The sequence below is a fragment of the Somniosus microcephalus genome, chromosome 2 (assembly GCF_052327205.1).
Source record: "Somniosus microcephalus isolate GS21.2 chromosome 2, FLI_Smic_1.0, whole genome shotgun sequence".
NCBI lineage: Eukaryota > Metazoa > Chordata > Chondrichthyes > Squaliformes > Somniosidae > Somniosus > Somniosus microcephalus.
In genome coordinates this window covers 359,000,857-359,145,035 of record NC_140988.1, presented here as the reverse complement: position 1 = coordinate 359,145,035, position 144,179 = coordinate 359,000,857, and positions in this window count along the sequence as shown.

The window sequence follows — 144,179 nt, the reverse complement described above, 5'->3', positions numbered from 1 at the left end:
GGAAGTGTTGCAGGGGAGGGCAGTTGCTGGGCCCAGTGGCGTCCAGGCACGCGGGAAGGGTCGGGCAGCACGGCTGCCTTCTCCCCAGAGGGGGGAAGTGTTGCAGGGGAGGGCAGTTGCTGGGCCCAGTGGCGTCCAGGCACGCGGGAAGGGTCGGGCAGCTCGGCGGCCTTCTCCCCAGAGGGAGAGTCCGCCCTCCAGTCCGGAGACAGTCCTCGCCCAGGAGGTGCGCCTCCTTGATGAAATGTCCGCAGCCTCGGAGCGGCGCCACAACGAGTTCATGGGGGTTGTGGGACAGTTGCCTCCGGCCATTGAGTCCCTGGCTCATAGTGTGGCCAATTTCGGGGATTCACAGGCCAGGGGTGTCGAGCAACTCGCGGCAGCACAGGCCAGGGGTGTCGAGCAACTCGCGGCAGCACAGGCCAGGGGGGTGTCGAGCAACTCGCGGCAGCACAGGACGCGAGTCGCGAGTTCATGAGTGGTGCCGTCCAGACAGTGGCTGATCTGATGCGGGCACAGACCAGGGCAGTTCGCGCACTCACTTCTGCCACACTCGCTGTGTCACGGAAGCATCGCCAGGGCACCCGCCGCCCTGCTGCAGCACAGCGGTCTGGCCTTCACCAGATTGCTGCGCTTGCTGCAGTGCCAGGCCGGCCGAGTGCCAGTGTCTCTGGCGACCAGCGAGTGCCTGGCATCAGCCAGCTTGCCCCCATTGCTGCAGCTGCCACTGCCACTCCCCCAGCCAAGGTGCGACGAGCTGCTGGAGAGACTGATGTTGGCCAGCCACAGCTGCAGCAGTCAGCAGCCGGCCCCTCCAGGGCCGGACCTCGTCTAGGCCGACCCCCAAGGGCATCTGCCGTCATGCATTGTGCCCCTCAGGAGCCTTCCCCCAGCCTTGCAACACCCACAGGGCCCAGGTTGAGGCGGAGCAACAGGTCGGGCAGGGGCCGGAGAAGCCTGCACAAGGACTCGCCCTCTCGGCACACCAAGTAGAGTGTGTTGCCAACTGTTTTTTTTATATGAGGGTGTTTGTGTTCTGGAGGGGGGGGGCTTATTTTGGTAAGGCCGAAGATGAAGGCAAATGTTTTTTTACATGGGGGTGTTTGTGTTCTGGAGGGGGGGGCTTATTTTGGTAAGGCCGAGGATGAAGGCCAATTGGAAGGACAATTTTTGTTATTCCTCCCCAGGTTGTGGGAGTGAGATATGTTTTTGACTGTTTTTTGGGGGTCTTGTCTGTTTTTCTGTTTCATGTGGGAAGGGCCCTGAGTTTGTTAAATAAAGCTTTTTATTTATTCAGCTTGTCCAGGTGTCATGTTTCAAGTGGTTGTTGCGTTAACCGGCTGAGGGCTTGCGGAGCGGCTGCATTCAGGTGCGTTCATTGCCACAAGCCATTCCCTGACAGGGGGTCTAGAAGTGTCGTTCAATAAGCTGCCGGCGGACGGCCCTTGGGCCTTGTGGCTCCCTCCTGGGCTGGTACTCCTCCTCCTCCTCCTCCTCATGGTCCTCCTGCTCGTCCTCCTGAGGTGGTGGTCCAACGCGAGGTGGCAGTGCCTGAGTCCTGCGGATAGCCAGGTTGTGCAGCATGCAGCAAACGACGACGAACTGGGAGACTCTATCCGGCGAATACTGTAGAGATCCGCCGGAACGATCCAGGCAGCGGAACCGTTGCTTGAGGACGCCAATCGATTGCTCTATGATGTTCCTTGTGGCTTGATGGCTTTCGTTGTATGCCTCCTCCGCAGGGGTCCTGGGCGCGCGGAGCGGGGTCATGAGCCATGTACACAAAGGGTAGCCCTTGTCCCCAATAAGCCATCCCCTTGGTGGAGGCTGTGCCTCGAACATGTCAGCCACAGTAGTCTGGCGCAGGATAAATGCATCGTGGCTGCTTCCTGGAAAGCGGGCATTGACAGCTAGGATGCGCTGCCTGTGGTCACACACCAGCTGTACATTGAGGGAATGGTAGCCCTTCCGGTTGCGGTAATCCTCGGCATTGTCGATAGGTGCCCGCATAGCCACATGCGTGCAGTCAATGGCGCCCTGCACCATGGGGAAGTCGGCGATCCTCGCAAATCCGACTGCACACTGCTCCTGCCTCTCTAGGGTCATGGGGAAGGAGATGAATTGGTGTCTCCTTGCGAAAAGGGCATCGGTGACCTGCCGGATGCAGCGATGCACGGCGAACTGGGAAATGTTCGCTATGTCCCCAGCAGTGGCTTGGAAGGAGCCGCTTGCATGAAAGTTCAGAGCCACCGTGACCTTCACTTCCACCGACAGAGACGTCCTGCACATCAGCTGTGGACGCAGATCTCTGTGAAGCAGCTGGCAGATCTCTGCAACCACCTCCCTTCTGAAGCGCAGCCTCTTAACACAATGCGCGGCAGTCATGGTGAGATAGGACACCTGCTGCCGGTATTCCCTGAGTGGGTAAGGCCTACGTTGCCGACGCCTGATGGCCCCTCTGCGTCTAGGCATGGCTGGCCCTCTCACACAGCGTCTGCGAGCCCTTCGCACATAATGCTGGAACTGAGGGTTGGAACCCCATGCAGACCCCATAATAAACTTGCAAACAGTGAAATCACAAGAGTCTAATTTCCAAGCTCTGGCCAGAAGCCAAAAATACCTCTCCTTTGTTGTCCCAAATCAGTAAGGTCTGTTCCTTGGTCTCTGTCCAGAAATCCAAAGCACTAAAGTCATTGCAGCAAAATGGCTGGCCTTTATAGTTCAGTCTAAGTGCCCTTTAATTAGTGCTCCCCGAGGCCCGCAGGGCCTCTGCTGCGTTCCACTTCACAGTTCTTAACAGCGCCACGCCCACATTGGGCGGGCGCCACTGAATTTCCGGTTTGGGGCGCACAAACAGCGTTGCACGACGAAATGACGTCATAAGCTGCGCGCGCAGCTGAGCGGGCGCAAACACTTTGCGCCGGCGCTAAATGTCAACTGAAGTTGGGCGTAGGCGCAGATCGGACTGCGCCCGGGCGCTAAGTGCCTAGCGCTGGAAATCTACCCCTCTTAAGGCGTTAACGGCTGGCGAACGTTACTGAATTTCTAGGCCTGTAGGTCCCGCATTGGACTCATCAGTCACCTGAGAACTCATTTTAATGTGGAAGCAAGTCATCCTCGGTTCCGAGGGACTGCCTAAGAAGAAGATAAATGCAAGAGTTCCAGTGTAATACTGTCCATGGTAAACTTGACTGAATCTAAAAGTGACCAAATGTACCGACAAGCTTTGAGGGCAGGAGGCTGCTTGGCTAAAACATTTGTAAAATGTGCTGTTTTTTTCCTCCAAAAGATAAGATCTTGAAAATTCTGTGAGAACCAGGAGTCAACAACCTTCAGATGTGAAAACAGCGACTCTCGCCAACCCTTGAATGTCTGGCCTTAGGTTAACTAAGCGTCAAAACAGATAGAAAGAGAGAGAGAAAGCAAAATGATGTTACTCACACAGTTTGGGACTCGAATGCTGTGGGTATAAGGGATGTTGTGGACTGACACTCGTAGCTTCAGTCGTGGGAAGACCGGTCAGTTGCCAGTTAAAGTCATACGTCTCGTCATCGCTGAATTGACCTCTCACTGGTGTTAGTACATATGTGGTTTTTGCTTATGATCACCTGAGCTTAAAGTAAATAATTTTAGATTCGTGCCTGCTTGCTTGTAATAAGTAAATGAATTGAGTACGGTTTATATTTGATATTTGTAACCTGTTGCTGATTTTAAGTAAAGAATAGTTTACCCTGAAATCTTTGCCTCGAGTTGTCTGTTCCACGGGTCTGAACTCTATAAACTGTCAGACAATCAGAACGTCTTACACTAGCCAAAGACAGTCTCACCACATGCCCAGCTGAAGACATGCCCTCCTTCATCGATTACCTGATGTCTTCTCCATCTGAAGAACCAAACATGATGCTTCGCAGTTCCTAAAATTGGAATTACTCATCTCAGTTAACAGATATTATGAAAGCATTCTTCTTCACAGTGTATGGGGGAATAATTTACATTGCAAACCAATCCCTTTTGGAGAATTTTGTTGTTTAACAGGTTTTTTTTACTGATCCGAGCATTTCTGAATATAACCGCAAAAATATGCTTAGGATGCAAAGTTCTTCTGTGCAGAACGTGCTTTCCACAGAAAATGTATCTTGTCTCTTTGAGTTGATTTCAATACAATATCAGCAAAAAAAACTGCAGAAGTTAACACAAAGTCCTACGTAGAATTTACATACCAGTGACTAAGAAAAGGAAAAATGTGATAAACAGGAAAAAAAATTAAGATGCACAAAAGTACCAAACAAAATCATAAACACTCTTCCAACCAATTCTGCATCTATCCCTACCCAAACAGCCATTTTCCTGCCTCTCTCCATACCCACCCAGTGGGTAGCACTCTCGCCTCTGAGTCAAAAGTTTGTGGGTTCAAGTCCCACTCCAGGGACTTCAGCACAAAAATCAAGGCTGACCCTCCAGTGCAGTGCTGAGGGAGTGCTGCACTGTCAGAGGTGCCGTCTTTTGGATGAGACATTAAACCGAGGCCCCGTCTGCTCTCTCAGGTGGACGTAAAAGATCCCATGACACTATTTCGAAGAAGAGCAGGGGAGTTAACCCCAGTGTCCCGGCCAATATTTATCCCTCAATCAACATAACAAAAACAGATTACCTGCTCATTATCACATTACTGTTTGTGGGAGCTTGCTGTGCGTAAATTGGCTGCCGCGTTTCCTACATTACAACAGTGACGACACTCCAAAAAAGCACTTCATTGACTGTAAAGCGCTTTAGGACGTCCTGAGGTTGTGAAAGGCACAATCTAAATGGGGGTCTTTCTGTCTTTTCGTTCATAGGGCGGTGAGCAGCTGGAAATGGTTGAGGTCAGGACGCTGCACTCATTTAAGAACTAGCAAGATACTGTAAAGTGGAGTTTGAGCACTCGTGCACGTACATGGAACGGCAGTGCTAATGAGCATGTGCAGAGGCGGTAAATTTGAGCACGTGTGTGGTGATTGTACGCGTACGCCTTCCACAAATTTGACCAGTTTGCACTGCGTTCCTGAATTGAAATGATTGCTGTGCGGAGAAACAGTAGAGGCTCCAGCCCCGATCCCTGGGGTCATTGATTCAGTACATACCCCCTCTCCCAGCCCTTTGCCAAACAAATTCCCACTTTCTTTCCTGCAACCAATTCCTATACATGTCCAGGTTTTAACTCTAATTCAGTTTCTGCATCAGCCCTTTGTGAAGATTTCAATGGTATATCGATCTGGAAAGGATTGATTAGCTTTAAATGTTTTCGGCCAAACGCAAGTGATGTTTGAATAGCTAAAGAGTTCATTTAGATTCTTCTTTCTCAATTGTATCTTCTGAAAGCTTTTAGGGTTGATTTGAGTTGAACTAATATTAATTGTAACTGGAGCCTGAGCAGTCATTACTCATTATACTCCCAAAGTTCACTGGTCAAGTCTGGTGGGTTTGAATCCTTGGGATGATGATTAATGATGCATCATACACTTACATTAGCAATGCAATTTAAAAGTTTGAAGCCAGTAGACAATGAAATATATTATTTAATATCTTTATTACATGGATCACAAGTTTTCTAATAATTTTTGAATCTCTTAAGTCAGGCAGTCCATTTGCATAGTTATAGCCCAGTAACCCTTTCTGGCATATTAGAGCTTCTGCAAACAAGCTGGCTACTGGATTAATTGGTCTACTTTCCTGGCCATTCATCTGCTTCTAGACTCAGAGGCCTAGAAATTCAGTATAGCCACTTTTGGGGCGGTAAAGTCGGGCGGCCGCTAAAGTTTGCGCCCGGCGCAAAGTCGAGCCCCCTTCGCCGATATTCAGCCGCATCGCCCTAAGAGATTGCTGCTGCGCTAAAACAGGCGATGCACGACTATCATTAGGCGCTAAGCCGGTGGCCCGGGGCGCTAACACCGGAAGTTGGGCGCAGGGCAGGTGCGGCGAGCTGCTGATTGACAGCAGACACTCTGGCTGGTGAGCTCTTAAAGGGGGAGGGAGGGTGGTTTTTTGAAAGGCCGCTGTATTTGTGTTTTTTGGGGAGGGCTTCTCTCCATCAGTCGTCCTCCTCCTCCTCCTCCTCCTCCTCCTCCTCCTCCTCTGTTGAGCCAAACCAGACGATCCGTCTCTCACAAAATGGAGTGTTGCAACACGGCTGCCGTTTCTAGTGCAGGGGAAGTGCCCTTTAATTTGCGCTCCCCGTGGCCCGCATCGGCTGAACAACGTTCCACTCAACAGTCGTTAGGGCCACCCGGCGCACAATGGGGCGGCGCGAGTGAAGTTCCGGCTCCGGGCGCACAAAGGGCGTTGCACGACGAAATGACGTCATGATCTGCGCGCGCAGCTGAGCGCGCGCAAAGACTTTGCGCCGGCGCTAAATGTCTACTGAAGTTGGGGCGAGGCGCAGATCGCGCTGCGCCCGGGCGCTAAGCGCCTAGCGCTCGAGATCTACTCCTCCTAAGGCGCTAACGGCTGGCGCAGCCAACTGAATTTCTAGGCCAGAGATTCCACTTTAACTTGACAAGTACGTTAAAAATCGTTCATTGATATCTGCATCTAATTATTTTGCCTTCACGACTTTGCTCAGAAAACCTTTTTACGCAGCGAGTGGTTAGGATCTGGAATGTACTGCCCGAAAGGGTGGTGGAGGCAGACTCAATGGTGGCTTTCAAAAGGGAGTTGGATAAGTACCTGAAGGAAAAAATTTGCAGGGCTACGGGGAAAGGGCGGTGGAGTGGGACTAGCTGAAGTGCTCTGGCAGAGAGCCGGTGTGAGCTCGTCGGGCCGAATGGCCTCCTTCTGCGCTGTAACCATTCTATGATTCTCTATGATAAGTATATTCCGTGTGTTGATCAGTAGTGCATGAACACATCCTGAAGTTACCTTTTAACTAGTTTGAACCTGTGTCCCTTTGTTCTACTCCCACTTTTTAATTAAAGTAGAATTCCTGAGTAATATTTTTCCATACCATTTGCTATCTGATGTACCTCTACAAAATCACTGAAGAGCCCATGTTTCTCCAGTCCTTTCTCATAGCTTAGATGCTGAGACTAAGGGCTGGATTTTCCGAGTGGAGGCGGGTTGGCGGTGGGACTGTGAGTCGGTGGGTTCCGGTCCCGCCCCCCGGCTCTAGCCGGTCTGCTGACACAATTTTCTGTTGATTGGGCTCGTTAAGCCCGCCGTGCACGTTACCCGGCCTGATACGGGTCTGCTGAACTCCTCTGATGATGAGTTTGCAGCCGGTGTATTTAAGAGGGCTGTGTCGCCATTGGCTCTCACTTCATTATTGATGCTCCTGATTGCTGGTACTTTCAGCGATGTCTGCAGAGAGACCAAAGGCTGCTCCCTCCATGTTCTTGTGGAGGGAGTCAGAGGACGCAGGGAGGCACTATTCCCAGGTGGTGGAAGGAGGAAACCTCCTCAGCAAACAAAGGCAGCCTGGCTGCAAATAGCTGAGGAGGTAAGTGCAAGGTGTGTGTTCAGTCGCACCTGGGTCCAATGCAGGAAGAGGTTCAATGATCACCTGCGTTCTGGAAACGTGAGTATAAAAGCAAACTTACCTTCGTTCTGCTGTGCCTGTCATCACATCCCCATCACTCTGCATTGCCAGCCCAACTCCTACACATCCTTACTCACCCCAACATCCCTTGCACCATCACCCATCCCTCTCTCCCTATGTACAGAATTACATCCCATCTTACTATGCACCCCTCACACTCACCCTCAATGTTATGTAATGACAACAACTCAAAAGGAGGAAATTTGGTAATGGGAACCCACTCCATCATAGTCTCCCTCTAAACATCTATCCTATCCATTCTTTACGCTCATTCCATCACTCTCACTCAAACTCTACCCCTTTCCCTCATTGCAGGAAAAAAGAGCCCACAATACGAGGGAGAGAGAGAGAACAGGAGAAGGACCACCATCGCTCTCACAGCTCACCCACGCTGAGGAGGCCACTCTCGACATTGCGGGGACTTCCAAAAGGCATTTGACAAGGTGCCACACAGAAGATTATTGCTTAAGATAAAAAATCACGGGATTGGGGGTAATATTCTGGCATGGATAGAGGATTGGCTATCTAACAGAAGGCAGAGAGTTGGGATAAATGGTTCATTCTCAGACTGGCAATCAGTAACTAGTGGTGTTCTGCAGGGGTCAGTGCTGGGTCCCCAACTCTTTACAATCTATATTAACGATTTGGAGGAGGGGACCGAGTGTAACATATCAAAGTTTGCAGATGATACTAAGATGGGAGGGAAAGTAGTGAGTGAGGAGGACATAAAAAACCTGCAAGGGGACATAGACAGGCTAAGTAAGTGGGCAGAGATTTGGCAGATGGAATACAATACTGGAAAGTGTGAGGTTATGCACTTTGGCAAGAAAAATCGTAGAGCAAGTTATTATCTTAATGGCAAGAAACTGGAAAGTACTGAAGTACAAAGGGATCTGGGGGTCCTGGTGCACAAAACTCAAAAGGTTAGTATGCAGGTGCAGCAAGTGATTAAGAAGGCCAATGGAATGTTGGCTTTCATTGCTAGGGGGATAGAATATAAAAATAGGGAGGTATTGCTTCAGTTGTACAAGGTATTGGTGAGACCGCACCTGGAATACTGCGTACAGTTTTGGTGTCCATACTTAAGAAAGGACATACTTACTCTCGAGTCAGTACAAAGAAGGTTCACTCGGTTAATCCCGGGGATGAGGGGATGGGCATATGAGGAGAGGTTGAGTAGATTGGGACTCTACTCATTGGAGTTCAGAAGAATGAGAGGCGATCTTATTGAAACATATAAGATTGTGAAGGGGTTGGATCGGGTGGATGCGGGGAGGATGTTCCCGATGATGGGTGAAACTAGAACTAGGGGGCATAGTCTTAGAATAAGGGGCTACTCTTTCAAAACTGAGATGAGGAGGAACTACTTCACTCAGAGGGTGGTAGGTCCATGGAATATGCTGCCCCAAAAAGCAGTAGAAGCTACATCATTACATAAATTTAAAACAGCAATAGACAGTTTCCTAGAAGTAAAGGGAATTAGGGGTTACGGGGAGCGGGCAGGAATTTGGACATGAGTCTAGGTTCGGATCGGTCATGGCCCTGTGGGTAGCGGAGCGGGCCCAGGGGCCGCGTAGCCTGATCCTGCTCCTAATTCGTGTGTCTAATTCTGTTAGATTCAGGAGATGGTTCTGTGATAGTGGATTGGCGGTTAGGATCAGATCAGCCATGATCTTATTGAATGGCGGAGCAGGCTCGAGGGGCCGATTGGCCTACTCCTGCTCCTATTTCGTATGTTCTTATGTTCTAACTGTTGAAGAGCCTGAAGTGGGGGACGGAGAGAGGGGCTCAGTAGAACAACCTGGTGACAGAATAATTCTCCATCCATCTTATTTGATATTCATGAGTGACTCATATGGGATCTGATGTCAATGGAAATTGAATGCTCATCCCGTGCATAATGGGATGTGTCTGCAATCTACATATCACATGTCTAACTCATGTCTTTACTTTCCCACAGGACCATCAAAAGCCCCCCCTCCCTACTGTCCAGGAGGAAGAGCAGGAGGACTCCTCAGAGAAACCTGCAGCCTCTGAGGGAGCAGCGTCAGCAGAAATGATCACACCCTGCACCAGCGCAGAGACGCACACCTCGGTGGGTCCAATGCGAGATAGAGCAGTGTTGTCAACTGGTGTCTCGCAACTCACAAGTGAGCATCAGCAGATGATGGAGACAGGGACACCAGTGGAGAATCCTCATTGGAGGCCGCAGGACTCTCCTAGCTTTGCTGAGCTGCATGTAGATGCTGAGCCTCGGGGGCCATCCAGAAAGAGAGCGGTGCTGGAGCTTCAGGAACAAGTGCAGGAGGCTCCGACTGGGTTAGCAACCATGGTGACTGCGAGTATGCAGAGAATGGAGGAGTCCATCTCAAATATGAGCAACGCCATGGTGCACGCACTGGCAAATGTAGCTCCCGCCATGGAAAGGATGGCAACCTCCATGGAGGACACAAGTCGCCAGACTCAGAACAACATGGTAACACTTCTAAATATGTGGTCAGCTATGGAGGACAGATGGGCATCTATCAAGGAGAGGAACCAGAGGTTCATGGACGTCCTCATTATGAGGAATGTCAGTACAGACATGGGTCCTCGTGGTCCCACTGATGTGCAGCAAGGTGGATCCCTTCAGTATGCACCAGCAAGGGTCTCGAGAATTGTCATTGTCTGCTGCGCCCTGCAGCTACTTGCTAGCAGAGAAGTGCGGGTGGCCCATGAGAGGGATGATGGTGGGAGGGGACATGCAAGTGGGGGCTCCTCTCCAAGCGCTCAAACTGACATCCCCTTGCCAACCCCTCGGTCAGAGCCCCAGATGCCTCCATGAACAGTGATGGCCAAGTCTGCCCCTGTGCAGCCGCAGGGGCAGCAGACTTTAGCGGGGCCCTCACAGGCTCCAAAACCCAGAGGACGACCGCCAAAGATGTCTAAACAGGCGCAGCAGGGAAGTGAGCAGGCTGCCTCTCTATCTGCTGAAGCCACAGGGGTAGCACCACGTAGAAGCACGCATAAGAGAAAGCTGCCACATAAATAGTCACAAGGGTAATCACTTGGGTGTTCTGCTAGAAATCAATGTTAAGTTTATGTTCTTTTATTTTGTTGTGATAAATTAATATTACGTGAATGTTTGAATTCATTGCCATATGTGTGGCCACAATTTGAGGTGGTACAGTGAAGGGTGCAGGCGCCGTTTATGTCCAACAGTGGTGGTGACAGTGCAAGCAATGCACAGATCATTGTAGAGATGCTCTATGGTGTTGAAGTGTAGTCATATCAACCTTCACGTGCATGTGACAGCCACATGTCTGTGCTGCATAAATGTAGGTGAATCTGGCATTGATCAGGCCATCCATGGCATCACAGGCAGCAATGTGCTCGTGTTCTGGTCGCAATGGGTCAGCCGCCTCCTCCAGGTATTCCTCATCTGGGACCTCATTCTGCTCCTCCTCCTCTGAACAGGCTGTGCGCTCTGCGCCTTGTTCCTCATGCAGTGCTAATCCTCGCTGCTGTGCTATGTTGTGCAGGGCGCAGCAGACAACGACGATTCTCGAGACCCTGGCTGGTGTACACTGAAGGGCCCCATTAGATCTGTCCAGGCATCTAATGTGCATTTTGAGCAGCCCTATTGTTTGCTCTTTGACACTTTTGGTGGAAATGTGTCTTTGATTGTAACGCTCCTCAAACTTGTTTGATGGCCTCCTAAATGGTGTCATTAGGCACATCTTCAGGGGATAGCCCTTGTCTCCAAGGAGCCGGCCAGAAAGTTTGTTTGGTGCAGCGAAGAGCTGATGGACAGTGGATTGGCGTAGGATGTAAGAGTCATGGCAGCTGCCAGGGAGCTTGGCACACACATGCATGATGCTCTTCCTATGGTTGCACACCAGCTGCACGTTAAGGGAGTGGAAGCCCTTGTGGTTCACAAATACAGCTGGATTGTGATGGGGTGCCCTGACGGCCACATGTGTGCAGTCGATGATGCCCTGCACCCGTGGGAAGCCAGCCAGATTGACAAAGCCAACCGCACGCGCGTTAACACTGGCCTCTTCAGTGGAAAAGTGGATGTAATTGGCGGACTTGGCAAAGAGGGCAGTGCTACCCCACGTGATACATATGTGGGCAGCCGAGTGCGAGATGCCGCTAATGTCTGCTGCTAATCGCTGGAAGGACCCTGACCCAAAGAAGCTGAGGGCGGTGTTGACTTTCACAGCCACTGGTAAAGGGTGTCCACCTGTTCCTCTGGGCTGCAGGTCTTAATCTAGCATTGCGCAAATGTCTGCGACTACCTGTCGCAATAGTCTCAGCCTCCTTTGACACTGCTGCTCAGTCATGTTGAGGAAGCTCATCCTCTGCCTGTAAACCCTGCATTGGGGGTATCTCCTGCAGCGAGGCGCAGCCCTGCACTGACGGCCTCTGCCCTGTGCAGCAACAGGTGGTTGAGGAGAAGGTTGGCGCTTTTGCTGTTGGTGCTGCTGGTGTGCCTGGTTCTGCTGGTGCTGTGGCTGAATCTCTTCATATTTTGAGGACCAGGATGAGAGAGTATAAAGCGTTCCCATTCTGCTGTTACATATGGCAGTTGAGGCTGAGATGTTATAAGCATTCAGTCAATGGGGAGAGAGGTGATTCCAAGGAGGTATCAGTGCATATAGAGTTAACACCACACACTTACAGCCACAAGACAGATCAAATGTGTCTTCCCAATCCTGAAATCAGCAACCACTGACATTTGAAAGTGAACAGATGTGAGAGTTCAGCTTTTAGACTGCAGTTGCATCTGTGAACTACTCAGCTCGTTGGTACTCCCGACATACTCACCTGACCTGATCTCTGAACGTCGTGAAACCCATTGAAAATGTGGGAAAATAGGAAAAGGCTTTCAAAATAGCAGTTAACAAACACTTAACAAGGAGTTAAGGCCTAGAAATTGGGTTGGGGCGCCAAAGTGGCGCAAAAGTCGGCTGAGCGCAGGATTTAGCGCAGCAATCAGTGTGATACCGATCGCCAGAAATTCAGTTTCAGTGCCCCTCGAGGGAGACGGGGCGAGGCTCGAGGCGCTCCGCGTCCCTCTTAGGGCGCTGAAACTGATTATCGCAGCGCAATGTGCCGCAGCGCCACACGCTGCAGCACGGCACGCTGCGGTACTGCAGGCCTTCCTCCCACTGTTAAGGGGGAGGTGCCTGCAACAGCGCGATCCCCGATCGCGAGTGCCGGCAAATGAGCCCGGCACCAAGGAGAAGTGCCGGGCTCTCGGGAAACAGCCGGCAATGCTGGGGGCGGGGGGGTTAGGAGGCCGGGGACGGAGGTGCTGGCAGGCGGCCGCCGAAAAAGCGGTCGCCCCGCACCTCCACCTTAACTTGCGCCGCTGCCAGCACAGTAAGGCCCCGTGAACCGGGCGTGGGTAGCGAGCGGTGCAACTGCGGCGTTCGCTACCAAATATCGCGAACGGGGCACGAATGGGGCGCTGCGCACACCGATGACGTCATCGGTGGTGGCGCAGCGCAAATGCCTAACGCCACCATTAGCGCCCCTACTGAATATCGCCGGAGACGCAGCCAGTGGCGCTACAGCCACTGACTGCCTCTTTAGGCGCTAACAGGTGGCGCTACTCACCCAATTTCTCCCCCTAAGTGTCTTAAATCCCTCACCTGCCACTTGGTGTTGGGTCTGTTCTGAAATCGCAGACCTGACACTTTGGAATCCCACATGGAGGCGGGATCGCAACGGGTTCTCAACCCACCGTCAATCAATTCGAATTTAACAGATGACCCGCCTCCAAACCCACCCTCTGAGCGCCAGCAAAATCACGCCCATGGATCAGCCTCATGGCTTTTCTCTGCAACATCCCACTCGCTTCTCGTTGACTGGAACTGGACACAGTACTCAAGCTGCATTCTGGTCAGAGCACAACCTCATCTGACTTGCATGACCTCAAGATGTTCCAAAGCGCTTTACAGCCAATGAAGTACTTTTGAAGTGTAGTCATTGTTGTAATGTTATAATGTATTCCGTTGTTCTAGCTCTGCATCCTACTGGCCTTGCACTGACTGGACATATTGGGGGTGAAATTCGACTACTGTGGCAGCGCAAAATGAGCAATGGCGAATCGGCAGCACATTTTACGCCCCGCCTAATTTTTTTCCCCCCTCAAAACAGGCTGCCAATTCGCTATCGCACGTTTTGTACTACTGTCAGTCGAATTTCACCCCCCACTGAGCCTTGTGTTTACTAAAGCATCTAGGTCTCTTTCAACTTCACCCTTAACTACTAAACCCCAGGTTTTCTGATCAGTCTTATTCCATTTATTTTAAAGTAGCATTAAAATACTACTGATCAGAAACTCCAGATCTAAGTAACTGGAACAAGGAGATGCTTGGACTGTTTTAAAGCAAAAGATGAAATTTGGGAGAGCTTTGTGCACCTCAGCTAAATTGAACCCCTTTAAAGTGCCAAGTCTTTGCTTCCAAAGAGTATTTCATAAAAATTAGGTGTGAATTTCCATAAGGTCTCTGCTTTCTGAGTAATGGGTTGGTTGAAGTACGGTATCAATAGCCCCGATGTGCACGTCGCCCCCATTCAGACCATCAGATTCTCCAATTCCTTTCAATGGCGATTGGCCGCCATCTAGTGCAGGGCAGTAAGAGATGAGACCTTCTCCTTCATTCTCCCTGAATTTGAAATCAATGAATTACTTTTCTAGCGCAACTAATTAGCCAGCTTAGTGGTTAGCTGATCTTGAACTTGTGCAGTTGACTAGGTGCTCAGTTGGAAAAAGAACACTTCAACTTTAATTATTACAATGCGAAGCGTGATGTTAGATTTCAGTGTTAGCCCAGAAGGAGATACACGTCCGTGACACAAATTTATATTACCGACAGACAAAAAGATCAATTACATTGTTAATCAACGACACTGCCTCAAGGCCTAACCAGCATGGACAGACGTCACTTTTGGCTGGTATTGCTCTTTAGCTTTATGTTTATTCATGAAAGAAGAAATGGAACTTGCCTGTATTTTTCTATGTGGCACTCATTTCCAAATGTGTTGGTAAAATATTGTTATGTGCATATTCCATTATTCATGCCACTGACACAATAATGCACAAAATGGAACATGAGTGAAATGCAAGTGGGGTGGCAGTGGGATAACGTCAACAGTCAAACACACAAATAGAAAACACGAGCCACATGTCACTGAAAGCAGCGGATGCAGCGTTTCAAGGCACATGTGTCTGATGGGATCTTGTTTGTCTGGAGAAAATATTAATAGTTGCTCTATTTAAATTTGCTCTTTTGGGCATATTTCTCTCCTTTTGGAAAAGGGTTGACAACACCCACTCCTCCCGTCTTGGTGTGTAAATGCTAAAGATTCCCCAAACTACATAGTGGCTAACAAATTGAGAAAATCGGATTTGTCCACGAGGCCCTGCATGTTGTAAGAATTCCAGTAGAATGAGAAAAGAGATGAAAACTGAACTCAGACTTTTTCCTTTTAAACTGAATTTAAGATACTCAAATGACCATGGTGGGATTTGAGATCACGGTCCACTGGGTTATAAAGTCGGAGGTTACTTACAGAAACATAGAAAAATAGGAGCAGGAGTAGGCCATTCGGCCCTTTGAGCCTGCTCCGCCATGCAATATGATCATGGCTGATCCTCTATCTCAATACCATATTCCCGCTCTCTCCCCAAACCCCTTGATGCCCCTTGTGTCTAGAAACCTATCTATCTCCTTCTTAAATATATTCAGTGACTTGGCCTCCACAGCCTTCTGTGGTAGAGAATTCCACAGGGTCACCACCCTCTGAGTGAAGAAATTTATCCTCATCTCAATCCCAAATGTCCTGCCCCGTATCCTGAGGCTGTGACCCCTCGTTCTAGACCCCCCCGCCAGCCAGGGGAAACACCCTCCCTGCATCCAGCCTGTCTAGCCCTGTCAGAATTTTATACGTTTCAATGAGATCCCCTCTCATTCTTCTAAATCAGGAACATAACCACTACCCTACTTTACCCGCCTAGGCAGAATCCTTCCCTTCTGAATCCAGAATGCTGTTTACCACATTATTATTGTGCAGATAATACTTGGGAGCACGTGAGTATTTGCAAAGTGCCCCTGGGGAATGTCTAAATATTTCCAGGAATTCCCCAGGAGTGTATCAATATTTGCAGCAGGTCCCTCGCATTGCGTTTATATTTGTTAGGGGTTTCTAGCAGCGTGTTAATATTTGTAGGGGGTCCATAGCAGTGTGTCAGTATTTACAGTGTGTCCCTGGCAGTGTGTCAATATTTGCAGGAAGTCGCTGGGAGTGTGCCAATATTTACAGCGTGTTCCTGGCATTCTGTCAGTACTTGCAGTGGGTCCCTGGGAGTGTGCTAATATTTTTAAGGGGTTGCCCAAAGTAAAAAAGCTTGAAAACTATTGCTCTATTACAGTGCACAACATTACAATGATGAGACTCCCTCGATAAATCAATTCAACGCAAAGCGTTTTCCGAATAGCCTGATGTTTAGGAAAATGGAAATCAAGTTTTTGCAACAAAAACACAATTAATAATTGTGTAATATTTATGATATCTATTGAGCATCCTCCAGCGCTACAACCCTGCGAGAACTCTGTGTTACTCCAACTCTGGTCTCTTGTGCAGCCCCCACTTCCTTTGCCCCATCATTGACGGCCGTGCCTTCAGACGTCGAGGCCCTAAGCTCTGGAGTTCCCTCCCTAAAACTTTCCGCCTCTCCACCTCTCTCTCCTGCTGCAAGATGCTCCTTTGACCAAGCTTTTGGTCATTTGTCCCAGTGTCTCTTCCCTTGGCTCGGTGTCAATTTCTTTCTGATCCTGTGAAGGGCCCTGGGACGTTTTACTACGTTAGAAGTGCTACATAAATGGAAGTTGTTGTGTACACACTTTCAACGCATGATTTCCCTTTCCCGCAATGGAGTTTTTCTTCTCCTGCAGCCTGTTTGACTAACCTCAGACTGACACCGTGAGTATCTGCATATTTAAAGCAATTAATGTTGCGTACGCTTTAAGGAAAAATATTTGGCAAATCATTTCCTTTTGTTCGGAGAGGGAGAACAGCCACTTACGTCACAATGATATCAAGCGCAAGTGCTGTGGAGATGCATCTAGCTGTGATTTCTATTGCTGCATGAAGATCAACAAAGATTCTTTATACAGAGCCCCAATGTGTGGTGTGCGTTTCACTCGCTCACCTGTGACTGAATATTCTTCTCAGAATTTGTCAATAACTTTATTATAATCAGATTTAATAATAACTTTCAGAAGGGAATAGGATAAATACTTAAAGGGGGAAAATTTGCAGGGCTATAGGGAAAGGGCAAGGGGAGTGGGAGCTGAATGGCCTTCTTCTGTGCTGTACCATTCTATGATGCTATAAAACAATTGGTTCATCCTTGAGTAGCAGTGACCTGAAAGAAGATGAAAAGAAAATGAATCATAGGATCATAGAATCATAGAAAGTTACAGCGCGGAAGGAGGCCATTTCGGCCCATCATGTCCGCGCCAACCAACAAAGAGCTATCCAGCCTAATCCCACTTCCCAGCTCTTGGTCCATAGCCCTGCAGGTTACAGCATCCCAAGTGCACATCCAAGTACTTTTTAAATGTTGTTAGGGTCCCTGCCTCTACCACCCTTTCAGGCAGTGAGTTCCAGACCCCCACAACCCTCTGGGTGAAGCAATTTCCCCTCAAATCCCCTCTAATCCTTCCCCTAATTACTTTAAATCTGTGCCCCCTGGTTTTTGACCCCTCTGCTAAGGGAAATAGATCCTTTCTATCCACTTTATCTAGGCCCCTCATCATTTTATACACCTCAATAAGGTCTCCCCTCAGCCTCCTCTGTTCCAAGGAAAACAAACCCAGCCTATCCAGTTTTTCCTCATAGCTAAGATTCTCTACTCCCAGCAACATCCTTGTAATTCTCCTCTGTACCCTCTCTAGTGCAATCACATCTTTCCTGTAATGTGGTGACCAGAACTGTACGCAGTACTCTAGCTGAGGCCTAACTAGTGTTTTATGCAGTTGAAGCATAACCCCCCTGCTCTTGCATTCTATGCTATGGCTAATAAAGGCAAGCATTCCATATGCCTTCTTAACCACCTTATCTACTTGGCCTGCTACCTTCAGGGATCTGTGGACATGCACTCCAAGGTCCCTTTGTTCCTCTACACTAATCAGTGTCCTACCATTCAATGTGCATTCCCTTTCCTTGTTAGCCCTCCCCAAATGCATTACCTCACACTTCTCTGGATTGAATTCCATTTGCCACTGTTCTGCCCACCTGACCAGTCCATTGATATCTTCCTGCAGTCTACAGCTTCCTTCTTCAGTATCAACCACACAGCCAATTTTAGTATCATCTGTAAACTTCTTAATCATACCCCCTATATTCAAGTCAAGATCATTGATATGTACCACAAAAAGCAAGGGACCTAGTACTGAGCCCTGCGGAACCCCACTAGAAACAGCCTTCCAGTCACAAAAACACCCATCAACCATTACCCTCTGCTTCCTGTCTCCGAGCCAGTTTTGAATCCAACTTGACACTTTGCCCTGGATCCCATGGGCGTTTAACTTCGTGACCAGTCTGCCATGTGGAATCTTATCAAAAGCCTTGCTAAAGTCCATATACACTACATCAGATGCACTACCCTCATCTACCCTCCTTGTTACCTCCTCAAAATATTCAATCAAGTTTGTCAGACACGACCTTCCCTTAACAAATCCGTGCTGACTATCCTTGATTAATCGGTGTCTTTCTAAATGAAGATTTACCCTGTCCTTCAGAATTCTTTCCATGGATAGTCATCTGTCCATCTAAGTGAAAGAGATCTTTGGAGAATGTCGCTGAACTCCTTGCTGGCCTCAAGTGTAAGAACGTGCGCTGCATTTAATTGTATTGGAGGCGATATTTCCACAATGATTAGTAAAATAGGTCACAGCTGTATTTATTGTAAGTGTGGTATGAAGCACCTATATGCTTTATTAGGGCGAAATGATTCAGATTTTAATATCTCTTATGCCTTAATGAACATTTAAACAAGGGCACTTTCACCTTCTTTCATTTAATTTTATTTTGCACTTCTGCTTCACTTTATTAGAGACTTCAATTTTTGCACTTAAAGAAATTCACTTTGCTTAATAATTCCAATTTATATCCCTGCTATCTGACTGCCTTTCCTGGGAGAAGTACTTTAAAACCAGGTGATGCCTGGGTTGCTGGAGAAAGTCATTAGCTGGTGACAGCAGCGTCCTCCCATCGAATTGATGGATGAGTCTCAATTGTTGCAGGTGAGCTGATGGGAAAAGAGCTCGATATTGAGTGCACATATACGGCCGCACACATCGCACTAAAAGCCGGATGAAGCGGGCAGGTGGGTCACCTTGTGTGCCAGGCACTTGGCAGCCAGATCTGGCAACCGTGCTGTAAAGACGCACTGCAGGCGTCTTTTTTTGAAAGCTTGCAACATTGACCCTGACATCTGCCCTTCTCGGCAGTGGAGGTCATAGAAACATGGAAGCATAGAAGATAGGAGCAGGAGTAGGCCATTCGGCCCCTCGAGCCTGCTCCGCCATTCAATGAGATCATGGCTGATCATCCAAACTCAGTACCCTGTCCCTGCCTTCTCCCCATATCCCTTGATCCCTTTAGCCTTAAGGAATATATCTAACTCCTCCTTGACTATATTTAATGAATTGGCCTCAACTGCCTTCTGTTGTAGAGAATTCCACAGGTTCACCACTCTCTGGGTGAAGAAATTCCTCCTCATCTCTGTCCTAAATGGCTTACCCCTTATCTTTAGACTGTGACCTCTGGTTCTGGACTCCCCCGCCATCAGGAACATCCTTCCTGCATCTAGTCTGTCTAGTCCTGTTAGAATTTTATAAGTTTCAATGAGATCCCCTCTCATTCTTCTAAACTCCAGCGAGTATAAGCCCAATCGACCCAATCTCTCCTCATACGTCATTCCTGCCATCCCAGGTATCAGTTTGGTGAATCTTCGCTCCACTCCCTCCATGGCAAGAACATCCTTCCTCAGATAAGGGGACCAAAACTGCACGCAATACTCAAGGTGTGGTCTCACCAAGGCCCTGTACAACTGCAGCAAGACATCCTTGCTCCTATACTCGAATCCTCTCGCTATGAAGGCCAACATACCATTTGCCTTCTTAACCGCCTGTTGCACCTGCATGCTTACCTTCAGCGACTGGTGCACAAGGACACCCAGGTCTCATTGCAGTTCCCCTTCTCCCAATCTATTGCCATTCAGATAATAATCTGCCTTCCTGTTTTTGCCACCGAAGTGGATAACCTCGCATTTATCCACATTGGCCATGCATCTGCCCAATCACCCAACCTGTCCAAATCATACTGGAGTTTCTCGGCATCCTCTTCACAGCACACACACCCACCCAGCTTTGTGTCATCTGCAAACTTGGAGATATTACATCTAGTTCTCTCGTCTAGATCATTAATATATATTGTGAATAGCTGGGGTTCTAGGACCGATCCCTGCGGTACCTCACTAGTCACTGCCTGCCACTCGAAAAAGACCCGTTTATTCCAACTCTTTGCTTCCTGTCTGCCAACCAGTTCTCTATCCAAGTCGGTACCTTACCCCCAATCCCATGTGCCTTAACTTTACACGCTAATCTCTTATGTGGGACCTTATCGAAAGCCTTCTGAAAGTCCAAATACACCACATCCACTGGTTCTCCCTTATCTATTCTACCAGTTACATCCTCAAAAAAAAAAGGTTGCGGGTTTGCGAGGTGCGGCCAATGAAGCCTTGGTGAGTGACAGTGCATCTTCGGGAGGGTGCTTTCCCCCCTCCATGTGTGCGACTGTAGGCTCCGGGGCATCAGAAGAATCGAGAAATAGGGCAGAGGAACAAGGGTAGGCAGTAGATTATGAGAAGCAGTACAATGCAGCCCTAGGGTGCTATGGTGTACGTGTGTCTGTGTATGAGTGTTTGAGGTACAGAGCTAAGTGAGAAGAGTAAGGCTAGGTGAAATGCCAGTTACAGTACTGAGTTCTATTGGTCCATGTGGGGTGTGATTGTCACACATACGTGCTACCACACTGTTCCTCCTCTAGACTACATGAAGTCCCAATTCTCAGTCCACAAAGGTCAAAAGAAAGCCAGAGTGTACAGGGTCTTATGTCATCAGGATGTCCTAAAGTGCTTTATAACCATTGGATTACTTTTCACAGTCACCGTAGGCAAACACCGGAATTAGCACAGAAACAGCAAATGAATGATTGACCAAATAAGATTTTTGGTGGTATTAATTAAGGGACTTTTAAATTGTAGTCATTGCATCTCATTACCTACTTTCCTCTCCTAAAGCCTCCAAAATTTAACGTGCCAAGCTCATATATTACTTTTTTCTGTAAGGTTCTAGGGTGCAGTTCTTTAGGCACTGACAGCCCTCCAGCCTCTTAGTTAAGTAGCCCTTGTTCAGGTGTGAGTGAGTATCAGCAGCCATTCATGACTGGGGGATTTATCAGCCAAGTCCAATTCTGCCCTAGATTTCTGTCCCCTGGTGAAAGGGCCACTGAATAGAAATCAGGACCAGGAACTCTATCTACGTCTGTTTTCCTTCGCAGCCCAGGGATGCTGAAGGCAATTTTTTTCCTCCTTGCTCCCGCCCCAGCCGAAATCAGGTAACTCAGCACTGACCAGTGATAAAACCGGCAAAACCTGTGGTCTGGGGAGCCCACCTTCCCAATGAAACACGGGTAGAGCTACCATCTATACCTGCCTACAGAGGCAACGACTTCCTTTACGGACGTACAAAGTGACGGGCAGGGAAAGCCCAGCTGGTCCATCAAGCTTGCATAGAAACATAGAAGATAGGAGCAGGAGTAGGCCATTTGGCCCCTCGAGCCTGTTCCGCCATTTAACGAGATCATGACTGATCATCCAAATTCAGTACCCTGTCCCTGCTTTCTCCCCATATCCCTTGATTCCTTTAGCCTTAAGAAATATATCTAGCTCTTTCTTGAATATATTTAATGAATTGGCCTCAACTGCCTTCTGTGGTAGAGAATTCCACAGGTTCACCACTCTCTGGGTGAAGAAATTCCTCCTCATTTCTGTCCTAAATGGCTTACCCCTTATCCTTTGACTGTGACCCCTGGTTCTGGACTCCCCGCCATCGGGAACATCCTTCCTGCATCTAGTCTGTCCAGTCCTGTTAGAATTATATACGTTTCAATGAGCCACACTCATGATGGCCAGAGCATCACGACTAGACACTTCCTCCGTAGCCATGTCATCTCCTGGGAGAGGTGGAAAAAAAGAAAGAAACCCGAAGCCAATAAGGAAAAAATATACTCTTGGACTATTTCTCTCCGACCCCATCAGGCGATCGAAAGCGGTCTCGGAGGTCACATGGACCATGTGTTATCTTTACCTTAATATTTGATGGAAAAGTTATTTGAATGTCTAAATATATAAAACGACTTCTTGATTGCAAGTGCTCAGCTTCACTCAGTTCAACTCTGCTGTCTCAGAATCAGGCACCAGTTGAGTTTGCACAGTAACAGAGAGTGAGTGATTATTTGACCAACGCTAACAGTGCTGATAGCCTTTCACCGGTGTAGTTAATGTAGACGCAAACTACTTATTAAGGAAGCAATAGTTAATCCGAGTACCTCATGTGGATGCAGCCTCGTGAAGTATTCATGAGTGCAATCATTTTCTGCTTGGGTCCCTGCTGGTTAAAGCTGCACTTAATTTAATTAGAAAACCCTGCAACACACTGAGGCACTGAAGCTCGCATCTCAGTGACATTGCTGATGAAAACCACTGATAATCTCGGATTCTTCTTTTCCTCCATAAAGGGGAACAATCGCGCAGCCTGCCTGAGGCTGGGGCTGTCTGCACTGGAACCATGCAGCAGGCCGCAGGCACCATTGCAAGGAGGCGACAGAAGCCTGGGACCACCTGCCTGGCGAGATGCAGCCTCCTCCTTGCATTGCTCCTCAGAGAGGTCCAAGGTGGCTCTGGACCTGTCGACCCCATCTGCTAGGTATGGCCTCCTGTGTGCACCCCGCCCAACCCCTAGGGTAGCCCACGCTCCAGGATTGAAGACTAATATCCAGGACGCTGCTGCGAGCAACCCCGCAGAAAATCACAGGGGGGCATTAAAAAAAAGATTGTGCTTCGTTTAATTTTCTTTGAACACATCTGTTTATCAGTTCTAAAAAATATTGGAGATGGGCGAAAAAGGTGCCGCTCGTCCAATCGGATAATGAAAAGCCTGTCCGCTTTCCAATTGGCCTGGGATGGCGGTGCGCCACGAGGACGGACGCATTGGGCGACCAATGGCGGGATGTGGGGACTGGTCATGTGATAAAATCTCCAGGAATCCATTCAGCCAAAGTTGGCAACTCCACCCACCCCCACCTCAGCTGTTGTCTACCGAGAGGCCCAGGTACCGGTGATGGCCATTCTGAGGCTGCCGCTGCTGCTTCTCCTCCAACTTAGAAACATAGAAACATAGAAGATAGGAGCAGGAGTAGGCCATTCGGCCCCTCGAGCCTGCTCCGCCATTCAATGAGATCATGGCTGATCATCCAAACTCAGTACCCTGTCCCTGCTTTCTCCCCATACCCCTTGATCCCTTTAGCCTTAAGAAATATATCCAACTCCTTCTTGAATATATTTAATGAATTGGCCTCCACTGCCTTCTGTGGTAGAGAATTCCACAGGTTCACCACACTCTGGGTGAAGAAATTCCTCCTCATCTCTGTCCTAAATGGCTTACTCCTTATCTTTAGACTGTGACCCCTGGTTCTGGACTCCCCCACCATCGGGAACATCCTTCCTGCATCTAGTAACCACCTCCAAGTCTTTCTCCAGATCAAAGGAGCAAATATGTATTCCATTGTAAGTCGAGAAACTTGCATTTATATAGAGCATTTATCGTACTAAGAATGACCCAGGGCGTTTCGCAGGAGTGTTGTCAGACAAAATTTGACACCGAGCCACACAAGGAGACATTAGGACAGATGACCAAAAGCTTGGTCAAAGAGGTTCGTTTTAAGGAGCGACGTAAAGGAAGAGAGAGAGTTGAAGAGGCGGAGAGATTTAGGGAGGGAATTCCAGAGCTTAGAGCCCAGGCAGCTGAAGGCACGGCCGCCGTTGGTGGGGCGTAGGAAGTCGGGGACGCGCAAGAGGCCAGAATTGGAGCAGCGCAGAGATCTCTGGGGTTTGTAGGGCTGGAGGAGATTACAGAGAGAGGGAAAGGGGAGAGGCCAGAGAGGGATTTGAACTCAAGGATGATCATTTTAAAATCGAGGCATTGCAGGGCAACAGAAGTGTAGAAGTAACGATCTGGAAGCTAGAAACTCGTCTCGTAAACCAGACTGCAAAAGATGCAGTGAGCTGGAGGTGAGAGCCCCATTTTATACTGCTTCAGGAGGTCTCAGACAAGAATCCCACTAGGTGGGTCAGAGACTTGGGTGGGGGGGGGGGGGGGCGGTTGGCAAGAATCAGCGATTTAAAGTTAAAATCCTGCGAGCGTGGGAATGACATCATTGGAGGGCAACTTTGACCTTTTAATTAGGACCCTGTGTGCCTGAGACCGACACCTGACACACAGCCAGAAACTGGTGAGTTAAAATGGTAGAGAGAGCGAGAACAGTGCAGGACGGGTGCATGGAGCCCCCAGACACGATTTTAACCCGCCACCCCGCCCATCCTCCCCACACCACCGGCCCTGCTCCCTCCGTGCATGCTGGGTTAAAATCGGTCCTTATGAGTCTATGGCACAGGACATGCATCTCAGCTAGAGTCTGTGGCCTCAGGAAGGGAGGGGAACAGAGAAGGATGAGGCCTAGTGTTGAACTGATGATAAAGCTGCCTCATGGCAATTTGAAAGCTGTAATGTTGTTGCAGCGCAGGGGGAGATGTTACCAGTGCCCACCGGTTTGATGAGGTGTTCTTCGGTTTAACATTTTTTACGAGCTTAAAACAAACATTTTGTGAATTGTTATGTGACAAAACACGGCTTTGTTAGTATGCTCCCCTTGTGAACAGATTGCGATTACAATTATTTTCCACTTCATTGTGTACTGCATCATTTTTTTTGCTTGTGTAATGCCTCATCATTACGTTAATAATGGCAGATCTATGACCAGAGGTGTTGCATACCAAATGATTGGGAATGAGGGAAACAAAATTACACGATTTCTCGGGTAAATTTATCTTCAGCTTCCCTGTCAGAGAACATCTGCAATCACACCGAAGACATTAGAAGCACAGTCATAATGATGAATGCATTATGAATCCTTGCTCCAGTGCATACCCACTGAACCACTAAGGGTATAATTATACTGCCACTTTTCCATCGCTGTGAAGCGAGAAATCACTTCACAGTAATGGAAAAGTGACAATATAACTCGGGGATTCGGTGGGGGGGGGATGGGGGCAGGGTGGGGGGTGGTAGGGGGTGGTCAGGTTCTAGCCTGACTACAGAGGGAGCAGTGAGTGACCTCCTGTAGGTGATCGAGTATGAGCATTTGTAGATGGTCCTTTACTTCAATAGGTGTCAATGCCTCGTATGAGTATGTGATTTGGAGACGTTCCCTTAGAAATTTGTATCTGATAATCAATCTATTAGTCTACTGACTCCAGGCAGACGGTTCCAGTCAGAGTGGCGTTGTGTTAGCAATGGCTGAGCTGTTGTTTTTAATGTTATTTTTAAAGCTATTCATTCAATCTCATTACAAAGAGTACCCAAACAACTTCAAAATAAATTTTGCAAATAAAACAAATACATTCAAAATAAATCAATTAGGGAATTCAGAAGAAACTTCTTTACCCAGAGAGTGGTGAGAATGTGGAACTCGCTACCACAGGGAGTGGTTGAAGTGAATAGTACAGATACATTTAAGGGGAGGCTAGACAAGCATATGAGGAAAAAGGGAGTAGAGGGTTACGCTGATAGAGTTAGATGAGGAAAGACGGGAGGAGGCTCGAGTGGAGGATAAACGGCATGGACTTGTTGGGCCGAATGGCCTGTTTCTGTGCTGCATATTCTATGTAATCCTGTGTGTTGTGTCCGTCAGTAGTAAGACACAGACTGCAGGAGAACGGTACAACAGGTGTTTACTCAACGTGGCTCACTCTGGAACTGACTGTACAGATTACTACTCAGTGCTATATACAGGTGTGGTCACTGCCGGTACTACAGTATACATGAGCTGTAAAAAGTAGTTCCCCCCCTTAAAGTTATATACATTACAATTCCTCCCCTTTTAGATTAACAGTACCATAACACTCATTTAACAATTAAACATCAAACTAATTACAATTAACACTTTTAACATACAACGTTAGCTGAAAATAGTCCATTTATATATTCAGTCTTTGGGGAGGCTTCCTGATCCTTTCTGGATAGCGCCTTTCCCGAGTGTCTCGCTCTTGGTGCGGAGGCGATTCTGGCCCCCTGTCATCGGTTGGTTCATCGGCTTCCGATGCTACTGTTTCTGAGGTAGATGCGACCTGTACGTCGGGTTCCTCACCAGGTACGTATGGGCGAGGCATGGGGTTGACTTGTTCCTGTGACTCTAGGGTCTGGTCAGCATGGCGTCTCACGATGTTCTCCCCAACGTCCACTGTGTACATTAGTGGGCCCTGCCGTGTGCATATTGTTCCTGGCTGCCATTTTACTGTTCAGTAGTCGCGGGCCAAGATTGGTTGCCCTACATTGAAGCTCCTTGTTGGCTTCTCATGGATGTGCTGGAATTGCTTACTCTCAACATCTCTTCGTACGTTTGGTCTGAGCAAATCCAGGCGAGATCTTAACCTTCGGTTAAAGAACATCATGGCTGGGGCCTGGTTGGTGACTGCATGTGTCGCATTCCGTAGGCGAACAGGAAATTGTCCACCTTATGCTGCAGCGGAATGTTGTCATTGTACATAGCCTTTATTGCCTTCTTAAAGGTTTGTACGAACCTCTCAGCCAATCCATTTGTGGCTGGATGATACGGGGCGGATGTGTAATGCCTTACCCCATTCTTCTGCATAAACCTCCGGAACTCTTCGGACACAAACTGTAGTCCGTTATCGGAGCAAATCTGTTCTGGCAAGCCGTTTCTGGCAAAAATGGTCCATAGGACTGCAATAGTTTTCTCCGTGGTGGTGGAGGACATTTTGATGACCTCAGGCAATTTCGAGTGCGCATTCACGGCTATTAAAAACATTGAGTCCATGAATGGACCAGCAAAATCAATATGCACCCGTTGCCATGGAGATGAGGGCCACTCCCATGGGTGTAGAGGGGCATGTGGTGATGCATTTTGGATTTTCTGGCATCCTGAGCAGTTCTTGGTCAGGTCCTCGATTTGTTTATCGATTCCCGTCCACCACACATAAGCCCTGGCAAGGCTTTTCATTTTTACCCCTCCCAGATGACCCTCATGAAGCACATTGAGCACTCTATCCCTTAACTTGGGTGGAATTACCACTCGGGATCCACACATTAAGGTCCCCCGGCACACTGACAGCTGTTCTCTTCTTGTCGAGAATGCTGGCAACAGTGAGTTGCCATGTGCTGGCCATCCCTTCACCGTCAAATCATATACCCGAGACAGTGTCGGGTCATTTCGGGTCTCCTTTTCTATACGAGCGTTAGTTACCGGTAGGTATTCAACTATAGTCGAATTAAATATTTCGACAGGATCCACTGCTGGTGCTTCCTCCGCAGTAGGCACTGGCAGGCGTGATAGCCCATCAGCATTTCCATGCTGTTTCGTGCCCTTATATTCAATCTCATAGTGGTGCGCCCCTAGAAAGAGTGACCATCTTTGTAGTCGTTGCGCAGTCATCACCGGAACGCCCTTCTTCGGATTAAAAATGGAGACAGGAGGCTGGTGGTCAGTCAGCAAGGTGAATTTCTGCCCGTGCAGATAGTGATTGAACTTTTTCACTCCCCACACTAGGCTGAGGGCCTCCCTGTCAATCTGGGCGTAGTTACGCTCGGCTGAGGTTTGTGATTGTGACGCAAAGGCTATTGGCCTCTCTGAGCCGTCCGAGAATTTGTGCGACAGCACCGCTCCAATGCCATAGGGTGACGCATCACACACCAACCGAATTGGTAGTGCTGGGTTGAAATGGGCCAATACCTCTTTCGATGTGATTAGTGCTTTGCTCTTCTGGAAAGCTCGTTTACATTTGTCACTCCACTTCCATTGCACTCCAGTTTGCAGTAGGGTGTTCAGTGGGTGTAGTATTGTAGACAAATTTGGCAAGAACTTATGGTAGTAGTTTACCAGCCCGAGGAACGACCTCAGTTGTGACACGTTTTCCGGTGCTGGAGCCTTGACTACTGCCTCAATCTTTTCTGGGGACTTATGTAACCCCTCTTTATCGATAACGTGGCCACAATACGAGATCTGTTTTTTTAAAAACTCGCATTTGGGGCGGTTAGCTCGGAGCCCATATTCCTTCAATCTAGTGAGCACCTGCTCCAGGTTGGCGAGGTGATCACTGTCATTTTCGCCCGTGACCAGGATGTCGTCCAAATAACACTGGGTCCCTGGGATCCCTTGCAGGACTTGTTCCATTGCCCTTTGCGAAATAGCCGGAGCGGATGCTATCCCGAATACCAGTATTGGTAGAGACCTTTATGGGTGTTGATTGTGAGGTATTTTTTTGATGCTTCTTCTACCTCCATTTGCAGATACGCCTGGGCCAGCTCAATCTTAGTGAAGCATTTCCCTCTAGATAGCGAGGCGAAAATATCTTCAATCCGCGGAAGTGGATATTGCACGGTGTGAAGGACTGGGTTCACTGTTACCTTAAAGTCCCCACAGATGCGAACCTTCCTTGGTTCCCCAGGCGTGCTGCTCAACGACTTTTTCATCACAGGGACGATGGGTGTAGCCCACTCGCTCCAGTCTACCTTGGACAGTACTCCTGAACGTTCCAAACTCTCCAGCTCTGCTTCGACGGCTGGGCGGATCGCATAAGGTACCGGTCTGGCCTTAAAAAATTTTGGGCTTGCGTTTTCTTCGATTTTAATTGTTGCTGTCATGCCTTTTAGTGTTCCGAGTCCTTGCTGGAACACTTCTTGCGCATCGGTTAGGATCTTTGACAGTTGCCCAGGTGTGACGTCGTCATCCTTTTTGGCAGCCACAGTCAGTGCTTGTATGGAATGCCAATCCAGCTGTATTTTCTGGATCCATTCATGTCCCAGTAATGGTGGTCCTCCATCTTGCAATACATACAGGTCTAGTTTTGGTGTTTCCTTACTGTTATATATAACGGTCACCCTTATTTTTCCTTTGGGGTAGACTTTTTGCCCGTGTCCATCTTCAAAATAATTTTTGTGTCTCTCAAGGGTATGTGTGAGAATAGCCGCTCGTAGTCCCATCGGTTTATGACTGTTAGGGCTGATACTGCGTCCAATTCCATTTTTACCTGGACTCCTGCCATCTTGAGAGTGACCCAAATGGTTCGGTGATCCTCCGTTTTGATCACATTATGTAGTTTCAGACAACTCAGCTCCCTGTTTTCGGAGTCGGTATCACTCTTTTGTTTGTCTGAGCTATTCTCCGTCACCTTATGTACCTTCTTGTACTTTTCTTTTGGAGATTTCTTATTGCTGGTTTTCTTTCCCGACCTGCAGACTCGTGCTATGTGTCCTACTTTTCCACACTGTCTGCACACTTTGTCTTTGAACCAGCAATCATTGTGGTCATGTGTTGTTCTGCCGCAGCAATAGCACTTCTCTGTTCTGTATGACATTTAGTTTGTGCCATATTCTTGCGGTCTCTGTTGTATCTCTGCAGCGCCCCGTGCTGCTGCTTCATATGATACCGCAATGCTGAAAGCCTTGTCCAGCGTAAGGTCCTTTTCAGATAAAAGCCGTTTCTGGGTTCCTTCACTTTGAAGCCCATACACAAACTTGTCCCTTAATGTATCTGCCAGTCCTGTTCCAAACTGGCAGTGTTTCGATAGTTTGCGCAGTTCTGTTAAATATTCAGCATTGCTTTCATCCTTATGCTGGTTCCGTTTGTGAAACTTGAATCTTTCTGCTATCAGCAGCGGTGTGGGGTTTAAATGTTCCTGTAGTATCGTCACTGTGTCTCCAAAACTCTTTTCCACTGGCTTTGCTGGGGTTACTAGATTTCGTAATAAGCCACACGTCTTTGCACCCATTAAATTTAACAATACCGGTGCTTTCTTGTCATCTGACACCTCATTTGCCTTGCAGTACACCTCTATTCGTTCGACATATGTAGTCCAATCTTCGACTTCATTGTCAAATGCGGTGATACTGCCACTCTTCGGCATTTTGGGTGTGGTTTAAAATGGCTTAAAATGGTGTCGCCCACGCTTTCCTTCCTCCCCCGTTGCTGCCAACACCGCTCTCGGCGGTCCTCGTGGCAATGGTGGCGCCCTGTAGGTTTTGCGCGCTTCTCCTGCGCTGCTGCCAACGCCGCTCTCGGCGGTCCTTGTGGCAATGGCGGCGCCTCGCGGGTTTCTGTGTGTCTCTCTCCCTCTCCTCGACGCTGCTTGGCCCCTGAACACCGGCTGCACCCTGTGCGCTCTGCCCTCTCTCTCTCTCTCCCGTCGACGCTGCTCGGCCCTTTGCTGTGCCGCTCAGTCGGGCTCTAGCCCGCCGCTGTCTGGGAAGGGTCTGTGCACTACCTGTTGCCAGCCCGTTTCGCTGGACCACTGCGACTGGAAAGCCAAGCCTGGCTCTCAACAGCCTCCCCCGCAATTCTCGAGTCTCTGCTGGATGACTGGGCGGTTGCCCGTGGTCGACGCCCGTGTCTCTGGCCTTGACCTCCAATCTACTGGTCTCCAGGAACGAATCCCTGGGAGGTGATGCAGAGTTGCAGGTAGGATCGAATTTGCCTCATCGCCAATATTGTGTCCGTCAGTAGTAAGACACAGACTGCAGGAGAACGGTACAACAGGTGTTTACTCAACGTGGCTCACTCTGGAACTGACTATACAGATTACTACTCAGTGCTATATACAGGTGTGGTCACTGCCGGTACTACAGTATACATGAGCTGTAAAAAGTAGTTCCCCCCTTAAAGGTATATACATTACACTGTGTAAAATGAAATTTACTCACACCGGGGTAGAACTTAGAATGCCCGTTTTACATCTCTCTCCATTTTTATTTCCATTGAGGTCAAAGGGAGGGATGTAAACCAGGCTGCCGACTCGCTAGCACCCATTTTACACTATCGCACAAAGTCTAGATCTACCTCACTGTTTGCATTTGATGCTGGGTAAGCTTTAACTCATAGCGCCCATCAGGTCTGTTATAGCTCCTAGACAGTTCATCATTTTGAAAACTTGGCTTGGATTGGTTTAGGTCCCAGATTGTTGTTGATTGATTGGGTTGATTTGGAAGCAAGCAATTAGGAAGGCAAATGGGATGTTAGCCTCTCTTGCAAGGGAGTTGGATTATATGAGTAAGGAAGTCTTGCTGCAATTATGTGGGCTTTGGTGAGACCACACCTGGAGTACTGTGTACAGTTTTGGTCTTGCCTAAGGATGGATATACTTGCCTTAGAGGGGGTGCAACAAAGTTTCACTAGACTGATTCCTGGGATGAGAGGGTTGTATTTTGAGGAGAGGTTGAGTAGAATGGGCCTCTACTCTCTGGAGTTTAGAAGAATGAGAGGTGATCTTATTGAAACATATATAATTCTTACAGGGCTTGACAGGTTAGATGCTGAGTGGCTGTTTCCCCTGGCTGGAGAGTCTTGAACTAGTAGTCATAGTCTCAGGATAAGGTTCGGCCATTTAAGACTGCGATGAGAATAAATTTCTTCATTCAGAGACTTGTGAATCTTTGGAATTCTCTACCCCAGAGGGCTGTGGATCAGTCGTTGAGTATTGTCAGTCATTGAGTTGAGATCGATAGATTTTTGGACACTAAGGGAATCGGGGACAGGGCGAGAAAATGGAGTTGAGGTAGAAGATCAGCCATGATCTTATTGAATGGTGGAGCAGGCTCGAGGGGCTATATGGCCTACTCCTGCTCCTATTTCTTATGTTCTTATACAATGCCCTTTTTACCTCCAGACACGACTATTCTAATGCTCTCCTGACCGGCCTCTCAGCTTCCACCCTCCGTAAATATGAGCTCATCCAAAACTTTGCTGCCTGTAACCTAACTCGCACTAAGTCCCATTCATCCATCACTCCTGTGCTCACTTACCTACATTGGCTCCTGGTGGCCACTCCTCGATTTTAAAATTCTCATCCTTGTGTTCTAATCCCTCCATCGCCCCTCCCTATCTCTGTAACCTCCCCCAGCCCTACAACCCTCTGAGATCTCTGCGCTCCTCCAATTCTGGCCTCTTGCGCATACCCGATTTTAATCGCTCCACCATTGGCAGCCATGCCTTCAGCTGCCTAGGCCCTAAGCTCTGGAATTCCCTCCCTAAACCTCTCCGCCTCTCTTCCTCTCTTTCCTCCTTTGAGACGCTCCTTAAAACCTGCCCCTTTGACCAAGCTTTTGGTCGCCTGTCCTAATATCTCTTTATGCGGCTCGGTGTCACATTTTGTCTGATAACGCTCCCGTGAAGCGCCTTGGGATGTTTTTGCTTATGTCAAAGGTGCTAGATGAATGCAAGTTGTTGTTGTTGCCCGTAATGGTCAATTGTATCTGCAGATGTTGGACTTCAAGATGGCGCCTTGCCAAATTTGACCAGAATCCTTGGCTTACTCAGTACTCTGTTGTAGTTGGGTTAGTTTTCCATACTGCTTGCAATTAAAAGCAAAACACAAGCCAACTGGGCAGCGCACAATGTTAGAATACCAACCAAAGAGAGGTCAGACATATGCTCCTGGCTGCTGTTCCTCAAGCAATGAGTTATTGATCGCAGCTGTCCTGTGGTGGGCCAGTATTGAGGAGAAGCCTGCACATGCTCTTGGCTACAGATGCTGCAAGTTAGGATGAGACAAACAAAAGGGGAGGGGGAGAAGACAAAAGAACACATAACAAAGAACAAGAAATCTGCCGCATCTCTCCACCATTTTCTGTTTCTGTTAAATAGATTAATTTGGAAGTCTTATAATTAATTATGTCTTTCAGTAAGGATATAGTTACTTTTCAATCCTTTTTACTATATAGCCATCTGGCAGCAGTTCATGAAAAATCCAGCCCTGCTTGTTTTTTCTAAACCCAGTAAAAACATTTTGCTCGAAGTTGCCATGGCAATGGAAATGATACCAGAACTGTGGAGGCAAAATGGAGCCCACATCTACGAAAACGTCCAGCAATGAAGTGATCCCCCTAACTCAGGTCACAGGATCACAAGCTACACTTAGGGGAGGAGGACCCTTCAGCCCATTTCTATCTCTTCATTCTAGAATACTAGCCCTAACAGTAGCCTGGCTGCTGTCAAGTAGCCTCTATGTAAATAAATTTTTCTAAGTGTTCATCCTCACCTTGCCTGCTCCCTCTTGGCTGCCGCGTTTCCCACATTACAACAGTGACTCCACTTCAAATGTTCTTCATTGGCTGTAAAGCGCTCTGAGACGTCTGGTGGTCATGAAAGGCGCTATATAAATGCAAGTCTTTCTTTCTTTGCTGTCCTGCTGTCCTGGCATTTCTGAAAATGCTATTTGGTGTTTATTTTCTCTAACCAATTCAATATCTTACATACACTACAAGGTGCCTTTTGACAGATCTCTTTTCAAGACTAGCTGATCAAGTTGTTCTTGAAAGCCGTTCTCTCTGGCACTGAGGATCAATCTTATCTTCCTCTGCACCACCTTAAGGCCTGGTTGACCCCTCTTATGTCACAGGACTGAACACACGACTCCAGCTGTAATAACAACAGAAAATGCTGGAAAAACTCAGCAGGCCAGGCAACATCCGTGGAGGGAGAAATAGAGTCAACGTTTCAGGTCGAAACCCTTCGTCAGGACTGAAAAAGCACAGGAAATGAAACAGATTAAAAGGCCAGTTTGGGGGCTGGGAAATGGGGATGAGAGAACAAAAGAGAAGTGAAGAGACATTAAGAGGTATTCAAAATGAGACAAGATGGTGATAGGACTAGTGGAGACAAAAGACGGCTCTAGATTAGGTGTGAAATGCGCTGGCAGAATGGGAGACAGCTGCCATGTGGGAGAGAGAAAAAAAGGGGGGAAGGGCCAAAACAAAGGTGTGGATAAAAAATATATGTAAAAATGTAATAGGGGCCGAGGTTATGACCTGAAATTTTTGAACTCGATATTGAGTCCGGAAGGCTGTAAAGTGCCTAATCGGAAGACTCCAGCTCCAGCTGTAATGACTAGGGGCACGAGACAGCTTCATCATGAATTCTGGGGATTGAAACTCCACTGATCTAACAGTGTAATCCAATATCCTATTCCTTTAATTCATTGTCACCTCATACTGTGATCAATGGTGCGCAATGACTCATCTGATATCCTTAGGTCTTTTGTCAATGTCACCCGTGGCAAACTCTATCCCACCCACGGAGCACACATACTGCTATTTTTACTAACAATCAATGGCCCGTGATTTCTGATAGGCGGCTTCCTGCGTGCGGATGCCTCCTAGCGGGAAAAAATCTACGCCCTTACCTGAGGTCTCCCGAGGTCCGGACTCTTCCGCTCCTGGGGCTCTCCTGCCCAGGTATCCCAGGGGTGCAGGCAGTTCGCAAGTATCCCTGGGATCACGTGGGCCAGGCGAGCCAATGGGAGAAGGGAATCCCCCTTCATACTTTTGACAGGCGGACCCGTCAAAAGTATGAATTGGGATCACTGAAAAAAGACACTTAAAGCATTAAATAAAAAATTTTTAAATCACGTTTTTAAAATGAGTTAAAATTACATTAAATTAAATATTTTAAACAAAAATTTAATTTTTGAAAAAAATAAACGTTTTTTACAGGGCTAAAAATAAACTTAGATTTTTTAAAAGTATTTTTACATTATAAATGAGTGAAAAAAAATTATTCTTTTACTTTTTTAAACTTTTATGCTAATAAAAGCAGGCCTTACACCTGCTTTTACCAGGCGTAAGATTTCTAAGGGATTTCTGCGGGCGGACGTTCTGCAGAAAGCGGAACTCTCCGCCCGCAGAGGCACTGCTCCAGGGCAGGCGGAGGATCTGTCAAGAGCTTTCTTGACCGATCGGAAATGTCAGTTTTCAGCAAATGCGCTTGGCATGCCTGACACCGGCACTTGTGAGGTCCCCACGGTGCGCGTACACACCCGTAGGCATCGGAAATTACAGGCCAATGTTCCCTCTAAGCTGTGCTCATGCGCAGTAATCTGCAGGGTACTGCGCAGGCTGCTCGCAAGCTTTCGCATTTGAAAAACCGCGCAAGCGCAGAGAGTTAAAGGCACCGCGCATTGAAATAAACAACAAAGACAATTTAGAGGGAACATTGCCAGCAATATGCCATATCTTCAGCTTCTTGTAATACCACAGGGAGCGGTTGAGGCGAATAGTATCGATGCATTTAAGGGGAAGCTAGATAAACACATGAGGGAGAAGGGAATAGAGGGTTATACTGATAGAGTTAGATGAGGAAGGGTGGGACTAGACTCATGTTGAGTATAAACGCTGGTATGGACTGGTTGGGCCGAATGGCCTGCTTCTGTATAATTCTATGTAATTCTATGTATTTCAGTATTGCCAGTGACTTGCTTTCTATGTTTCTATGGGGTATGGGGAGAGAGCAGGAATATGGTATTGAGATAGAGGATCAGCCATGATCATATTGAATGGCGGAGCAGGCTCGAACGGCCGACTCCTGCTCCTATTTTTCTATGTTCTATGTTTGCCCAGGCCCAAACCCTATTGAGCTTCCTTTGTAAGTCACCTCTTACTGTATGTCCACAGTCTCCCCTAGTTTGGTGCCATCTGGAAAGTGGTTAGAGGGCCCTGAATTTCCACCGGTCTCCCACTGTAACATCCCAGAGAGATGATGGGGCAAATGGCCATTTTGTTGAGGATTCATGTCAGCCTTGCACTGAGGTTACGGGAGACCAGTGGTAGGCCCGCAGATACTCAGTGCCTTGATTTTTATTAAGCTATAACTTCCCTAAGAAGCAGCGAGAAGAACTCAGTGACCCCCAACTGCAAACCAGAAGAGAAGTTTGACTTGAGTTGAACTTGCTTGAATTATCAATAGTCAATGAATCCACTGGGAGCTCGATGATAGCAAGACATCGTATTGAAGAGCGGAGCATAGGATCAGGAGTAGGCCGTTCAGCCCCTCAAACCTGTTCAATTAGATTATGGCTCATCTGTATCTCAACTCCATTTACCCGTCCTGGTTCCTTATCCCTCAATACAGAAAACTGCCAGCACCTGCTCATAGAAACATAGAAACACAGAAGATAGGAGCAGGAGTAGGCCATTCGGCCCCTCGAGCCTGCTCCGCCATTCAATGAGATCATGGCTGATCATGCAAATTCAGTACACTGTCCCTGCCTTCTCCCCATATCCCTTGATCCCTGTAGCCTCAAGAAATATATCCAACTCTTTCTTGAATATATTTAATGAACTGGCCTCCACTGCCCTCTGTGGCAGAGAATTCCACAGGTTCACCACTCTCTGGGTGAAGAAATTCCTCCTCATTTCAGTCCTAAATGGCTTACCCCTTATCCTTAGACTATGACCCCTGGTTCTGGACTCCCCAGCCATCAGAAACATCCTTTCTGCATCTAGTCTGTCCAGACCTGACAGAATTTTATAGGTTTCGAAGAGATCCCCTCTCAATCTTCTAAACTCCAGTGAGTATAAGCCCAATCGACACAATCTCTCCTCGTATGTCATTCCTGCCATCCCAGGTATCAGCCTGGTGAATCTTCGCTGCACTCCCTCCATGGCAAGAACGTCCTTCCTCAGGTAAGGTGACCAAAACTGCACACAATACTCAAGGTGCGGTCTCACCAAGGCCATGTACAACTGCAGCAAGACATCCTTGTTCTTGTACTTGAACCCTCTTGCTACGAAAGCCAACATACCATTTGCCTTCTTAACCGCCTGCTGCACCTGCATGCTTACCTTCAGCGACTGGTGCACAACAACACCCAGGTCTCGTTGCACTTTCCTTCTCCCAATCCATTGCCATTCAAATAATAATCTGCCTTCCTGTTCTTGCCACCAAAGTGGATAACCTCACATTTATCCACATTATAGTGCATTTGCCATGTTACTGCCCAATCACCCAACTTGTCCAAATCGTACTGGAGTTTCACAACATCCTCCTCACAGCTTACCCTCCCACCCAGCTTTGTGTCGTCTGCAAATTTGGAGATATTACATCCAATTCCCTCGTCCAGATCATTAATATATATTGTGAACAGCTGGGGTCCTAGGACCGATCCTTGCGGTGCCCCACTAGTCACTGCCTGCCACTCGGAAAACGACCCGTTTATTCCAACTCTTTGCTTTCTGTCCGCCAACCAGTTCTCTATCCAAGTCAATACCTTGCCCCCAATCCGATGTGCCTTAATTTTGCACGCTAATCTCTTATGTGGGACCTTATCGAAAGCCTTCTGAAAGTCCAAATACACCACATCCACTGGTTCTCCCTTATCTATTTTACCAGTTACATCCTCAAAAAATTCCATTCGATTAGTCAAGCATGATTTACCTTTTGTAAATCCATGTTGACTTTGTCCGATCCTGTCACTGCTTTCCAAGTGCTCTGCTATTACATCTTTTATAATAGACTCCAGCATTTTCCCCACTACCGATGTCAGGCTTACCGGTCTATAATTCCCTGCTTTTTCTCTACCACCTTTTTTGAATAGTGGGGTAACATTAGCTCCCCTCTAATCCATGGGTACTTTTCCAGAGTCTATCGAGTTCTGGAAGATCACCAGCAATGCATCTACTATCTCTAGGGCCACTTCCTTAAGTACCCTGGGATGTAGACCATCAGGTCCTGGGGATTTATCGGCCTTCAGTCCCATCAATTTTCCTAACACCATTTCCCTACAAATACTGATTTCTTTCAGTTCCTCCCTCTCATTATGTTCTATGGCATCTCTGGGAGGTTATTTGTGTCCTCCTTTGTGAAGACAGAACCAAAGTATGTATTTAGTTGGTCTGCCATTTCCTTGTTTCCCATTATAAATTCACCTGATTCTGACTGTAAGGGACCTACGCTTGACTTCACCAATCTTTTTCTCTTCACATATCTATAAAAGCTTTAACAGTCAGTTTTTATGTTCCCTACTAGCTTACTCTCATATTCTATTTTCCCTTTCTTAATTAATCCCTTTGTCCTCCTTTGTTGAATCCTAAACTGCTCCCAATCCTCAGGATTATTGCTTTTTCTAGCCAATTTATATGTTGGCTCCTTGGATCTTATGCTATCCCTAATTTCCCTTGTTAGCCACGGTTGAGTCACCTTTTTTGTTTTATTTTTATGCCAAACTGGGATGAACAAATTCTGTAGCTCATCCATTCGGTCTTTGAATGTTTGCCATTGCCTATCCACCGTCAACCCTTTGAGTGCCATTCCCCAATCAATTCTACCCAACTCGCTCCTCAGACCATTGTAGTTTCCTTTATTTAAATTGAGGACCCTTGTCTCTGAGTCAACTACTTCATTCTCCACCTTAATGAAGATTTCGATCATATTATGATCACTCCGACCCAAGGGGCCTCGTACAACAAGATTGCTAAGTAATCCATTCTCGTTACATAATACCCAGTCTAAGATGGCCTGATCTCTGGTTGGTTCCTCGACATATTGGTCCAGGAAACCATCCCGTAAACACTCCAGGAATTCCTCCTCCACAGTATTGTTACTAATTTGGTTGGCCCAATCTATATGTAGATTAAAGTCACCCATGATGACTGCTGTGCCCTTATTGCACGCTTCTTTAATTTCCCTTTTAATGCCATCCCCAACCTCCGTATTACTCTTTGGAGGTCTATATACCACTCCCACGAATGTTTTTTTCCCCTTAGTATTTCTCAGCTCTACACATACAGATTCCACATCATCAGAGCTAATATCCTTCATTACAATTGTATTAATCCCTTCTTTAACCAGTAATGCTACCCCACCTCCCTTTCCTTTTTGCCTATCTTTCCTGAATATCGAATACCCCTGGATGTTGAGTTCCCAGTCTTGGCCATCCTTGAGCCATGTTTCCGTAATCCCAACCAAATCATATTCGTTTACCTCTATTTGCGCAGCCAATTCATCCACCTTATTACAAATGCTCCTCGCATTAAGACACAAAGCCTTCAGGCTTGGTTTTTTAATGCTCTTAGACCTATTAGAATTATTATTTACTGTGGCCACGTTTGATTGAAACCGTTGATTTCTCTGACTGCCACTTTTGTTTTTCTCCTTCCTATCTTTTGATTTTATCCCTGTTTTCCTTTCCTCTGTCTCCCTGCTCAGGTTCCCAAACCCCTGCCATTTTAGTTTAAACCCCCCCGAACAGTGCTAGCAAACCTCCCCGCAAGGATATTTGTCCCGCTCTGGTTCAGGTGCAACCCGTCCGACTTGTACAAGTCCCACCTTCCCCAGAAGCAGGCCCAGTGATCCAGGAAACTAAAGCCCTCCCTCCTGCACCAACTGATTAGCCATGCATTCATCTGCTCTATCCTCCTATTCCTATACTCACTAGCATGTGGCACCGGGAGTAATCCAGAGATTACAACCTTTGAGGTCCTACTCTTTAATCTGCGACCTAGCTCCCTAAATTCTTGCTGCAGGACCTCATCCCTCTTCCTACCTATGTCGTTGGTCCCAATGTGAACCACGATCTCTGCCTGTTCACCCTCCCCTTTCAGGATGCCCTGCAGCTGTTCAGTGACATCCTTGACCCTGGCACCAGGGAGGCAACAAACCATCCTGGAGTCACGTCTACAGCCACAGAAACGCCTATCTGTTCCCCTTACGATAGAATCCCCTACCACTATTGCTCTCCCACTCTTTTTCCTCCCTTCCTGAGCAGCAGAAGCAACCCCGGTGCCAGGAAGTTGGCTGCTGCTGCCTTCCCCTGGTGAGTCATCCCCCTCAACAGTATCCAAACTGGTATACCTGTTTGAAAGGGGGATGGCCACAGGGGTCCCCTGCACTACCTGCCTGCTTCTATTGCTCCGCCTGGTGGTCACCCATTTCCCTTCTGCCTGTGCAGCCCTACCCTGCAGCATGACCAACTCATCAAACGTGTAATCCACGACCCTCTCAGCATCGTGAATGCTCCACAACCCATCCATCCGCAGCTCCAGCGCCTCCATACGGCCAGTTAGTAGCTGCAGCTGGATGCATTTCTGGCACACGTGGTCGTCAGGGACACTGGCAGCATCCCTGAATTCCCACATAGAGCAAGAGGAGCATAACACGGGGCTGGGCTCTCCTGGCATGACTTACCCCTTTAATTAATTTAAATTAATTCAATACCACCAGTTAAAGATATACTCTAGGGCGTTTATTTACCAACTGTCCCCACCACACCACAGACACCTAAAGACATGAAAGATACAAGAGGGGTCAAATTGGGCTTTGGCAGTAGCACAAATCAGGCTCACAGCTGACTGCAATGGAAAAGGAAAATTGGAAGTAGTGTAAAATGGCTGCCGATTCACTACGAGCCCGTTTCACACCACTGACAAACACCAATTTCACCCTCAATGCCTCTTAAAGCAGCACAAATGATAGATATGAGGACTCTGGGCCCACTGTGCTCTCAGTTGCAAAAAAAGAGTAAGCGATTTGCACAGGAATACAAGCAGAGAAAATGGCCCCGTTAAAAAGGGAGGGGTGTTAGTAGTCAACCTCCTTCCTTCTAGGGTTCACAACAACATGTTTCGAGTAAGCATGAGACAATTGATAGTGTAGTATACATAACAGACTTTATTGATACCTAGGATGAGGGATCAATGCAACCCGGATCAGAGATCGGCTTTCGGCTTCAAGTTCGATCTTTCTAGCCCTCCGAAGAAGTGTTGAAAACCATGCTCCTTTATACACCATATATATTTTGCCTATATCAAAGGTACACGTCATAGATAAGACTGCACGACATATCTATTCCCAAATCTTTTGACAACAGAATATTCATGTAAACATTTGTAGTGGTTTACTCCTAAGCTTCTTCCCCTAAACAAGACTTCTTGACCTAACTGTCCTAACCTCTTTAAAGAACAGGCTTTATTAATTGTTATCCTTCTTTAGCCAATGAATACCTCTACCTATGTTTATTAACCTAGCCCCTAAAGTTACACTTTAATCACTCATTACTGTCTCTTATTTCCTTACGCAAGCACTTTTGTATCAGAAGACAAGCTAAGCATTCCTCTCATGACACTTCAAAGCCATCTTGTTTATATTGGAAATCCTGTTGCTGCAAGATACAAAGAAGTTTGACTATTAACCCTTAACTCCCCAAGATGTCCAATATATCTCTCTCCAGGATGTCCAAGGGGCAGGCACGGTGCCTGGGAGACCCGAAGCGGAGGGCCATACCCGGCAGTTCTGAAGGAAATGAAGTCCTGTCTGATTTTAACATAAGGGCCACATTTGAATAATTGAGATCGTCCGCTCAAAGCTGGCGGGAATGCTGTCAAGGCCAAAGGGAGGTGGGAATTGAGACTGGAGTCAGCCACTGCCGAGGATCTAAGAGAACGGACCCCGGCGAAAGGTAAGTGGTGGGGGGCGGTGGGGAATGGGGCCACAATCTGATGCTGATGTAGGGAGGGAGAGGGTGGGCCAGGGCAAGGGAGGCCTGAGGACTTATTCCTGCTACTGCAAAGGATAAAAGATCCTACTTATCCTTGGCTTCATCTGGACACTCAAGTTTCTCTGGCGGGAATGACACCGGGCGGGCCTCCCGTACTTGAGCCGTCCTGAAAATCACGTCACGGAACTGATGATGTCATTGGGCTGCACCTTTTAATATTTAAATGAGGCCCGCGCTTGCCTGCAGCGGGAGATTCGTCCGACTTCAAACTCGGCGAAGGTAAGATGGCACCGGGGGTGGGAACGGAGCGACCTCAGGCCGGTAAGTGGACTCGGCCTGATCTTAGCCCTTCCCATGAGCCATTCTCACTGGGTGAAGGGAGTTAATAAGCCTAAACACTGCCACAAGAAGAAAAATAATATTTTGTTGAAACGTTGCTCGTTTCTGGAAATAAAACAAAATATCCATGGCTGGTTAGTGAAATCTAGACTTCTATTCCGCTTATAGGAAAGAGCTGAATAACTCACTTGCACCATCTATCAACCAGTGCAGTTGGTAGCAGAGTGGTTATGTTACTGGTCCTTATAAACACGTGTAGGCCTGGGCTAATAATTCACAGACATGAGTTCAAATCCCACCACGGCAGCTGTGGGATTAAATTTAGTTAATAATAAATCTGGAATAAAAAGCTAGTATCAGTAATGGTGACCATGAAACTATCGGATTGTCGTAATAACCCATCTGGTTCACTAATGTCCTTTAGGGAAGGAAATTTGCCGTCCTTACCTGGTCTGGCCTATATGTGATGCCAGACCTACAGCAATGTGGTTGACTCTTAACTGCCCTCGGAAATGGTGGCTCACCACCACCTTCTCAAGGGCAATTAGGGATGGGCAATAAATGCTGGCCTTGCCAGTGGTACCCACATAAGAAAGACTTGCATTTATATAGTACCTTTCATGACCACCGAACGTCTCAAAGTGCTTTACAGTCAATAAAGTACTTTTGAAGTGGAGTCACTGTTATAAGATTAGGATCACAGGCTACACACATAATACCCAAAGGGTCTTAGGAGTTGTAAGGCTTTTTATTAAAGAGCTACAGTTTTAAAGTATAATCAGATATTACATGTGGTTTAAGCTAAGTATAATAGACACAACCCGTGACAGTAGAGAGCGATCTACGACTCCCAAAGCGGAATGCCACGACCGGATGGACAGGGAGGCAGTACGGTGGTCTTGGATTGGGTGGATTCCTGCAGTCTGCTGCAGCGGTCACTTCCATTGGGTCATCCCTCAAGCTGTTGGAGGTGTTAGGCTGTCAGCCACCTCAGAGGCTAAACTTGACCAAGGTGTTAGGCCATAGCCACCTTGGGGAAGCCTTCGCCCCTAACTGCCTGATTTCCTCTCTCGGTGGTCTATATTTAGGGAGAGTTGGGTGAGTCAGGGAGTCTTAACTGGTTGCTGAAATCAAACTTTTGTTTGTTCCACATTTACTGTGTACTGTTTACTGTTTAAAATCTAAATTCCCAGCTTTAAGCAGGGTTAAAAAGGGATAAACAAGTCCTGCAACTCAGAGCAGCTGAAGGCAGTTAACAAGGGAAACTGGAGTAATCTGGTTAACCTGGTTCTCCTGTAGCTGGGCTCAGCTCAGCAAGTCTTTGTTTCAGGGCCTATAAAAACAGGCTTTGAAGTGCGATTTTGCACTGAGTGCGGTTTTCAACAGAGTGCTGAGAGTTGGGTGAGTCAGGGAGTCAGGTGAGGCAAGGCCTCAGAGCTTCGGCGGGTGCTTCAGCGGTAGAGCGGGCCTACAAAGGGCTCCAGAGACCAGGTAAGGCTTACTTTGCTGGTGGTATTGAACTAAGTTAATTTAAATTGATTAAAGGGGTAGGTCATGCCAGGAGAGCCCAGCCCCGTGATGTGCTCCTCTTGCTTTATGTGGGAATTCAGGGACGCTGCCAGTGTCCCTGACCAACACGTGTGCCAGAAATGCATCCAGCTGCAGCTACTAACGGGCCGTCTTGCGGCGCTGGAGCTGCGGGTGGATGGGTTGTGGAGCATTCACGATGCTGAGAGGGTCGCGAATTACTCGTACAGTGAGTTGGTCACACCGCAGGGTAGGGCTGCACAGGCAGAAGGGAAATGGGTGACCACCAGGCGGAACAATAGAAGCAGGCAGGTAGTGCAGGAGACCCCTGTGGCCATCCCCCTTTCAACCAGGTATACCGCTTTGGATACTGTTGAGGGGGATGACTTACCAGAGGAAGGCAGCAGCAGCCAACTTCCTGGCACTGGGGGTGCTCCTGCTGCCCAGGAAGGGAGGAAAAAGAGTGGGAGAGCAATAGTGGTAGGGGATTCTATAGTAAGGGGAACAGATAGGCGTTTCTGTGGCCATAGACGTGAATCCAGGATGGTTTGTTGCCTCCCTGGTGCCAGGGTCAAGGATGTCACTGAGCGGCTGCAGGGCATTCTGGAGGGGGAGGGCGAACAGCCAGAGGTCGTGGTCCACATTGGTACCAACGACATAGGTAAAAAGAGGGATGAGGTCCTGCAGCAAGAATTTAGGGAGCTAGGTAGAAGATTAAAGAGCAGGACCTCAAAGGTTGTAATCTCTGGATTACTCCCGGTGCCACGTGCCAGTGAGTATAGGAATAGTAAGATAGAACAGATGAATGCGTGGCTAAAGAGTTGGTGCAGGAGGGAGGGCTTTAGTTTCCTGGATCACTGGGTCTGCTTCTGGGAAAGGTGGGACTTGTACAAGTCGGACGGTTTACACCTGAACCAGAGGGGGACCAATATCCTTGCGGGGAGGTTTGCTAGCACTGTTGGGGGGGGGTTTAAACTAACTTGGCAGGGGGATGGGATACAGAGTGGAGCTATGGTAGGGGGTGAATTACAGCCAAATACGGAGGAGAAAACAAGTCAGCTGGGAAGGCAGAGCAAATATGTGAAGGCAAAAGGGAATATGGCAAGGCTGGAAGGCATTTATTTTAATGCAAGGAGTCTTGCAAATAAGGTGGATGAAAAGTTGTTGTTGAACACGTGGGAGTACGATATTGTTGCTATCACGGAGACATGGTTGAGGGAGGGTCAGGACTGGCAGCTCAATATTCCGGGGTATAGAATCTTCAGGCGAGACAGAGGAGGGTGTAAAAGGGGAGGGGGTGTTGCAATATTAATTAAGGAGTCAATTACTGCTGTAAGGAGGGATGATATATTAGCGGGTTCCTCTAATGAGGCCATATGGGTAGAACTTAAAAACAAAAAGGGGGCAAGCACTTTGCTGGGAGTGTACTATAGGCCCCCGAACAGTCAGGGGGAGATAGAGGAACAGATATGTAGGCAAATCTCAGAGAAGTGCGAAAATAATAGGGTAATAATAGTGGGGGATTTCAACTTCCCCAATATTAATTGGGATAGTCAGAGTGTGAAAGGCTTAGAGGGTGCAGAATTCTTAAAGTTCATCCAGGAGAGCTTTTTGAGCCAGCGTGTAGAAAGTCCTACAAGAGAGGGGGCGGTACTGGACCTAATTCTAGGGAATGTAGCCAGGCAAGTGGTGGAAGTGTCAGTAGGAGAGCATTTTGGCGACAGTGACCATAATTCGGTGAGATTTAAGGTGGTCATGGAAAAAGACAAAGACGGCCCGGAAATAAGGGTTCTAAATTAGGGGAAGGCCGATTTTAATATGATAAGGCAGGATCTGGCCAAAGTGGACTGGGAGCAGCTACTTATAGGAAAATCCACATCAAAGCAGTGGGAGACTTTCAGAAGGGAAATAGAGAGAGTACAATGCCAACATGTTCCCGTAAAGGTCAAGGGTGGTACCAACAAGTAAAGGGAACCTTGGATGACAAGGGATATACAAAAATGCATTAGGAAAAAAAGGGGGGCTTTTGGCAGTTACAAAAGACTAAAGACGGAGGAAGCCCTAGAGGAGTATAAAAAGTGCAGGGGCATACTTAAAAAAGAAATTAGGAGAGCGAGGAGGGGCCATGAAATAACACTGGCGAGCAAAATAAAGGAAAATCCTAAGATGTTTTATCAGTATATTAAGGGCAAGAGGATAACCAGGGAAAGGGTAGGGCCCATTAGGGATCAAAGTGGCAATCTGTGTGTAGAGCCAGATGATGTAGGCGGGGTTTGAAATGAATTTTTTGCATCTGTGTTCACTATGGAGGAAGACGATGTAGACATAGAAATCGGGCAAGGGGACTGATATACTTGAACATATTAGCATCGAGAGGGAGGAGGTACTAGCGGTTTTAGCAGGCCAAAAAGTGGATAAATCCCCAGGCCCGGACGAGATGTATCCCAGGCTGCTGTGTGAGGCAAAGGAGGAGATTGCAGGGGCTCTGACACAAATTTTCAGAACCTCTCTGGCCACAGGGGATGTACCAGAGGACTGGAGAACAGCTAACGTAGTACCATTATTCAAGAAGGGTAGCAGGGATAAACCAGGGAATTACAGGCCAGTGAGCCTAACATCTGTGGTAGGGAAATTATTGGAAAAAATTCTGAGGGACAAAATTAGTCTCCACTTGGAGAGGCAAGGATTAATCGGGGATAGTCAGCATGGCTTTGTCAAGGGTAAATCATGTCTGACCAATCTGATTGAATTTTTCGAGGGGGTGACAAGGTGTGTGGATGAGGGAAATGCTGTGGATGTGGTATACATGGACTTCAATAAGGCTTTTGACAAAGTCCCGCATAGGAGACTGGTCAAGAAGGTAAGAGCCCATGGGATCCAGGGTGCCTTGGCACGTTGGATCCTAAACTGGCTGAGTGGCAGGAGGCAGAGGGTGATGGTCGAAGGTTGCTTTTGTGACTGGAAGCCTGTGTCCAGAGGGGTACCTCAGGGATCGGTGCTGGGTCCCTTGCTGTTTGTGATCTACATAAATGATTTGGATGAGAATGTAAAAGGTATGATCAGTAAGTTTGCAGATGACACGAAAATTGGTGGGGTGGTAAATTGCGAAGAGGAAAGCCTCAGGCTACAGGACGATATAAACGGGTTGGTCAGATGGGCGGAAAAGTGGCAAATGGAATTTAACCCTGAAAAGTGCGAGGTGATGCATTTTGGACGGACAAATAAGGCAAGGGAATACACAATGAGTGGTAGGGCCCTAGGAAGCACAGAGGGTCAGAGGGACCTTGGTGTACATGTACATAGATCCCTGAAGGCAGCGGGACAGGTAAATAAGGTGGTTAAAAAGGCATATGGGATACTTGCCTTCATTAGCCGAGGCACGGTGGCATAGTGGTTAGCACTGTTGCCTCACAGCGCCAGGGACCCGGGTTCGATTCCGGCCTCGGGTGACTGTCTGTGTGGAGTTTGCACATTCTCCCCGTGTTTGCGTGGGTTTCCTCCGGGTGCTCCGGTTTCCTCCCACAGTCCAAAGATGTGCGGGTTAGGTTGATTGGCTATGATAAATTGACCCTTAGTGTTAGGGGGATTAAATACGGGGATAGGGTGGGATATGTGTTGGTGCAGGGGTTACGGGGATCGGGTGGGATATGTGTCTGTGCAGGCTCGATGGGCCGAAATGGCCTCTATCTGCACTGTGGGGTTTCTGGGGTCTGGGTCTGGGCATAGAATATAAGAGCAGGGAGGTTATGATGGAGCTGTACAAAATGCTGGTAAGGCCACAGCTGGAGTACTGTGTGCAGTTCTGGTCACCTCACTATAGGAAGGGTGTGATTGCTTTGGAGAGGGTGCAGAGAAGATTCACCAGGATGTTACCTGGGATGGAGCGCCTCAGCTATGAAGAAAGACTAAACAGGCTGGGGTTGTTTTCCTTGGAGCAAAGACGGCTGAGGGGGGACCTGATTGAGGTGTACAAAATGATGAGGGGCATAGATAGGGTAGATAAAGAGGGACTTTTCCCCTTAGTAGGGGGGTCAATAACAAGGGGGCATAGATTCAAGGTAAGGGGCAGGAGGTTTAGAGGGGATTTGAGGAGGAACTTTTTCACCCAGAGGGTGGTTGGAGTCTGGAACTCACTGCCTGAAAGGGTGGTAGAGGCAGGAACACTCACAACATTCAAGAAGCATTTGGATGAGCACTTGAAATGCCATTGCATACAAGGCTATGGACCAAATGCTGGAAAATGGGATTAGATTGGACAGGGCTTGATGGACGGCGCAGACACGATGGGCCGAAGGGCCTCTTTCTGTGCTGTATAACTCTATGACTCTATGACTTATTTCGGTGGGCTGGTGGATAACGTGTCAATCATTTGTACCCCATCCTATTGTCCAATTACAAGGGAGAGGCTACCTATGACAGCCCCCTCCCAGCCTTATGAGGTCATATCCTCCTTATCTCTGTTCTAAAGGTCTTGTTGCCCTCTTTGTAGAGCGCTTGTTTATCCTACAGCTCCTTGCTGCATCCCGTATCAGGCCTAGTTATGCCCACTCGAAGTCCTGCTATTTGTGTTTTGACCTTGTAATTCAACTCTGTGCAGCTATTTTTCTGACGTGACTGGAATCTTTCTGTTTCATCAACTGAGGCAAACTGCTGATCTAGGGAACCCGTAACAGATTATTATTTATTTCAATCCACAATTTCTTGCATCTCCCCACCTTGAGAAGGAAATATATTTATTGACTTCGAACAATTGGCTCTTGACTAATCTAACTAGTTCGTATTGCTCTCTCAACTTGGGCGGGAGTTAGTAGGGAGTCTCGAAAATGAAGATTTCCCCCTCCCTTACAGTCCATTCCTTTGAGGGGGAGGAGCAACCTCTGACCCCTTAGTAAAATTCAATTCACTGTTCCGGTGTTCCAATTCTGCCCCACCTGGTGTATCCTCTGTTTCTTCAATCTTTCCTGATCTGACCCCGCCTGGGGTCTCCTCTACGTTGCTTCGGATCTTCTCTTTCGGTGTGTTCAATTAATTTGTTGGTGCTGGTTAGTCATAGGCATGAGTATAGGCTTATGTATCAACGCCTTACTACATAGGTTACATATATCAAATACACTATCATTGCAAGTTGGAGAACTACCAGAGCGTGTGAAATAATACGAACCTAAGGGTGTGCTGATATATTAAGCCCAATATCCCACCAATGAGGGTTGTCCTCTATGCTGTCAATTTCAATACCCATTCTCAAGTTGTCTTGCTCCAAAACATAAAAATGCTTTCGGGAGGTGTTCAGTCGCATCACAAGTTCACTGAAACCCTCAGACAACAGGGGAATGTAGTATCCGAATTGTGCCACATAATTGTGCAGCTCATACTTAAGTATCTCATTTACTGTCAGTTTCACTTGAGCATAGGTTTCGATATTATGTAAAACGTATTGGTTGATGGGACAGGTCCTGTTAGACCCGTAAAGCATGGTAGTTGCGGTTGTAGTGACACAGCAGGCACCACCAAAACCACCTCATACTGGATTCGTACTGGTTTTTCCCACGCTCTGTAATCTACAAAACACAATTATTACAGTCACAGTTAAATTCAGTCTCACAATCATTTCAAGCGACATTACAGTTTAACATCTAATCAACAAATCATGGACTTAAAAGATTCTCCAAATCTCTCTTTTACCCGTATCCATCTTGTGGATAATTCTTACTAAACATGATTTCTCCTTAGCCCTCAATTGTCCCAATCCATTCTCCCAGTTTCTCCGTCTCTGCCGTGTCTGTTCTGACGATGCCACCTTCCATACTAGTGCTTCTGACATGTCTTCCTTTTTCCTCAACCGAGGATTCCCCTCTACCGTGGCTGACACGGCCCTTGACCGTGTCCGTTCTATCTCCCGCACTTCTGCTCTCACCCCTGCCCCTCCCTCCCAGAACCACGATAGGGTTCCCCTTGTCCTCACCTTTCACCCCACCAGCCTCCACATTCAACGGATCATCCTCCGCCATTTCCACCACCTCCAGCGTGATCCCGCCACCAAACACATCTTCCCCTCACCTCCCCTTTCAGCATTCCGAAGGGACCGCTCCCTCCGCGACACCCTGGTCCACTCCTCAATCACCCCCAACAGCCCTGCTCCTTCACCTGGCACCTTCCCATGCAAGCGCAGGAGATGCAACACATGCCCTTTTACCTCCTCCCTTCCCACTGTCCACGGCCCCAAACACCCCTTCCAGGTGAAACAGCGATTTACTTGTACTTCTTGTAATTTAATATACTGTATTCGCTGCTCACGATGCGGTCTCCTCTACATTGGGGAGACCAAACGCAGATTGGGCGACCGCTTTGCAGAACACCTCCGTTCAGTCCGTATGGGTGACCCTGAGCTTCCGGTTGCCTGTCACTTTAATTCACCGCTTCACTCCCACTCTGATCTCTCTGTCCTCGGGCTATTGCATTGTTCCAATGAAGCTCAACGTAAGCTCGAGGAACAGCACCTCATCTTTCGATTGGGCACTTTGCAGCCTGCCGGACTCAACATTGAGTTCAACAATTTCAGATAATTATCCCTGCCCCCATTTTTCATGCAGTATGATTTTTGCCATTCCCATTTGCAACATTTTATCTTTCCTGCCTCTTACAAAAGTACAGGATGTTCTTTTGACTCCTTCCTCCCCTCCTAACCGCACCCCCCTCCATCTCTGCACCTGCTTAATATCTGTTACATCTCCAGCTTCTTCCAGTTCTGATGAAGGGTCCCAGACCTGAAACGTTAACTCTGTTTCTCTCTCCACGGATGCTGCCTGGCCTGCTGAGTATTTCCAGCATTTTCTGTTGTTATTCCATGTAACTCTCCACTTCAACTTCAATTTCAATCCCTCTAACAGATACCAGTGTGTTTAACTCTATTCTGATTGTTCCATTAATTAGATAGTTTCTCGATGGAGTAAATGCTTTAAATGTGATCTCACTCTCCTGAGCCACATTAACCATTTCATGTTAAAAGTTCATTATAGGCAAGGACACAAATGTCTCCAAGAGAAAGCTATCAATTTACTACTCGTAACTACACTTTCCTGACTTTCACTAAAATTAAAATTCCCATTAATACCAGATTCTATCTCATTCATGAGCGTCTGGGGAAACTTTACTGTCCAATACCATATTAAAGATAGAGAACATAGATCAAAGTTGTTTGGTGAACCAATTTAACAAAAACAGCTGCCAGCAGAACGGGTTAACTCCTTTGCAGGTTTATAAGGTGACGGAGCAAATATTCTTATTAACTAAACACGATACAGAACAGAAAATAAAAAAAAAAACACAGTAAGTTACGTAATATTTCTCTTTGTTCTTTCTTCAGATGCATTTTCAAATGACTGTAAAAATACTTAAGACAACTGGAGAATAATTAGTTTTCACACTTAAACAAAGCAAATCAAACTGCTTTGGAAAATTTCACCATAGCAACCGCGACTCCAAGGTTAAATCTTAGACTGAAACTTAATCTTTTGTTAAACAAACTTTTGGTTTTTCTCAGTTTTTCCACACCAGCTTAACTTAAATTGTCGTTCCAAGTTCTTTTTTTCAATTCCGGGTGCACAATCTTATTTGCACATTCTTCCTAAACATTCATACTGTAGATGCTTTGTAAAGAGACATTAACATTCACACGGAAAACAAATAAAAACCTGTAGAACAGCAGAAAAGAGACATGAGCTTCCCTTTTCTCCTTTATTCTATCATAACTATTTTATCCTTTCTCCCATAAGCAAATTTTCAATTTCTGATGTTTTCTACTGAATCTCATTCTGTACTGATTACTGCCACTGGGGAATCTGGGAGAGTAGGGTGGGTGTCTCCCGAACCACCGGAGCGCACGCAGGGGTGACTGAGTTGAGCTTGTGGTAGTCGATAGTTAACCGCCAACTATCATCTGGCTTTTTGAGTGGCCAGACGGGGGAGTTAGTTGTAAATGTGCCTTTGCGGACAACACCCTGCTTTAACAATGACTCGATGGTAGTTCGAATGTATGGTTTACTCTCGGCCGGGTATGAGGACTGTTTTACGGGGGGGGGTGGACCAGACCGTTAATCTTCTCTGGTTCGGTCATGCCTCCGCAATCATGTTTGTGGGTTGCGAATGCTCCCGGGGCTGACTCTAGGATCGCCCGGAATTCCGGGTCTGCAGAGGTGGCTGGTTCATAGTCCTCTGATTTGTTAATCGCGAATACCGAGTGCACACTGGACACCGGGGTGGGGGGTCCATTTTGAAGGTTCCACCAGATACAATTGTTGGCCTAGTCAACCACTGCCTGATGACTGCTGAGCACATCGCTGCCTAATATTCCCTGCCCGGTATGCATAGACATATAGATAGGGTTTTGAACCATGGCCTGTTCCCCTGCTATGTCCAATACTATGGAAAGGGACACTTGTATGGTCACCTGTTGAAACCTGATAAAAGCTGGGGTGCACCCTTAGTGGGGCTGGGGTGGGGATCGTGGATGATGGTGACAGAGGACCCAGAGTCGACCAGCATTAGCGGTTGATGGTCTCCCGAATCAACAGTGTGGACTACCAGCCTCCCGTGACCATCATGTTGGAGAGGGAAAGCCCCCCCCTCCACTTTTTACCTGCGGGAGCCATAGCGCGGGTGGCGGTAGAAACGACCCATTCTGCTGTTGTACCACGGAGACCGGTGGGGCTTTCTGACTGGCGCTTAGGGCGGCTGGGGCTGCCTCCACTCTCTCAAGCCGCTGGTCGACTGGGTCGGGGACCATCTGCCTTGGGGGATTGCAGCATTGAAGGACATAGTGGCCTAGGCGGTGGCAGAGATAGCAGCGTATTGAGTTGTTTACCCCCAGCGCGGATGTTCTGGACTCCCCTGATCTCTGGTTAGGCAGCGAGCCTTCGATGGCTGCTACTGCGCCTTGGGGGATACTGGCACGGGTCTGGTCCCACGCAGCCTGGCTGCAAGTCTGCAATTTTTCCCAGTTGGTGACTTTAGAGACGCAAACGCCTAGTGTGTTGCGGATCAATGGTTGGAGGCCATTAAGGAAGAGGGTTTTAAAGCCTGGGTTGTCGTAGTGTTCCCCATGTTCCCCCCCCTGGTGCGCTGAAAGATATTGTGAAATTTCTGCCCGAAAGCGTTCGGGCTCTCGGCAGGGCCCTGTTTGGTGTAGGCGAGGAGTTGCAGTCCGAATCAGGGGAATTTATAATGGGGAACAAAGAAATGGCAGACCAACTAAATACATATTTTGGTTCTGTCTTCACAAAGGAGGACACAAATAACCTCCCAGAGATGCCGGGGAACATAGGGTCTGATGAAAGGGTGGAACTGAAAGAATTCAGTATTTGTAGGGAAATGGTGTTAGGAAAATTGATGGGACTGAAGGGCGATAAATCCCCAGGGCCTGATGGTCTACATCCCAGGGTACTTAAGGAAGTGGCCCTAGAAATAGTAGATGCATTGCTGGTCATCTTCCAGAACTCGATAGACTCTGGAACAGTACCCATGGATTGGAGGGTAGCTAATGTTACCCCACTATTCAAAAAAGGTGGTAGAGAAAAAGCGGGGAATTATAGACCGGTAAGCCTGACATCGGTAGTGGGGAAAATGCTAGAGTCCATTCTAAAAGATGTAATAGCAGAGCACTTGGAAGGCAGTGACAGGATTGGACAAAGTCAACATGGATTTACAAAAGGTAAATCATGCTTGACTAATCTACTGGAATTTTTTGAGGATGTAACTGGTAAAACAGATAAGGGAGAACCAGTGGATGTGGTGTATTTGGACTTTCAGAAGGCTTTCGATAAGGTCCCGCATAAGAGATTAGCGTGCAAAATTAAGGCACATGGGATTGGGGGCAAGGTATTGACTTGGCTAGAGAACCGGTTGGTGGACAGAAAGCAAAGAGTTGGAATAAACGGGTTGTTTTCCGAGTGGCAGGCAGTGACTAGTGGGGTACTGCAAGGATCAGTCCTAGGACCCCAGCTGTTCACAATATATATTAATGATCTGGACGAGGGAACTGGATGTAATATCTCCAAATTTGCAGATGATACAAAGCGGGGTGGGAGGGTATACTGTGAGGAGGATGTCGTGAAACTCCAGTACGATTTGGACAGGTTGGGTGATTGGGCAGAAACATGGCAAATGCACTATAATGTGGATAAATGTGAGGTTATCCACTTTGGTGGCAAAAACAGGAAGGCAGATTATTATTTGAATGGCAATAGATTGGGAGAAGGGGAAGTGCAAAGAGACCTGGGTGTTCTTGTGCACCAGTCGCTGAAGGTAAGCATGCAGGTGCAGCAAGCGGTTAAGAAGGCAAATGGTATGTTGGCCTTCGTAGCAAGAGGGTTTGAGTACAGGAACAAGGATGTCTTGCTACAGTTGTACAGGGCCTTGGTGAGACCGCACCTTGAATATTGTGTGCAGTTTTGGTCGCCTTACCTGTTCTTGCCATGGAAGGAGTGTAGCGAAGATTCACCAGGCTGATACCTGGGATGGCAGGAATGACATATGAGGAGAGATTGTGTCGATTCGGCTTATATTCACTGGAGTTTAGAAGATTGAGAGGCGATCTCATCGAAACCTATAAAATTCTGTCAGGCCTGGACAGACTAGATGCAGGAAGGATGTTTCTGATGGCCGGGGAGTCCAGAACCAGGGGTCATAGTCTAAGGATAAGGGGTAAGCCATTTAGGACTGAAATGAGGAGGAATTTCTTCACCCAGAGAGTGGTGAACCTGTGGAATTCTCTGCCACAGAGGGCGGTGGAGGCCAGTTCATTAAATATATTCAAGAAAGAGTTGGATATATTTCTTAAGGCTAAAGGGATCAAGGGATATGGGGAGAAGGCAGGGACAGGGTACTGAATTTGGATGATCAGCCATGATCTCATTGAATGGCGGAGCAGGCTCGAAGGGCTGAATAGCCTACTCCTGCTCCTATCTTCTATGTTTCTATGTAAGTTGAGGCTATCCTCCCCCAACACTCGGCATATTTCCGCCTCAATATCGCCCCCTTCTAAAATGCCCTGACCCATGTCTTGCTTCAGTTCCGTGGAACATGTCTCCAGGAGGACCTGTTTAATGTCGCTCCCTTCTAGTTCTGGATGGGTAATTATAAAAATCCTCCACCGCTGCTTGAGCTCGAGGGGGTCAGTGCAGACTCCCATCGTTCCCAAGTTAGTTGTAAGTACCTCGACCGTAGTAAGGGGCCGTCGGGTAGTTGTTTCTATCCTACTAGTGCTTGAGGGGGTCTCCTCGCCTGCTGCTTCCCTGGGCTCCGGTTCTGCCTTTGATCGGGTGACCACACACACTGGCATTGCCGCACCTGCCTCCCCCTCCTCTCCACCCCCGCACAATGAAGGCGGAGCAGGGGGAGCAGAGGGAATAGGGCTCTGTCCCAAACCGTCCCAACAAGAGCTGGGATCTGCCGGTTTAATTTTGGAAACAACTGCCACTACTGCTCGCTGTTGGCCAATTTGTGCCTGAAGCTGTTGTATTTTTTCTAGGCACAGGGCGTGTTCTGCCCCGGGGGAAGCGGTGCTTTGCTTTCGATCCAGTTCCCTTACAGCCCCTCTCGCATCTTTCAACTCCTCTCTCAACCGACGGTTCTCTGCCTGTAACTCAATGTCATTGTCTAGGATCTGGCCCAGCTTCCTTTGGGCACGCTGTGTTTTCTCATGTTCTCTTTGATCCCGGGACAGCTGAGTGTGGAGCTCAGAGTTGTCCTGCTGCAGCTGGCACATTGACTCCCTTAACCCTTTTACCTCCTGATTTAGCTGCACAGCACATAAGTGTGCCCCGTACACCAACTGATCCCGGCCTTTCTTCAGCTTAAGTTTGTTTCGGTGGATGTCTGCCGAAAGTTTGTCAAGAATGCAATCATAGTTCCCGCTGCTATCTTCTAAAATTCCTAGAACGCCCAAGGCTGCAGCCTTACTGACTTTTTCTGCCAAACTGTCTATTAATAATTCTCGATGATATGCCAATGCCATTGTATCTCTGGTTTTACCTTTCAACACGTTCTTTCCTGCTCCCTTCTTTCAGAGAGAAAAAACAAAACAGCCTCCGGTCTTCCCAACTCCTAACTCGGTGATCCCACTTCTGACACCGCTGTAAGATTAGGATCACAGGTCACACACAGATTACCCAAAGGGTCTTAGGAGTTGTAAGGCTTTTTATTAAAGAACTACAGTTTTAAAGCATAATCAGATATTACATGTGGTTTAAGCCGAGTATAATAGACATACAACCCGTGACAGTAGAGCGCGATCTACGACTCCTGAAGCGGAATGCCATGACTGGACGGGCGGTGAGGCAGTACGGTGGTCTTGGATTGGGTGCATTCCTGCAGTCTGCTGCAGCGGTCACTTCCGTTGGGTCATCCCTCGAGCTGTTGGAGGTGTTAGGCTGTCAGTCACCTCAGAGGCTAAACTTGACCAAGGTGTTAGGCCGTAGCCACCTCAGGAAAGCCTTAACCATAACTGCCTGATTTCCTCTCTCGGCGGTCTATATTTATAGTTATTTCGGTGGGCTGGTGGATACCTGGTGTCAATCATTTGTACCCCATCCTATTGTCCAATTACAAGGGAGCGGCTACCTATGACAGCCCCCTCCCAGCCTCATGAGGTCATATCCTCCTTATCTCTGTTCTAAAGGTCTTGTTGCCCTATTTGTAGACAGCTTGTTTATCCTACAGCTCCTTGCTACATTCCATATCAGGCCTAGCTATGCCCACTCGAAGGCCTGTTTTTGTGTTTTGACCTTGTAATTCAACTCTCTGTGCAGCTATTTTTCTGACGTGACTGGAATCTTTCTGTGTCATCAACTTAGACAAACTGCTGATCTAGGGAACCCGTAACAGATTATTATTTCTTTCAATCCACAATTTCTTACACTGTTGTAATGTAGGAAATGCCCCATAAACAGATACCTTTAAAAAAGTGTAAAGCTGGGAGAGATCCCACTGTGTATTCATCACTGCATGCTTGCAACTGTCTCCTTCCTACACATCAGACTGTGCAAAGCACACAGCTTTAAACTTGCAGGAAAACCACGAAAGTTTCTTGGTCGCAGTTAAAGATGTTCTGGCCTATTTTTAGTTTGGTTATCTGTGAGGAGTTTCTCAAGATCAACTCTGGATGAGGGGTGGAGGGTAGGGTAGGGGCAGGAGGAATCAGGCTTCAGTTCTGATGTTTGCCTTACCTAATATAACTTTAATAACACATGGTACAGATCAACCATGATCTAATTGAATGGCGGAGCAGGCCCGAGGTGCTGAATGGCCTACTCCTGTTCCTATGGCATCATTAGACACAGAAGTAACTGGGAAACATAGATTTGTTTTAAAAATTGGACTTCTCTCCATTGGACATCGTAGCCCTATAAATGGATGTTGTTGTTGTTCATAGAATCCTGGAATTTTATAGCACAGAAGGAGGCCATTCAGCCCACCGGGCCTGTGCTGGCTCTCGGAAAGGGCTATCCATTTCGTCCCCATATATTTTCCATTTCTTTCTCTGAGCTGTACTGACTTAGCAAAATCGCAGGTTCAGTTCCTGGCCTGTGCTGAGCTAGCTGGGAAGGTATTAGGTCGGGGAAAGATCAGGCAGAGTTTCTGTTGCTGAATACGGTACAGCACCTCTGCTGGAAGCATGTGTGCGTGGATGTTGGGTGGGGACAGGATCGGACTTGACTCTGATGTTGGCCACTGTCAGATAGCCTGCTGGCACTTAGCGTCAAGTCTCACGTAGACATAAAGGTCAAAGGCAACATACTGCGGATGCTGGAAATTTAGATCATTAGCTGGATTGTTAAGAGCCAATTAAGTAGGACTTTAAGCTCACCTTTAGATTTTCAGTGTTCGCCAACAGCTTCCCTGCTGCTCGGGGATCAGGTCAGGTAAGGAGGCCGGGTCTTGTGTCAGCATGGGATGATTTCTAAACTTGACAGCTGCAAATGGTTTATAAAAGCTTCCATTTCATTGGTCTTCACTTTGCAAGGTTAGAAGACAGATTGAGCTTTATGCAGCTTGCAAGTGTTTGGAGCAAACACTCTATTCAGTGTCACCTCCTTGGAACAACCTTTCTCACCATTGACAGATCGCTTCTGTCATCTCAACCTCACCTGCCATCTATTCCATCAGCATCGGTGCCCTTGAAACTATCTCACCTTGGTCCTCAGAATCCGACCACAATCAGCCCCAACACCAGCAGCACCAGGCACACCAGCAGCACCAATAACAACACCAACCATCTCCGCAATGAGCTGGTGCTACACAGGACACAGGGCAACAGCACCCGACCATATTGCTGCCCGGGATGCCTGGGATGGCCTCACCATGTCCAGATTTGCTTCACTTGATACTGCACACCCTGGCTGCCACATGATGCACCAAGTTGGCATCACCCCACACCAACACCATAAAGCATCCCTACAATGCCCAAGCCATTCCTTTCACACTCATCAGCATTGCGGGGAATACTGTTATGTCTGACCATTCACTGCAACTCACTAAGCCACTTCCAAAGGTTCACACAAATCTGTCCAAGAATGCAAAGTGTTGAAAATAAAGATTTCAATGTTTGACAGCACATTAACAGAAACTTCACATGAACATTGGTTAAAACACCCTAGTGCCTACATTTGTGTGTTGTTAGGTGGTGTAGTTGGACTAGGATGAGGTTGAGTGTGAGGGGTGGCTAGTGAGATGGGGAAGTGATAATGTAGATAGAGAGAGATGGGTAGAGGTGCAAGGTAAGTTGGTGTGAGTAAGGATGTGCAGGAGAACGGTAGGGAAGGCAGAGTGATGGGGATGTGATGGGTGGCACAGCAGGATGAGGTTGAGTGTGGCTTGACAGTAATGTTTCGTGATTTACTGGGATCATTGAAAGGTTTGCGCCTCTGCAGCCTGGTCCTCCTGACAACATCCCTGCTTGTGTCCTCCTGTGCAGTGTGCAACCAGGCTGCGTTGGTCTCCTGGGGAGGTCTCTTCCGCCCATGGAAAGGGAAGAGAACCTCCCTGCGTGCTGTGACCCCTCCATAAGAATCGTAGAATCATAGAAAGTTACAGCACGGAAGGAGGCCATTTTGGCCCATCATGTCTGCGCCGGCCAACAAAGAGCTATCCAGCCTAATCCCACTTCCCAGCTCTTGGTCCGTAGTCCTGCAGGTTACAGCATCCCAAGTGCACATCCAAATACTTTTTAAATGTGGTTAGGGTTCCTGCCTCTACCACCCTTTCAGGCAGTGAGTTCCAGACCCCCACAACCCTCTGGATGAAGAAATTTCACCTCAAATCCCCTCTAAACCTTCCCCCAATTACTTTAAATCTGTGCCCCCTGGTTTTTGACCCCTCTGCTAAGGGAAATAGGTCCTTTCTATCCACTTTATCTAGGCCCCTCATACTTTTATACACCTCAATAAAGTCTCCCCCCAGCCTCCTCTGTTCCAAGGAAAACAGACCCAGCCTATCCAGTCTTTCCTCATAGCTAAGATTCTCTACTCCTGGCAACATCCTTATAAATCTCCTCTGTACCCTCTCTAGTGCAATCACATCTTTCCTGTAATGTGGTGACCAGAACTGCACACAGTACTCTAGCTGAGGCCTAACTAGTGTTTTATACAGTTGAAGCATAACCCCCTGCTCTTGTATTCTATGCCACAGCTAATAAAGGCAAGCATTCCGTATGCCTTCTTAACCACCTTATCTACTTGGCCTGCTACCTTCAGGGATCTGTGGACATGCACTCCAAGGTCCCTTTGTTCCTCTACACTACTCAGTGTCCTACCATTTAATGTGTATTCCCTTTCCTTGTTAGCCCTCCCCAAATGCCTTACCTCACATTTCTCTGGATTTAATTCCATTTGCCACTGTTCTGCCCACCTGACCAATTTATTGATATCTTCCTGCAGTCTACAGCGTCCTTCTTCAGTATCAACCACACAGCTGATTTTAGTATCATCTGTAAACTTCTTAATCATACCCCCTATATTCAAGTCAAGATCGTTGATATGTACCACAAAAAGCAAGGGACCGAGTACTGAGCCCTGTGGAACCCCACTGGAAACAGCCTTCCAATCACAAAAACATCCATCAACCATTACCCTCTGCTTCCTGTCTCTGAGCCAGTTTTGAATCCAACTTGACACTTTGCCCTGGATCCCAGGGGTTTTTAACTTCGTGACCAGTCTGCCATGTGGAACCTTATCAAAAGCCTTGCTAAAGTCCATATACACTACATCAAATGCACTACCCTCATCTACCCTCATTGTTACCTCCTCAAAAAATTCAATCAAGTTTGTCAGACACGACCTTCCCTTAACAAATCCGTGCTGACTATCCTTGATTAATCCGTGTCTTTCTAAATGAAGATTTATCCTGTCCTTCAGAATTCTTTCCAATAATTTTCCCACCACTGAGGTTAGGCTGACTGGCCTGTAATTACTCGGTCTATCCTTTTCTCCCTTTTTAAACAAGGGTACCACATTAGCAGTCCTCCAGTCCTCCGGCACCACACTCGAAGCCAGAGAGGATTGAAAAATGATGGTCAGGGCCTCTGCTATTTCCTCTTTTATTTTGCTTAACAGCCTGGGATACATTTCATCCGGGCCTGGGGGTTTATCCATTTTAAAGCTGCTAAACCCTTTACTACTTCCTCTCTCACTATGTTTATTTCATCTAATATTTCACACTCCTCCCCCCCCCCGATAACAATGTCTGCTTTGCCCCTCTCCTTTGTGAAAACAGACGCAAAGTATTCATTAAGAACCCTACCGACGTCTCCCACCTCCACACACAGATTACCCTCATGATCTCTAAAATGCCCTACCCTTTCTTTAGTTAACCTCTTACTCTTAATATATTTGTAAAACATCTTTGGGTTTTGCTTGATTTTACTTGCCAAGAATTTTTCATGCTCTCTCTTTGCTTTCCTAATACCCATAATAAGTATATGGAGGGAGTCATGAGAGAGCCTGAGTGCAGCCGTGCACCTCTGTGCAGTGCTTGCCAGTGTTTGCAGCACCTCCGTTCTGTAGAACACCGATAGCACAACTATCAAAATCAATTTGCGCATGGCCCCTTTAAGGAAACCTGCTGATGACGCGTCGTCAAGTGACATCATCAGACCCGCTTCCTTCAATTGGCCGGGAAACGCGCTGGGCGGGCTTAACGAGCCCAATCAGTGTAAGGCCACTCTACAGAGCGGGCTGGAGCCAGCAGCGGGGTCGCAACCCGCCACCGACCCCGGCCATCCCGGACCCACTTTGGTAGGCGAAATCACGGCCAAAGTGTCCGAGAGGTGATCTTATGGAGAATAAGAAGATAGTTAAGGGACTGGAAAAGGAAAACCTGGAACATTAAATTAAATCACAGGAGTAAAACAAGGAGATGTGGGTTCATGCTAGTAAATGGTGAATTTAGGTATTTCATCTGCACAAGAAGATAGAGTAGTGCAGGCAGAAATCCTGAAATCCTTTAAGAACCAATTGAATGCCACAATGAGAGGACTTTAGGATCTTGGTGGATGGATGGATGGATTAAGATGGGCTGAATGATTTCCTTGATCCGTGATCTCGAGGCTTACAGTGAGCAATACCACGGGAGATCTGCTCATATGTAAATCAACAGAATGGCTTAGAAAATCCACTGAGCTCATCCAATCTTCTGCTTAATGGAGAATACAAAGATGTCTGCAGCTAAGGGGAAAATAGCGGAGGCAAAATGCCAGGGAAGGAAGCATTACCTCAGGCCTCATTTCCAATTTGGATCTCACTGAGAAAATATAAGCTTTTAATGCCATCGCACAATGTGCTTCTAGTTTCTGGCTGGCGTGATGTCCTGCAAACCTCTTATAAACGCTAATTGGTTATTACATTCTTTTTGTCATTTGGGAGATACGGCTGCCTCCAGAGTAAATTGCCTCCTTCCAAAAATGCAGAGTGATTATTATAAATCAGCTTGGTGCTTTTCTCAGCTGCGAACTTCTAATGCTCTGCACCCGTCGATGCCAAACAAGCCGCAGCCTTATCAGCTTTCGAAAACATTTGTCCGACAGTCAGCTATTGTTGAACTGTCCTAAAAAAACTGATCACTTTATATTTACAAATCGTGAAGGGAGTTGTCCCCTGGATTTAGGAGACAGGCAAATTATTGTAAACTCGGAAAATTACAGGCTAAAAAGTAACCTATTCAAATAAAAGCTCATCAATTTCACCCCTCGTCAGCTCTGCTAAAAGCGTTGACCCCTTAGTGGGGCGCTGGTTGTCACAATAGCTATGATTCTTGTGTGAGCATCGATACTCACTTTGGCAGGCTATTAGCCAGCTGGGACACCACCTTTAAGCCCAATGCCATGCTCACCTAACATCCAGTCATGTCTGTTTCTAGCAGAGCTCACTGGATCTCAAATTGACACACTGGTCGATTGTCCTCTCAGTGACCCATGGGCGCTGAGGCCAAATAATAGACCTCTTACTGCTACCCCATCTGATGTTGGCTATCTAGCATAGACTAGGAATGGGACCAGGACCTTCCTGGTCTGTGTGATTCATCTATTCTCTGTATCAACTCAATCCCTATCTCTGCAACCTCTTCCAGCCCTACAACCCTCCGCGATATCTGCGCTCCTCCAATTCTGGCCTCTTGAGCATCTCCGATTCTAATGCCTCCACCATTGGCGGCCGGGCCTTCAGCTGCCAAGGCCCTAAACTCTGAAATTCCCTCCCTAAACCTCTCCACCTCTCTACCTTTCTTTCCCTCTTTAAGACGCTCCTTTAAAACCTACCCCTTTGACCGAGCTTTTGGTCACCTGCCCTAATATCTCCTTATGTGGCTCGGTGTCAAATTTTGTATGAAGCACCATGGGAAGTTTTATTACATTAAAGGCACTATATGAATACAAGTTGTTGTTGTTGTTTAGCCATACGGAAGTGTTACTTAAAGGAGCATATATTATGAATAGAATCAAAGAAAGATGCTGTCACTTCTCTACCTGCCTATTAGATACTTCAGGTTGCTCTAATGCACATGGCGATTACTGCATTAAGATCTGATTACTTGCTATAGTTGGTATTTTTTATTCATTCACGGGATGTGGGCGTCGCTGGCAAGGCCAGCATCTTATTGCCCATCCCTAATTGCCCTTGAGAAGGTGGTGGTGAGCCGTTTCCTTGAACCGCCGCAGACCGTATGGCGAAGGTACTCCCACAGTGCTGTTAGGGAGGGAGTTCCAGGATTTTGACCCAGCGACGATGAAATATCGGCGATACACTCCCAAGTCAGGATGGTGTGTGACTTGATGGGGAACTTGGAGGTGATGGTTTTCCCATGCGCCTGCTGCCCTTGTCCTTCTAGGTGGTAGAGATCGCAGGTTAGGGAGGTGCTGTTGAAGAAGCCTTGGCGAGTTGCTGCAGTGCATCTTGTAGATGGTACACACTGCAGCCACGGTACGCCGGTGGTGGAGGGAGTGAATATTTAAGGTGGTGGATGGGGTGTCAATCAAGTGGGCTGCTTTGTCTTGGATGGTGTCGAGCTTCTTGAGTGTTGTTGGAGCTGCACTCATCCAGGCAAGTGGAGAGTATTCCATCACACTCCTGACTTGTGCCTTGTAGATGGTGGAAAGGCTTTGGGGAGTCAGGAGTTGAGATACTCGCTGCAGAATACCCAGCCTCTGATCTGCTCTTGTTGCTGCAGTATTTATTTGACTGGGTCAGTTAAGTTTCTGGTCAATGTTGACCCCCAGGATGTTGATAGTGGGGGTTTCGGCGATGGTAATGCCGTTGAATGTCAAGGGGTGGTGGTTAGATGCTCGCTTCTTGGAGATAGTCATTGTCTGGCACTTGTGTGGTGCAAATGTTACCTGCCACTTACCAGCCCAAGCCTGAATGTCGTCCAGGTCTTGCTGCATGCGGGCATGGACTGCTTCATTATCTGAGGAGTTACGAATGATGCTGAACACTGTGCAGTCATCAGTGAACATCACCACTTCTGACCTTATGATGGAGGGAAGGTCATTAATGAAGCAGCTAAAGATGGTTGGGCCTAGGACACTGCCCTGAGGAACTCCTGCAGCGATGCCCTGGGGCTGTGATGATTGACCACCAACCACCACAACCATCTTCCTTTGTGCTAGGTATGACTCCAACCGGTGGAGAGTTTCCCCCCTGATTCCCATTGACTTTAGTTTTACTAGGGCTGCTTGATGCCACGCTTGGTCAAATGATGCCTTGATGTCAAGGGCAGTCACTCTCACCTCACCTCTGGAATTCAGCTCTTTTGTCCATGTTTGGACCAAGGCTGTAATGAGGTCTGGAGCCGAGTGGTCCTGGCGGAACCCAAACTGGGCATCGGTGAGCTGGTTATTGGTGAGTAAGTGCTGCTTGATAGCACTGTCGACGACACCTTCCATCACTTTGCTGATGTCGACTGATGGGGCAGTCATTGGCCGGATTTGATTTGTCCTGCTTTTTGTGGACAGGACATACCTGGGCAGTTTTTCACATTGTTGGATAGATGCCAGTGTTATAGCTGTATAGTTGTTTGGTTCAGACAAGACTTGAAAGAAAGAACTTGCATTTGATGTAGCACCTTTCAATTCAATTCAAATCGCTTTATTGGCATGACAAGTTACATCTTATGTTGCCAAAGCATTGGAAAACATTCATGTTTGTTCACAAAAATACAGATCTACCCATACAGTGTATAAACAGATATATCCCTGAGTGTATAAATATATACTTTCATATAATTTATATATACTCTTTTCTTATATTTAGTGGTTGTCCCTCTGTTTATGGCAAGCTGTAACATAGTGTGCCGCTAGTGCTATGCAATTTCTCTCTTGCCCTAGTAGGTATGGGAGTTTTTGGTCGTCATTCAAATTTCTGAATTCCGGGCATATTTTTGTGAATTTTGGGTAGAAATTCTCCCTTATGCCCTGATATTTTCTACAAGCTGTGAGGAAGTGCATCTCTGTCTCCACCACTCCCTGACTGCAGTGAGAGCATATCCTGTCCTCTCTTGGTAGCCGGGTCTGTCTGTGTCTACCTTTTTCGATCGCCAGGTTATGTTCACTAAGTCTGTACATTGTCAAAGTTTTTCTCAGTTTGCTATCCTTTACCATGGTCAGGTAATCAGCCATGTTGTATTGTCTGTTTAGGGCCAAGTAGCAATTGAGTTTGCTTTGGGTTTTTGTTGTTTCTGCCCAATATGACAGATATTTTTCCTTTTGCTTAGCAACGATTGTGTTGGGTCAAATTCTTTGTGTTACGCTGTCACTGTCCTGGGGCTGGTTATTGTTAGTAGTGTTAGTAGTTACTTCACTGAGTCCCAGGACTAGTTGACTGAGGGTATTCTTCTTTATGGTCCTCTCTTGGCATTTCAGGGCTTCGTAGTGATAGCATTGGGGGTTGCTCATTTCTAGGTGTTACCAAAATTTGGTGGCTCTTTTTTGGATAGTGATTATTAATGGATATTGGCCTAGTTCTGCCCTGCATGCCTTTCATGACCTCAGGATGTCCCAAGGGCTTTGCAACCAATGAAGTACTTTTCAAGTGTAGTCAGTGTTGTGATGGAGGAAACACAGCAGCCAATTGGCATGCAGCAAGCTCCCACAAGCAGCAATGTGATCATGACCAGACAATCTGTTTTTACTGCTGTTGTCCGAGGGATTAATATTGGCCCAGGACATTGTAATTAAAAGCAAGACCATTGTAACGTGAGGTTGGGAGATGAAAAAGGGAGATAGCAGGAGCGTTGAGCTCACCTGACTGTAATGTGTGTATCTTCTGCAGCGAAGCATACTTTGTCATCTAAATATTGGCTGTGTGTACAATGGTTCATTTAACCTTTAATAAACCTTCAAGTGTTTGACTGCATGTTGAATTCATTCTTGGCTTACAGGCACAGAGCTGCAGTCTACGTCTATAACATTACATAATTCACATTGCTAACAAATGGCACCCCAGATGGGACATGAGTTCTTATTTATGGCAGGCTTATTAATTTTTATTAATACTCTCCACATTACAGTTTATTTTATTACAGTTTCAGTGAAAGCAAAGATAAAATTCCTAAGTGCCTTGTAATGTTTGTCTCCCAGCTCAAACTCTTTGCTATAAAACAGGGTGACATTTGAGTGAGTTTTTCAGAGTAAGGCTGTTGGGTTTATCATAGAATCATAGAAAGTTACAGCACAGAAGGAGGCCACTCAGCCCATCGTGTCTGTGCCGGCTGAAGAAGAGCTATCCAGCCTCATCCCACATTCCAGCTCTTGGTCCGTAGCCCCGTAGGTTACGGCACTTCAAGTGCATATCCAAGTACTTTTTAAATGCAGTGAGGGTTTCTGCCTCTATGTTTTTGGTTATTTTGTTTTTGTTTCTGTTTTGTTTCTCTCTTTACTCTTTAGGTCAATCAGAGGTACGATCAACCAAGGTTTTAAACTTTTCTAACAATTGGTTTCATTAACATTAAAGTACAGCAAGTTTTACACGTAAAGATTCATACAACCTTAGTTAGAAGCACAACCCAAAACTCAGAATGGCCAGTTCTTCTACTTCGGGAGACTGAGAGCTTAATTCTCCATCGACATCCTTCCATCATTTTAGTAAGATCGAAGAGACCATCCACAAAGAAACAGACCAGAAGGACACTACGTGGACAGTCTATTCAATCTTACTAAAATGGCTGGTTTTAAACCGTTCTTGCTGATAAAAACACGCTGTTGGTACTTTTTCACACTTTCTGTCTTTCCCATGGTTTAAAACAAATTGATACGACAGCATCTGATGTTTACAACAGCTTCTCACAGAATACCAATGTCTAGCAGCTGTCTTATCGTCAACCTTCTAGACACTCTGCTGAAGAAGGCTTCTCGAGTGTGGTCAACCTTCCCAGCATGCCGTTGAACAGTCAGTTTACTGGTTCCTTTGTTCAATTAATACTTTTAACCAAACTCAGCTCTGTTAGCAGGTAATTAATCCTTAAAACTGGTATTGAAAAGTCCAAGGATCCTTCACCCTTAAACTGAATCTGGCCAAAAACTCTCCCAATAGGTAACAACAATCTTTCTCTCACCATTAAATGTGCTCTAGGAATGCAGGCTAATATCTGAGTTTATTGGCTCGCCGCAAAAGCTCAATTTCATGGGTGTAGATATAAGTATTTTTTGTATTTTTAATAATGCATAAAAGTTTATACCCTTGCTTACATAAATATTTTACTTCATATACTGAATTATATTGATTAAATATTTACAACTGCGGTTGATGGGATCCACTTTGAATGCAAAATCATATGTTCTTGCAACAAAGTAAAGTCTGTTATAAATTTCTCATGCATTCAGTAAATGAAGTGTCAGATAGAGTAAGCATTTTGTAATCAAACCTTGCTTCTACAATCTCTTCCAAAGTGGCTTTTGCATTTTCTCAGCGTTATTGCTTGCAGTTTAAGGGCTGCACTAGTTGGATACTCGGCGTTTGATGCTTTAAGGCTATTGCACAAAGTAGCATCTCTGCCTGAGAGAACTGGAAGGCAAATTTAGTGGTCTGGAGTTTGAACTGACAGGGGGGGGTGGGTAGTGGGGGAAGGCTCCTGTCAGCTGGGCCTTCACCACCAGGACCTTGTAAATCTATCACCTCCTAAACCCGCGACCTCTTCCACCTAGAAGGACAAGGGCAGCAGGCGCATGGGAACACCGCAACCTCCAAGTTCCCCTCCAAGTCACACACTATCCTGACTTGGAAGTATATCGCCGTTCCTTCATCGTCGCTGGGTCAAAATCCTGGAACTCTTTCCCTAACAGCACTGTGGGAGTACCTTCACCACACAGACTGCAGCAGTTCAAGGCGGCGGCCCACTACCACCTTTTCAAGGGCAATTAGGGATGGGCAATAAATGCTGGCCTTGCCAGCGACGCCCACATCCCATAAACGAATAAAAAAATATCAACTGCCCAGAGGCTGAACAACAGCTTGGAATGAGATGGTTGAGTAGCTCAACATAGTTTCTAGTCACACATAGTTCTTGGCACCTTGTCAGAAAGTGCTTCAAGAATGTTGTGAACGTTGAACTCATCCAAAACTCTGCTGCCCACTTCTAGCCTGTACTAGGTCTCATTTGCCTGACACCTCTGCCCTTGCCCAAATACACTGGCTCCCACCATACTGACTTCAAAGTACTTGTCCTTGTATTTGTCTGTTCATTCCGCCCTTAACCTGAAACTTTCTCCAGCCCTATTTGCCAAATCACACCCCCCTTTCCTTTCGCTCTGCTCTACTCTACATGCGCATCTCTCCATTCCACCATCACGAGCAAAACCCTCAGCTGTCATTTCCCTGTACTGGAAATTCTCCTCCTACTCGTGTGCCTTGCTGTATCTCTCTCCACCTTTAACGCCTCCTAAAGGCGTAAGCTTGACTCAGTCGTAGCACTCTCACTGAGTGAAAACATCGGGGATCCCAATTCAAAATTACCCTTACTTGTATTATCGAATAATGAAATTAATATCACCCATGCATTTTGGACTTTCGAGCGATATGAGAGGGTCACAAAGTGAATACTGAATGTTCGTCAGAAAAAATTAGAAGGAGCTTTCATTTTAGGACTGGTGCAGACTCCACAGGTGCTGACGGAGCTTTTCATTCGAGTTCTGAATCGATTTGAGTGTTTCAGCCCCTCAGCATTCAAGCAGTAGCAATTCCTACTATCCACCTCTCCTATAGTTCTTTTGCTCGCTCTTGTCTGTAGTCCTTTGCCCTGCCTCTTCTTCAGACCTCATCTACCTGGAGGTCGGCCAAAAAAAATTAAATGGCGGCACGGGTTGCGGCTGCACCTCCCCATTAAATACCGCCCGTGAGCGGAGGCCGGCCCGGTTCGCGACCCGCGAGGCTGGAGCTGACACCGCCGGCGGCAGCCTCGCGAGGTACAGCTGAATTTCTGCCGCGGGGCGCTAAAGGGTCGCAGCGGGGCACTAAGGGGATGCGGAGCATGGTGACGATGTCATCACTGGAGGCGCGGTGGCCGGGGGCACTACCAGCGGGGGCATGGTGCTATCAGGTAGCGCCTCAGCAACGCCCTGCCAAATTTCTTGGAAGGCGCTTTTTTCGCCCCCCCCCCTAGTGTTAAGCCCTTTACACCCCGTTAGCACTTCAGGGGGCAGTTAAGAATCATAGAATCATAGAATGGTTACAGCACAGAAGGAGGCCATTCAGCCCATTGAGCCCATGCCGGCTCTCTGCAAGATCACTTCAGCTAGTCCCACTTCCCGCCCTTTCCCCAGAGCCCTGTAAATTTATTTCCTTCAGGTACTTATCCAATTCCCTTTTGAAAGCCACGATTGTGTCTGCCTCCACTACCCTCTCAGGCAGTGCATTCCAGATCCTAACCACTCGCTGCCTAAAAAAGTTTTTCTTCCTCTCGCCTTTGGTTCTTCTGCCAATCATCTTAAATTCATGAAACTCTGCTGTCCATGTGGTGAAAGTGCTCCCAAAATGAGTTCCAGGATTTTGAGCCAGCAGTAAGAGGGATGCTATTCAGAACATGGCAATATCTGCAGGAGGGAGATCAAAGTATTGGCTTCTTGGAAGTTTTATCCGCTTCCCTCAAGCAAGGAAGTCACTTGTGGGATATAGGTAGCCAACTGTGTATTCTGTTTTTCAACTCTGGGCTGGCCTGATGGACTGAAATGGTCGTTTCCCTTCTTGAACATTCCTATAGTATCATAGAATGACACAGAGGGAGGTAATTCGGCCCATCGTGCCTGTGCCGGCTCTTTGAAAGAGCGATCTAATTAGTCCCACTCCCCTGGCTCTTTCCCCATAGCCCTGCAATTTTTTACACTTCAAGTATTTATTCAATTCCCTTTTGAATGTTAATATTGAAGCTGCTTCCTCTACCCTTTCAGGCAGCGCATTCCAGACCATAATAACTCGCTGCGTAAAAAAAAAATGTTTCCTCATGTCGCTTCTGGTTCTTTTGCCAATCGCCTTAAATCTGTGTCCTCTGGTTACTAACCTTCCTGCCAGTGGAAACAGTTTCTACTTATTTACTCTGTCAAAATCCTTTATGGTTCCTCTGCGACTCTCTCTCTGCCACCGTAACTTTGGTGAAAATGGGAGAAGCCTCGAATCAATTCAATCCTTGGGTTCCTAAATTCCTGAGGAAATTTAAATAAGTTAAAGAGAGCCTGTAACAATGCAAATGGTACATGGTGCATTGGAGGGAATGAGCTTAACGTGTTGAAAAGTGTTTCTTTTGCAAACTTTCTTATGCTAAAATATTCCTCCACATTCAACTGAATCACATAGCACGTATTAACAGCCTCATCAAACCCTTGGTACAACCACCAGCCATCCATGAGAGTTTCTCTTGTCAAATTTAATAATGATTGCAAACTGTAAAATATTCCTTTTTAGATAAAAACTGAATGCTAGCTCAGTTTATAGCAATCTAGCTAATGTGCTCAAGTCCTGGAATAAGGTGAGACCAAATCACACTCCAGGATTTAATCTCAGCTGGCACTGCAGTGCAGTACATCATTGCTAGATCCTTCAGATGGGACATTAGGGGGAGTCCTAGTCTGTACAATCAGGTGGATGTAAAAGATCCAATGGCACTATTAGAAGGGATTTCTCCCAGTGTCTTGGCCAACCTGGAGAGGATCCAGTTTTTCAAAATTATGTATATTCAAAACTTTGGAGAGCCAGGTTAAAAATAAACCAACAACAGTGTAATGTCTTTTACACCCTTTTACCTCCTCCCTTCCCACTGTCCAGGGCCCCAAACACTCCTTCCAGGTGAAACAGTGCTTTACTTGTTCTTCTTGCAATTTAGTATACTGGATTCGCTGCTCACGATGCGGTCTCCCCTACATTGGGGAGACCAAACGCAGGTTGGGTGACCGTTGTGCGGAACACTTCCGTTCAGTCTGTAAGGGTGACCCCGAGCTTCCGGTTGCCTGTCACTTTAATTCTCCGCTTCACTCCCACTCAGACCTCACCGTCCTCGGCCTCTTGCATTGTTCCAATGAAGCTCAGCGTAAGCTCGAGGAACAGCACCTCATCTTTCGATTAGGCACTTTACAGCCTTCTGGACTCAACATAAAGTTCAACAATTTTAGACCATAACCTCTGCCCCTATCTTTTCACACGGCAGCTGTTGTGTATGTACCTTTAAGGGAATAACTGGTCTCAGACTGCAGTACCGGCAGTGACCACCCCTGTATAAAAGGCCCTAGCAGGCTTCTGTAGTTTCAGTTTCCAGGTTGTCTCCATTCAGTAAAGACTTGTTATAATCAACTCCTGCAGTCCGTGTCTCAATTATACACGGACATAATACTGGCGACGAGCAAGAAACAAACTTACCTGCAACTCGGCAGCACCTCAGACGACGTTATTGAAGGTCGAAGCCAGAAGAAAGAAAAAAAAAAAAATAATCCAAAGAAACTCGAGAAACGGGCGTCGACCATGGGCAACCGCCCTCCAAATCATCGAATTGAAAAGTGCAGGAGAGACTGTCGAGAGCCAGGCTTTGTTCTCCAGTCTGTGGTTTCCCAGTAAATCGGGCTGGTGGCAGGTAGTGCACTGATCCTTCCTGGGCTGCGGCGGGCTAGAGCTCGATTGGGTGGCTCTGCAACGGGGCCGGGCAGCGAGTCGGGAAGCAAACAGAGAGAGGGTGGAGCACACCGGGCGCGGCCGGTGCTTCGAAGCCGGGCAGCGTTTGGACCTAAGAAGAGGGAGGGAAGTGTCCCAGGGGGTCCGCGCCACGACGGGAATGGTTCTTCAATTAACGGAGCAAATATTGAAGCGCGATAGAAAATTAAAAATACCGATGAGAGCGGCGTTGGCAGCAGCGATCGGGGAGGCGCGAAGACCATAGAGCGTCACCATTACAGGATAGTAAAATAAATATAATCGCCAGCAACAGCGTTGGCAGCAGCGGCAGTGGCGGGAAAGCGCGGGAGGCGCCATCTTAACTCGGCGGGGAAGAAGGAAAAGCGCAGGAGGCGCCATTTTGATCCATCGGGGACGAAGGGAGGCGCCATCTTAGATTTTCAAGATGCCAAAGACTGGCAATATCACTGCCTTCGATAATGCAATAGAAGACTGGACCACGTATGTGGAAAGAGTCGAGGTATATTGCGAGGCAAACGAAATAGCCGATGAGAAAAAGGCATCGGTATTGCTAAATTTAATGGGCGCAAGAACGTACGGCCTATTGCGGGACCTGATTACTCCAGCCAAACTGAAGGCGAAGAGTTTTAATGAAATTGTTGCTATCCTACAGGAACACCTAAATCCTACACCGCTGCTGATAGCAGAAAGATTTAAATTCCACAGGAGAAATCAGCATAAAAATGAGAGCAATGCTGATTACCTTTACAGAACTATGCAAGCTATCAAAGCACTGCCAGTTTGGAGCAGGACTGGCAGATACCTTACGGGACAAATTTGTCTGTGGACTCCTGAGTGAAGGAACCCAGAAGAGGTTACTCTCAGAGAAAGAGCTGACGCTAGATAAGGCTTTCAGCGTGGCAGGAAATTGTATCTCTACATTCTGCAAGATGGTGGACCACCGTTATTGGGACGTGAATGGATCAGAAAGATAAGTTTAGACTGGCACTCCATTCAGGCACTGACGGTGGCTGGTAAAAAGGATGACGACGTCGCTCCTGGACGATTGTCAACAATCTTAGCTGACGCCAAAGAGGTATTTCAACAAGAACTGGGCACTCTTAAAGGCGTAACCACCTCGATAAAAATAGAGGAGAATGCAATTCCCAAGTTTTTCAAAGCAAGACCGGTGCCGTATGCAATTCGCCCAGCCGTCGAGGCAGAGCTGGAGAATCTGGAGAATGCAGGCGTGTTATCTAAGGTAGACTGGAGTGAGTGGGCGACACCCATCGTTCCTGTCATGAAGAAAACGTTAAACAATAAGTCTGAGGAGCCAAGGAAGGTTCGCATCCGTGGGGACTTCAAGGTGACAGTGAACCCAGTCCTTCACACAGTACAATATCCTCTTCCAAGGATAGAAGATATCGTCACCTCACTATCTGGAGGGAAGTGTTTTACAAAAATTGACCTAGCACAAGCATATTTACAGATGGAGGTTGAAGAATCCTCTCGGAAGTATCTCACGATAAACACTCACAAAGGTCTTTACCAGTATAATCGACTGGTATTCGGAGTAGCATCAGCTCCGGCGATATGGCAAAGAGCGATGGAACAAGTCCTGCAAGGGATTCCGGGGACTCAGTGTTACTTGGACGACATCCTAGTGACAGGTGAAGATGACAGTGAACACCTTGCCAACCTAGAGCAGGTGCTCACTAGACTATGTGAACATGGGCTACGAGCCAATCGCCCCAAGTGCGAGTTTTTTAAGAAACAGATATTGTATTGTGGCCACGTGATTGATGAAGAGGGGTTGCATAAGTCCCCTGACAAAATTGAAGCGGTAGTTAAGGCTCCAGCGCCTGAAAATGTGTCGCAACTGAGGTCATTCTTCGGATTGTTGAATTACTACCATAAGTTTTTGCCGAATTTGTCCACAATTCTGCATCCACTGAACGCCCTACTACGAACGGGAGTAGCATGGAAATGGAGCGGTGAATGTAAGCGGGCCTTTCAGAAGAGTAAGGACCTAATCACTTCAAGAGAATTATTGGCTCACTACAACCCATCACTACCGATAAGACTGGCGTGTGATGCGTCTCCCTATGGCATTGGGGCGGTACTGTCACATAAATTCCTTGATGGTTCAGAGAGGCCGATAGCTTTTGCGTCACGCTCGTTAACTTCAGCCGAGCGTAACTACGCCCAGATTGACCGAGAGGCCCTCAGCCTGGTGTGGGGGGTGAAGAAGTTCAATCACTACCTGCACGGTCAGAAATTTACTCTACTAACTGATCATCAACCTCTCGTCTCCATTTTCAACCCTCAGAGGGGCGTACCGATAATGACGGCACAACGGCTACAGAGGTGGTCCCTGTTCCTAGGGGCACACCAATATGACATCGAGGAGAAAGGAACTAAATAGCATGGGAATGCTGATGGATGTCGCGCCTACCGTTGCCGACGGTGGAAGAGGAACTGGCAGTGGAGTTATTCCACTCGACTATAGTCGAATGTCTCCCTGTGACGAATGCAAACATAGAAAAGGAAACACGAAATGACCCAACACTCTCCTGGGTCTATGATTTAACGGTGAAGGGATGGCCAGCACATGGCGAACCACTGCTGCCAGCATTCTTGCCGAGAAGAGAACAGCTGTCAGTGTGCAGAGGATCCTTGATGTGTGGATCCAGAGTAGTAATTGCACCCAAATTGAAGGATAGAGTGCTCAATGAGCTTCATGAGGGTCATCTGGGAGGGGTAAAAATGAAGAACTTAGCCAGAGCGTTTGTGTGGTGGCCGGGAATCGATAGAGAAATCGAAGAGATGACCAAGAGCTGTACTGGATGCCAGAAGGTCCAAAATGCCCCACCACAAGCCCCTCTACATCCATGGGAGTGGCCCTCATCGCCATGGCAAAGGGTGCACATTGATTTTGCTGGTCCCTTTATGGACTCGATGTTTTTAATTGCAGTGGATGCACATTCAAAGTGGCCAGAGGTAATAAAAATGTCCAAAAACTATCACAGTCTTACGAACCATATTCGCCAGAAATGGGCTGCCTGAAAAGATTTGCTCTAACAATGGACCACAGTTTGTGTCTGAAGAGTTCCGGAGTTTCTTAAAGAACAATGGTGTTAAGCATTACACATCCGCCCCATATCATCCAGCCACTAATGGATTGGCCGAGAGGTTTGTTCAAACATTCAAGAAGGCTATCAAGGCGGCTATCAAGGCAATGTGTAATGAAGATATACCCTTACAACACAAGGTGGATAACATTTTGTTTGCCTACCGGAATGCGACACATGCGGTTACCAACCAAACTCCAGCCATGATGTTCTTCAATTGAAGACTACGATGCCGCTTGGATTTGGTTAAGCCAAACGTCAGAAGAGATGTGGAGAACAGGCAGTTTCAGAATATGAATGAAAGGCCGACTAGGAGTTTTAAGATAGGTCAACCAGTTTTGGCCCGGGACTACCGCACAGAGAAATGGCAGCCAGGAACGATCTGTACACGGCAAGGACCTCTCATGTATACCGTGGACGTTGGAGAGAGCATTGTAAGACGCCATGCTGACCAGATTCTCAAGTCACTGGAAAACGTCAACTCCACACCACGACCTGATACACCTGGCGATGAAACCGAAGTACCAATTGCATCTACCACAGAATCGGTGATATTGGAAGCAGATGAACCAAACAACGACATTGATCCCGACTCAACCTTGCCAGAAGAACCTGATATCCCAAAGAGGCGTTATCCAGACAGAATCAGGAAGCCTCCTCAAAGACTGAACTTATAATTGCTTAACTTCAACCAATGTATCTAGCAATTGTAATTGTAATTAGTTATTATTTAGTTGTTAAATGAATGTTATGTACTGTTTATCTAAAAGGGGAGGAATATTGTGTATGTACCTTTAAGGGAATAACTGGTCTCAGACTGCAGTACCGGCAGTGACCACCCCTGTATAAAAGGCCCTAGCAGGCTTCTGTAGTTTCAGTTTCCAGGTTGTCTCCATTCAGTAAAGACTTGTTATAATCAACTCCTGCAGTCTGTGTCTCAATTATACATGGACATAATAGCAGCTGTTGATGATTCTGCCATTCCCATTTACACCTCTTCTAGACTCATCTTTTGTTTCTTTACTTATCCCATTACTACCCCTTTTGTTTTGTACAATCATACCTTTTGTCATTTAATCACTCCTGCCTTCCACTCAATCACAGACCTTCCCTTTTGTTCTTTCTCCTTCTGTACAGAGCATCTGTGACCTGGCGGAAGGAGCAATGGATGGCAAACTGGGAGCTGTTGGAGATGTCGCCTGCCGCACACTGGAATGATCAGCTGGCATAGAAATTGAGGGCGACAGTGACCGTGACGGCCCCCGAGAGAGCCATGGTGGTCCCGATCAGAGGCTCGAGGTCTGGCTGCAGGAGGTGGCAGAGCTCTGTGATCACGCCCTTGGTGAAGCGAAGCCTTCTAACACACTGTTCCTCAGTGAAATTCATGTAGGAGAACTGCTGCCGGAATACCCTGGGTGGGCAAGGCCTCCTGTTGAGAGCCCTGTTGGCCCTCCTACCTCGGGCTACATTTTGCAATCTTTCTCTGTGCCTCAGTTGCCTCCGACGTTGATGCTGGAGGGTGAGGTCCAGTGCCAGTACAGCCCCCATGAAAGTATACAAATATTGCACTTCCAAATCTCCCCTCAATGAAACTAAAGAATTTTTATGTGCCAGAACACTCATTAAAATGCAAAATGCTCAAATTGCTCAAAAGGCCTTGATGTAAGAAAACTTCTAGAAACTTGGTCTAAGTGTTAAACAAAGCTTTAATCAACTGTTTTTCAACATGGAGATCTAGTTGTGTCCTTCACTAGTTCCTGTTAGAGTGTTCTGAGCAAGCTGGGCCCATGCCCGAGTATTTATACTCTCCCTGGACAGCGCCACCTGCAGGCCGCCCAGTGTCATTTCCACATGAATGACAAGATTCATGTCAGACCTCACTGCCTATGTGAAACTAACAACGCAGCATTGTTGGCCAACGAAAACTAAACCGGATGTGGACGCCTTTAAATAGCGCTCCTCCAGGGGACATCCAACTGCCTCCTCTACCTGTCGTTGTTAACGGCAGGCGCACAAGCAGGGGGCAAGAGGGAATTTTTCATCCGGTGTGCAACCGGGGCACTGCGCACGGCAATGGCGTCACGATCTCTGGGCGCAGGAGATCGGGGCGCAACATCTTACCGCCGCCGCAAAACTCCCACCGAATTTAGCGGGAGGTGTTGTTATCACCACGCCCGGTCGCAAACCCATTTACGCCCCGTTAGCACCCTCTGAGGCGCTAACGGGAGGTGCAAAGGAGCCCAATTTCTAGCCCACATGTATCTTTTTAACAAGTTCCTTTAAGACACTGCAGTAGCAAACAAATGCCACAGTAAACCTGCGGGTTGAAATGGCGCTGTGTTAATGAACACATTAACATATTCAGTGAAATGCTTGATGCCACTGCCTTTGTTAAGTAGCGGACAAATGGATTTAATCCAAATGTATTTAGGAGACATTAGACATTGGTCAAGGAGGTAGGTTTTAAGGAGTGTCTTAAAGGAGGAGAGAGAGAGAGGTGGAGAGGCGGAGAGGTTTAGGGAGGGAAGTCCAGAGCTTACAGCCTAGACTGCTGAATGCATGGCCGCCAATGGTGGAGCGGTTAAAATCAGGGATGTACAAGATGGCAGAATTGGAGGAACGCAGAAATCTCAGAGGGTTGTAGGGCTGGAGAGATGGGGAGGGGAGGGGCGGGGCCCAGGAGGGATTTGAACATGATGAGAATTTAAATTTCACAGGTTAGGAGGAGCAGTACATTCTGGCAAGGTTACTGTAATTGTGGTACATAAGTGGCAGATGTCACCCACACTTCTTAACGTAGGTGAACTGCTCTGTACATAGACTTTGGAGTATGGGTAAAGCCAACTGCCATGAAAAGAGGCAGAGAGAGAGATAGGGGGTAAAGTTCAACTTCAGCCTAGAGTATGGGCTCAAATCTCTGGATTGGGGCTTGAACTCATGACCTTCTGGCCTGGAGGCAAGAGCGCTAACACAGCCAAGCTGACACCTGACAGGCGGCTGATCCACTACCGCCCTTTCTGCCATCACCGAAGTTGAATTTATCCACGATAGTGAGGAAATAAAATATTGACAGAGGAGGGAGAGAGTGAGAGGATAGAAGGAAGGGAGGGAGGAAAGGTAACTGATGAAATTGGGGTGGGACTAAGTTTGATGTAGAAAAACTTTGGGGCCATGGTGAGGGATTTTGGGAGTGATATTCACCTGCGGCAGAGGCACGAAAAAGACGGGCGGCCGTGGATCGGCCGCTCGTTAGGTAATTTTAGACGGGCGTACGACGGGTAGCCAATCCGCTACCACCCGTTTTCTGCACCCGGCGTAGATAAATATCACTCCCTTTAGGTTTTGGGTGGCCGATCGGCAGAGTATGCCGGCCACCCCAGGAGCGAAGAGCCCAGAGCCATTTTGAGGCCTGGGTCTGATTTAAATAGAACCGGTGAGCTGGGGATGCAGAGATCTCGGATCGTTGCAGGGCTGGAGGAGGTGGTTATTGATTTGGCGAAGTTTAAATCGGCCCCCATATGACCTGCTGATAAAGAGATCTGGACATCGACCAGGAATGGCGTCCAGGATTGTATCAGTAATCCTGACCTCTGGAAATATATATTTTGACCCCTGTCTTTCTCAGCTTCTGTCTCTACGCCTGCTCAAATTGGTACCAATTAGAACTGCAAAGAACTGAAGAAACTCGCATTCAGTAATTAAAGTGTCTAAGTATTGCCCAGCACACACCTTGACACGGCCATGATTGACAGCACAGAGTTGTGATGCAGAGAGGGGACTCTGCGCTTTTCCAATTCTGGCCTCTTGCGCATCCCCAATTTTAATCACTTTACCATTGGCGGCCGCGCCTTCAGCTGACCAGGACCTAAGCTCTGGAATTCCCTCCCTAAACCTCTCTACCTCTCTTGCCTCCTTTGAGACACCCCTTAAAACCTAGCTCTTTCCTGTCTTAATATCGCTTTATGTGGCTCGGTGTCAAATGTTGTCTGATACTGCTCCTGTGAAGCGCCTTGGGAGGTTTTTACTATGTTAAAGGCGCTGTATAAATACAAGTTGTCGTTGTTGTTGTTGAAACGCCCATTGTTAGTCTGCCTCAGAGAATGCTATGGACATTTGAAAGTTGGGTGTCTAAGCATAATAAAATGCTCAGTTTGTTTTCCCCACTGTTTGTTGGGGAATTTCCGGTATGCCAACAATTATCACCAATCCTCACATTGCAAGAGGATTTGAGTACAGGAGCAAGGATGTCTTAACTACAGTTGTACAGGGCCTTGGTGAGACCACACCTGGAGTACCATGTGCAGTTTTGGTCTCCTTACCTAAGAAAGGATATACTTGCCATAGAGGGAGTGCAGCGAAGGTTCACCAGACTGATTCCTGGGATGGCAGGACTGTCGTATGAGGAGAGATTGGGTCGACTAGGCCTGTATTCACTAGAGTTTAGAAGAATGAGAGGGGATCTCATTGAAATGTATAAAATTCTGACAGGGCTAGACAGACTGGATGCAGGGAGGATGTTTCCCCTGGCTGGGGGGTTCTAGAACAAGGGGTCACAGTCTCAGGATACGGGGTAGGACATTTACGACTGAGATGGGGAGAGATTTCTTCACTCAGAGGGTGGTGAACCTGTGGAATTCTCTACCACAGAGGCTATGGGGGCCAAGTCACTGAATAAATTTAAGAAGGAGATAGATAGATTTCTAGACACAAAGGCATCAAGGGGTATGAGGAGAGAGCAGGAATATGGTATTGAGATAGAGGATCAGCCATGATCATATTGAATGGCGGAGCAGGCTCAAAGGGCCGAATGGCCTACTCCTGCTCTTATTTTTCTATGTTTCTATGTTTCTATTAATATGGAAAGTCGGAGGCCTAGAAATTCATTAAGGCGCTGCCAGCTTTGCGGCCAGTTACCGCGGTATTGGCGGCGGTAGCCGTTAGCGCTGCGCCGGCACCGATGACGTCATCGGTGTGTGCAGTGCCCCGGTTCCGCCCTGAAACCGTCCCGATCCCCATATTTAGTAGCGGCCGCCTCCTCCGAAGCGGCCGCAAACAGCGACCAGAAAACGGGGCCGTGCTGTAGCCTTAGTGGGGCGCTTTAAAGGGGAAGGTGCGGCCGGCTGCTTTTTCGGCGGCCGCCTGCCCGCACCTCCTTCCTCCTCCACCCCCCCCCCCCCCACCGCGGCATCGCCGGCTGCTTTCCGCGAACCCGGCACTTCTCCGTGGTGCCGGGCTCATTTCCCGACACTCTCCAGCGGCGATCTCCCCGTTGCAGGCAGCTCCCCCTTAAGAGAAGGAGGAGGCCTGCAGTACCGCAGCCTGCCGCTCCGCAGCGGCTGGCGCAGCGACGCCAAGAGCGCTGAAATTCAGTGTCAGCGCCCCAAGCGGAGGCGGGCACACCCTGGTATAGCGCCCGGTTCCGAATTGGGGCGCAAACACTGAATATCTGACGATCGCTAATGGCTCCCCGCCCAGCGCTAACTTCTGGGCGCGAGCGAGCTGGCCGCCCCAAAGTGAATTTCTAGGCCGGAATCTTTTATTGAAGTGTGGCAATGCCGTAGCACATTATCAGTCCTGGCTCTAAAACGTTGCTTCAGTTTACATCTCTAATGCTGTGTGATCCATAGTCTGATTGGGGAAGGATGGCACTGTGCAAAAAGGTTCCTTCAAAGTTCATTTTTTGCAAAGTTATTAACAGAGACTATCAAAGTGTGAGCAAATAATTCATGCCATGCCCCAGGACTGAAGAACTAAGCTGATTCTCCACTGAAATGTGTTCATTCTCTAACAAATAAGTGCAAGCTGAAAAAAATAAACTTTGCTCGTGTTACGTCTACAAGAAGGTAACAGTAATTGTCAGAATTGGGATCACAGCAGAAAGGTTTTACAAGAGGCAGGATGCTCACAGCTCCATTTTGCTGGGAGTGTTCATCTCCTACGCCACGGACTTGTATCTCGATTCTCCACACTTGTCAGTTGAGATCTTGACTCAGTGCTTGCTAAACTCTTCTTCAGAGAGGTGAGATGCACTAAGGTGTTCTCACACACCTTCTGATCTTTTCCTTCTTCTTCTTCCGTACGGTAGTAGCAAAGCAAATCAAATGTTAATACCTAAGTCAGATATCCAGGCCAAAGCTTCTGGTGTAACAGTGTGGATATCTTGTAGGCTGCCTGTGATTTTCCTCTGAGGGCCGTGCTCAATGATGTGCTCCAGGGTCTGATTAGGAGCTCCACAGTCGCATGATGGAGATGCTTTAATCTTCCATCTATGGAGAAGGTGGCAGCATCTACCATGACCCATTCTGAGGCAGTTGACAGTTGTCCACTGTTTGCGAGGAAGGTTTGATCCTTCAGGTTGTACTAAAACATAGAAACATAGAAACATAGAGATAGGAACAGGAGTAGGCCATTCGGCCCTTCGAGCCTGCTCCGCCATTCAATGAGATCATGGCTGATCTTCGTCTGAGATCATAGCTGATCTTACCAGTTCAGTACCCCGTCCCCGCCTTTTCTCCGTAACCCTTAATCCCCTTAGCCTTCAGAAATATATCCAATTCTCTCTTGAAAATATTTATTGAATTAGCCTTCACAGCCCTCTGTGGCAGGGAATTCCACAGGCTCACCACTCTTTGAGTGAAGAAATTCTTCCTTATCTCTGTTTTAAATGATTTGCCCGCTATTTTTAGACTGTGGCCCCTGGTTCTGTGCTCCCCGGCCATTGGAAACATTCTCTCTGAATTCAGCCTGTCCAGGCCTGCCATAATTTTATATGTTTCGATGAGATCCCCTCTCAATCTTCTAAACTCCAGTGAGTACAAGCCCAAACTATTTAATCTCTCTTCGTAGGTCATTCCCGCCATTCCAGGTATCAGCCTGGTGAATCACCGTTGCACTCTTTCCATGGCAAGAACATCCTTCCGCAGATGGGGCGACCAAAACTGTACACAATACTCCAGATGCGGTCTCACCAGCACCTTGTACAGCTGTAGTAAGGTATCCCTATTCCTATACTCGAACCCCCTTGATATGAAGGCCAACATACCATTTGCCTTCTTAATTGCCTGTTGCACCTGCATGCTCTCCTTCAGTGACTGGTGCACAAGAACACCCAGGTCCCTCTGCACTTCCCCATCTCCCAATCTATTGCCATTTAGATAATAATCTACCCTCCTGTTTTTACCCCCAAAGTGGATAACCTCGCATTTATCCACATTATAGTGCATCTGCCACGTATCCGCCCATTCCCCCAACCTGTCCAAATCGCACTGTAGCCTCCTGACATCCTCATCAGAGCCCACCCCTCCTCCTAGTTTAGTGTCGTCAGCGAATTTGGAAATATTGCATCCAATTCCCTGATCCAGATCATTTATATATATTGTGAACAGCTGGGGTCCCAGGACAGATCCTTGCGGCACCCCGCTGGTCACTGCCTGCCACTCCGAAAACGAGCCGTTTATTCCAACTCTCTGTTTTCTATCCGCCAGCCAGTTCTCTATCCACGTTAATACTTTGCCCCCAATTCCATGAGCCTTAATTTTGCATGATAATCTTTTGTGTGGAACCTTATCGAAGGCTTTCTGGAAGTCAAGGTACACCACATCCACTGGCTCTCCCCCATCTATTTTACCAGTTACTTCCTCAAAAAATTCCAGCAGATTAGTCAAACACGATTTACCCTTTGTAAATCCATGTTGACTCTGTCCGATCCTTTCCCCATTTGTCAAGTGCTCCGCTATTTTATCCTTAATAATGGACTCTAGCATTTTGCCCACAACCGATGTAAGGCTTACTGGTCTATAATTCCCTGCTTTCTCTCTACCCCCCTTTTTAAATATTGGGGTAACATTAGCTACCCTCCAATCCACGGGTACTGTTCCCGAGTCAATGGAGTTCCGGAAGATGATCCTTAGAGCATCTGCTATCTCCAGGGCCACCTCCTTAAGTACCCTAGGATGTAGTTTATCAGGCCCCGGGGATTTGTCGGCCTTCAGTCCCCTCAACTTACCCAACACCATATCCCTAGAGATACTAATTTCTGTCAGCTCCTCCCTCTCATTAGTCCCTATGTTTGTCGATATTCCTGGGAGGTTATTTGTGTCCTCCTTTGTGAATACAGAACCAAAGTATGAATTTAATTGGTCTGCCATTTCCTTATTCTCCATTATATATTCTCCCGAATCGGACTGCAAGGGACCGACTTGGGATTTTACCAGTCTTTTCCTCCTGATATACCGATAAAAGCTTTTGCAGTCTGTCTTTATGTTTGCTGCAAGTTTACTTTCGTATTCTATTTTCCCCTTCCTGATTAATCCCTTTGTCCTCTTTTGCTGTATCCTGTACTGCCCCCAATCTTCCGGTCTGGTGCTTTTTTTTGCCAGTTGATATGCCCTTTTTTTTGATTTTATGCTGTCCCTAATTTCCCTCGTTATCCACGGTTGAGTCACCTTTTTAGGTTTATTTTTATGCCAAACCGGTATAAACATGTTCTGGAATTCTTCCATTCTATCTTTGAATGCTTGCCATTGTCTATCCACTGTCAATCCCCCCAGAAACACCACCCAATCAATCTTACCCAATTCCCGTCTCATACCCTCGTAATTCCCTTTATTTAAGTTCTGGACCTTAGTCTCTGATTCAATTTCCTCACTCTCCATCTCGACTGAGAGCTCGATCATATTATGATCGCTCTGACCCAAGGGGCCTCGTACAAGAAGATTGCTGATAAGTCCCTTCTCATTGCACAATACCCAGTCTAAAATGGCCTGATCTCGAGTCGGCTCCTCGACATATTGGTCCAGATAACCGTCCCGAAAACATTCCAGGAATTCCTCCTCCTCAGAATTTTTACTAATTTGGGTAGTCCAATCAATATGTAAATTAAAGTCACCCATGATGACAGCTGTGCTCTTATCGCACGCTTCTCTAATTTCCCTTTTTATGCCTTCCCTCACCTCCATATTACTGTGGGGTCCTCTATCAGGAATCCATTCCGTATGTCACAGTTCTTCCAAGCATTTCGCCATCGGCCATCAAGGCTGAGAGATCGCTGAAGGGCTTTCTAGATTTGAGACGGGCTGGTGGTAGGTTGTTCAAGTCGGCCTGGATTGGCATGTCATTGCTGGTGTAGTGGTTGTATTCTCTGGAGACTGCATATTCACGGCGTAGGTGTGGTGGTGCGATGTTTGCCAGCACGGGCAGCCAAGGTGTTGATGTCGATAAAAGTGTACCAGTGATAATTCTCATAGTAGAATTCAGCTGGACATCAACAGATTTGACATCCGGACTTGATAGCCATGCCAGAAAGCAGTACTCCACTGTAGAGTACACCAGGGCGAGTGCTGCCGTACGGAGGCTTTGCACGTCTGCTCCCCATGTGGATCCGGCGAGTTTCTGGATCAAGTTGACCCTACTCTTTAGTTTCTTCCCAAGGTTCTGGAGATGTTGTCTATGGACTGGATTTTGTCAATGGGGAGCTTTTGGAGGCGGGACTCCCACTTGTCGGGTTTTAGTCCCGCCTCCATCGACTTGTGATCAACCCACGCTATTTTCCCTTGATTGACCTTGTTAAGCCCGCCCAGTGGGCTTAGCAGGCCAACTAAGGGAAAGCCGGTTACAGGTGACGTCAGCGAGTGACGTTTCATCTGTCAAGAGCTTTTGACAGATGAAATGTCATCGTTTGACATCTCTGTGAAGCTGTCAAACACTGACAATCTGTCTTCTAGGTTGTGTCTTTACTCAAGACTCAATTAGAAAGCCTTCCTGACCAGAAAGCAGAAGGCTGCAGCTTTTGACAGTTCAGCGGCCATTCTGCTTTCTGTGCCGGTGAGCTGAGAGACTCCCGAGACCTGAAGGGAGGAAGCCTGCAGGAAGAAGTAAAGGTAAGTAAAACTTATTAAAACACTTTACACACACCTCACACACTTACCTCTGCACACATGACCCATCACTCACCTGCACACCGGACATCTCGGCCCCTCCGACCCCCGCAGACCGACGTTCCGCCTCGCTGACCCTGGCGAGGTTCGGATCCATTGGGAAGCCCACACTTCAGGGTTCAAAATACGGATTAGCCAAAAAACTGCCTGTTAACTACCTGTTAACAGGCAGTTAATTGGCATTAATCCCCTTCCCGCCTTGAGTAGATGGGACCCAGCGCAGGTCGGGTACCCGCCTCCTGGGAAGATGGCACGGAGGCGGGTTGGGGGCGGGATGGGTACCCGCCCCCAGATTGTGCCATTTTCCCGGCAGTCCCGCCTCCAAGCCCGCCTCCCCAAGGCTGACAAAATCGCCCCCGTCAGGTTGCGATCAAGCGTGACTCCTAAATAGGAGGGTTTTTTGGCATGGTTTACCTCTGCGCCACAAAAGGAGACTTTCAAAGCTTGGTTTGCTTGATGGGTGTTGAAGTGAAATGTCGAGGTGATGGTCTTTTGCGGGTTTGGCAGAAGTAGGCCTCCATCCTCTGTAAATCACTGGTTAGGGTCTCTTCGGTGATGGACAGATTCATGTTTTGCGTGGCCAAGGCAATGTCATCAGCGTATACGAACTTGCGGGACTCTGTTTCGGGCAGGTCACTGGTGTAAATGTTGTATAACATGGGTGCCAGGACAGAACCCTGTGGGAGTCAGCTGTTCAATGGCCTCTATCTGCTCTTCTGGGTGCCAGTGTACACACGGAAGTGTCGGCTGCTAAGCATGGAGTTGAGAAGATTGATCATTGTTCTGCAGGGTAAAATGGTGGAGAGCTTGAAGAACAGCCCATGCTTCCATACTGTGTCATACGCCGCTGACAGGTCCACGAGTGCTACGGCGGTCTTGAGCTGGCGCTGGAAGCCTGCTTCGATGTGCGTTGTTAAAGCTACCACTTGTCGCAGCAGTTACAGCCGCTCCGGAAGCCCGCTTGCTCCTTAGGGATGGTTGGCTCGATGATGGGGGCTGGTCTATGGAGCAGTAGCCTCTCCAGCACTTTATAACAAGTGCAAAATAAGGCGATCGGGTGGTAGCTGGAGGCTTCACAAGCATTCTTCCCCTGCTTCAGGAGGGCAATTATTTTAGTCTCCCTCCACATAGATTTACCGGTTGCCAGTACCTCGGAGAAGAAGGAGGGCAACCATCTCTTCGCTTTGGGTCCCAGTGCTTTTAGGATTTCTGGGTAAACATCATCTGGACCAACAGCTTTTCCAGATTTGGTTGTCGACAGGGCTGTGCTTAGTTCGTCCAAGGTGAATGGATCAGACATAGTTGACGATCTTGGTGCCGTCATCAAGTGTGTCGAAAGCTGGTGCTTCATCTGGCATTGGAATTCTTTGTCCACCGGAGCCTTTGATGTTTGTATCAAGTGGGATGCAATGGCGTCCGCTCTGATGGTCATCCAGTGTTTATAGGCAGGGTTTGCCCTGCCAAGTTGATGGAGCAGGGCCCATGCTTTCCTTTTTTTTTAATTTGCTTATGGGATCTGGCCGTTGCTGGCAAGGCCAGCATTTATTGCCCTTCCCTAATTGCCCTTGAGAAGGTGGTGGTGAGCCGCCTTCTTGAACCGCTGCAGTCCGTGTGGTGAAGGTACTCCCACAGTGCTGTTAGGTAGGGAGTTCCAGGATTTTGACCCAGCGACGATGAAGGATCGGCGATATACTTCTAAGTCAAGATGGTATGTGACTTGGAGGGGAACTTTCCTGCTGGAGTGAGTGAAATTAGTCTTCTCCACAAGGCTCCTCCACTTTTCACATCTCGCCGAGTTCAAGGGCTCCAGCACTGCGGTGGCTGTGGGTGGGTTCTTGTTCAGTGAATACTCCTGGTAGAGAGCCTCGCTTTCTTCCGTCCAACAAGGAATATATGGTGATTGGCTTAAGAGCAGCATGAAACGCCTGGGAATAAAATACATCCTCACACTCACAGTAGCCGTACTAAAGAATACCTGGAAGCCAGATCTGGAGGCTAATCAGGGTTACGTCTCCATCTGCAACCTATGGAAAAGAATTTAGTTTAAATTTTGAGCATTACACTGGTTCACCTAACAACCCTCTTGGTAAAAGAACCAGAGGTGACATGAGAAAAAATAAAATTGCGCAGCGAGTTGTTACGATCTGGAATGCGCTGCCTGAAAGGTTGGTGGAAGCAGATTCAATAATAACTTTCAAAGGGGAATTGGATAAATGTTTGAAGGGAAAATATTTGCAGGGCTATGCGGAAGGAGCAGGGGAATAGGACTAATTGGATCGCTCTTTCAAAGAGCCGACACAGGCACGATGGGCTGAATGGCCTCCTTCTGTGCTGTATTACCCTATGATTACACACATCTGCTACTAAGTGCACTGCGCTACAGGTACCAGGCACCCTTGCCTCCTCTCTTTTTCGAAGCAGACGCAAGCAAAGGAAACAAGTAAAAAGACATTGGTTTGGAGTTTCCTCAGAGCCATCCTGTTTGAAACATAGAAACATAGAAGATAGGAGCAGGAGTAGGCCATTCGGCCCTTCGAGCCTGCTCCGTCATTCAATGTGATCATGGCTGATCATCCAAATTCAGTACCCTGTCCCTGCCTTTTCCCCATATCCCTTGATCCCTTTAGCCTCAAGAAATATATCCAACTCTTTCTTGAATATATTTAATGAACTAGCCTCCACCGCCCTCTGTGGCAGAGAATTCCACAGGTTCACCACTCTCTGGGTGAATAAATTCCTCCTCATTTCAGTCCTAAATGGCTTACCCCTTATCCTTAGACTATGACCCCTGGTTCTGGACTCCCCGGCCATCAGAAACATCCTTCCTGCATCTAGTCTGTCCAGACCTGACAGAATTTTATAGGTTTCGATGCGATCCCCTCTCAATCTTCTAAACTCCAGTGAGTATAAGCCCAATCGACACAATCTCTCCTCATACGTCATTCCTGCCATCCCAGGTATCAGCCTAGTGAATCTTCGCTGCACTCCCTCCATGGCAAGAACGTCCTTCCTCAGGTAAGGTGACCAAAACTGCACACAATACTCAAGGTGCGGTCTCACCAAGGCCCTGTACAACTGTGGCAGTGGGAGCAGCTTCGAGGGAGTTCTAGGCCATTTATTAAATCTAATTATAATCGTCATGAGCCGTGCTTGATTTTCCATCAATCCTTTTAACACTTCCTTTTGAAAAAATGTCTTTTTTATTCAGAAGTCACATTGGATCGGTAACATACCATCTTAATCTACCAGCTCTCTGTGGCATTGAATGTCCTCCTGAATCCCCAGTCTTGCAGCTCCTCGCATCTTGCTGTAAAGGTGGCATGCAAACAAGCTTGACAATAAGTAATGTTTGGAGGTCTCCCAGTGGCTCAGTTGGCAAACTGCCCGGCGTGGAACGGGGCCATATAGATCAGGAAGGCTCCCAGCTCCTATCAAATGCAATGGCGGTGCATAGCTTTCTCTGGGACAGGACTTTCTCGCTCCTGGTCCCTATCCAGCGACTCCAGCTAGAACGTGTGCGTGTGTGGATCCCGGGCGGAGATATCAAAACAGCTCGGACGTGATGGTTTCTGCATTCAAACAACTTGATGATACTCACTGTCTCACCCACTCGAATGTGAACAATAGCAACCAGAGTCCATGAAGCAGCAGCCCGGCAAAATTAAACAACAACAGCAACAATAACTTGCATTTATATGGCGCCTTTAACGTAACAAAACATCCCAAGGCGCTTCGCAGGAGCGATTATCGAACAACATTTGACACCGAGCTACATAAGGAGATATTAGGACAGGTGACCAAAAGCTTGGTCAAAGGGGTAGGTTTTAAGGAGCGTCTTAAAGGAGGAAAGAGAGAGGTGGAGAGGCGGAGAGGTTTAGGCAGGGAATTCCAGAGCTTAGGGCCTAGGCAGCTGAAGGCGCGGCCGCCAATGGTGGAGCGATTAAAATTGGGGAGGCCCCAAGAAGCCAGAATTGGAGCAGCGCAGATATCTCGGAGGGTTGTAGGACTGGAGGAGGTTACAGAGATAGGGAGGGGGCCTTTAGGAGATGAAGAGAGGAAAATACAGAAGAGAAGAAGGAGAATTTTTTTGAAAAAGGACACACTTTTTTGGCAAAGCGGGGCTTAAAAGGGTAAGTGAGGAGAAATCATTTAAAATTGGAAGGTAAGAAGGAAAAAAAAAAGTAAAAGCAGAAGCATACAAACCTTTTTCAAAAATAACCAGTTGTTAAAAGATTCATGTAGAGTGTCCTACACATGAATGAAATATCTCCATTACCATAAACATCAAGTGCCACTCATATCAAAGGATGTGAGCAGAGAGGGAAAAAGAGATTTTCTATTGAATATGAATAAGAAATGTCTCTCAGTATCAAATAGGAGTCAAAATTATGGCAAAATGTGAAATCGGACAAGCAATTGGACGGGCACCTGCTGTTTGATGGTTTCACGAAGGGCTAAGGTTCACAGCGATGTGAATCAATTAAGTTGCTCTCACAAAAGCAATGGCATATACTTTTGATTTTTAGGTCGTTAGTATGCTGAGCCAAGCCTGAATATCCAAAAATAGACCTAAAACTTTCAACAGACTTCCAGTTTTAAAGTGTGGGTGCAAGTCCTCTAGCGGTCGAATGGCCTACTCCTGCTCCTATTTCTTATGTTAGGCCAAGATCAGATCAGCCATGATCTTATTGACTAGCAGAGCAGGCTCGAGGGGCCGAATGGCCTCCACCTGTTCCTATTTCCTATTTCTTAAGCGCTTAGTCAGAAAGAAAGATTGATAGTGTAGGAATTGACGAATTCCTAACTAATAACTGAGGTCGACTCAGGAGCTCAATCAAACAGGTCTTTAATGTAAGACTAAACGAGTTCAAACAGTTTGTTGAGATCGATACAGGAGAACCATGAAAACAGGTCTTAACAAGATGCAGATTCCACGAGGACTGCCTGGGCAGTCACGTGGTTTGCGACGTGACGTCATCGCGTTTGCCCATGTTTTCCCGCGCTCTTAAAGGGGCCACGCCCCGTACATACAAACACTATATATAAAACACAGTAATGTCTAACACAATGGTACAGGCTTAGACTGGTGTTAGAACATCGTTAAAGGGAATTATATACAGTTGCCCAGAGTCATTCAGTGGCTCCGCCACATGCGCCCCCCCAGAATTCGCTTTAACGGACAAAGTCAAACGGTGAGGGGGTCTGATGAGCCTGTCGGAACGACTCCTGTACTCCTGAGGTGGAGGCTGTTGGGCGGCTGGTGGCCTAGCGGGCGGTCGCACTTGGTCTGCTGTAACGGCGATGGGTGGCCGACCTCGTCTCGGCGGTTGTGCTGTCTCGACGGGGCGGTCGAGGTCCAGATGTGCTGGCTTTAAGCGATCGACCGAAATGTGGTCCGGTTTACCACCGACCTCTACCGTGAAGGTTTTGTCCCCTGCCTCCAACACGTGGAAGGGACCAGTATATGGGGCCTTGAGTGGATTCCTATGAGCATCATGGCGAATAAAGACGTACTCATCCTTGTGAAGCTCCGGGGGAATGTGCGAACTCTGCAGCCCGTGGTGCGAAGTGGGCACCGGTGCAAAGCATCTGGCCGCCTCCTGGTGACTAGTAAGCTGGTCAGACGCGGACCATGGCTTTGTCGATGATGGCAGGAAATCCCCCGGGACTCGCAACGGCTGACCGTACACCAGCTCCGCTGATGAAGAGCGAAGGTCTTCTTTGGGGGCCGTGCGAAGGCCCAACAGGACCCACGGTAGCTTGTCTGCCCATCCAACGTCCTGGAGGTTGGCCCTCGGCGGCTTTCAGTGATCGGTGGAAGCGTTCACAGAGGCCATTCGCCTGTGTGTGGTAGGCTGTGGTGCGGTGTAATTTGACACCGAGTCCTTGGGCCACTGCATTCCAGAGTTCGGAGGAAAACTGCGGTCCTCTGTCGGAAGAAATATCTGCGGGCACTCCGAAACAGGCGACCCAGGTGGAAATGAACGCCCTGGCCACGTCCGCCGAAGTAGTGGATGACAGGGGAACCGCCTCCGGCCATCTGGTGATGCGGTCAACCATGGTCAGGATGTGTGAAAAACCATGGGAGGGTGGGAGTGGTCCTGCCAGGTCCACATTGACATAGTCAAAACGTCACTCCGGAACTGTGAAGGTGGCCAACGGAGCTTTGACGTGGCGCTGTACTTTGGCCTTTTGGCAGACCACGCAGGTGTTGGCCCAGTCGCGGACATCCTTGTGCATGCCATGCCATACGAATTTCGCTGACATCAGCTTCTGAGAGGCCTTCATTCCTGGGTGTGCCAACCCATGTATGGCGTCGAACACTTTACGGCGCCAGACGACCGGCACGACCGGGCGAGGGTCCCGTACGGAGACGTCACACAATAGTCTTAGAATAAGGGGCTGCTCTTTCAAAACTGAGATGAGGAGGAACTACTTCACTCAGAGGGTGGTAGGTCCATGGAATATGCTGCCCCAAAAAGCTGTAGAAGCTACATCATTACATAAATTTAAAACAGAAATAGACAGTTTCCTAGAAGTAAAGGGAATTAAGGGTTATGGGGAGCGGGCAGGAATTTGGACATGAGTCTATGTTCGGATCGGTCATGGCCCTGTGGGTAGCGGAGCGGGCCCAGGGGCCGTGTAGCCTGATCCTGCTCCCATTTCGTGTGTCTAATTCTGTTAGGTTCAGGAGATGGTTCTGTGATAGTGGATTGGTGGTTAGGATCAGATCAGCCATGATCTTATTGAATGGCGGAGCAGGCTCGAGGGGCCGATTGGCCTACTCCTGCTCCTATTTCTTATGTTCTTATGTTCTTAGCATGGTACCTGCCGAATGGAACTTGACGTCGGCCAACCGGAGGCCAGTGACGGTCGTTCTGCAGGCTTGGACTTCTGGGTATGAGGCTTGGTCCGCTGCCATGAGGGCGTAATCGATGACCAAATGAACCGTATTGACAGTCGCGCGGGAGAGGCAGTCTGCCACCAGGTTGTCCTTATTGGCCACGTGCTGTATATCTGTGGTGAATTTGGATATGTAGGTCAGTTGACGTTGCTGTTGCGATGACCACGGTTCGGCGGTCTTGGCCATGGCAAAAGTTAGTGGCTTATGGTCCACAAAAGCGGTGAAAGAACGTCCTTCCAGGAGGAAGCGAAAATGGCAGATGGCCAGAAAAAGGGCGAGCAACTCCCGGTCGAACGTGCTATATGCTCTCTCGTTCCGCCATAGATGATGGCTGAAGAACACCAACGGCTGCCACGTCCCGTTCACCCACTGCTCTTGCACGGCGCCAATTGCGTAGTCTGATGCGTTGGTGGTGAGGGCGATGTTGGCTCCTGGCAGCAGGTGTGCCAGGATGGTTGCATTGGCTAAGGCGCTTTTGGTGTCGGCGAATGCTCGGGCCATGTCAACCGTCCAGTCTACCGGGTTCTTGCCAGTCTTGCCCTTGAGGGCCTCGTACAGGGACTGCATGAGTAGTGCCGCCTTAGGCACGAAACGGTGGTAAAAGTTTACCATGCCTAGGAATTCCTGCAGGGCCTTAATGTTTTGCGAGCGTGGGAAGGATATCACTGCCTCTACCTTCGCTTGTATAGGAACCGCTCCCTCTGCGGTGATGCGATGTCCAGGAAATCAATTTGCTGCAGGCCAACCTGACACTTGGCCGGGTTGATAATCAGGCCATGTTGGCTGAGGCGTCGAAAAAGGGTGCGTAGGTGACAGATATGGTCTTCTTTAGTAGGACTGGCAATTAGGATATCGTCCAGGTAGACGAAGAGGAACTTGAGGTCCCGCAGCATGGAGTCCATCAGGCGTTGGAAAGCCTGGGTGGCGTTCTTTAACCCAAACGGCATTCGCAGAAACTCGAAGAGGCCGAATGGGGTGATGACTGCGGTCTTCTGGACGTCCTGTGGGTGCACTGGGACCTGGTGGTAGCCCCGTACGAGGTCAACTTTCGAGAAGACGGTGCTCCCTGCCAAATGGGCAGAGAAATCCTGGATGTGGGGGATCGGGTACCGATCAGGAGTGGTGGCGTCGTTTAGGCGTCGATAGTCGCCGCATGGTCGCCATCTGACGCCAAGCTTCGGGACGATATGGAGGGGTGAAGACCAGGGACTATTCGACCGGCGAATAATCCCTAACCATTCCATGGTCGCGAACTCCGCCTTTGCAACCGCCAGCTTGCCAGGTTCCAGGCGCTGGGCCCGCGCGTAGACCAGGGGGCTGTTGGTGGTGATGTGGTGTTCCACACCATGTTTCGTGGCTGTGGAGGAGAACGTGGGTCTCGTGAGGTCGGGAAATTCGGCGAGCAGACGAGCGAATTCGTCAGGAGTCGTGAAAGCACAGGCGACGGTGCGCAACTTAGTGTTACTGCGGTAACAAGGGATAGAATTGAAAGTTGCCGCGTTGATCAACCGTCGCTTCTTCACGTCGACCAGGAGGCTGTTGGCGCACAGGAAATCCACGCCGAGAATGGGTTGAGAAACCTTGGCCGTCACAAACTCCCAGTGAAAACGTTGCCCCCCGAAGCACACCTTCACTCGCCATCTACCGAAGGTATGAATTGCTTCGCCATTGGCCGCTTCAAGGGCGAGGCCGTGATTCCCTGCCTGCACATCGAGGGCGGACGCGGGTAAAATGCTGCACTGCGCTCCGGTGTCGCACAGAAAACGACGACCGGAGAGCGTATCGGTGATGAAAAGCAAATTGCTGGCGTTGCTGATTGCCATGGCGGCTGCGGGGCACCCGTTAGACCCGTTCCTCAGTAGTCGCAGTTGTACTTTTTTGGGGGGAAAGCTGCAGGGAGGGCGTCAACGTCTCACCTTCGCGCCGAACTGCGCGTGGTAGAAACACAGCCCAGCAGGCTGACGAGCTGGGGCGGCGTCTGTGGGGAATGGGCGCCTCGTGGTGGTGCAGTACTGCTGCGTTACTGCGAAAACTTTGTCCGCTTTTGCCGTGAGTGCCACGCAGTCTTCCACCTCGGATCTGGCCAGGGCAGCTTGCACCTGCTCAGGCAGCTGGCTGAGGAATAGTTCACGGAACAGGAAGCATTCCGGTTCTGAGCCCAGGAGTGTGAGCATTTGGCTCATCAACTCCGAAGGCTTGGGGTCCCCGAGCCCGGGTATAGCGAGCAATCGACGGCGCGCTCCGATTTAGTGAGCCCGAAAACTTGCAGCAACCGCGCCTTGAGGGTTTCATACTTGCGCTCCGTTGGAGGGTTCTCGAGGAGGCTGACGATCCGCGAGGTGGTAGAGCTGTCGAGTGCGGAGACCACATAGAGATATTTGGTCTGATCCGCAACAATGTCCCTCAGGGCGAACTGGGCCTCGACCTGAATGAACCACGAGGTCGCTTGCTGCTCCCAGAACTGCGGTAGCTTCAGTAAAATGGCATTGACCTCCATGTTGTGTTCTTTTTGCGAAAAACGTTCACAAAAAACGGGGTCACCAATGTAGGAATTGACAAATTCCTAACTAATAACTGAGGTCGACTCAGGAGCTCAGTCAAACAGGTCTTTAATGTAAGACTAAACGAGTTCAAACAGTTTGTTGAGATCGATACAGGAGAACCACGAAAACAGGTCTTAACAAGATGGAGATTCCACGAGGACTGCCCAGGCAGTCACGTGGTTTGCGACGTGACGTCATCGCGTTTGCCCGTGTTTTCCCGCGCTCTTAAAGGGGCCATGCCCCGTACATACAAACACTATATATAAAACACAGTAATGTCTAACACAATGGTACAGGCTTAGGCTGGTGTTAGAACATCATTAAAGGGAATTATATACAGTTGCCCAGAGTCATTCAGTGGCTCTGCCACAATAGCGCCTTTCACGACCTCAGAATGTCCCAAAGCCACTTAATTGGGATGATCTACACACTGCGGGCCAATCCAGCTCAGGAGTGCAAAATATCAAGGAAAAAAATGTGCATGTTTATGGGGCTGATCACATTTTTCAGTAAAATTCCAAAACAGTTTGCGTAGAATGTTTTACTTTGAAACACGGTTACTTCTGTTATGTAAGTGAATGCAAGAGCCTTTTTGTATGCAGCGAGGTCCCCACAAATAAGACTGAATTAGTTGAAGGAGGAAGGTTCATGAGGATACATACGCCATCTTTTTAGATCTTTATTTTCTGCCTGAGCCAATAAAATAGGCAGACAGGACCTATTTTAACATCTTATCTGAAGAACAACACCTTTGATAATGTAGCACTCCCTCGGCGCTGCACTGAAGTATTAAGCTACATTATATACTCAAGTCTTGGAGTGGGTCTTGAACCCACAAACTTCTGATTCCAGGTTGAGAGTACGGCCCACTGAGTCAAACTGACAATTTCAGGGTGAAAGATAGAACTTAGGGCCGACCTTCAACTTCTGCCCGAAGTCTACGGACGATGTTGCCAAGGGGCTGCATGTAGATGAGGAAGAGGAAGAGACCAAAGGTAGATCATTGGGGGAATCTGGAGGTGATGGTGTTAAGGCTGGAGATGAAGCCATTGCGGGAGATGCTCTGGATTTTGATCAGATAGATAAGAGTAGAACCAAGCAAGGGTTGGCCTCCTGAGATGGACAATGGAAAAGAGAATGGATTTAGTGTACGATGTCAAAGGCTGCAGAGAGGCCAAGGAGGAGGAGGAGGGATCATGTACCATGGTCATAGTCACAGAGAATGTTGTTTGTGACTTTGGATGAGGCTGGTTTGATGGTGTGCGATGGGCAGAAACCTCATTAGAGAGATTCAAACATGGAGTTGCGAGAAAATTGGGCACAGATTTAAGAAGCAACAAAACGATTAAGGAGTTTGGAGAGGAAAGGGAGTTTGGAGATGAGATGGTCGTTAACAAGGACAGAGAGAATAAAGGTGGTATTTTTGAGGAGGGGAGTGATGAAGGTGATTTTGAAATGGAGGGAGACAGTGCCTGAGGAGAGGGAATCATTTACAATGTCAGCTAGCATGGGGGCCAGAAATGAAATCTGGGTGGTCAGTGGTTTAGTGTGAATGGGGGTCAAGGGAGAAGCGGCTTGACCACACGGCCAAGGTGAGCTTGGAAAGGGTAAATGGCGAGATGCAGGCCAAGGTGCTTGGAGAGGTTAATGGCGAGATGCAGGACAAACTAGAGACAGACCAGGGTTTAGGGCTAGGGCTGGTGGAGGCCTAGTTTAATGGGCAAGGGGAAGGGAGGAAAGCAGCAGAGGCAGCTGAATGGATGGTCTCTATCCTGGTGACAAAGAAGTCCTCGTACTTGCTGTTAGAGGTGAGGGTGCAAGGGGCAGGGGAAGGGGTTTATAAGGAGACGGTTGGTAGTAGATAAAAGAAGACCGGATTATATCTGGTCTCCAGGATGAACAGTGGTCCAGAAATTCGGGTCCCAACGCGTGAGTACACACGGGGTACTCACGCGTAGGCCCAATGAAAGTGCCGGTTTCATGCATGCACTGCGCATGCGCGGGAAACCGGCAGATCCGTTCCCCTGAAAGAAGTGGTTGAGAGGTGGAATGCGTGAGCCGGAGAGGCAGCGCGTGCGCATCGAACTTATGTTTTTTTTCCAGGTTTTTCCAGGAGGGTACGTCTCCAGCAGTTACACTTTTAAAAAGCAGGCGCAAGGCCTGCTTTTAACAAGGTAAGTGGTGAATGAATTAAAATTAAAACATTTTTTCCATAGGTTTATTATTTTTAAATACTTTAAAGAAAGGTAAGTTTATTTTTAGCCCCGTTAGAAAATGTAATTAATTTTTCAAAAATTTAAATTATTGTTTAAAATAGTTATTTCATGTAATTTATAGTTATTTTAAAAACGTGATTTAAAAAAAATTTTAGTTGAAGTGTTAGTGATGTTTTGGGGCTTATAGTGTTTATAGGTTTGACAGCTCTTCCTGTCAAACTTATGAATGAAGCATTCCCTGCTACCATTGGCTCTCTATGGCCCACGTGATCCCAGGGGGCGCATTGAACTAACTGCGCCCCTGGGATACGCAAACACTGTGCGCCGGCAGTTGGAGGAGGCCCAGGATCGGAATCCCACGCGGGCCCACAGCTCAACGGCCGGCGCACTAGGTAAGTGCAGGTCGGGGGCTTGCACCCGCGGGAAGCCCCCGACCCGAATTTCTGGGCATAGTGTTAGAGCACTTGAACAGCTCCCTGTTCTCTTCATCGACCTGAAACATTAACTCTGTTTCTCTCTTTACAGATGCTGCCTGACCTGCTGAGTATTTCCAGCATTTTCTGTTTTTATTTCAGATTTCCAGCATCCGCAGTATTTTGCTTTTGTATTAGAGTTCTGCCTGGTTTCCTGGGCCAATATTTATCCCTCAATCAACATCACTAAAAAAAAACAGATTATCTGGTCATCATCACATTGCTGTTTGTGGAACCTTGCTGTGCACAAATTGGCTGCCGTGCTTGCCACGTTGCAACACTGACTACACTTGTACTTTATTGGCTGTAAAGCACTTTGAGACGTCCTGAGGCCATGAAAGGCGCTGTAGAAATCATTCTTTCTTGCTGAAGAGCAGCGGAGATCACAGAATCAAAACCAAATCTGGGTAGGAAGGAGGCAATTTGGCCCATCATGCCTGTGCCGATTATTAGCTTCCCCACCGGAGTTTTCCACTCTAATCCTATTTTGCGGCTCTTTCCCCCTATCCTGTTGCATCCTTGCTCTTCAAGGCTATCTAATTCCCGCCTTAAATATTGGGCGTCAAATGCAGTAATCCACTTTTTGCCGAGTGGTTTCCGACTGAAGTCACTGCACAAGTTGGCAAACCTGTGTATTCCAGCCACTTAAACCAACCTTAGAAGGTCAACAGCAGCAATGGATTCCAGCCAGTTGGCACAGGGTATTTCAGTATATTGCTCCGTAACAACGTACAGTTTTGATGCTTGGGCACCCAGGGAGTCTGAACGATTGAAGTAAATTTTCTGAGGTTGTTTGATGCCAATCACATCGGAGCAGGATTTAGACCATTAAGCCCCTCGAGCCTGTTCCGTCATTCAATTAGGTGATGGCTGACCGGCACCAACTGTACAGATTGTAGTTACATTCTTTGCCAGTGTACTGCAAAAAGAAGTCAGAAGAAATTAGCCTCCCTTTCTGGTTCTTTGGCTTGTATCTTAATCTTATTATATTGGTTATATTTTATTGACTGTTTAGTAACATATTCAGCCATTTTCACTCTGACCCGTATTCCCTGACATATACATTTTCCAGTCCCAATTATCGTCCCCAAATTTTGAGTTTCTCTGGAGTCATTCACATTCTCTGTTATGTGATTCCCCAATCCCAGCCACATTCCCATCAATGAGTGAGTCCCCAATCCCAGCCACATTCCCATCATTGTGTGATTCTCCAGTCCCAGCCACATTCCCATCATTGTGTGATTCCCCAATCCCAGCTACATTCCCATCATTGTGTGATTCCCCAGTTCGTACCACATTCCCATCATTGTGTGATTCCCCAATCCCAGCCACATTCCCATCATTGTGTGATTCCCCAGTCCCAGCCACATTCCCATCATTGTGTGATTCCCCAATCCCAGCCACATTCCCATCATTGTGTGATTCCCCAATCCCAGCCACAGTCCCATCATTGTGTGATTCCCCAGTTCGTGCCACATTCCCATCATTGTGTGATTCCCCAATCCCAGCCACATTCCCATCAATAAGTGAGTCCCCAGTCCCAGCCACATTCCCATCATTGTGTGATTCCCCAACCCCAGCCACATTCCCATCAATGAGTGAGTCCCCAATCCCTGTGGTGCGTGTTTCCTAGACTCAGCCACATTCCGGCATTGTTTGCTTTTCTACTCTAACCTACATTTGCTGCACCATGAATTTTCCAAATCTCAGCCATATTCCCTAAATCAATTGTTTTCCCAACCTTAACCACATTCGCTGCATTGCTGTTCTTTCCCAGTCTAAGCTGTCCCAATCTGGGGAGGAGCTGGGTCGGGATCTATTCCAAAAGAAGGTAGTGAGATCAGGGACCCAGTCTCTCAGTGAGACGCGGAGCGGCCAATTCAGAGGACACACTGGTCGAGGTTCTGGAGCAGATTTCAGCCCACCTGCCCATCCTAAGGAGAGTGCACGACAGGAGGGGATTTCAGGGATAAAGTGGGGAAAATAATCCCGTCTTCCCTCATATTTTCTCCTCTCATTTCCTAAAGATACTGACTGTGTGTGAAGCACCTTGGGATGTTTTACAGAATCACAGAATCACAGAATCCCCACAGTGCAGATAGAGGCCATTTCGGCCCATCGAGCCTGCACCGACACATATCTCACCCTATCCCCGTAACCCCACGTATTTAATCCCCTAACACTAAGAGTCAATTTTATCATAGCCAAATCAACCTAACCCGCACATCTTTGGACTGTGGGAGGAAACCGGAGCACCCGGAGAAAACCCACGCAGGCACGGGGAGAATGTGCAAACTCCACACAGACAGTCGCCCGAGGCCGGATTTGAACCCGGGTCCCTGGCGCTGTGAGGCAACAGTGCTAACCACTATGCCACCGTGCCTACATTAATGGTGCTATATGAATGCAATTTGTTGATGTTGGTGCTGTACCACGGGTGACGGGAGACCCTCTGGTACCTCACACGAGCAGCCATTCTTAAAAAGCAAATGTCATCACGCTTATCGACTGTGGGAGCTATCACAGTTAATCCTAGCCAGGCACAGGCACATTCCACCTGAGCACAATGTTCCAACGCCCCACCCCGACCCGCCCTCCCCACGGTGAAAGGGCAAAATCAGCAAGAACTCTCCCCAGATCTACTCTATGATACAACTATAGGAAATCCTGTATACCAATTTCCGTGGAACACTGTTTATATCCCACACGTCAACAGCTGAGCTGTCGACTGCTGCCCATTGTCAACCCCTCAGGATCATGCCCAGTTGAGTAAAGACAAAATGGCCTGCGTTTGGTCTGAAAATGGCAGCAAAATGGAGGATGAAGAGGACTTAACAGAAGAGTCTGGGATTATATGGAATGCAAAATGTTTCAAATGCTTGACGTGAGATAAGTATTTAACATCCCCATTATACCTTCCATTCACAATAGTGGTCATCCATAGTTTTTACCATTTGCAGTGCTAATCCCCTGCTACTGCTCCCCTTTACTAAAAAAGCAATTCTGATGAGAAGTGGGTTGTTCCATGCTCATATTCAGCAATGTGATAATTGTAATGTATGTACCTTTAAGGGGGGATCTATTTTCTACAGCTCATGTATACAGTATCCCACCCTCGTCGCCACTGTTACGTCCATGTAATAATAAGAAAAGGACTGCAGAGAACGGTACAACAGGTGTTTACTCAACGTGGTTCAAACTGCAACTGAAACAACAGATTACTACTCAGCGTTATATACAGGTGTGGTCACTGCCGGTACTACAGTATACATGAGCTGTAGAAAATAGTTCCCCCCTTAAATGTACATACATTACAATAATGACCAGATCATCTATTTTAGTGATGTTGATTGAGAGGTAAATTTTGGCCAGCACACCAAGGATAACTCCCCTGCTCTTCTACGAAACAGTGCCGTGTGATCTTTTATGTCCACCTGAGAGCACAGACTGGGCCTCGGTTTAATGTGTACATTGTCACACAGCACACACAGTGTATACATCGTCACACAGCACACACTGTGACAATGTATAAGTCCAGTATATCCTTCCTAAGGTGTGGTGCCCAGAACTGCTCACAGTACTCCAGGTGTGGTCCAACCAGGGCTTTGTACAGATAGCTGCAGCATGACTTCTAACCCCTTGTGTTCTAGTCCTCTGGATATAAAAGCCAGCATTCCATTAGTCTGTTTGATTATTTTTTGTACCTGCCATGACATTTTAATAAAAACAGAAAATACTGGCAACACTCAGCAGGTCAGGCAACATCTATGGAGAGAGAAACAGAGTTAACATTTCAGGTCGATGACCCTTTAGGATATTGAAATCCATTTGCCACAGTTTTGCCCGTTCATTTAAGGGTGTAACTATTTGTAACACCAAAGGTCTGTTTGGTCCCGTTGGAGGGCAAGACCAGATTTCTGATTGGTCCCCTTGAGGACAAGACATACCCAACATTTTGTCTGGAATGTGTAATTAGCTCCTGCCTGCCTGAGTAATCAAGTACTTTGCAAAGTGTAATACATTGTGACAGCCAGTTCCATCGCTCAACAGTGCTAACACTACTGCTTTCAGAGAACAGGCAGGGCTCACCCTCCTGGTTTAGGAGCACTCACACTGCCAAGTTCAGATAGGAAGGGGTGAGGCCATGGAGGGATTTTAACATGAGAATGAGAATTTTAAAATCAAGGTGTTGGTGCACAAATTTCCCCCTAATACAAAAGCAAAATACGGTGGATGCTGGAAATCGGAAATAATAGATAGTGGGCTGCGCGGGACCTGCAGACAGCTGTGCAGCCACGCAGCTTAGCGAGCACAGGGGTGATGAGTGAATTGGACTTGCTGGGTGTTAGGATACGTGCAGCAAAGTTTTGGATGAGCTCAAGTTCATTGAGGGTGGAAGATGATGGCTGGTCAGGAGAACATTGGAATAGTCAAGTCCGTCAAATAACACATAAATGTAAGGTTTGCGTGTTGTAGGAGCAACACAGAATGCGCTCTCATTTTAATTAATTCCTTTATTTATTGCCCATCCCTAGTTGCCTTTGAGAGGGTGGTAGTGAGCTGCCTTCTTGAACTGTTGCGGCATGGGGCGGGGGCTGGGGTGAGCGTGGAGAGGGCGAACGTGGTGCAGGCGTAAAGGGGACAAGGGTGGAAGAACGTGATCCAGGCCTAACAGAGAGCAGGAGAACTTGATCTATCTTCCCTGGATCACGTTCTTCCTCCCCTCCGCACTATTCTCACCGTGCTCCGCCGCCAACAAGTTCCTAACCTCCACCCCCGAGCTCCTGACCTCACCAACCCCCCCAGCTCCTGACCTTCTCCCCTCCCCCGAGCTCCTCTCTCTCTGAGCTCCTCCCTCACTGAACACCTCTCACCGAACTCCTCTCTCGCTCCGATCTCCTCTCCTCCCCACATCTGATCTCCTCTCCCCCCCCTCCGATCTCCTCTCTCTCACCCCTCTCCAATCTCTTCTCTCTCCCCCTCCGATCTCCTCTCTCTCGCCCCTCTCCAATCTCTTCTCTCTCCCCCTCCGATCTCCTCTTTCTCGCCCTTCTCCGATCTCCTCTCTCCCCCTCCGATCTCCTCTATCTCTTCCCCCCTCCAATCTCCTCTCTCTCGCCCCTCTCCGATCACCTCTCTCTCCCCCCTCCGATCTCCTCTCTCTCTTCCCCCCTCCAATCTCCTCTCTATCTCCTCTCTCTTCCCTCTGATCTCTTCTCTCTCTTCCCCCCTCCAATCTCCTCTCTCTCCCCCCTCCGATCTCCTCTCTCTCCCCCTCCAATCTCCTCTCTCTCCCCCCTCCCCCCTCCGATCTCCTCTCTCTCTACCCCCCTCCGATCTCCTCTCTCTCTCCCCATCCGATCTCCTCTCTCTCTCTCTCCCCTCCTCTGATCTTCTCTCTCTTCCCCCTCCGATCTCCTCTCTCTCTCCCCACCTCAAATAAGAACATAAGACCATAAGAAATAGGAGCAGGAAGAGGCTAGCTGGCCCTTCGAGTATGTAATGTATATATCTTTAAGGGGAGAACTACTTTTTACAGCTCATGTATACTGCAGTATCGGCAGTGACCACACCTGTATATAGCACTGAGTAGTAATCTGTACAGTTCAGTTCCAGAGTGAGCCACGTTGAGTAAACACCTGTTGTACCGTTCTCCTGCAGTCTGTGTCTTACTACTGACGGACACAACATTGGCAACGAGGCAAATTTGATCCTATCTGCAACTCTGCATCACCTCCCAGGGATTCGTTCCTGGAGACCAGTAGATTGAAGGTCAAGGCCAGAGACACGGGCGTCGACCACGGACAACCGCCCAGTCATCCAGCAGAGACTCAAGAATTGCGGGGGAGGCTGTTGGGAGCCAGGCTTGGCTTTCCAGTCGTGGTGGTCCAGCGAAACGGGCTGGCAACAGGTAGTGCGCAGACCCTTCCCGGACAACGGTGGGCTAGAGCCCGACCGAGCGGCACAGCAAAGGGCCGAGCAGCATCGACGGGAGAGAGAGAGAGAGAGCAGAGCGCACAGGACGCAGCCGGTGTTCAGGGGCCGAGCAGCGTCGAGGAGAGGTAGAGAGACATGCAGAAACCCGCGAGGTGCCGCCATTGCCACGAGGACCACCGAGAGTGGCGTTGGCAGCAGTGCAGGAGAAGCGCGCAAAACCTACAGGGCGCCGCCATTGCCACGAGGACCGCCGAGAGTGGCGTTGGCAGCAGCGGGGGAGGAAGGAAAGCGCGGGAGACGCCATTTTAAACCACACCCAAAATGCCGAAGAGTGGCAGTATCACCGCATTTGACAATGAAGTCGAAGATTGGAATACATATGTCGAACGAATAGAGGTATACTGCAAGGCAAATGAGGTGTCAGATGACAAGAAAGCGCTGGTATTGTTAAATTTAATGGGTGCAAAGACGTATGGCTTATTACGAAATCTAGTAACCCCAGCGAAGCCAGTGGAAAAGTGTTTTGGAGACATAGTGACGATACTACAGGAACATTTAAACCCCACACCGCTGCTGTTAGCAGAAAGATTCAAGTTTCACAAACGGAACCAGCATAAGGATGAAAGCAATGCTGAATATTTAACAGAACTGCGCAAACTATCGAAACACTGCCAGTTTGGAATGGGACTGGCAGATACCTTAAGGGACAAGTTTGTGTGTGGGCTTCAAAGTGAAGGAACCCAGAAACGGCTTTTATCTGAAAAGGACCTGACGCTGGACAAGGCTTTCAGCATTGCGGTATCATATGAAGCAGCAGCACGGGGCGCTGCAGAGATACAACAGAGACCGCAAGAATATGGCACAAACGAAATGTCATACAGAAAAGAGAAGTGCTATCGCTGCAGCACAACAACACACGACCACAATGATTGCTGGTTCAAAGACAAAGGGTTAGAAATTCAGTAGGCTTTGCGCCCAGTTTTCGCCCAAAGAGGGCTTTTGCGCCACTTGCTGAGCTTTCACCGATATTCAGTGCTGCGGTAATGGCGGCGTTAGCCAGTAGCGCTGTGCCGCCACCGATGACGTCATCGGTGTGCGCAGTGCCCCGCTACCGGCCCGACCGCCATATTTAGTTGCGGCCGCCTCTTCCGCAGCGGCCGCAAACAGCGATCAGAAAACGGGGCCGTCCTGTAGCCTTAGTGGGGCGCTTTAAGGTGGAGGTGCGGCCAGCCGCTTTTTCGGCGGCCGCCTGCCCGCACCTCCTTCCCCGGCCTCCTCCACGCCTCCCCCCCCCCCCCCCCGCGGCATTCCCAGCTGCTTTCCGCGAACCCGGCACTTCTCCATGGTGCCGGGCTCATTTGCCGGCACTATCCAGCGGCGATCTCCCCGTTGCAGGCACCTCCCCATTAAGAGAAGGAGGAGGCCTGCAGTACCGCAGCCTGCCCCTCCGCAGCGGGTGGCGCAGCGGGTGGCGCAGCGGCACCTAGAGCGCTGAAATTCAGTTTCAGCGCCCCAAGCGGGGGCGGGCACACCCTGGAATAGCGCCCGGTTCTGACTTGGGGCGCAAAAACTGAATATCTGACGGGCGCAACTGGCTCCGCGCTCAGCGCTAACTTTTGGGCGCACGCCAGCTGGCGGGCCCAAAGTGAATTTCTAGGCCAAAGTGTGCAGACAGTGTGGAAAAGTAGAACACATAGCACGAGTCTGCAGGTCGGGAAAGAAAACCAGCAATAAGAAATCTCCAAAAGAAAAGTACAAGAAGGTACATAAGGTGACGGAGAATAGTTCAGACGAACAAAAGAGTGATACCAACTCCGAAAGCAGGGAGCTGAGTTGTCTGAAACTACATAATGTGATCAAAACGGAGGACCACCGAACCATTTGGGTCACTCTCAAGATAGCAGGAGTCCAGGTAAAAATGGAATTGGACACAGGATCAGCCCTAAAAGTCATAAACCGATGGGACTACGAGCGGCTATTCTCACACATTCTCCCTTGAGAGACACTAAAATTATTTTGAAGACGTACACGGGGCAAAAAGTCTACCCCAAAGGAAAAATAAGGGTGACCGTTATATATAACGGTAAGGAAACACCAAAACTAGACCTGTATGTATTGCAAGATGGAGGACCACCATTACTGGGCCGTGAATGGATCCGGAAAATACAGCTGGATTGGCATTCCATACAAGCACTGACTGTGGCTACCAAAAACGATGACGACGTCACACCTGGGCGACTGTCAAAGATTCTAACCGACGCGCAAGAAATGTTCCAGGAGGGACTCGGAACACTAAAAGGCATGACAGCAACAATTAAAATCGAAGAAAACGCAAACCCAAAATTTTTTAAGGCCAGACCGGTACCTTATGCGATCCGCCCAGCTGTCGAAGCAGAGCTGGAGAGTTTGGAACGTTCAGGAGTACTGTCCAAGGTAGACTGGAGCGAGTGGGCTACACCCATCATCCCTGTGATGAAAAAGTCTTGAGCAGCACGCCTGGGGAACCAAGGAAGGTTCGCATCTGTGGGGACTTTAAGGTAACAGTGAACCCAGTCCTTCACACCGTGCAATATCCACTTCCGCAGATTGAAGATATTTTTGCCTCGCTATCTGGAGGGAAACGCTTCACTAAGATTGATCTGGCCCAGGCGTATCTGCAAATGGAGGTAGAAGAAGCATCAAAAAAATACCTCACAATCAACACCCATAAAGGTCTCTACCAATACAACCGGCTGGTATTCGGGGTAGCATCAGCTCCGGCTATTTGGCAAAGGGCAATGGAACAAGTCCTGCAAGGGATCCCAGGGACCCAGTGTTATTTGGACGACATCCTGGTCACGGGCAAAAATGACAGTGATCACCTCGCCAACCTGGAGCAGGTGCTCACTAGATTGAAGGAATATGGGCTCCGAGCTAACCGCCCAAAGGCGAGTTTTTTAAAAAGCAGATCTTGTATTGTGGCCACGTTATCAATAAAGAGGGGTTACATAAGTCCCCAGAAAAGATTGAGGCAGTAGTCCAGGCTCCAGCACCGGAAAACGTGTCACAACTGAGGTCGTTCCTCGGGCTGGTAAACTATTACCATAAGTTCTTGCCAAATTTGTCTACAATACTACACCCACTGAACACCCTACTGCAAACTGGAGTGCCATGGAAGTGGAGTGACGAATGTAAACGAGTTTTCCAGAAGAGCAAAACACTAATCACATGGAAAGAGGTATTGGCCCATTACAACCCAGCATTACCAATTCGGTTGGCGTGTGATGCGTCACCCTACGGCATTGGAGCGGTGCTGTCGCACAAATTCTCGGACGGCTCAGAGAGGCCAATAGCCTTTGCGTCACGATCACTAACCTCAGCTGAGCGTAACTGCGCCCAGATTGACAGGGAAGCCCTCCGCCTAGTGTGGGGAGTGAAAAAGTTCAATCACTATCTGCATGGGCAGAAATTCACCTTGCTGACTGACCACCAGCCTCTTGGCTCCATTTTTAATCCGAAGAAGGGCGTTCCGGTGATTACTGCGCAACGACTACAAAGATGATCACTCTTTCTAGGGGCGCACCACTATGAGATTGAATATAAGGGCACGAAACAGCATGGAAATGCAGATGGGCTATCACGCCTGCCACTGCCTACTGCGGAGGAAGCACCAGCAGTGGATCCTGTCGAAATATTTCATTCGACTATAGTTGAATACCTACCGGTAAGTAACGCTCGTATAGAAAAGGAGACCCGAAATGACCCGACAGTCTTGGGTATATGATTTGGCGGTGATGGGATGGCCAGCACATGGCGACTCACTGTTGCCAGCATTCTCGACATGAAGAGAACAGCTGTCAGTGTGCCGGGGGACCTTGATGTGTGGATCCCGAGTGGTAATTCCACCCAAGTTAAGGGATAGAGTGCTAAATGAGCTTCATGAGGGTCATCTGGGAGGGGTAAAAATGAAAAGCCTTGCCAGGGCTTATGTGTGGTGGCCGGGAATCGATAAACAAATCGAGGACCTGACCAAGAGCTGCTCAGGATGTCAGAAAGTCCAAAATGCACCACCACATGCCCCTCTACACCCATGGCAGTGGCCCTCATCTCCATGGCATCGGGTGCATATTGATTTTGCTGGTCCATTCATGGACTCAATGTTTTTAATAGCTGTGGATGCGCACTCGAAATGGCCTGAGGTCATCAAAATGTCCTCTACCACCACAAAGAAAACTATTGCAGTCCGACGGACCATTTTTGCCAGGAACGGCTTGCCAGAGCAGATTTGCTCCAATAACGGACCACAGTTTGTGTCCGAAGAGTTCCGGAGGTTTATGAAGAAGAATGGGGTAAGGCATTACACATCCGCCCCGTATCATCCAGCCACAAATGGATTGGCTGAGAGGTTCGTACAAACCTTTAAGAAGGCAATAAAGGCTATGTACAATGACAACATTCCGCTGCAGCATAAGGTGGACAATTTCCTGTTCGCCTACGGAATGCGACACATGCAGTCACCAACCAGGCCCCGGCCATGATGTTCTTTAACCGAAGGTTAAGATCTCGCCTGGATTTGCTCAGACCAAACGTACGAAGAGATGTTGAAAGTAAGCAATTCCAGCACATCTATGAGAAGCCAACAAGGAGCTTCAATGTAGGGCAACCAGTCTTGGCCCGCGACTACCGAACAGAAAAATGGCAGCCAGGAACGATATGCACACGGCAGGGCCCACTAATGTACACAGTGGACGTTGGGGAGAACGCCGTGAGTTGCCATGCTGACCAGATCCTAGAGTCACAGGAACAAGTCAACCCCATGCCTCGCCCATACGTACCTGGTGAGGAACCCGACGTACAGGTCGCATCTACCCCAGAAACAGTAGCATCGGAAGCTGATGACCCAACCGACGACAGGATGCCAGAATCGCCTCCGCACCAAGAGCGAGACACTCGGGAAAGGCGCTATCCAGAAAGGATCAGAAAGCCTCCCCAAAGACTGAGGCCTAGAAATTCGGTATGGCCCCGCCAGGTCTTTTGCGCCCGAAATTTTGCGCCCGCCAGGATTCCCGTAGCGCCCGCCTAAAATTCAGTTGCGACGGGCCAAGACGGCGGCGGGCGCTATTGCAGGGTTTGGCCGCCTCGCTAGGGGCGATGAATGTCACTTTCAGGCGTCCAGCTCCCGCTGCGGCACCCGATGCGGTGCGGCAGGCTGGGGTACTGCAGGCCTCCTCCTTCTCTTAAGGAGGAGCTGCCTGCAGCCGTCAGATCACCGGTGGATTCCCCCGGCAAATGAGCCCAGCACCACGGAGAAGTGCCGGGCTCGCGGGACTCAGACATCAGTGCCGCGGGGGGGTGGTGCAGGAGTCCGGGGAGGGAGGTGCGGGCAGGCGGCCGCCGGGAAAGCGGCCGGCCGCCGCTCCACCTTTATGCGCCGGCCTTTCGGAGCTGCAAGACCCCGTTTCACAAACGCTGTTTGCGGCTGCCACGGGCGAGGTGGCCGCAACTGAATTTGGCCATCGGGCCGGAATAGCATTGCAACCGGGGCACTGCGCACACCAATGACGTCATCGGTGCCGGCGCGGCGCTACCGGCTAACGCCGATGTTAGGGTCCATCTGAATTTCGGGCGATAAAATACTTCAGGCGCAAACCACTTTATAGCCAATAAGTGGGTGCAAACGCGACTGAATTTCTAGGCCTGAATATATAAATGGACTATTTTCAGCTAACGTTGTATGTTAAAAGTGTTAATTGTAATTAGTTTGATATTTAATTTTTAAATGAGTGTTATGGTACTGTTAATCTAAAAGGGGAGGAATTGTAATGTATATACCTTTAAGGGGGGAACTACTTTTTACAGCTCATGTATACTGTAGTACCAGCAGTGACCACACCTGTATATAGCACTGTGTAGTAATCTGCACAGTTCAGTTCCAGAGTGAGCCACGTTGAGTAAACACCTGTTGTACCGTTCTCCTGCAGTCTGTGTCTTACTACTGACGGACACAACAGCCGGGAGCAAGCGGCTTATTTAATATCTTATTTAATAAGATCATGGCTAATCTTCTACCTCATCGCCACTTTCCTGAACAAGCCCCATATCCCTTGATTTCCTTAATATTAAAAATCTATCGATCTCTGTCTTGAATATTCTCAACGACTGAGCCTCCACAGCCCTCTGGGGTAGAGAATTCCAAAGATTCACCACCCTCTGAATGAAGAAAGTTCTCCTCATCTCAGTCCTAAATGGCTGATCCCTTATTCTGAGACTGTGACCCCTGGTTCTAGACTCCCCAGCCAGGGGAAACATCTTCCCTGCATCTACCCTGTCAAGCCCTGTAAGAATTTTGTATGTTTCAATGAGATCACCTCTCGTTCTTCCAAACTCTAGAGAATATAGGCCTAGTCTACTCAATCTGCCCTCATAGGACAATCCCCCCATCCCAGGAACCGGTTTTTTGAGGATGTAACTAGTAAAATAGATAAGGGAGAACCAGTGGACATGGTGTATTTGGACTTTCAGAAGGCTTTCGATAAGGTCCCGCATAAGAGATTAGCGTGAAAAGTTAAGGCACATGGGATTGGGGGCAAGATACTGACTTGGATAGAGAACTGGTTGGCAGACAGGAAGCAAAGAGTTGGAATAAACGGCTCTTTTTCCGAGTGGCAGGCAGTGACTAGTGGGGTACTGCAGGGATCGGTCCCAGGACCCCAGCTATTCACAATATATATAAATGATCTAGATGAGGGAACTAGATGTAATACCTCCAAGTTTGCAGATGACATAAAGCTGGGTGGGCATGTGTGTTGTGAGGAGGATGCCGAGAAACTCCAGTATGATTTGGACAGGTTGGGTGATTGGGCAGCAGCATGACAGATGCAGCATAATGTGGATCAATGCGAGGTTATCCACTTTGGTGGCAAAAACAGGAAGGCAGATTTTTATCTGAACGGCAATAGATTGGGAGAAGGGGAAGTGCAACGAGACCTGGGTGTCCTTGTGCACCAGTCGCTGAAGGTAAGCATGCAGGTGCAGCAGGCTGTTAAGAAGGCAAATGGTATGTTGGCCTTCATAGCGAGAGGGTTCGAGTACAAGAACAAGGATGTCTTGCTGCAGTTGTACAGGGCCTTGGTGAGACCACACCTTGAGTATTGTGTGCAGTTTTGGTCGTCTTATCTGAGGAAGGATGTTCTTGCCATGGAGGGAGTGCAGCGAAGATTCACCAGACTGATACCTGGGATGGCAGGAATGACGTATGAGGAGAGATTGGGCTTATACTCGCTGGAGTTTAGAAGAATGAGAGGGGATCTCATTGAAACTTATAAAATTCTAACAGGGCTGGACAGACTGGATGCAGGAAGGATGTTTCCGATGGCCAGGGAGTCCAGAACCAGGGGTCACAGTCTAAGGATAAGGAGTAAGCCATTTAGGACAGAGATGAGGAGGAATTTCTTCACCCAGAGAGTGGTGAACCTGTGGAATTCTCTACCACAGAAGGCAGTGGAGGCCAATTCATTAAATATATTCAAGAAGGAGTTGGATATATTTCTTAAGGCTAAAGGGATCAAGGGATATGGGGTGAAGGCATGGACAGGGTACTGAAATTGGATGATCAGCCATGATCTCATTGAATGGCGGAGCATGCTCGAGGGGCCGAATGGCCTACTCCTGCTCCTATCTTCTATGTTTCTATGTTTCTATGAACTTTTGCTGCACTCCCTTTACGGCAAGTATATCCTTCCTTAGTTAAGGAGACCAAAACTGTACACAATACTCCAGGTGTGGTCTTACCAGGGCCTTTTTTAATTGCAGTAAGACGTCTTTACTCTTGTACTCAAATCCACTTGCAATAAAGGCCAACATACCATTTGCTTTTAGAGTCCATTATTAAGGAGACAGTAATGGGACATTTGGATAAACATAATTTAATAGGGCAAAGTCAGCATGGTTTTATGAAGGTGAAGTCATGTTTGACAAATTTGCTTGAGTTCTTTGAGGATGTAACATACAGGGTGGATAAAGGGGAACCAGTGGACGTCGTGTATTTAGACTTCCAAAAGGCATTTGACAAGGTGCCACACAAAAGATTATTGCTCAAGATAAAAAATCATGGGTTTGGGGGTAATATTCTGGCATGGGTGGAGGATTGGCTATCTAACAGAAAGCAGAGAGTTGGGATAAATGGTTCGTTCTCAGACTGACAATCAGTAACTAGTGGTGTTCCGCAGGGGTCAGTGCTGGGTCCCCAACTCTTTACAATCTATATTAATGATTTGGAGGAGGGGACCGAGTGTAACATATCAAAGTTTGCAGATGATACAAAGATGGGAAGGAAAATAGTGAGTGAGGAGGACATAAAAAACCTGCAAAGGGACATAGACAGGCTAAGTAAGTGGGCAGAGATTTGGCAGATGGAATACAATACTGGAAAGTGTGACTTTGGCAGGAAAAATCATAGAGCAAGTTATTATCTTAATGGCAAGAAACTGGAAAGTACTGTAGTACAAAAGGATCTGGGGGTCCTGGTGCACAAAACTCAAAAAGTTAGTATGCAGGTGCAGCAAGTGATTAAGAAGGCCAATGGAATGTTGGCTTTTATTGCTAGGGGATAGAATATAAAAATAGGGAGGTATTGTTGCAGTTGTACAAGGTATTGGTGAGACCGCACCTGGAATACTGCATACAGTTTTGGTGTCCATACTTGAGAAAAGGCATACTTGCTCTCGAGTCAGTACAAAGAAGGTTCACTCGGTTAATCCCGGGGATGAGGGGGTGGACATATGAGGAGAGGTTGAGTAGATTGGGACTCTACTCATTGGAGTTCAGAAGAATGAGAGGCGATCTTATTGAAACATATAAGATTGTGAAGGGGCTTGATCGGGTGGATGTGGTGAGAATGTTCCCAATGATGGGTGAAACTAGAACTTGGGGGCATAATCTTAGAATAAGGGGCTGCTCATTCAAAACTGAGATGAGGAGAAACTTCTTCACTCAGAGGGTAGTAGGTCTGTGGAATTTGCTGCCCCAGAAAGCTGTGGAAGCTACATCGTTAAATAAATTTAAAACAGAAATAGACAGTTTCTTAGAAGTAAAGGGAATTAGGGGTTACGGGGAGCAGGCAGGAAATTGGACATGAGTCTATGTTCGGAACGGTCATGGCCCTGTGGGTAACGGAGTGGGCCCAGGGGCCGTGTAGCCTGGTTCTGCTCCTACTTCTTGCGTACTAATTGTGTGTTAGATTTCAGGAGATGGTTCTATTCCTGTTCCTGGCTGGGGTGGAGATCACCTTTTACAGAAGGTAAGTACTGTAGAAAATATAGGGACAGTGATCTCCTGGACGAGTTTCGATCGCCTAGATGGATCAGAGAGGAATTTCCCAGATTTTTTTCTCCCAAATTTGCCATTGGGTTTTTTATCTGGTTTTTCGCCTCTCCCAGGAGATCACATGGGTTCGGGTGGATGTAGAGTGATAGTAGATTTGAGGTTAGGATCAGATCAGCCATGATCTTATTGAATGGTGGAGCAGGCTCGAAGGGCCGATTGGCCTACTCCCGCTCCTATTTCTTATGTTCTTATGTTCTTATGTTCCTAATTGCTTGCTGTACCTGAATGTTAACGTTCAGTGATTCGTGTACAAGGACACCCAGGTCCCTCTGAACACCAACATTTCCCAATCTCTCACCATTTAAAAAAAATACTATGCTTTTCTGTTTTTCTCCTACCAAAGTGGATAACTTCACATTTCTCCACATTATATTCCATTTGTCATGTTCTTGCCCACTCACTTAGCCTGTCTATATCCCCTTGAAGCCTCCTTGCATCCTCCTTACAATTTATTCCCACCCAGCTTTGTATCATCAGCAAACTTGGATCTATTACATTTGGTCCCCTCATCCAAATCATTGATGTAGATTGTGAATAGCTGAGGCCCAAGCACTGATCCTTGTGGTACCCCACCAATTACAGCCTGCCAACCCAAAAATGACCCATTTATTCCTACTCTGTTTTCTGTCCGTTAACCAATCCTAAATCCATGCTAGTATATTACCCCCAATTCCATGAGCCCTAATTTTGTTTAATAACCTCTTGTGTGGCACCTTATCGAATGCCTTCTGAAAATCCTTATTACCCATTATAATTTCTCCTGCCTCAGCCTGTAAGGGACCCTCTCCTCTCTCTCCCCTCTCTGATCTCCTCTCTCTCTAAAATCCCTCCGATCTCTCCCCCCTCCGATCTCCTCTCTCCATCCATCCAATCTCCTCTCTCTCTCCCCTCCTCCGATCTCCTTTCTCTCTCCTCCCCCCGTCCGATCTCCTCTCTCTCCGCCCTCCCACCGATCTATTCTACCAAATGGGCACGCATGTGCATGGAGTCAAAAATGCATTGCAAATAATCACTCAGTTCATTTAATCGATGTAATTGTTTTTGTAATTTTTTACTTCTGTCTACAATGCTGGCAATGCTGCCTATCTTTGGGTCATCTTAGTAGTCAATGGCTTTTTTTTTGGCAAGTAGAATTCTTGCCCCTTTGGGGTATAAACTGGTTCTGTATCACGTTAAATTATTTTTTGAAAACCTCCCACTGATCTTCTATCGTTTAACAGATTTGCCCAGTTTACTGTGGACAGTCTCTGTATCACCCCACTGAAGTCAGCCTTACCTAAATCTAGAATCTTAGTCGCTGTTTTGCGCTTCTCCCTTTCAAACACAACATTGAACTCAATCATATTAGGATAAGTATTAGATAGACCATGGAATCATAGAAATTTACGGCACAGAAGGGGGACATTCGGCCCATTGTGTCTACGTCGGTTGAAAAAGAGCTATCCATCCTAATCCCACTTTCCAGCTCTTGGTCCATAGCCTTGTAGGTTACGGCATTTCAAGTACATATCCAAATATTTTGTAAACATGAAGGTTTCTGCCTCTACCACCCTTTCAGGCAGTGAGTTCCAGACTCCCACCACCCTCTGGGTGAAAACATTTCTCAATTCCCCGCTAAACCTCTGACCAATTGCTTTAAATCTATGCCACCTGGTTATTGACCTCGCTGCTAAGGAAAATAGGTCCTTGCTATCTACTCTATCTAGGCCCCTCATAATTTTATACACCTCAATTAAGTCTCCCCTCAGCCTCCTCTGTTCCAAAGAAAACAACCTCAGCCTATCCGATCTTTCCTCATAGCTAAAATTCTCCAGTCCTGGCAACATCCTCGTAAATCTCCTCTGTACCCTCTCTAGTGCAATCACATCTTTCCTGTAATGTGCTGACCAGAACTGTACGCAGTATATAAGAACATAAGACGTAGGAGCAGGAGTCGGCCATTTGGCTCCTCGAGCCTGCTCCGCCATTCAACAAGATCATGGCTGATCTTCTACCTCAACTCCACCTTCCTGCACTATCCCCATATCCCTTAATTCCCAAAAATGTATTGACCTTTGTCTTGAATATACTCAACGACTGAGCATCCACAGCTCTCTGTGGTACTCTAGCTGTGGCCGAACTAATGTTTTATACAGTTCTAGCATAACCTCTCTGCTCTTAGATTCTATGACTCGGCTAATAAAGGAAAGTATCCCGTATGCCTTAACAACCTTGTCTCCCTTTTTTTTATTTGTTCCTGGGATGTGGGCATCGTTGACAAGGCCAGCATTTATTGCCCATCCCTAATTGTCCTTGACAAGGGGGTGGTGAGCCGCCTTCTTGAACTGTTGCAGTCCGTGTGGTGAAGTTACTCCTATAGTGTTGTTAGGGAGGGAGTTCCCGGTTTTTGACCCAGTGATGATGAACAGCAGTATATTTCCAAGTCAGGATGGTACGTAACTTGGAGGTGGTGGTGTTCCCATGCGCCTGCTGCCCTTGACCTTCTAGGTGGTAGAGGTCGCGGGTTTGGGAGGTGCTGCCGAAGAAGCCTTGGCGAGTTGCTGCAGTGCATCTTGTAGATGGTACACACTGCAGCCACGGTACGCCGGTGGTGGAGGGAGTGAATGTTTAAGGTGGTGGATAGGGTGCCAATCAAGCGGGCTGCTTTGTCCTGGATGGTGTCGAGCTTCTTGAGTGTTGTTGGAGCTACACTCATCCAGGCAAGTGGAGAGTTTTCCATCACACTCCCGACTTATGTCTTGTCGATGGCGGAAAGGCTTTGGGGAGTCAGAAGGTGAGACACTCGCCGCAGATTACCCAGCCTCTGAACCGCTCTTGTTGCCACAGTATTTATGTGGCTGGTCCAGTTAAGTTTCTGCTCAATGGTAACCCCCAGGATGTTTATTGTGTATTCCCTTGTCTTTTCAGCCCTCCCCAAATTTCGTTGTACTGCACTTGTGCACTTACAATGACAATAAAGTTGATTATTATTATTATTATTACTTCTCTGGATTGAATTCCATTTGCCACTTTTCTGCCCACCTGACCAGTCCATTGATATCTTCCTGCAGTCTACAGCTTTCTTCCTCATTATCAACCACACGGCCAATTTTTGTATCATCTGCAAACTTCTTAATCATGCCCCCTACATTGAAGTCTAAATCATTGATATATACCACAAAAAGCAGGGGACACCTAATACTGAGCCCTGTGGAACCCTACTGGAAACAGCCTTCTCATCACAAAAACACCCGTCGACTATTACCCTTTGCTTCTGTTATGCTGTTAACTAAATGTAGCTTATTGCTCATTATTAAATCTAATATGGCCTGCCCCTTATTGCTTCTAGAACATATTGTTGCAGAAAACTATCCTTAACACTCAAGAAATTCACTACCTTTCTGACACCAGCTCGTCTAATTATCCTAATTTATATGGAAGTTAAAATCCCCCATTAAAACCACTCTGCCTTTACTGCACGCTTGTCTAATCTCTGCATGAATACATTCTGCCATTTCACAGCTGCTACCAGGGGCCTATACACAACTCCCACTGCAGTCTTAAGTCCTTTTCTACTTCTTAATTCTACCCATAATGTCTCCACCTGCTTACCTCTCTCGTTACATCACCTCTTATCATAACATTTAGTTTTTAATCACTAATGCTACTCCTCCCCCTATCCTTCCTGTAGACTTTGTAACTTGGTACTACCATGTCGTACCCTCTAAGTTGAAGATTCATTCAATTTGTTCCTTACACTCTGTGTTAACTTATACTTTAAGTTCATTCAATTTGTTACTTATACTCCGTGCGTGCTTTAAGTAGCGATCGAAATCCTCAGACGACTTGTTTATTCCTGTTCAGCTGGTTATTGTTAGGAGAAGTTGTTAAATGAAGCGTTACCTACCAAAATGGCGTGCAGCCTCTTTAATGAGCACTAGCAGGCAATTTAATTGTCAATCAGCCCCTTAATGATCCTCCAGGCAGCCGTTCCTAGCTCGTGCTTTGACTCCTTTACCGAGATGGCGTCTTGCGCTAAACGCAGGCAAAACCAGAATTGCAGCTTAAGACCCACCCCTTTCCATCTTGGAGGCTCTTTAGCACCTAAAGTATCTGGGGAAAATCGCCCTCATGTTCTTTTGTTCTTTTTGATCTTTTTCAGGTAAGCCCTCAGATTGTCTCCTGACCTGATAGCTTTTGAGCAGAGCTTTCATATTGATTGGGGGTTTGTCGCAGGGGATGAGGCTGCCTTAGAACTCCCCATTGTGCCACTAGCGTTTGTTTACCTGTACGTAAATCGCAGCCTAAGATGCAGAGTGGTAAGAGTAATGCATTGAAGAAAAAAGGACACAAGACAAAGATGCGATTTTGTTTTGTTAAATTTTATTTTATTTTAAATATTACTGAGGGACTTTTATATTTGACACTTAGGGTTGCAGGAGAGCGATAGCTCTTTTACTCGCTCCCCTGCGACTCTAACCAGACTGTCTTGATTGGAGGGCTAGGAAAAGACCTCCATCGACTCCATCCACGCTTACCCTGAACATCAGCCCCTCAAACCCCTACCCCCCCAACCCACTAGTAACGCTAACTCCTGGGGGAGGCAAAAAACCAGAGCAAAAAACCTGCGGCCAATTGCAGGAAAAACTTTGGGAAATTCCTCCCCGACCCCCTAAGAGCAGTCAAGCAAAGCTCCAGGAGACCATGGTTACCCATGATGCATTACTAGCAAACTGAATTGAATCCTCCCCACCCAATAACATGCCCCCATAGAGGAATCAAAATCAGACAAAATTAATGCAGGGCATCTCACTAAGGGCAGCAACTGTAAAGAAAGAAATACTTTCTACCTACCTAATTTTTATGCTTACCTTGATACTTCTAACCTACTTTACAGACTCATCTCTATACTTCCTGCTTACATAATGGCCTAGAAATTCGGGTCTCCACAGGTGAGTACGCACGGGGTACTCACCCGTAAGCCCGATGGAAGTTTCGGTTTTCTGCATGCACTGCGCATGCGCGGGAAACCGGCACTTCCGATCCTCTGAACAAAGGGGTTCAGAGGTCGAATGCGTGCGCGGGGAAGGCTGCGCGTGCGCATCAAACTTACGTTTTTTTTTTACAGGTTTTTCCGGGATCGTAAGCCTGCAGGATTTAGAAATGTAAAAAGCAGGCGTAAGGCCTGCTTTTTACAAGGTAAGTGGTGAATTAATTAAAATTAAAACATTTTTTCCACAGGTTTATTATTTTTAAATACTTTAAAGCAAGGTAAGTTTATTTTTAGCCCCGTTAGAATATAAAATTATTTTTTTCAACAATTTAAATTATTGCTTAAAATAGTTATTTCATGTAATTTATAGTTTATTTAAAAAATTTGATTTTTTTTGTTGAATTTATTTGAATGTTTAGTGCTATTTTGGGGCCGTAGTATTTATAAGTCTTGACAGCTCTTCCTGTCAGGCTTATGAATGGACTTTTCCCTGCTCCGATTGGCTGCCCATGGCCCACGTGATCCCAGGGGACGCATCGAACTAACTGCGCCCCTGGGATACGCAAGCACTGCGCGCCGGCAGCTGGACCAGGCCCCGGATTGGAATTCCACGGGGCCCTACAGCTCAACTGCCGGCGCGCAAGGTAAATGCAGATCGGGGTTTTACACCCGCAGGAAGCCCCCGACCCGAATTTCTGGGCCAATGTGTAGGCTTGTCTCTATTTTTTTATTTTATTGATTCACAGGATGTGGGCGCGACTGGCAAAGCCAACATTTATTGCCCATCCCTAATTGCTCTTGAGTAGGTGAGCCGCCTTCTTAAACCACTACAGCAGTCCGTGTGGTGAAGGTCTTTTTTCGCAGCGGTTTTGTACAGCTGAGTGGCTTGCTAGGCCATTTCAGAGGGCAGTTAAGAGTCAACCACATTGCTGTGGGTCTGGAGTCACATATAGGCCAGATTGAGTAAGATTTCCTTCCCTAAAGGTTAGTTTCTATTCTTCTTCCTTACTGTGTAGGCTTGCCTTATGCATTTTAGCATCTTATTCAAAGCTACTACACCTAATCCTTTCCTAATTTAAAATAGTTTTATATCTTGCCAGGTCCTAGAGTCTTTCCAAAATTAAGAGCCCTAACTATCTGCCCTCAGAGGTCTATGTTTATGGATTATCCTTGTCACCTTGTTTGTGGGGATTATGACTGTATTACCAACACTGGCAAGAGTATTATTTTAGACTCCAGTTTAAGACTATCAAGTCAAACTGTAGAATAAAAAAAAATGGAATACAACTACAAGAGTAAGTGGGGAATTTGCACCATACAAAGTGATAGGCGGCACTGCAGGCAGTGGGTTTCCTTTATCCGTTACCATCTTGAGGTTATGCCAATTGTGGAGGTTCTGTTATCCCAAGTCTCCCTGAAAGCAGATCAAAGCGATGTGATTTAGAAACCATACATTACACTCAGTTGAATCCCACCACAATACATAAAAAAGATTCTAAAGGAAAGAAAAATGGATTAGTAATGAAAGCTACCAGGAATTTCATACCTCACAGTACAGCCCAGGAAAGCTCAATCTGCATCTGTCTAATCTTCCCAAGAATGTCTGAATACCCCAGCTTAAATGGCTAACCTTTAGCAAAGGAGGACATAATATACATGTTCTACGCTGCTTGTAGAAACTTCTAGGCCTAGAAATTCACTAGCCTTAGCGCCGCTTTTGAGGCGCTAGAGGGACTAGCGCCAGAGTTATGGCCAGTTGAAAAATTCCCTGGGGCCCTAAAGCGGCGTTGCACCGGTAGCGCTGCGCCGGCACCGGTGACGTCATCGGTGTGCGCAGCGTCCCGGTTGCCATGCCGACGGGCCCCAGCGCCGAAATTCAGTTGCAGCCGCCTCGCCCGTGGCAGCCGCAACTAAGACTCTGGCAACAGAGTCCAACATGTGTTTGCGCCGGCGCATTAAAGGCCCCGCGGCGGCCGGCCGCTTTCCCGCCGGCCGCCTGCCCGCAGCTCCCTCCCCGGACTTCTCCCCCCCACCGCCCCCCCCCCCCGGAACAGATGCAAGCCCGGCACTTGTCCGAGGTGCCGGGCTCATTTTTAAACAGATTTGCGCGGGCCGCGGCCGGGTGCAGGCAGCTCCTCCTTAACGGAAGGAGGAGGCCTGCACTTCCCCAGCCTGCCGCACCGCATCGGGTGCCGCAGCGCCGGAATTGCGGCGCTAAACGGCAGTTAGCGCCCATTTTCAGGCGCAAACACCCTTCAGTAGCGCCGGCAGCCGTTTGGGCGCGGCGCTACTGAATTTTTGGCGCGCGCAGGGGGACTTAGCGCCAGCGCTAACTTTCCGGCGCTAAAGCCCTGGCGCGGCGCCAACTGAATTTCTAGGCCCTAGTCTCCTAGTTTACTCCCAAACTAGTTTATTCTCTACCTGTTACATCCCTACAAAGATAGGTGGGTTAGTAAGTTGTGAGGAGGACACAGAGGTCTAGAAATTCAGTATCGCCACGTTTGGGGTGCCAGCCTCGCCAGGGCGCTAAAAGTAGCGTCCCGGAAGCATTCGCGGCCGCCTGCCGGAAATTCAGTGGTAGCGCCCCAAAGGGAAGCACGGCACTACTGGAGGCGCCCCGCATCCCTCTTGGGGCGCTGCGACTCCTGCTCCTGTTTCTTATCTTCTTATGTTCAGAACTACTCTTTACTCGTGGCTGAGGGTGTAAATGGTACCCAATGAGTGACAAGTAAAGAGCTAACGCAAAAATCCTTGCAACAATTAAGAAACTCCCGACAGATATTAACCTATCCCGTCGGTGCCCCCAGTAACAGGCAGCAGATTATCGAGTGACACGTGCTCCTGGCGCTTGGCGGTAGCCACATTCTTCCCACACGGAGCCAATGTGGGCAGCGGGGATGGACCTCCCTCTGAGAGCACCCTGGCCCTGTTGTCATGCGGAGATCCTCCTTGTGCTGCTACTGAGCTCGGGCCCCCTCTGAGGTGGCGAAGCTGTTGGTTATCAGCAGGTTCAATGTGACCAAGACCTATCTCAGCCATGGATGGCACAACCCTAAAGTGCCCACGAACCAAGTCCAAGGCAGGATCCCATCCGTGGGTACGGAGCCAGTGGGGTTTGGGCATCCCTGACTAGGGAATAGCAAACCACCGATCGGAAAAGGTCTCTCCCTGTCACACTCTTGCTCCTTTTTCTCCTTAAAGAAATTCATTTCTTTCCCAGGGCCAGTCAAGATGCTCCCTTACCCCCTTTTCTTCGCCCAACTGGCTTGACGCTTGCTGTGCGGGTACAGGGGCACAGAAGCCAGCTCCCAGGCTTTTGACCCCCCGTCCACCCCCATCAAGGGTCAGGGAGGGACTATGCAAGTGTGACTATCCCCCTGTATGATTATCCACCCTCCCCTCTCCCCCAAGATGGGGCAATACCTCCGCCTCCGCTTGGCACCTCCCCCATCCACCCTTAATGATTTTCATAGCAACAACACCAGACACCCTTGGGGGAAACCCCTTGTCCTGGTGTACCTGCAATGAAAATAAGGGGCTGGGGTGTCACAGAGGGAGGCCCTTTCTGGTTGGCAGCTTGCTGCTCCCCACTCGAGGATGCCTGGACCCTTTTGCCTCTGTAGCCACAGGTAGAACCCTACCAGGGGCTTGCTGGGTGGGCACCTTAAGGGACAGACGTCCCGTCCACCCATGCCTGGGATGGTGTTGGTCCAAGAACTCGCCGAAGCCCAGCACCTCCGTCAGCTCCAAAAAGGAGTCGGGCAACCGAGCTCGATGACGGCGCTTGAGGGATCCTCGCATGACACTGAACTGGGGTGCCAATGGAGCGAGGCTTATTTCCGCTGCCTCCTAGGCTCAATGCCAGAAGGATGCAGCTGTAGTGCGCTGTATGGCATGTAATCGCGTGTGCTGCGCTGTATGGCATGTAATCGCGTGTGCTGCGCTGTATGGCATGTAATCGCGTGTGCTGCGCTGTACGGCATGTAATGTTTACTCTGACATTGTTCACTCTGACAGTGTTTACTTTGATGTTTACTCTGACAATGTTTACTCTGAATGTTTACTCTGAATGTTCACTCTGATAATGTTCACTCTGACAATGTTGTTCACTCTGACAATGTTTACTCTGAATGTTCACTCTGACAATGTTTACTCTGAATGTTCACTCTGACAATGTTTACTCTGATGTGTACTCTGATAATGTTCACTCTGACAATGTTCATTCTAAATGTTCACTCTGACAATGTTGTTCACTCTAAATGCTCACTCTGACAATGTTTACTCTAAATGTTCACTCCGACAATGTTTACTCTGACAATGTTTACTCTGACAATGTTTACTCTGACAATGTTTACTCCGACAATGTTTACTCCGACAATGTTTACTCCGACAATGTTTACTCCGACAATGTTTACTCTGACAATGTTTACTCTGACAATGTTCACTCCGACAATGTTTACTCTGACAGTGTTCACTCCGACAATGTTTACTCTAAATGTTTACTCTGACAATGTTTACTCTGACAATGTTCACTCCGACAATGTTCACTCCGACAATGTTTACTCTGATAATGTTTACTCTAAATGTTTACTCTGACAATGTTCACTCTGACAATGTTCATTCTGATCCTGTTCACTCTGATCATGTTAACTTTGATCATGTTTAATCTCCACACCATGGCTACTAACGACAACACAAACTGCCGGCTCAAAGTGCAGAGGATCTCCAAGAAGATCGCACATATCGACACAGACATCAAGTTTCTATTCTCTGACTATATAAGCTGTGTCTTTATGCATCTCTCCACTTCACCTGACGAAGGAGCAGCGCTCCGAAAGCTTGTGATTTCAAATAAAACTGTTGGACTATAACCTGGTGTTGCGTGACTTCTTACATTTGTCCACCCCAGTCCAACACCGGCATTTCCCTGAAAATGTTTACTCTGATAAAGTTCACTCTAAATGTTTACTCTGATAAAGTTCACTCTAAACGCTTACTCTGATAAAGTTCACTCTAAATGTTTACTCTGATAAAGCTCACTCTAAATGTTTACTCTGATAAAGTTAACTCTAAATGTTTACTCTGATAAAGTTCACTCTAAATGTTTACATTGAAAAAATTCACTCTAAACGTTTACTCTGATAAAGTTCACTCTAAATGTTTACTCTGATAAAGTTCACTCTAAATGTTTACTCTGATAAAGCTCACTCTAAACGTTTACTCTGATAAAGTTAACTCTAAATGTTTACTCTGATAAAGTTCACTCTAAATGTTTACATTGAAAAAATTCACTCTAAACGTTTACTCTGATAAAGTTCACTCTAAATGTTTACTCTGATAAAGTTCACTCTAAATGTTTACTCTGATAAAGTTCACTCTAAATGTTTACTCTGATAAAGTTCACTCTAAATGTTTACTCTGATAAAGTTCACTCTAAATGTTTACTCTGATAAAGTTCACTCTAAATGTTTACATTGAAAAAATTCACTCTAAACGTTTACTCTGATAAAGTTCACTCTAAATGTTTACTCTGATAAAGTTCACTCTAAATGTTTACTCTGATAAAGTTCACTCCAAATGTTTACTCTGATAAAGTTCACTCTAAATGTTTACTCTGATAAAGTTCACTCTAAATGTTTACTCTGATAAAGTTCACTCTAAATGTTTACTCTGATAAAGTTCACTCAAAACGTTTACTCTGATAAAGTTCACTCTAAACGTTTACTCTGATAAAGTTCACTCTAAACGTTTACTCTGATAAAGTTCACTCTAAACGTTTACTCTGATAAAGTTCACTCTAAACGTTTACTCTGATAAAGTTCACTCTAAATGTTTACTCTGATAAAATTCACTCTAAACGTTTACTCTGATAAAGTTCACTCTAAATGTTTACTCTGATAAAGTTCACTCTAAATGTTTACTTCTGATAAAGTTCACTCCAAATGTTTACTCTGATAAAGTTCACTCTAAATGTTTACTCTGATAAAGTTCACTCTAAACGTTTACTCTGATAAAGTTCACTCTAAACGTTTACTCTGATAAAGTTCACTCTAAACGTTTACTCTGATAAAGTTCACTCTAAACGTTTACTCTGATAAAGTTCACTCTAAATGTTTACTCTGATAAAATTCACTCTAAACGTTTACTCTGATAAAGTTCACTCTAAATGTTTACTCTGATAAAGTTCACTCTAAATGTTTACTTCTGATAAAGTTCACTCCAAATGTTTACTCTGATAAAGTTCACTCTAAATGTTTACTCTGATAAAGTTCACTCTAAATGTTTACTCTGATAAAGTTCACTCTAAATGTTTACTCTGATAAAGTTCACTCAAAACGTTTACTCTGATAAAGTTCACTCTAAACGTTTACTCTGATAAAGTTCACTCTAAACGTTTACTCTGATAAAGTTCACTCTAAACGTTTACTCTGATAAAGTTCACTCTAAATGTTTACTCTGATAAAATTCACTCTAAACGTTTACTCTGATAAAGTTCACTCTAAATGTTTACTCTGATAAAGTTCACTCTAAATGTTTACTTCTGATAAAGTTCACTCTAAATGTTTACTCTGATAAAGTTCACTCTAAATGTTTACACTGATAAAGTTCAATCTAGGCATTTACTCTGATAAAGTTCACTCTAAACGTTTACTCTGATAAAGTTCACTCTAAACATTTACTCTGATAAAGTTCACTCTAAATGTTTACTCTGATGAAGTTCACTCTAAATGTTTACTCTGATAAAGTTCACTCTGAATGTTTACTCTGATAAAGTTCACTCTAAATGTTTACTCTGATAAACTTCACTCTAAACGTTTACTCTGATAAAGTTCACTCTAAACGTTTACGCTGATAAATTTCACTCTAAACCTTTACTCTGATAAAGTTCACTCTAAATGTTTACTCTGATGAAGTTCACTCTAAATGTTTACTCTGATAAAGTTCACTCTAAATGTTTACTCTGATAAAGTTCACTCTAAATGTTTACTCTGATAAAGTTCAATCTAAACGTTTACTCTGATAATGTTCACTCTAAAAGTAGCGTCCCGGAAGCATTTGCGGCCCCATGCCGGAAATTCAGTGGTAGTGCCCCAAAGGGAAGCGCGGCGCTACTGGAGGCGCCCCGCATCCCTCTTGGGGCACTGCAACTCCTGCTCCTGTTTCTTATCTTCATATGTTCAGAACTACTCTTTACTCGTGGCTGAGGGTGTAAATGCTACCCAATGAGTGACAAGTAAAGAGCTAACGCAAAAATCCTTGCAACAATTAAGAAATTCCCGACAGACATTAACCTATCCCGTCGGTGCCTCCAGTAACAGGCAGCAGATTATCGAGTGACACATGTGCTCCTGGCGCTTGGCGGTAGCCACATTCTTCCCACAGTGAGCCAAGGTGGGCAGCGGGGATGGACCTCCCTCTGAGAGCACCCTGGCCCTGTTGTCATGCGGAGATCCTCCTTGTGCTGCTACTGAGCTCGGGCCCCCTCTGAGGTGGCGAAGCTGTTGGTTATCAGCAGGTTCAATGTGACCAAGACCTTTCTCAGCCATGGATGGCACAACCCTAAAGTGCCCACGAACCAAGTCCAAGGCAGGATCCCATCCGTGGGTACGGAGCCAGTGGGGTTTGGGCATCCCTGACCAGGGAATAGCAAACCACCGATCGGAAAAGGTCTCTCCCTGTCACACTCTTGCTCCTTTTTCTCCTGAAAGAAATTCATTTCTTTCCCAGGGCCAGTCAAGATGCTCCCTTACCCCCTTTTCTTCGCCCAACTGGCTTGATGTTTGCTGTGCGGGTACAGGGGCACAGAAGCCAGCTCCCAGGCTTTTGACCCCCTGTCCACCCCCATCAAGGGTCAGGGAGGGTCTATGCAAGTGTGACTATCCCCCTGTATGATTATCCACCCTCCCCTCTCACCCAAGATGGGGCAATACCTCCGCCTCCGCTTGGCACCTCCCCCATCCACCCTTAATGATTTTCATAGCAGCAACACCAGACACCCTTGGGGGAAACCCCTTGTCCTGGTGTACCTGCAATGAAAATAAGGGGCTGGGGTGTCACAGAGGGAGGCCCTTTCTGGTTGGCAGCTTGCTGCTCCCCACTCGAGGATGCCTGGACCCTTTTGCCTCTGTAGCCACAGGTAGAACCCTACCAGGGGCTTGCTGGGTGGGCACCTTAAGGGACGGACGTCCTGTCCACCCATGCCTGGGATGGAGTTGGTCCAAGAACTCGCCGAAGCCCAGCACCTCCGTCAGCTCCAAAAAGGAGTCGGGCAACCGAGCTCGATGACGGCGCTTGAGGGATCCTCGCGTGACACAGAACAGGGGTGCCAATGGAGCGAGGATTATTTCTGCTGCCTCCTAGGCTCAATGCCAGAATGGCATGTAATCGCGTGTGCTGCGCTGTATGGAATGTAATCACGTGTGCTGCGCTGTATGGCATGTAATCGTGTGTGCTGCGCTGTATGGCATGTAATCGCGTGTGCTGCACTGTATGGCATGTAATCGCGTGTGCTGCACTGTATGGCATGTAATCGTGTGTGCTGCGCTGTACGGCACATAATGTTTACTCTGACAATGTTCACTCTGACAGTGTTTACTTTGATGCTTACTCTGACAATGTGTACTCTGACAATGTTTACTCTGAATGTTTACTCTGAATGTTTACTCTGATAATGTTCACTCTGACAATGTTCACTCTAAATGTTTACTCTGAAAAGTTCAGTCTAAACGTTTACTCTGATAAAGTTCACTCTAAATATTTACTCTGATAAAGTTCACTCCAAAGGTTTACTCTGATAAAGTTCACTCTAAATATTTACTCTGATAAAGTTCACTAAATGTTTACTCTGATAAACTTCTATCTAAATGTTTACTCTGATAAAGTTCACTCTAAATGTTTACTCTGATAAAGTTCTATCTAAATGTTTACTCTGTTAAAGTTCACTCTAAACGTTTACTCTGATAAAGTTCACTCTAAACGTTTACTCTGATAAATGTTCACTTAATGTTTACTCTGATAAAGTTCACTAAATGTTTACTCTGATAAAGTTCACTCTAAATGTTTACTCTGATAAAGTTCACTCTAAATGTTTACTCTGATAAAGTTCACTCTAAATGTTTACTCTGATAATGTTCACTCTCAATGTTTACTCTGATAAAGTTCACTCTAAATGTTTACTCTGATAAAGTTCACTCTAAATGTTTACTCTGATAAAGTTCACTCTAAACGTTTACTCTGATAAAGTTCACTCTAAACGTTTACTCTGATAAAGTTCACTCTAAACGTTTACTCTGATAAAGTTCACTCTAAACGTTTACTCTGATAAAGTTCACTCTAAACGTTTACTCTGATAAAGTTCACTCTAAACCTTTACTCTGATAAAGTTCACTCTAAACCTTTACTCTGATAAAGTTCACTCTAAACGTTTACTCTGATAAATTTCACTCTAAACGTTTACTCTGATAAAGTTCAATCTAAACGTTTACTCTGATAAAGTTCACTCTAAATGTTTACTCTGACAATGTTCACTCTAAATGTTTACTCTGAAAAGTTCAGTCTAAACGTTTACTCTGATAAAGTTCACGCTAAACATTTACTCTGATAAAGTTCACTCTAAATATTTACTCTGAAAAGTTCACTCTAAACGTTTACTCTGATAAAGTTCACTCTAAACATTTACTCTGATAAAGTTCACTCTAAATATTTACTCTGATAAAGTTCAGTCTAAACGTTTACTCTGATAAAGTTCACTCTAATTATTTACTCTGATAAAGTTCACTAAATGTTTACTCTGATAAAGTTCACTCTAAATGTTTACTCTGATAAAGTTCGATCTAAATGTTTACTCTGATAAAGTTCACTCTAAACGTTTACTCTGATAAATGTTCACTCTAAATGTTTACTCTGATAAAGTTCACTCTAAAGGTTTACTCTGATAAAGTTCACTTAATGTTTACTCTGATAAAGTTCACTAAATGTTTACTCTGATAACGTTCACTCTAAATGTTTACTCTGATAATGTTCACTCTAAATGTTTACTCTGATAAAGTTCACTCTAAATGTTTACTCTGATAAAGTTCACTCTAAATGTTTACTCTGATAAAGTTCACTCTAAACGTTTACTCTGATAAAGTTCACTCTAAACGTTTACTCTGATAAAGTTCACTCTAAATGTTTACTCTGATAAAGTTCACTCTAAATGTTTACTCTGATAAAGTTCACTCTAAATGTTTACTCTGATAAAGTTCACTCTAAACGTTTACTCTGATAAAGTTCACTCTAAACGTTTACTCTGATAAAGTTCACTCTAAACGTTTACTCTGATAAAGTTCACTCTAAACATTTACTCTGATAAAGTTCACTCTAAACGTTTACTCTGATAAAGTTCACTCTAAACCTTTACTCTGATAAAGTTCACTCTAAACGTTTACTCTGATAAAGTTCACTCTAAACATTTACTCTGATAAAGTTCACTCTAAACGTTTACTCTGATAAAGTTCACTCTAAACCTTTACTCTGATAAAGTTCAGTCTAAACGTTTACTCTGATAAAGTTCACTCTAATTATTTACTCTGATAAAGTTCACTAAATGTTTACTCTGATAAAGTTCACTCTAAATGTTTACTCTGATAAAGTTCGATCTAAATGTTTACTCTGATAAAGTTCACTCTAAACGTTTACTCTGATAAATGTTCACTCTAAATGTTTACTCTGATAAAGTTCACTCTAAAGGTTTACTCTGATAAAGTTCACTTAATGTTTACTCTGATAAAGTTCACTAAATGTTTACTCTGATAAAGTTCACTCTAAATGTTTACTCTGATAAAGTTCACTCTAAATGTTTACTCTGATAACGTTCACTCTAAATGTTTACTCTGATAATGTTCACTCTAAATGTTTACTCTGATAAAGTTCACTCTAAATGTTTACTCTGATAAAGTTCACTCTAAATGTTTACTCTGATAAAGTTCACTCTAAACGTTTACTCTGATAAAGTTCACTCTAAACGTTTACTCTGATAAAGTTCACTCTAAATGTTTACTCTGATAAAGTTCACTCTAAATGTTTACTCTGATAAAGTTCACTCTAAATGTTTACTCTGATAAAGTTCACTCTAAACGTTTACTCTGATAAAGTTCACTCTAAACGTTTACTCTGATAAAGTTCACTCTAAACGTTTACTCTGATAAAGTTCACTCTAAACATTTACTCTGATAAAGTTCACTCTAAACGTTTACTCTGATAAAGTTCACTCTAAACCTTTACTCTGATAAAGTTCACTCTAAACGTTTACTCTGATAAAGTTCACTCTAAACGTTTACTCTGATAAATTTCACTCTAAACGTTTACTCTGATAAAGTTCAATCTAAACGTTTACTCTGATAAAGTTCACTCTAAACGTTTACTCTGATAAAGTTCACTCTAAACGTTTACTCTGATAAAGTTCACTCTAAACGTTTACTCTGATAAAGTTCACTCTAAACGTTTACTCTGATAAAGTTCACTCTAAACGTTTACTCTGATAAAGTTCACTCTAAACGTTTACTCTGATAAAGTTCATTCTAAACGTTTACTCTGATAAAGTTCACTCTAAACGTTTACTCTGATAAAGTTCACTCTAAACGTTTACTCTGATAAAGTTCACTCTAAACCTTTACTCTGATAAAGTTCACTCTAAACGTTTACTCTGATAAAGTTCACTCTAAACGTTTACTCTGATAAAGTTCACTCTAAACGTTTACTCTGATAAAGTTCACTCTAAACGTTTACTCTGATAAAGTTCACTCTAAACGTTTACTCTGATAAAGTTCACTCTAAACGTTTATCACTCTAAACGTTTACTCTGATAAAGTTCACTCTAAACGTTTACTCTGATAAAGTTCACTCTAAACGTTTACTCTGATAAAGTTCACTCTAAACATTTACTCTGATAAAGTTCACTCTAAACGTTTACTCTGATAAAGTTCACTCTAAACGTTTACTCTGATAAAGTTCACTCTAAACGTTTACTCTGATAAAGTTCACTCTAAACGTTTACTCTGATAAAGTTCACTCTAAACGTTTACTCTGATAAAGTTCACTCTAAACGTTTACTCTGATAAAGTTCACTCAATTGTTTACTCTGATAAAGTTCACTCCAAATGTTTACGCTGATAAAGTTCACTCTCAATGTTTACTCTGATAAAGTTCACTCTAAATGTTCACTCTGATAAAGTTCACTCTAAATGTTCACTCTGACACTGTTCACTCTGACAATGTTCACTCTGACAATGTTCACTCTGACAATGTTCACTCTGATACTGTTCACTCTGACAATGTTTTCTCTGACACTGTTCACTCTGACAATGTTCACTCCAGCAAAGTTCACTCTGACACTGTTCACTCTGACAATGTTCACTCTGACATTGTTCACTCTGACACTGTCCACTCTGACAATGTTCACTCTGATCATGTTAACTCTGATCATGTTTAATCTCCACACCATGGCTACTATCGACACCACAAACTGCCGGCTCAAAGTGGAGAGGATCTCCAAGAAGATCGTGCATATCGACACAGACATCAAGTTTCTATTCTCTGCCTCTATAAACTGTGTCTTTATGCATTTCTCCACTTCACCTGACGAAGGAGCAGCGCTCCGAAAGCTTGTGATTTCAAATAAAACTGTTGGACTATAACCTGGTGTTGTGTGACTTCTTACATTTGTCCACCCCAGTCCAACACCGGCATCTTCACGACTCTGTTCACTCTGACTCTGTTCACTCTGACTCTGTTTACTCTAAATGTTCACTCTAAGGCCTAGAAATTTGGTTGGTAGCGCCGGCGCTGAGCGCCTAAAGAGACCTAGAATTGGGGCGATACCCTATGTTGGGGCATTCGCTATGAAGATAGCGACAACTCAGATATTGACTATACATTTAGCGCCTGCGCTAAGTGTTTGCGCGCGCCCACGAGCGCAAGCAGATCATGACGTCATTTCAGTGTGCAACGCCTTTTAGGAGCGCCTGAGCGCATATTGGGTGGCGCCCGGAGCCTTAACACCTAGCGCTATTAGTGACAGTTCGAGGGAGGGCTAGCAGGCCCTTCTCGGAGTAGGGGGGCGCTATTTAAAGGGGACAGCTCTAGTGCAGAATCTTCAGCCACTTGGCCTGCTCTTTGCGATCGTTGCTGGATAGAGTTGGCGAGCTACTGTGGAGCAGAGTTTTGGGAATTTAGCGTTAGAGTACTTGGGACCTTCAAACCTGTCCGAAGCACTTGCAGCACTACACCTAAAAGCCTTTTGACCAACTGGCATCGGAATGGGAGCTGCTTTGGAGGGCGACGGCCTCATCGCCCAACACCGTGAAGGGGCAGAGAGACGGCGGGAGAGAGGACCGGGATTGGCCAGAAGGAGGAGGGGCAATGGAGGTCGGCCAATCCGACGGGATGCTGCGAGGGTCTTTAGGCAGCAGGTGACAAGCCTTGACATGTCGGAGGAGCAGTGTTTGGGAAGGCTCCGATTCTGGAGGGACATTGTTACTGATCTGTGCCACCTGCTTGGTCAGGATCTGCAGCCGCGTGAACGGTGCAGAACCTCTCTGTCCGTGATCGCTAAACTGACTGATGGCCTCAATTTTTATGCCAACGGATCCTTTCAGTCAGCCATTGGGGACATTGCGACTGTCGCTCAGGTTGCAGTCCACTGTTGCATCCGGCAAGTTACAGATGCCCTTTATAGGCGAAGGCGTCAATTCATGACCTTCCCTCTGACCCTGCACAGGGTATCGCTTCTATTGCGGACTTCCCCATGGTGCAGGGGGCGACTGACAGCACACACGTGGCTTTGAGGGCGCCATGCCATCATCCTTAGGACTTCCGCAACCGTAAGGGGTTCCACTCCCTCAACGTGCAGCTGGTCTGTGACCACTGCCAAATCATCATGGCAGTCACCGCGCATTTCCCAGGGTGCAGCCACGATGCCTTTATCCTGCGGTTGACCTCAGTTTGTAACCTTTTTGAGGGGCTGGCTCGAACACGAGGCTGGCTTACTGGGGACAAGGGCTATCCTCTCTGCCCATGGCTGATGACAACACTCTGTGTGGCCGACACCCCAGCAGAAGAGCTGATCAGCAGCGGCCATCAGGCGACCAGGCACAGTAAAAAGCACACTATTGGTGTTCTCAAAAAGCGTTTCCGACGTCTGGGACATTCGGGGGATCCCTGCAGTACTCGCCGCAGCAAGTGGGACTCATCGTCGTTGTCTGCTGCATGCTCCACAGCTTGGCGAATCGACACACCCAGCCAATTCCAGCTGTCCCTCAACGACCAGCAGAGCAGGCAGAGGAGGAGGAGTATGAGGAGGAGGAAGAGCAGGCGGAGGAGGAGGAGGAGGAGGAGGAAGATAGAAGGGCTGCTGAAAGTGGAAGGTCCATACGTCAGAGGCTCCTCTGGACTCCTGTCGACACCCCTGTGGCGGACTGATGAGAGTCTTAACTCATGCGCACTTTGGATGTTTGAGGGCCTCTGAATGCCAGCATCACTGAAAGTAGTCACGTGCACCATGCCACATCGAAACTTCTGTTTATTGGCACAAAAGTCTTTCATTACAGCAAAACAACATAATGTCAACAGAAACCATAAGTTACAAAATAACTGTGAACTCTTCGGCAAAGCCGCAAAACTCAACAAACCTTCTGCAAATATAACAACAGGTGAGGGTGTCCTTGAATTTGGACAAAGAAACGTCTCAGCACCTCCCTCTACAACTGGCCCCTTGAGGGAGAACGACTTCTCTTTCGCGCCCGGCCCCTTCCCTCCCTGCTGCTCCTACGTAATTGGACCCCAGTGGCGGGCTCAAGGCTGGGGGACGCCTGCTGACTGTGTGGAAGCGCAGAAGCCCCAGAGGGACGGCCTGGCCGACCTCTGGGCTTGGAGGGTGCGGACGCAGGATGCTTGATGTGACCATGGCTGGAAGCAGTGTGCCCTGCAGGTGGTGGCAGCTGCACTGCAGACGTACCAGCGGTGGCATGTGCAATGGTCACCTGCCGAGAGAGGACACCTGCACCATGGTCGGACGACACACTGGCTATCTGAGGGGAGCGGCTCGGCTCATCCGCCACAATCGCAGGCTCCACTGATTCCTGGCCTTGTATGGGACTGGAAGGGCCCGGGGTGATCCTAACTGATGCAGAGAGGGTGGCTGCAGTGAGAGATCGCGTTTCCTCAATCTGGGTGTGGAGGAGCCCAGCAAGTGACTGCGTGGCAACAGTGAGGACCTGTGTGCCAGGTGCCAGTGCTTCGGAGAAGCCCTGGATAGTTCTTCCCATTGCTTCGGACAAGGCAGGTGCCGACCGCTCCACTGCCTCGGACAAGCCCTGGACAGACCTTTCCAGGGATTGTCCGAAGCCCTGAACAGTCCTTTCCATAGCCGACTCAAAGCCCTGGACAGTCCTCTCCATTGTTGGGCCGAAGCCCTGGAGAGTCCTGTCCATTGTTGCCCCAAAGCCCTGGAGAGTCCTCTCCATTGTTGCCCCGAAGTCCAACATACTCTTAGCCAATGAATCTATTGACTCAGGCATCTTCTCCACTGCAGCCATCAGCTCCGTGTGTCTGAGCCGGGCCTGTTTGCTCATTTCAGCCAGGCGACGCACCTCATCTGCACTCTGTGCAGCAGTCATCACTACCTGCCTTGCCCTTCGGGGAGACGGTGGCCGAACTTGCCTATCCCCCTTGCGTTGCTCCATGCCGCTTGCTCCGGCAACTGGTTCATCCTCAGAGCCCCCCCCCCTCCCCTCCAGGGGACTACTATCCCCAGTCTGTAGATGTGTCCGCTCCCTGGATTCTGCAACGGCTGGTCCAGATTCCTCCTGCTCCTCGCCTCCGGTGGCACTGGCACTGGCAGCTTCAGTGCGTTGAGCCTGAGTTGGTGCTGATTCATCTGAAAGTAGGGAGGTGGAAGAGTGGCTTTCGCAAAAGGACAGGTTTGCTGAAAGGCATGCCAGATTGCGGCAAGGCTCTGACATGGCTGCACACTGAGGAAGCATGCTGGCGGGGGGACCAAGTGGAAGGCAACAGGTGAAAAAGGTGAGAGTCTTACCCTCGCTGTCGGAAATGGGGTCGGCAGATGCAGTGGTGACTGGACCAGACAGACGTCCTCCAAGTATCTGGTGCACTCTCTCCTCCAGATCCGTGAAAGTGACCACTTGTGGAGGTCCGCCACCGGTTCGATGCTGCTCTTTTCGGACCGTCGCCAGCTTGGACTGCAGGGGAAAGAAGGGGAAGTTCTGTAACATGATGCCTTGAGAGATAATCTCATGCCCCCATGGTGCAAGAGCCCTTACATGAGGCCTTGAGACATCATCGCATGCCCCCCATGTTGAAAGAGCCCTTACATGAGGCCTTGAGACATCATCGCATGCCCCCCATGGTGCAAGAGCCCTTACATGAGGCCTTGAGACATCATCGCATGCCCCCCATGGTGCAAGAGCCCTTACATGAGGCCTTGAGAAATCATCGCATGCCCCCCATGGTGAAAGAGCCCTTACATGAGGCCTTGAGACATCTGTCCATGTGTGTGCCCAGAAAGGGCCATGGGTGCTTGCTGACAGATGGCCATTGTGGCATCATTGCAACAGGGTGCCCGAAGTCAGCTGCAGATGGAGGGAATCAGAAGTTTGCTAAACCATCACTCACCCTAACGATTCGTGTGAGGTCGTTGAATTTCTCCCTGCACTGAACAGGGGTCCTGGTCGCCATGCTGCTGGAGTTGACCCTCACAGCAACCTCCCTCCAAGATCGTCGGTAAGCCTTCTGATTCAGCCTCTTGCCATTGTCCGGATACAGGACATCTCGACGGTGCTGAACTGCAGCCACCAATTGGTCCAGAGCCTCAGTGCTGAAGCGCTCTGCTCTCTGTCTAACCTTCTCCATGCTCAACAAGTTTCTAACGCCAGAGAAGGGCGAGCGCCGATTCTGAGGCCTACAGGGCGTTGGGTGTTGAAGCTCAGACTGACTGACCCACCCCTTTAAGAGCCGGCCGGCGCCTGGAAGTCTCGTGGTTTCCCGTAATTGAGATCACCTGCGCTGCGCCCGTCCGCGTCGATATTGAGTAGCGCCTGAATTTTTGCGCCTTAGGAGCACCGTGCAACGGCTGAATTAGCGCTTCAATCCCCTTTGGGGGTGATGCAACCCAATATCTCGCCAGGCAGCGATAAGTTTCGTCTGGCTATAAACTTAGCGCACCGCCAGTTCTAGCGCCTCAAGCGGGGCTATACCCAATTTCTAGGCCTAAATGTTTACTCTGACAAAATATACTGTGACCATTTACTGTGTGAAAATATATAGCATGCCAATATATACTGTGTGAAGTGTGACAATGTATACTCTGTGACAAAGTTTACTGTCTGCAGTGTGACAATATAGTGTGAAAATATATAGTGTGACAATATATACCGTGTGACAATATTCTGTGTTACAATGTATAGTCACTATATAAACTAATAAAACATTTGTAAACGTTAACAGATCTATAACTACATTTGTTTTTTTTAAACAATATACTATTTGCAAACAAGACAAACTAAGGACATAATTAAACATTAAAGTAACACATAGCTTTGTATCTGCTGCTTGTCTGTCTCATCCTTCGTCCGTCTCCAGGTAGACCCAATGACATCCCAGGTTCTTGACATCTTTTCTTTGGAGGCCTAAAGAAACAATCAACAAGTTAGACTGATGAAACAATGGAATCAGTAAAGATCTACATATCTATATATAGAGAGGGAGGGAGGGAAATCCAACCACAACATCCAGCCTTGGTATTGTGGATAATTGCAAACCTGCTGCTTTTATATGTACCTCTAGGTACAACAACATCACAATCGGCAATGTCAAATGCATAACAATGGCTATTACATTTGGACATCACTTCAGCAACATATAAGGCAATCAAGGCTTGGCCAATGGGAGCCTTGGTTGAAATACCTTTGTTATCAGTGACCATAGCAACAAGTGACATCGCCGTGACATCATGCAGCAACTGAAAGTTCTTGGTTTCAAAATTAAAAAAAAAAATTTGCATGGGTCATGGGGAAACAGCGGGAGTGTGGGGAACGAATTGGACAGCTCTTTCAAAGAGCCGGCACAGGCACGGTGGGCCAAAGAGCCTCCTTCTGTGCTGTATCATTCTATAACTGATATTTCTTGGAATAACCAACCAAGAAAACACCTTTCAAAAATGCATTACCAAAGTCACAAATGCGAACCTAAATAGAAGGGTGTGTTATGGTCTAGGCTTTTTAGCCAACGGATGTGCCAGACTCCCCAGCTGGAGAAATCTACAGCCCTTTGTGAGCTGGGGCTGTGTCTTATAATGAGCGGCCAATTACCCTATTTTGCAACAACACTAGATAGGGGGAAAAATTCGGTTGGTTGCGCCACCCATTAGCGCCTAAAGAGGTAGAGAAGTGGGGCGCTAACCAACTAGCGCCCGGGCGCAGCGAACCCTGCGCCTCTTCCCAAATTGAGCGGACATTTAGCGCCGGCGCTAAACCGTAGCGCCCGCTCACCGGCGCACGCAGATCATGATGTCATTCCAGAGTGCAACGCCCTTGGGGCGCCCCGGTCCGGAAATTCAGTGGCGCCCCCTGCCTTACCGCCTGGCGTTAGCAACGACTGGTTGAGGGGACCATTATGCTGTCTGAAAGGGACTAGGGGAGTGCTATTTAAAGGGGAACACCTGCCTTTTTTTTTAAGGTGACATTTTTGCACCACACATTGAGGGAGAGAGAGACAGATTTCTGGAGAGATTCCACGCTGTGTGAAGGAATTTTGCAGGTTGGTTTTGATTTGCCCTTCCTTGTATTAGAAGAGACTGTGGGGTCTGCACTCTGAGAACTTTCCCTGGTCTCTCCATTGTTCTTTCCAGCAGATTAGATGTACAGGTCTCTCCAGGCTGAGATTCAGGCCGAGATTCAAGGTTGCAATGAGCAGGATGTGGATGGAGAGCAAGGCAAGATCAACCCTCCCCTTTAAGAAAAAAACAGAAAATGCAGGAGAAACTCAGCAGGTCAAGCAGCAGCTGTGAAGAGACAAACAGATTTAACGTTTCAGGTCGATGACCATTCACCAGAACTCCCCTTTAAGAATTGGATGGTGCCAGTGCGTTTGCATTCCATTGCAGACTGAAATCACATGAGCTTCGCCAGCACTGTGAGGTAGCGCCTCGCTCCATTGGGTTAGCGCCTTAAGACTGCCGCGCAGCGCCTGATTTAGCACCGCAATCACCCTCAGTGGCGCAGGTACCCAATCTCGCAGGAGGTGGTGATAATTTGCGCCTGGTGCTAAACTTTGCGCACCGCCAATACTAGCACCCCAAACGGGGCACTGCTGAATTTCGCCCCCTATACGATTAGGATTCACTCTTGGGGCTAGAAATTCATTATAGCCAAGGAATGGGTGGTGTCAGTAGAAAAGTTGGAGAATTAGTGCCAGGCATAAATGTTTTAGACTGCACGCAAAATTCATGCTCACTGCTCAATAAAATGATTGGAGTCCTAAATCAAGTCTTAAAACCCAAGTTCATTGATGTTAGACTTAAAGGGTGGACCAATATCAGGTGCAGTCTAATTGCAAGTCATGATTGCCACAGGCTTTTTTCACTTCATAAAGGGGAGGTTCATTAATGCTGCAGCACCTCATTCTCAGCATTGCTGGCTGTGCAGCTGCCTCAGCAAGCGCAAGTGCAAGCAGAAGCAGATTCTCTGATGAAGCATTGGAAGCGTTGGTTTTCACTGTGGAGAGATGGAGGGCGGTGCTCTGCCGGCAAGTGGCAGGAGGCCCTTGCCACAAGTCTTCCACACCATGTGGAGGGAGGTACTATGCAGCACATCTCGGGCAGCACTGTGGTCCCCAGGACCCACACACCGTGCAGGAAGAAATTTACCGACCTCACGCGGGTGATCAGGGTGAGTCAATGCTTCAACAAATGCTACATACCACCATCTGAACCTCAGTCTGCACACACTGGCCAAAGCACCACACCCCCAGCACTCACCCACCACCAATCCCTACCTACCACGCTCACACCCACACCTCACACCTTGCACACAATGACAGCTATTCAACTATGACAGGCACATCACCGAAACACATTGCTCCAACTCACTCACACACTTTCCTTTCTCTTGCAGGCCAAGGTGGCTCACAACAGGAGGGAGCAGGAGCACACAGGCGGGGAACAAGCTGACACCCAACCACTGTCTGAGCTAGAGACTCGAGGGTTGCAGATCATTGGACGTCAGGTGGTGGATGTCATGGCCACCAGCGACGTTGATCCCCTTGGGGACAACAATGATATATTAATCCCTACTCCTTCTTCTCACATCCCACTTCCCCCTCACCCCACAAGCGTTTCGCATTTCTCCCTGCCTCCTCCCCTCACCTTAACCCGACTCTTGTGCCTTTATGCTTTCAGATAATCAGCAAGCACCTGAGCAGCCTGTCCCTGAGGGCACCGCAGAGAGCGAGGCGGGAGAAGAGGACGAAAAACACACCGTGTCACTGCATCTCTCACCTGCAGACACCAGCTCAGATACTACGTGTTTTTTAGAGGCTAGTATAGTAGCGGGATCTGCACAGGGTGAGGCACCGGGGACGAGTTGGCTGCAGCAAGGCCAGGGGGAAAGGGTAGCTCGGGGGTCAGCTCCCCAGAGGGCGAGTTCGTGCGCGAGTTCTGCCTCACAGGATTCAGATGAGAACCTTGATGGGGAGGTCTTTAGAAGAAGAGTGATGGGCATGCACAAGGAGATGATGGGTGCAATGGCAAGGGTGCCCGAGAGCCTCTCAGCAATGGTAAGGAGCGTGGAGGAATCCACCTCCAACATTGCACAGAGCTCTACACACACCATGGAGCCCATCATTTCCAGTCTGCAAAGGATGGTTGACTCCCACAGAGACCGTAGCAACCCAAACCTGATACTGCGTGTGATGGGCGATCTGGCAACTTCCATTGCAGCACAGGCAGAAGCGACACAATGTCTCAGTGCTGTAATGCAGTCTATGCTTGGTGGCATCCAATCTCAGACTGCTCTCATGGAGTCTCAGCTTGATGCCACGCAAGCTCTGACTGCTGCCATCGTGGCTGAGTTTACGACCGTCGACCAGGGCTTTCACAGTGTCGCAGCAGGCCAGCAATCTGTGCTCCAACAGATTGCTAGGGTTGCTGAGGTGCTGCCCCGGGGGGAGTGGCAGTGGGTCAGTGGAGCAGGAACCCTGCTGTCCTTTCTCAGGATGACAGCATTCCTGCTCCCACCACTGCCACGCCGTCATTGCCCTTGTCGCTGCCTGTCATCCCGCCAGCCCAGACTGCTGCTGCCCATACTGAGGTGGTGCAGTCTACAGCCGGGCCTTCCAGGCCCAGAGCTGGTCGAGGGCGTCCTGCAAGGCCATCTGAAGTCACCCACACGGACACGCAGCAGCCTTCCACCAGCCCTGCTGCAGCCACTGGGCCAACACTTCGTAGGAGCACTAGAGAAGGCAAAAGCAAAGTAACGCCAGGCACTAAGGGATTGCACAAGGGTGAATCATTAATATTTTTGGTGTAAATATGTGTTCACTGATTTTTAATAAATTTATTAATTCACTTACTATTCTTTTGTGGTGTCTGTCATTTCAGTTTTGCGGTGTGATACGGCCTGTGAGAGGGATGGAATGGTGGGAATGTGGTGAGCAAAGGGGATCTGGGCTTTAAGCCATCCTGGTGTGGGGCTGGAGTTCTGTTTGGAGGAGGTGGCAGAGTTCTGTGACCACCTCCTTGGTGAGGCAGAGCCGTTTAATACACTGCCCCTCGCTTCATTGAAGGTCGGAGAAGTTCTCTCGGAATACCCTCGGAGGGTAAAGCCTCCTGGTGAGAGCCCTGATGTCCCCCCTCATCTCTCTGCGCAAATGTTCCCATATTTCTCGCCCCATTAAAGTTACCAAGTGTAGCAGTTTGATTCTTTGAAGAATAAATGTAACTATTTTTTAGTTGCCAGAAGACTCCTGATACAGAAGAACCTTCAAGTTGCTGAATGAAACTGTTGCAGTGGGTGAAACTGACAAGAAACCACTAAAACTGCACTAACCTGACAGCTGTGAGTTCTTACTGATGATCTCTTCAAATAAGGTCCCTGGAGCCGGCTTCCTGCTGCTGCATGTCAGCTCTCCCAGAGAGACCGTGGCGACCCAAACCTGATGCCGCATCTGATGGGCGATCTGGCAGCTTCCATTGCAGCACAGGCAGAAGTGACGCAATGTCTCAGTGCTGTAATGCAATCTATGGTGGCATCCAATCTCAGACTGCTCTCACGGAGCCTCAGCTTGATGCCACGCAAGCTCTGACTGCTGCCATCGTGGCTGGGTTTACTACCGTTGACCAGGCGGCGAGGTAGGTGGCGACAATCAGTTTAGCAAATCAGGCGGTCAGTCAGCATTGCACATTCACTGACGTCACGATCTACCTGGTGTTGACATTCCCAGCGATACCTGTTACTGGCGGCACTACGGGAGGGGGGGGGGCAGATTTGGTGTGCGGCATTGGATTCGCCTTGCCCCGGAGATACTGCCCTAGAACCCCATTAGCTAACGGGAGGTGCTAAGGGGACGAAGTTTCCTCCAAAGTCTCTCATCAATCTGAATGTGGAAAAAGCACACTTCAATGATCGGTCTGATACAACCTAAATTTACTATAGACATAGAAACATAGAAACATAGAAGATAGGAGCAGGAGTAGGCCATTCAGCCCTTCAAGCCAGCTCCGCCATTCAATGAGATCCTGGCTGATCATCCAAATTCAGTACCCTGTCCCTGCCTTCTCCCCATATCCCTTGATCCCTTTAGCCTCAAGAAATATATCAAACTCTTTCTTGAATATATTTAATGAACTGGCCTCCACCGCCCTCTGTGGCAGAGAGTTCCACAGGATCACCACTCTCTGGGTGAAGAAATTCCTCCTCATTTCAGTCCTAAATGGCTTACCCCTTATCCTTAGACTATGACCCCTGGTTCTGGACTCCCCGGCCATCAGAAACATCCTTTCTGCATCTAGTCTGTCCAGACCTGACAGAATTTTATAGGTTTCGATGAGATCCCCTCTCAATCTTCTAAACTCCAGTGAGTATAAGCCCAATTGACACAATCTCTCGTCGTACGTCATTCCTGCCATCCCAGGTATCAGCCTGGTGAATCTTCGCTGCGCTCCCTCCATGGCAAGAACATCCTTCCTCAGGTAAGGTGACCAAAACTGCACACAATACTCAAGGTGCGGTCTCACCAAGGCCCTGTACAACTGCAGCAAGACATCCTTGTTCTTGTACTCAAACTCTCTTGCTATGAAGGCCAACATACCATTTGCCTTCTTAACCGCCTGCTGCACCTGCACGCTTACCTTAAGCGACTGGTGCCCAAGAACACCCAGGTCTCTTTGCACTTCCCCTTCTCCCAATCTATTGCCATTCAAATAATAATCTGCCTTCCTGTTTTTGCCACCAAAGTGGATAACCTCACATTTATCCACATTATAGTGCATTTGCCATGTTTCTGCCCAATCACACAACCTGTCCAAATCGTACTGGAGTTTCATGACATCCTCCTCACAGCATACCCTCCCACCCAGCTTTGTGTCGTCTGCAAATTTGGAGATATTACATCCAATTCCCTCGTCCAGATCATTAATATATATTGTGAACAGCTGGGGTCCTAGGACCGATCCTTGCGGTACCCCACTAGTCACTGCCTGCCACTCGGAAAACGACCCGTTTGTTCCAACTCTTTGCTTTCTGTCCGCCAACCAGTTCTCTATCCAAGTCAATACCTTGCCCCCAATCCCATGTGCCTTAATTTTGCACGCTAACCTCTTATGCGGGAACTTATCGAAAGCCTTCTGAAAGTCCAAATACACCACATCCACTGGTTCTCCCTTATCTATTTTACCAGTTACATCCTCAAAAAATTCCAGTAGATTAGTCAAGCATGATTTACCTTTTGTAAATCCATGTTGACTTTGTCCGATCCTGTCACTGCTTTCCAAGTGCTCTGATATTACATCTTTTATAATGGACTCTAGCATTTTCCCCACTACCGATGTCAGGCTTACTGGTCTATAATTCCCCACTTTTTCTCTGCCACCTTTTTTGAATAGTGAGGTAACATTAGCTACCCTCCAATCCATGGGTACTCTTCCAGAGTCTATTGAGTTCTGGAAGATGACCAGCAATGCATCTACTATTTCTAGGGCCACTCCCTTAAGTACCCTGGGATGTAGATTATCAGGCCCTGGGGATTTATCGGCCTTCAGTCCCATCAATTTTCCTAACACCATTTCCCTACAACATAAGAACATAAGAACATAAGAAATAGGAGCAGGAGTAGGCCAATCGGCCCCTCGAGCCTGCTCCGCCATTCAATAAGATCATGGCTGATCTGATCCTAACCGCCAATCCACTATCGCAGAACCATCTCCTGAATCTAACAGAATTAGACACACGAAATAGGAGCAGGATCAGGCTACACGGCCCCTGGGCCCGCTCCGCTACCCACAGGGCCATGACCGATCCGAACCTAGACCCATGTCCAAATTCCTGCCCGCTCCCCGTAACCTTTAATTCCCTTTACTTCTAGGAAACTGTCTATTTCTGTTTTAAATTTATGTAATGATGTAGCTTCTACAGCTTTTTGGGGCAGCATATTCCATGGACCTACCACCCTCTGAGTGAAGTAGTTCCTCCTCATCTCAGTTTTGAAAGAGCAGCCCCTTATTCTAAGACTATGCCCCCTAGTTCTAGTTTCACCCATCATCGGGAACATCTTCCCCGCATCCACCCAATCCAACCCTTTCACAATCTTATATGTTTCAATAAGATCGCCTCTCATTCTTCTGAACTCCAATCAGTACAAATACTGATTCCTTTCAGTTCCACCCTTTCATCAGACCCTATGTTCCGCGGCATTTCTGGGAGGTTATTTGTGTCCTACTTTGTGAAGACAGAACCAAAATATGTATTTAGTTGGTCTGCCATTTCTTTGCTCCCCATTATAAATTCCCCCGATTCTGACTGCAAGGGACCTACGCTTGACTTCACCAATCTTTTTCTCTTTGCATATCTATAAAAGCTTTTACAGTCAGTTTTTATGTTCGCTGCAAGCTTACTCTCATATTCTATTTTCCCTTTCTTAATTAATCCCTTTGTCCTCCTTTGTTGAATCCTAAACTGCTCCCAATCCTCAGGATTATTGCTTTTTCTGGCCAATTTGTATGCCCTCTCCTTGGATCTTATGCTATCCCTAATTTCCCTTGTTAGCCACGGTTGAGTCACCTTTTTTGTTTTATTTTTATGCCAAACTGGGATGAACAACTTCTGTAGTTCATCCATTCGGTCTTTGAATGTTTGCCATTGCCTATCCACCGTCAACCCTTTGAGTACCATTCCCCAATCAATCCTACCCAACTCGCTCCTCAGACCATCGTAGTTTCCTTTATTTAAATTGAGGACCCTAGTTTCTGAGTCAACTACTTCATTCTCCATCTTAATGAAGAATTCGATCATATTATGATCGCTCTGACCCAAGGGGCCTCGTACAACAAGATTGCTAATTAATCCTTTCTCGTTACATAATACCCAGTCTAAGATGGCCTGATCTCTGGTTGGTTCCTCGACAGATTGGTCCAGGAAACCATCCCGTAAACACTCCAGGAATTCCTCCTCCACAGTATTGTTACTAATTTGGTTAGCCCAATCTATATGTAGATTAAAGTCACCCATGATGACTGCTGTGCCCTTATTGCACGCTTCTTTAATTTCCCTTTTAATGCCATCCCCAACCTCCGCCTTACTGTTTGGACCTCTATATACCACTCCCACTAATGTTTTTTTCCCCTTAGTATTTCTCAATTCTACCCATACAGATTCCACATCATCAGAGCTAATATCCTTCATTACAATTGTGTTAATTCCTTCTTTAACCAGTAATGCTACCCCTCCTCCCTTTCTTTTTTGCCTATCTTTCCTGAATATCGAATACCCCTGGATGTTGAGTTCCCAGTCTTGGCCATCCTTGAGCCACGTTTCCGTAATCCCAACCAAATCATATTTGTTTACCCGTATTTGCGCAGCCAATTCATCCACCTTATTACAAATGCTCCTCGCATTAAGACACAAAGCCTTCAGGCTTGTTTTTTTAACGCTCTTAGACCTATTAGAATTATTATTTACTGTGGTCACGTTTGATTTAAACCATTGATTTCTCTGACTGCCACTTTTTTTTTTCTCCTTCCTATCTTTTGCTTTCATCCTTGTTTCCCTTTCCTCTGTCTCCCTGCTCAGGTTCCCATCCCCCTTCCATTTTAGTTTAAACCCTCCCCCACAGCACTAGCAAACACTCCCCCTAGGACATCAGTTCCAGCCCTGCCCAGGTGCAGACCGTCCGGTTTGAGCTGGTCCCACCTCCCCCAGAACCGGTTCCAATGTCCCAGGAACTTGAATCCCTCCCCCTGGCACCATTCCTCTAGCCACGTATTCATCTGAAGTATCCTTCTATTTCTACTCTGACTAGCACGTGGCACTGGTAGCAATCCTGAGATTAGTACCTTTGAGGTCCTGTTTTTTAATTTACCTCCTAACTCCCTATATTCCGCTTTTAGGACCTCATCCCGCTTTTTACCTATATCGTTGGTGACTATATGCACCACGACAACTGGCTGTTCACCCTCCCCTTCCAAGATGTTCTGCAGCCGCTCGGAGACATCCTTGACCCTTGCACCAGGGAGGCAACACACCATCCTGGAGTCTCATTTGCGGCCGCAGAAATGCCTATCTATTCCCCTTACAATTGAATCCCCTATTACTATAGCTCTACCACTCTTTTTCCTCCCATTCTGTGCAGCAGAGCCACCCCTGGTGCCAGGAAGTTGGCTGCTGCTGCCTTCCTCTGATAAGCCATCCCCCCCAACAGTACTCAAAGTGGTATATCTGTTGGAGAGGGGGATGGCCACAGGGGACCCCTGCACTACCTGCCTGTGCCTAGTACTCTGCCTGTTGGTCACCCGTTCCCTTTCTTCCTGACAAACCTCTACCTGTGGTGTGTCCAACTCCCTAAACGTTCTATTCACGATGTCCCGAGCATCGTGAACGCTCCAGTATGCATCCAATCGCAGCTCCAGTGCTGCAATGAGGTCTGTCAGTAGCTGCAGCTGGGTGCACTTCCTGCACACGTAGTTATCAGGGACACAGGAAGTGTCCCTGAGTTCCCACATTTTGCAGGAGGAGCAGATCACAGGGCCGGGCTGTCCTGCCATGACTTACCCTTTAATTAATTGAGTTTAAATTAAATCAATCAATCCCACTAATTACACTACAGTTAAATAGCTTACCAACAGTCCCCGCTTCACCAGAGAGACCTTAGAAACGATAAAACAGAGTTAAAGTTTAAAAAAGAGAGAAATACTCACCAACCAATCACTTACCTGCTTCCTGCTGACATCACACTTGGATTACTTTTTACCTCTCTCCTGGAACCTGGCTTGGTACGTCTCTGGTGATCATTCGCAGGTCCGCTGCCTCTCCGGTCTCAGGGCTCTGGGCCTCGCTGCCTCGGGCTGCTCTTTAAGTAGCTCCGCCGCCTCTGGTGATCCCTCGCAGGTCCGCTGCCTCTCTGGTTTCGGGGCTCTGGGCCTCGCTGCCTCAGCTGCTCTTTAAGTAGCTCCGCCGCCTCTGGTGATCCCTCGCAGGTCCGCTGCCTCTCGGGGCTCTGGGCCTCGCTGCCTCGGGCTGCTCTTTAAGTAGCTCCGCCGCCTCTGGTGATCCCTCGCATGTCCGCTGCCTCTCCGGTCTCGGGGCTCTGGGCCTCGCTGCCTCGGGCTGCTCTTTAAGTAGCTCCGCCGCCTCTGGTGATCCCTCGCAGGTCCGCTGCCTCTCTGGTCTCGGGGCTCTGGGCCTCGCTGCCTCGGGCTGCT